Below are 121,896 nucleotides of genomic sequence, written 5' to 3' on the forward strand. Positions count from 1 at the left end.
TGCCCCAGGGGCCAGTCCATTTCCTGTCATGTCGCCTAAACCAGAATGGACCAGGGAATGTGTTCCAGGCTCAGCATAGGCTCGGGCTATTTATCATCAGATCACAAACAAATGTCACTGTTGCTGGGGCTGCCATGGAGCCCAATCCCAGGGATCACTTGATTCACATTTATTTTTGTCCAGGGTTTGCTGGCCCTGGTGGTGGACACGCATCCCGCAGGGTGGTCCCTGAACCAGGACTGCCTCAAGGGCTTGGGAGGGGTTCTTTGTTCAGGCAGGAAGCAGCTGGCAGAGACTCCAGCCTGCCCTTGGGAGTGGTTGCCTTGGGAGCCTTTTCAGTCCCCTCAGAAAGGAGCTGCTAGCTGCCCCGCCTCTTCGGTTTTCCACAGGAGCAGAGTCCGCATTTGTGAGGAAAGAACGTGTGTGCAAGTTGGGACTTGCCTGGTTTCAGAGAATTTTTGATCTGACCACAGACAGATAGGTTTGGAGTTGATGAAACCAGAAAGCTGGTCTTTATAGAAAACAGATTTTTTTTTTTTTTTTTTTAGGTTTTGCTTTGAGCAGAGCATGATGCAGGGAGAATCTGGTTTTAAACAAGCATCATTCGTACCTGCATTTAACAGAAATCACAGCACTCTAAAACTGGTCTCTTTGCTTTCCCTTTATATGTGAGGAAATGGAAATTTGAAGTTAGTACAAATAACCTCACACACACTCTACTGGGCAACTGAATTTGAAGTTGGACGTGTTCCGTTCTGAACGAGTAATTCATCAAGCCTCATTTGTAACCAGAAGGCATTTGGGAGAGGCCACAGGAGGCTTGATGGAAACATATTTTCCTACAAAAGTATAGAAATAATCATTTAAAGATTACACAATTTTAACAGGCCTGAAAATAATGAAGGAATTTAAAAAATCTGAAAATTTAAGCCACGTACATCTCACAGACACTATGAGAACATTTTATGGGTTGGCAAAGCCCTCTGAAATGGAATATGAAGGTACTTGCAAAAATTTACAGATAATGGGGCTAGAAAAGTTTATTGGAGTGCAAAAACAATTTCAAAACCCATACACAGAGGAGTCTTCCAAAAGTTAATAGAAAATTCACATTGTGAGATAGCTATCTATGCATGGATTTCAAAATTTTTTTGCAACAAATCAAAAATTTTTTTTTCTTTTTGAGAAAGAGAAAAAATAAACAAACATACAAAAAAAATCACTTCCAGCCACTGGTTCACTCCCTAAATGTGTGGCACATCCAGGTCCAGCCCAGAGCTAGGCCAGGAGCCTGGAATTCAGGCTGTGTTTCCCATGTGGGTAGCAAGGACCTAAGTCCTTGAGCCGTCAGGGTTACCTCCTGGTGTATGAGCAGGGAATAAGGTCAAAACTCAGACCGAAGCCCTCTGATATGGGACACAGCCTTCTTAGTTTCTTAACCACAAGGCAAAATATGTTCCAAAAAGTATGTTTTGATTTTAATTTTCCGCAAGTGCCCTCAAACAACTGATGGAGGGAAAGAAGCATTAAAACCTCTCCCTTATCTCCCCTACCCCACACCCACCCAAGCAGTCACGCTCACATGCCTGGGAGTTGGTGAGAGCAAAAGAACCTTGGAAGCTCAGGACTTCTGGCCTAGCCCAGTGTGTTGATTGCACCGCGAGCGCCTTGGGTCCTGGATCCGGAGCACCTGGGAACTGGGGACAGGCACATCTGGGAACAAGTGGACAGGACTGTGCTCAGCTGGGATTGAGCCCATCACTCTGTTACTAGCTCAGCAGTGGGCAGTGTATGTGGTCCAAGGCTGCCCAGTGTCTCCATCCCAAAATATGGAACTCTTACTATGAAGTTAAGCAGTAGTAAAATGAGCAGTGGAGAGAAAAAACAGAGATGATGCCCCAAAGGGTAGAAGCAGACCTTCCTTCCTGAAAACTAGCCACTGCTACTCAGTGTTTCTCAGGCCATAAGCAGGGGCCTGAGGCAGAAGTGGAGCAGCTAGGCTAGAACTGACACCCATATGGGATGCCAGCACTATAGATAAAAGCTTAGCTCACTATGCTATGGTGCCACTCCCAACAGTATATATTCTTTTAATTTCAAATTCCACTTGTTCCTTATACGTGCATAAGACTGACTTCTGCATAGTAAGCTTCTATGCTGAGCTATTGCTGCTTATTCTGATTTTCTCATCCTGTTTTTTGAGTCTGCCTATACCCGTGCTTCATTCCTGTTACTATCACAGCAGCAGGTGCATTAGGGGCAAAGGTCTAGGGACAGACCTAATTTTCCTGTGATGTCTCACTCTCAATTGAGTGGAGCTGAAATTCAGATCAAGTTTATATTCAGGTCAAGGCACCTAGAAGGGCTACCACGGGACATGAGAGGTGGGAGTGAACACAGCGAGTTAGCTGGCCAGCTTCCAGATCTGTGCCTGATCATTGGCTGTTATTTCCTTTTCCTTGCCTTGTGCTTTCTTGGTTTAAGCAGGCATGGATGGTTGCAGGTCCTCAGAGCTGTGGATAATGACTCCAAAATGTCTGATCTGGACCTGGCTGGTCCTTACTCAGCTGTTCCGTGGAGAGATGGCTATTAAATGAAGCAATCTTTGTGTGTGGAGGGAGTGGGGAGGAAGCACCCTGGTGGCTTTATCTTACTCCTGCCAACCTCTCAGTATTCAAAGGTTATTCCACGCAGCCTTTGCCAGCAAATGTCCCACAAACATCACCTCAACACTGATTGGACCAGGATATGAAGCGCTTCTGTTGTTTTCATCGATACAGTGTGTAAGTAGAAATAAATCTCCATAGTAATTCACTTTCAGTAGGTAAAGAACATGAAATGCCACCTCCACAATTTCATGATCAGTCCCTCTTCTTCTGGAAGTTACCTCTCATCACTTTCTGAGTGTGTATCCAACCACTCAAAGGAATTAACATGAGCTGCCCACTAGAGAGCCAGGGGTTTCAGATGGCCACTAGCACACCTGTGTGCTCCCAAGCTATTCACTTTGGTTTCTACTCCCCAGCTTCAATCGGGCCCAGCCTGGCTGCTGCAGCCATCTGAGGAATGACCCAGCGGATAAAAGATCTCTCTGTTTTCTCTCTGTCCTTTTCTCTCAGTTACTCTACCATTCAAATATTTTTTTGAATAATAATCCTGCTTCTTTCCAAATTAACTTGTTGTAGACATTTTGTCACGGATGAAAAGCTGAGTAAGGCATGGACCCACTGTGTAAGTGACTATAAGGAAACATTGGCTTCTTGTTTCCTTCCTGACAGTGAGGACTTTTACTCAACCTAATGTATGAACGCGTAACCCGAGCTCAATTTCTCTGCAACACAACCTCCATGTTCACATTCCTGAGTGCAATGATTTGGTCAGGAGGGGATGACGATGTGCAAAGAAGAGCGAAGATTCATTTCTGCTGTAGCTTTGCACTGTCATCAACACAACTTCAAATGCCCCATTCCACAAACGGATTTGGTAACAGTGTTCTGGGAGATAATTTGGAAAAAAAAGTATTAAAAAAACTTAACAGTGTTTACATGAGTCAAGAGTCTTGGCTGCTAAAGATAGAAAGTTCCAATTATGACGAACAAAAAGGGAAATTTATTAGGTCAAGTACTTGGACAAGTTCAGGGAAACATTTTGCTTTTGGCTTCAACCAGAAACTCAAATGACATCATCAGGAATCCCCCCCTTCTAACACTCAGCTCTGCCTCCCTCTGTTAGCATTAAGCTGAAGCTTGTGGGGTCCCAATGTTACACAGTCTCAGGTGCCGATTAAACATTTCAGAAGGACACATTTGTATCCAAGCGTCGCTATCAGGCTTAGAAAAATCCCCTCTTGTTAGTTTCACTGGATTATCTGCCCTTCCCAGGCCAGTCATGTGTCTGGGGAAAGGGAACTCTGATCTCCCAGCCACGGGAAGAACACTTCCCCAGTTTGGGGGAGAAGCAACTTCTAAAGGAACATGAGTGACTGAGTTAAGAGGTCAGCTTTGTTCTGGACATGCAGTGTTATGGGGTGCAGTCAGTGACAGCCAGCACCCATGGACAGTGGGCAAATGAAATGTGGCCGTGTTCCCTATCCTCTGTCCAGAAGGTGGGTCCTAACAGCAATGGAATGATAACTCCATGCTCAGCCACTCCTCCCACATCTTAATTTACCAGGATATTGAATGCAGATAAATCCAATTAGTCTAGGTGTTTTTAGCTACCAGCCCAATTCCTGTTCCTGCCCATCCCAAGGAGCACTAATCAACTCCTTAGCCCACAACACTTAGGTGTTTGCTCCTGCCCACCTGTGACTCACCTATCAACTGAGAGGGGACAGTATTGCATTGTTGTGTAACCACCCCCCTCACAAGCCCCTTTAAAAGGCCCATGAAGTGGGGGCTCTCGCTCTTTCTGGCCAGGTGCTTCCATTACTCTGGCACCTCGACTCTTGGCTGACCCAGGACAGGTAATCCCCTGAGCACGGTCCCTAAGCAAGCACCTGTACAAAGGCTGCTGGACACAGCAGTGGACCACATGGTGTCCTTTCGCCTCCCTCTGGAACAAAACCCCACATCTCTTCAGGGTGTCAGCATGCCGGAGTGGGTGTTAGGCAAAAAGTGTTGCTCTCCCACCCAGCTGACCATGGTCTTACCTTGGGTGTCGGTGGTTACTGTCCGAATCTTCTCCCTTTGCCTAATCACCATTCCAGGGTGTTCTAGAAGGAAGAAATGGCCAGTGGCACCCTCAGCCCCTAAAAAGAAATGCAAACTATGACTTCGGAAACTCTCTCCTTTGCTCTTATGGACTTATAATCTTTATTTGAGTAATAAGAATTCTGGATTCTTATTACTCTAAAGGACATATAGTCTTTGTCTCCAGTTTGTAACACAGGGTTAGACCCATTGTAGTGGCCTGTAAGTGCCTGCTGGATGAACTCAAGGTCTAGGAGTATTTTTTTTTTTTCTTAGCAAGGCTTCATAGAAAATTTGGAAAGGAGAACAGGTTTCCAGGAAGATGAGGAGGGAACCCTAGCATGGGCTGAGCGTGGTAGGATATAGACTTTCACAGAGCCGAGCCAAAGCACCCTGGGTTTTGGAATGAATAGAAGTGACCCTGAGCTGAAGGGTCAGAGTCAGAGAAGAAATGCCAAAGTCCCCAGGAAATGGCAGAAGTAAAAATTAGCTCCAGGTGGTGGGTTATTCTTGGGATCCTACACCTGCTTGGGAGACTGAGGAAGAGCTTCAGGCTTCCGGCTTCGGATAGGCACAGTACTGACCATTGTGGTCACTTGGGGAGTGAATCATCGGACGGAAGATCTTCCTCTCTGTCTCTCCTCTAAGTATATCTTCCTTCCAATAAAAAAAAAAAATATTTATTTTTAAAAAAAATATTTATTTATTTTTATTGCAAAGTCAGATAAACAGCGAGAAGGAGAAACAGATACAAAGATCTTTCGTCCAATGATTCACTCCCCAAGTGGCCACAATGGCTGGAGCTGAGCCAATCGGAAGCCAGGAGCCAGGAGCTCTTCCGGTTCTCCTGTCTGGGTGCAGGGTCCCAAGGCTTTGGGCCATCCTCGACTGCTTTCTCAGTCACAAGCAGGGAGCTGGATGGGAAGTGGGGCCGCCAGGATTAGAACTGGCACAAATATAGGATCCTGGCGCATGCAAGGTGAGGACTTTAACCACTATGCTACCACGCCGGGGCCAAAAATAAATAAATCTTAAAAAAAAAAAAAAAGACATTGGAAACCAGGGGGATGCCACTAAAAACCTCCTTGAGGTTCCACCACACCCCAGTTACAATAGCTGTCATACAGTAGTCACAAGATCATAAATGCCGGTGAGGAGGTGGTAGCAGGTGGGTTGGGAGTATTAACTAATGCCACCATTATGGAAGATAGCATGAAGATTCCTAAGATATCTGAAGACTGATCTACCTGATGACCCAGCCATCCCGTTCCTGGGAATTTACCCAAAATGAAATATGCATATGAGAGAGTTAGCTGTAACCCCAGGTTTATAGCAGCAAAATTCACAAACATATGAAACCAATCCAGATGACCATCAACTGATGACTAGATAACCATGGTAGGTTTACACTACGGAATACGACCCAGCCATATAAACAATGAAATCTTACCTTTTGCAACAAAATGGACCCTGCTGGAAATCATTATACTTAGTGAAACAAGCCAGTCCCCAAAAGACAAATATCATATATTCTCTCTGATATGTGACAACTAACATGTAGAGCTCACAAAAACATAATCTCTGTGAGATTAACATCTTACGAAATTAATTGCTAGTCACCGTCTGTGTCTATACCCCTGAGTAATAGTAGGATTTCCATTTTTTTCTCATTCCTCTACTAGCTATGTCATATCTTTAAATAACAGAATGTGAACCTTGCTACTGCAAAGCAAATTAATATACTGTTGTAAAACTTTGAGGGAAAAAAAAGCGGAATGTTGAGGGCAGAGATAGGGAAGGAGGATACATTTTTAAAAAACGAATCCAAGAAAAAGCAATAATTTGTGCTTCACTTTCCTCCCATTCACAACATATGCCTTAATAGTCAACTTTCATGTTTTAACTTATTTTTATTGTTAAACAGATCATATTTACAAAAAGAAAGATCTCCCATCCACTAGTTCACTCCCCAAATGGCTGTGATGGCTGGAGCTGAACTGGTCGGAAGCCACATGCATACAGGGTCCTAAGGTTTTGGGCTAGCCTCTCCTGCCATAAGGAGGGTGTGGGGGGAAAGCAGAGCAGCCGAGACATGAACTGGCACCCATATAGGATCCCAGTGCTTGTGACGTTAGAATTTAGCCATTGAGTCATTGCGCCATCACGCCGGGTCCCCAACTTTCATTTTTTTAATGATTATTTTCACACACTGCTGAAAATACGCTTTTATAGCTATTTCCTGATCTACTAGTTTTAGAAATCTATTGACTCTTTTTATGGAGGATAAAACTTAAAACTGCATCTCCAATTTTCATAACTCAGTAGAGTCAGGTTACAATTTGGGGGTAAACAAATAGTATTCATAACTTGTTTACTACTGAGATAAGTGATGTGTTATAACGATGGGGTTTTGTTTGCTTTACACATTTTTTTCTACAGTTATTCAATATATCATTCCTTAACTTTTATTTCATTAGTTGGCGATATTCACAATCCTTTATCTTTTCTATCAATACATTGTGTGTCTAACAACAGTTATTTTCCAAATGCCATACAAACCATTGTTCAATGACTTATACTGTTTTTCCCAGATCCCAGTTTGGATTTCCTGGTTTTTCTATGTTTGTTCGTTTAAGAGTGAGCTCTTCTCTGCTATAACCTGGGGGGGGGGAGTGGTAATTAATTAATTTTAATTTTCTTTGAAAGGTAGAGAGACAGAGGCAGATCAACTGATAAAGAGCTTTCACTTGCTGGTTTATTTTCAAATGCCTGTAACAGCCAGGGCTGAGCCAGGCTACAACTAGGAGCCAGGAACTCCATCAGGGACTCCCACGTGGGCAACAGGGACTCCAGCGCTTGGGTCATCTACTGCAGCCTCCCAGGGAGGCAGGAAGTTGGATCAGAAGTGGACGAGCCTGGCACTTGACCCAGGCACTCCAAACTGGTTGCAGACTCCCATGTTTACGACCACTGCCAAATGCCGGCTCTTCTATGCCTTGCATGGCTGACAGGTGCAGGTTGACAACCTCTAGTTTGCCATTTTCTTCTGTTGGATAGTCATTCTCGAAGACTTCATTTCTCCACGGGCTGTTATTCAGGAAAAGTCACATGCCACTGAAGTCCCCCTCAGGCAGCGGCACCATGAAAACCTCCCTCCAGCAGCACTGATAATAACACAGGCTTTATTTCCGTCGAGGAAAGAGGAGGCCTGTTGGGTTGCATTAAAGCATCTGTGAGCTCTTGGCAGCGCTTTACCCAGCATCCCTTTCAACTAATATCTTAATAGCATCTCAACTTTGTTTTCTTTTCTTTATAGTGGAAAGAATAAGATGATTATCTATAAATTGAAATATTTTTGTTTCTTTGTGTTTCTATTATGCTATCCTCTTCTTTAAGCTCTCCCTAAACAAAGCTCCTGAACAAAACTTTTATTGGTTAAAGCGGCCTGTGGTTTTTATTTTTTTCAATTGCCCTGGTCTATCACATGAGAGAGGGGGGTGGAAGGGAAAGCACAGAGAGAGACTGATTCCACTTTCGGAATCTGTTTTTGTACTTAGAAACATTTTCTCCCTCCAGCATTAAATCCCCCCAGTAAACATACCTGTGTCCTTGACTGCCCCCTCGTCTCTTTCAAATTCTCTGGTGTGGGCTTGGCAGCGTGGCCTAGTGGCTAAGGTCCTCGCCTTGATCCCATATGGCCGCTGGTTCTAATCCCGGCGGCTCCACTTCCTCTCTGTCTCTCCTCCTCTCAGTATATCTGACTTTGTAATAAAAATAAAATAAATCTTTAAAAAAAAAAAAAATTCTCTGGTGTGACCAACACTCTAGACTCAGCCTCTGGTTCCCAACTTGCACAGCCACAATTCACCACTGCTCCTTATACCAGATGCCCGAGCCTCTTAGATTCAATTTCTGGTTAATCAGGATTCATTTTCCTTCAACGAAGGTGAAGGATTATTCACAATAACTTTTCCTCTTACTCAGTTTCAAAATGATTCTTACACACACTATTGTGAGAGCTTGGCTACTTTCAGTTTCTCCAATTAGATACGGAGGGATGCACAGATTCTAGCTTGACCAGCATCAAATATCCAGTTCTTTTCAGACGTATTTTGTGCCACCTGTGGATGTAAGTCTCGGTGGCTGACTGGGGAACCTAACAAAGGATGAGTCAGTTGAAAGTAGAGCAACTGAAACCAAGAACTCTCACGGAATCTTCCAGAGAAACGCAAGTAGAAATAGAGCACGGCAGGGGTGAGGGCTGGAGGCAGAAGGCAATCTAGTGTCCAGTGCTTTTTTCTTTTTCTGGACCGCAAAGAACAGCTGGACTTTCATATCAGAGAACTGGAAGGATACCATAACGGTGGCTTCTGGGACCAAAGAAATGTCCGCTTTCATCACGAGGACAGACAGTGGGCTCCAGTGGGCAGTCGAAGGCTTATCTTGAAAGAAATGTGAGGAAGGAATGAGCAGAAGGAAAAAAAATACAAGGAAAAAGAAATAAAAGATGTGGATTGGAAGAATCCTGGGTCTTTTTAAAATTCAGCTCCCATCTCTGCTGGTTGCTGGAATCCTGTCTTCAGATCTGGGCTCAGGGCTTCACATCCCACAGTGACCTGGCCTTTTCTTGTTTTAACCTTCTGTTCTGTGATTATGGCAGATTCATATGCAGCTATGAGAACACAACAGAGAGAAATGCTTTTCCTTAAGGGTAAGATCTCACAGCCAGACAGTGGCCACTGAGGCAACACATCACCCTCCTTTAGCCTTCCCCAGCTGCGTCGGTAATCCAGTGTGTAGGAATGTAGTCCTTCACACTTCTATGTGTGGCCTGTGGGGTTAACAGCTCCCCTCCAAGGATTCTCCCCACCCCACCTTCTCTATCAAACCTCACACACTTCCTTCCCTTTGCCTCACACCCTATCCTCCACCAACTCTTAATCTGTGCTCTAATTTTCCATTTTACTAATATGGTGTGCATAGAATCAAACAGCATGAAATCTTTTGCAACTGGCTTTTCTCACTCAGTGCCATTTCCTGACAGTCCACTTAAGCTGTGACCTGTGTCCATATGTTATTCCTTTTTAAGCATTTCATTTATTCAGGAGGCAAACAGAGTGAGAGAGAGAAGCAGAGAGAGAGCTCTGATCTGCTGAGTCACTGACTTCCAAAGTTCCTGCAGCCACTGAGGTTGGGCAGGGTCTGAAACTGGGAACCAGAAACTCAATCCAGGCCCCTGACTTGGGTGGCAGAGGTTCAATTGCTGGGCTGTCACTGCTGCCTCTCAGGGGATGCATTAGCAGGAAGCTGGAATTAGCAGCTGGAACAAGGAATGGAACCCATGCACTATGATACCAGAGGTAGGTACGCTGGACTAAACTCCCAGGCCCTCATGGTGGATTTCAATCCATCTTGATCTGACTTTATGGTCTGATTCTAGGGTCATGCCCTTCTGGAAGCTTGGAAGGTGCTTTTTCCTTCTCCGAACATTATTTCACAAGGATTAGACTTTCAACCTTGTCAACTGAGTCCTTTTTAAAAAAAAAAAAAATTACTTATTTTTACTTAAAATGCAGATTACAGATAAAGAAGGAGAGACAAATCCTAACCCCAAATGGTATCAATGTCTGGAACTGAGCTGATCTGTAGCCAGGAGCCAGGAGCTTCTTCTAGGTCTTCCACAGGGTACAGCACTTGAGCCATCCTCTGCTGCTCTCCCAGGCCACAAGCAGGGTGCTGGATGGGAAGTGGAGCAGCAGGGACATGAACTGGAGTCCATATGGGATGTCAGGGTCACAGGTAGGTTCACTGCTACAACACAGTGCTTGCCGGTTGACCGGCTCCCTGGTGCCTGTTTCTGGACCTTTCTTGATGATATCTGTCCTTGTGGGGCTTTGCTGAGCATCAGCTAGTCTGTCCTCTGCGAGTAGCTGGTGCCACAATGCCTGGAGAGAGATGAATGATACTTTCAACGGTTGTGACCTTTTTGCTAATGACATGTAGACTACTTGGGTGAGGGTTAAGTTTAAGCACCTAAAACAGAAATCCACATGGCTAGGCTTACCCAAGTTAGACATTTTTTTTTTCTCTTGATAGGTAAGTCCGGCTCTGGAGCTCTCTGGTGATGCCATCAGCTTGCCCATGGTGGTGGACTGCATCCTCAAGGTGTTTCATGATCATCAGGCAGCTACAGTCATGAGCTTTCCGAGCAGGTGCCTGGCAGGTGAGGACCAACTTTCCTACCGGCTCCCCCAAGAACTCTTCTGATGTCTCTATGACCATGCCTCCTGCGAGGGAGGTTGATCAGTTCTCTTTCCAGGGGTTCCAGATAGACAACCACATGGAGCACAGTTAGACTTATTCATAGCTATCTGGAAGACAAACGCAAAACTGAGAGTTGTGCATTTTCATGTGAAAAGTTGGCAACTCTCATACTTTTGTCCGGTACATTGCTATACTGTGTGAATAAGCAGAAGGGCCCCTTCTCTCCTCACCCAAGATGTACCAATGGTTGCCAGTTGGGAGTATATTTGCAAAGACTCATTTAAAACATATTTATTTGACAGGCAAAGACAAAGAGAGAAGGCTTCTATCTGCTGATTCACTGCCCAAGCGACCACAATGGCCAAGGCTAGGTTGGGGCTGAAGCTGGGAGCCAGGAACTCAAAGTCCCCCATTTAGATGGCAGGGACTCAAGTACCTGAGCCATCACCTGCTGCCCCCTAAGGTCTGCATTGGTATATGTGCTGCCAAAGCGAGCACCTAGCGTCTGCATAGGCGGGAAGCTAGATGCAAGTGCTAGAGCCAGAAATCAAATCCAGGCACTGTCAGGCCAAACTGTGAAGACATTTTAAATGAATATATAAACTTACAAAGTTTATTTATTCATTTTTCATTTAAATAGTTTCTTCTCTAATCATTTCATGAAATACACAGAATATATGAACACACACATATTTGCATGTATGAAAGTACTTCAAAAGAGCTGAAAGGTAAGTTTATTTTCATGCCAACATTTGTGAAGCATGCGCACTCCCTGTCTCTGCTCCTGTGAAGGTCACCTCATTGCCGGCTCTTTGCCTACAGAATCCCTCCACTCTGGCACTTGGGGTGCGTTTTACCCCCTTCCCTCTCCCCGCAATGCACAACACAGCATGGATTTGTCCTCCTGATTAAGTGGTCATAGCTACTGCCCTTTGTCTTAGTTCGGAGGTCGGCCAATTGCAGCCTGTGGGCCAAATCCAGCCTCTACCCAATTTGTAAATTAAGCTTTATTGGAACACAGCCATGCTCATCCACCAATATATTGCCATGCCTTCATTCTACACAGTACTGAGTCCCTGCAGCAGAAAATACCTATTTTGCAAAAAAAAAAGCAAGCCAACTCATCTTCACTTTTTGTAAGAAACTCCCCATTTGTGTTCAATCCTTTCAACCATTCATTGTTTTTTTTTCTTATTTCATGAAAGCATTGCAACTGTGAAATATTTTGAAAAAACTGTTGTTATAAGTTGGAGTCTTGGCTTGTTCTGTGTCAGGTGTCAGCTTAAGATCCCTGTGGTTAAGTTCACGCAGAAGGTGTCCAGACTCCTGCTAGAAGCAGCTTCCTCTGGGAGATATTAACCAGACACTGCAGACTGGGTGAGCGCTTCTCTGAGCTCGGCTAGGCAGACTGCCATGGCGAGAGGACTCTCGCTTCCACCTGCCGAGCTGGAATGAGACTGCCTTCCCTAAAGCTTCCACAGAGCTTCACTTTCGGCAGCAGCATCTATTCCCACTGGCCTTGCATTATTTTTGCAAATATGATTCCAGATAGGGTCAAGAACGCTGTGTTCAAAACTCATCTGTCTGATGGTTGCCTCCACAGTTTTCTCAAAACAGGCATTAATCACTGGGGAGGGAAAAAATATCACGAAGGCAAACATAGAGAAGAGCTGGACAGAAACACTGATCTTAGGAGCCGTGGGCCAGACCTTGGTAGAGCTTCTTCACACTGCATCTCACACATACAAAGGACTTCAACAATTCACGGAAAACTGTCCAACAGGAGAAAACTGTGCGTGGACTCCTAAGCATTTTTTTGCACAAAATAAACTCATTTTTTTTCTGTTTTCCCATGAACGTTGTACAGTCCCCTTGTACTGTTTCAATACTGGTTTTTTTTTCTGCTCATACTCTTATTTAATTTGCTCATATGTGTGTGGAAAGGAAGTCATCTCAAGAATGCCTATTATACAACAGCACTCTGTTGTTTAAAAGCAAAACAAAACAATTCTCTTGAAAAAGAAAATGCTTGGTCTGGGGTCAGGAAAATGGGGTCAAGAATTCTCAGGAAATGGGCATTATTGTGAGCCAGAAGTCCCTCTGGACTTGCTTCCTTAACTACCCACTTCATTGTAAAGCTTGAGCACGTGATTAGGTCGGATTTGGCAGTCCTCATCCTACGTAGCAGAGACGCCTGCTGGGGGCCCTCTGGCTCTCACCTTTGAGAAGCCACATCCCAGGGACTCTAACCAAGCAAACATTCCACGTGAACACTTATTTTGCCTTTGTATAAAGCAGAGCTCTGGGTTTCAAAGTGATACAGACCAATCTTGAATAAACCTAAAAGGGCGTTACTGGTACACAAAACCCTAGAAGGGAATGAAGAGGCCAATGGTGGCGAAATCTGCTGGGTGCTGGGATCCATGGGAAGCCAGGACGGGCAGCCTGCCAAGATTCCCTCTGTCCCCCTGGGGTCTCTGCTTCTCCCAGCGATGCTGCCTTTGCTGCTGCTCACGGCAAGACCCACCGTCTCCACCAGCAAAGAAAATCTCACCCCACACCACCCCTGTTTTTCCTTTGCAAACCTTACAGCCTGACTTCCAGAGAGGGACAGAACCTCTTCATTTTAATTGGAAAAAAAAATCTCAGGGAAAATTTGGGGTTCAGGGTAGATCAAACATACTGAGAGAATCGGTCATGTACAAAAATGACAGCCACTGATTGAGAGTGGGGGTTCAGGGAGAGGGAGTGGAGGCAGAGGAGTGGGTTCCCAGGGAAGGGCTGGAAGGGTAGTAGGTAATTCACTGGATGTTTCTGTCCTCTGTTTGAGATCAGGTAAACAGACTAATATTTACAAATTCCTACATTTCTGGAAAGAGAATAAACAGAGAAAGCCACACACATCCCCCGAGGGAACAGGTGTCATTATAGGTGCATGGGACCCTCCCAGGAAGCACATGAGGGACCTAGTCTGTTTTCCTTTGCCAAAGGCTGGAACTCTAGGCTGCCATGGGCTTCTGCAAGTCCATCCCTGCAGAGCCCTTGCACAGGTGAGGAGAGTCCATCTTTCTCCTGGCAGAGGTAACACCCTCCCTCTCGCGGCCTAATGCGAGGATGCCTGTGCTGACGGCTGAAGGTCGGCCTCTACCTGCCCCAAACCTCACAGCACTAACTGGGACCCTGGCGTGCCCAGCAGGAGGAGTGTGAGCAGACTGCTGCTCCCCCAAAGCAAGGAACTGCGGCCTCAGCAGGCCTGTGGTGAGAAGGTGGGTTGGGGACTGAAAGTAGTAGCACAAATGTGATGGCTGAAAGCACAGGGTTTTGGGAAGTCCAGGCTGTTTCTGGGTATGGAGGGACCAGCGACAAAGCCTGGCTGAACAATGGCAGGGGCTGTGCTGGCCTCCCTAGAGTACCCGGAAAGATCCACAGGACTTCGGTCGGTGAGGAGGCCCGTGGTCAAAACTCTCTATTTAAAACAAAATTCTTCACTCAATTGTTTATGTAACAAAATGCTGTGGCAGAGATTAAGATTTTCTTTTCCTTTCTTTTAACCTTCTTCAATCACTAAGAATAGCTCGTTTGGGCTTCAGCACAGGTAAAGCGGTTGCCTGCAGTTCCAGAATCCCTCATGGGCACGAGTTCAAATCTTGGCTGCTTCACTTCTGATCCAGTTCCCTGATGATCTCAGAACGCCATGGAGGATGGCCCAAGTGTTTGGGCCCTTCCAACCACATGAGAGACTGGACCAGCTCCAGCTGTTGTGGCCATCTAGGGAATAAACCAGCAGATGGAAGATCTCTCTCCCTCTCTTTCTCTAACTCCACCTTTTCAAACAAAAAACTCTTTTTAAAAAGAGAATAGCTCGTTTAAAAAATTTGATCAAGTTGAAAGGAAGAGAGTGAGATTGGTTCATTCAATCAATGCATGATCTCACTCTCCAAGTGCCTGTGACAGCCAGGGCCAGGCCAGGCTGAATCCAGGAAACTGGGACTCCATGGGGTCTCCAACATGGTGTCAGGGACCCAAGTACTTACACCACTACCTGCTACCTCCCAGGGTGAGCTTTACCTGGAAACTAGATTGGAAACACAGTAGCTGAAACTGGCACCAGGCCCTCTGTTATAGCATCCTGGTGCCCCACACAGCATTTCAGCTGCTGCGCCCAATGCCTTACCCAGCATCTCTCACTGAAGGGCATGGCTGTCTAAAGATTTACAGAAGCTGTCCTTCGAAAAAGTAGGAGGAGAATTTATTAATGCATTCACCTAAGGTTGTATGGAAACTTGCAGACCAGTAACTCTGGGCAAAAAAGCCACACCTACACTGTTCGAGGAGCCAGCTGTGTCCGTCCCTCTGAGACAAGATGGATGACCCAAGCAAGGTGATGGCAGCCTAAGGCAGGAGGAGATGGAGGGGGAGCAACTGGGACAGACACCAAATCAGAGAGCGCCTTCTTATGACAGCTGGAGACGATGGGCTGGGATCCAAGGACAGGATTTTGGCAAATGATCAACATACCCGGAGGGCCAGGCTGCAAGGGCCTCCTGGGGGCACAGTCCAGGGACCGGCACCCCCTTGGCTACAGAGGTCTCTCTACCAACCCTGCTCCTTCCATATGGAGACAGCCGTCAGTCAAGTGCTTTGTCTCTCATGGGTCTTCAGACTCTGCCTCTCTTCTCTTGTCACCCATCTTCTGATGAATGAACAACCCTCCCTGGACACCCTCGCATTCCTCCGACCTGCCCTGTTGGCTGAAAGAGCATCTCACAGTGTGACCTCTGCCCTCTTTGCCCCCGCTGTTGTCACACGGTCACAGGGCCCTCTCTGGGGCAGAGGTCAGGAGACCCCAGTCCTTTGTCCTCTTGCCCTCTGGGCAGCATGAGATCCTGTAGGCTGCTTTGTTCCCATGACTGTTCCTCCTTTAGCTTCCACCCTTTCTCTCTGGTCGCATCTCTCGGCCTCTTGTCCACCTTATCAGTGATGCTGGTCCCGTCAGTCCAGGATCCTCTAGCCATGGCCTCAGCCACTTCCACACCTCTAAGCATCACGCCAAGGCTGACCACAGCCTTTCTGGATCTCCAGAAGCAGCTCTCTTCTTTCTCCCCTGAACACCAGACTAAACTAGGCATCTGAATAATTCACACTCCATTCTGTCCCCTTGAACAAATCACATCACAGCCCTTAACCTATGTTCTAGAGTGTGAACTGGAAATGAGAGCACCTACTTCCACACTTGAAAAAAAAATGATTTTATTCAGAGATAATTCTGAAATCTAAGAAATTTGCTAAGATATGCTAAGAGCCACTCCATCTGCATCCTTCAACCAGTCTCCTTAGATGGTTGAATTTATATAACCACAATGCAGCAGCAAATCTGGAAGCTGAAATGGTCAGAGACCATCTTCTTATCCGTGTAGACTTAGGACCACCAACATCTCCCTGCAGGCAATCAAAGTACTGAGCTATTCCACCAGGACAAAGATCTTCATTTGAATTTCTTTTCTCTCTTTTTTGCTCTTTCATTTGTTCTTTCTGAAAATAGATGCATTGGGGCCAGTGTGGTGGCACAGCAGGCTAATCGCCCACTCTTTAGCACTGGCATCCCATACTGATCGGTGTTCTGGCTGCTTTGCTTCTGATCTAGCTCACTGCTTGCAGTTTGGGGAGGCAGTGGAAGATGATCCAAGTCCTTGGCACCCTGGCACCCTGCACCTATGAGGAAAACCTGGAGGAAGCTTTAGGTTCCTGGCTTTGGATTGGCTCAGCTCCTGTCACTGTGGCCAATGGGGAGTGGACCAGCAGGTGGTGGATGTCTCTTTGTCTCTCCTCTCTGTAAACCTGTCTTCCCAATAAAAATAAATGAAAAGAGAGACACATTTTTTAATTTGAAGGTCAAAGTCACAGAGAAAAAAAAAAAAAAAAAAGAGAGAGAGAGAGAGACAGAGAGAGAAGGGAGGGGAAGAGATCTTCTTGGTTCACTCCTCAGATGACCACAATGGCCAGTGCTGGGTCGGGTCAAAGCCAGGAGCCAAGAGTTCACCTAGGTCTCCCATGTGGCTGTAGGGCCCAAGGACTTGGGCCATCTTCTGAACTTTCCCAGGCCATAAGCAGGGATCTCCCTCAGAAGAGGAACATCTGGGACTTCTATAGGTGCCCATTTGGGATGCCAGCATTACGCACAGTGGCTTTACCCACTACACCACAATGCTGGTCCTGACGTTTATTTTGTTTTAATTCTCATCAAATTCTGGAGAGAAAGGACATATCTGCTGTGTGGTTTTTTTGTACTAAACATCTAACATGGTGGCTTGCTGTTGGAAGACAATGCTGGGGCAGACTTTCGGCACAGGGGTTAAAGTGCTATTTGTTACACTTGTCATCCCATACTGAATTATCCGGGTTCAAGTCTCACCTCTGCTCCTGAGTCAGCTTCCTGGAAGGCAACAGGTGACAGCTCAAGTATAGGGTCCCTGCCACCCATGTGGGAGACCCAGCCTGGTCCAGCCATTTGGGGAGTGAACCAGCAGATGGGAGATGGCTGTCTCTGCATCTGTATTTAAAAAAAAAAAAAAAGAAAGAAAGAAAAAAGCCAAACATGGCTAGACATATGGGAAAGCAAATATTGAGGAGAGGAAGGGAGAGACCATTGGTGTAGGTCACAAACAGCCTCCTGGGCTCCAGGGCCGGCCGGGCTGTCCCATGACTCCACGCCAGCAGCCAGGAACCTGCAGCCAGAGGCCTCCTCCCTGGTTCATATCCTGTCGACCAAGATGTTGGCAGGGACAGGCTAGGAGTAGGAGTGGTGAGGCTTACCTCATGCTAATTCCCGGAATCCCAGCCCCGTCTGGAAAAGACAGGAAGCAGTTCTTCAGCCCAGAACCATCTTTGGGACTCTCCCACATCACACCACATGGCCAGTCGCCCCCTCCACCTATCCGAGGGCTGACTCGCTTTGCCTCCTGTCGTGGGCACATGCCCGCACTTGCCAGCAGCCCACGAACACCCTCTTGACCTCAGCTCTGCATGGGTGCCCACAGAGCAGGCTCACTTCTAACAGCTTGCTTTCCAAATCCTGCTTCACGGTAATTTCCCCCACATAGGGCATCTTTGTTTGCTCAGTGATTATCGTAGTCAAAAGGAGAATTCAGAAAATTCACAAGAGTGACAGGACACAGAAGAAAATGGTGAAGCAAACCACACAACTAACAACCCTTCTGCTTAGGGCTACCAACTCTGCATAGAACGTGTGTGTGTGTGTGTGTGTGTGTGTGTGTGTGTGTGTGAGTGTGTGTGTGTGTGTGTGTGTGGTATTGTATACGCACAAGCCACCAGATTATAATTACTGTAGGAAGGGGAGAAGATAGAAGTACTTATTCATCGATGATGCATGTTGCTATAGGAAGCTGCCATAGGAGCAAAAGTCCATGGGGAAGGAAGGTAAGACAGGTAATCGAGTACCAATAAGCACAGATAACAGTGTTACACTCAGTTAGTCACCAAGCCTGCTGGGTTGAAGTCAACTGAACCAGGGCCAGGGGAGGGGCAGCAACCAGGAATCAGAAAACCAAGGACTGAGTATCAACCCAGGGAGCTCAGGACCTCTCCGAAGTCCAAGGTCATGGGTTTGTTTTGGCCATGGTGATCCCATCTGGAGTGGATAGCCTGACCAGGGAGGTGTGAGCAGTGGGCTGAGGAGCCAAGTCATGGGGACAGAAGGCAGAGTCCAGTTAGCAGCAGGAACCACACGACAAAGGGTTTGGTTCTGCAGGCAGTGGAGCCTCTCAAGACCTTGACAGGATACAAGGGTCTCAAAACCAGTGCAGCTCTGCAGGGCCGTGCAGCAGCACCGAGGCCAAGGCCTAGACGGACGGAGCAAACATGGCAGGTGAGTGGGAATGCTATGCCTGGAATGGGGTCCATTTAGATCCTTGTTGGCAAGCCTGTTTCTAAGGGTCCCCAGGGCAGCGAGGGCTGCTGTGGCAGACACAGCAGAGCCTTCAGGTACAGGGGATTAGATCTAACCTCTCACTGGGAGCTTCCACAGTAGCCTTTAGTTCTTTTTAATTTTATTTAAGAGAAAGAGAGATCCAGAGTGTTAGTATCTACCCATTTACTCTCCAAAATCCCACAATGCCCTGAGGCCAAAGTCAGAAGCTGGCAATGCCACCCAGGTCTCCCACACGAATGGCAGAAACCAAATTCAACAGAGCCATCCCCTGTTCCTTCCTAGGGTCTGCCTTCATGGAAAACATCAAACCCATGCACTCCGACGTAGGGCACAGGTCTAACCAACCAGACTAAAGGCCTGCCTACCAGTCTCCTTAACACACAGTTAGGGAGCATGCGTCACACTGCCAGTCATGTCAGTGGTCTTTGTTCCTTCTCTGCTGACACCAAAAGTCAACTACCACTCCTAGCTCCTAGCACCCACACCTGGCAGTTCTCAGGCACACAGCAGGCGTGGAGCGTGAAGAGAGGAAAGAACCAGGACCTAGCCTTGGGAAAGCAGACATGCATGAGCCTGCTCTCCAGCAGGGTGTCTCCCCTCCTCTCTGCTGGCCTCACAGTAGCAAGGACTGGGAACCAGGGGAATACAGACTGCCCCTCTACCAGACTTTGCTCTGCAAATGGCCCCTTGGATGGTGATGGGAACTTAGTAGTTCTGGCAAGAGTACATTTGTAGGCCATCATTCGCTTCTCCATTAAAGTAGATCCTAGGACAGAAAGGCATGCAAAGGGCAAAGAGAGAAGGAAAAGATGCCTTTACCACTTGCAGCAGGATTGGGCTTGGACTGTCAAGTGCCCTGAGTCCAGTTACTGTCCTAACTGTCCCTAGGCCACTGCAGCTACAGCAAACAACTGCATTAGTGAGAAGCTGAGAGAAGACCTTGCCCAGGAACAGCCAGAGCCCTGCCTGCCCCACACTAGCCCCCTATACAGCAGCCCAGTGGCAACCTCTGCCCCCCATTCCCGACTTCCCCACTGCACACATTCAAGCTCAGCCCTCAGGATGCTTTCCTTATAGCCTAGCAGCCCTGGCCAGCAAGGCAGAGCTGCAAAGACTTCCTGTCTAGGATGCTCACTCAGAGGCCAAGGCTGGCAAACACTGAAAGCTGGGCGGGCAGTGGGAGAGAAAGGCTCTCTGTGTTTAAGTGTGTATTTTTAAACTAATAGGAAAAAATGCTACAAATAGAATTTCAGTAGGACAAAATCCTATCCCACAGGAAATTGTAAATAGGTCTGAGCAATACTAAAGAACATAAACTGTTTATGGAAAAACCAATGAGTGATATCATCACCTCTAAAAGCACTTGGTGTCTCACCATAAAAAAAAAAATCACTCAACTGACCCATAAAACCAATCGCTATGACCACCATTGTGTCTGGAACGTGGAATTCTTTGCTCCAAGCTTTTATAGCAAATCAAAATAAAAGATTTCAAGGATAATCATAAGAGTGGGGAGGGGAAAGCTAGCAAATCACATGGTGTAGAACGTGAAGAATTTTCCAGAAAGAGAGGCTCTGGCTTATATGGGAAGGACAGACCTTCAGTGTCTCCATCAGATAAATGGGGTTCAGAAAGGAGGGATTCTGACTCTTTCTCAAACACACTTGCCCAGTCCATGCTGCCTGGCACCTGGACAGGGAGTCTGGGAATCAAGCTTGGAGACACATTGACCAGGTGGGCAGCACACTGAGCAGGGCACAGCACGCGTCAGGAGAATGAAATCCACACCAATCACAGAGCTGACTCTTATGGAGAGATTTTCTGCTAATAATTTCACATGCTTTTCTCATTTAACCTTTGCAGGTGTCACCAGGTAGAGGAGGAACCTGAGATTTAGGGAGGTCAGGCAGCTTTCCCAGGGTCACACGGTTTCTAAATGATGAAGCCCAGACAGCAGCACTGGGGACTCCGCAGCTGAGGCACTGTCCCACTTGCAACTCGCACCCTAGTCCTGCTACCCCAGGATGAAACTCACACCGTGTGTGTGTGTGTGCGCACGCGCGCGTTAACATCTCACAGGGCGCCCTGGAGAAGGCAGGGCAAACCTAACTCAGACACCTCAAGGCTGGTCGACATCCAATGTTGTTTCCCCCAGCCCCAACCCCGAGAGCGATGTGACATAACTGTTACACCTCCACCGGCGATGCAGGCATCTGATGTCGGAGCACCAGTTCCAGTCCCTGCTGCTCCACTTCCTATCCAGACCCCTAATAATGTGCCTGGGAAAGTAGCAGAAGATGGCCCAAAGGCCTGGACCCCTGCATCCACATGGGAAGTCCAGCCGTGGCCACTGCAGCTAGGTAGGGAGTAAACCAGCAGATGGAAGATCTCTTTTTCTCTGTTTCTCTCTCCCTTTCTAAAACTCTGCCTTTCAAAATAAATCTTTTTAATGGTGTCCCCCAGCCCTACTGTGGACACCCAGATGCCTGGGTGCTACATCTGTGACTGTGACTTTTGGGCCCAAATTGATTTGGCTCATGTAACTGGGGGTTTGGCGTGAGGAGGTTTCCCGGATTACCCGAGAGGGCCCACCTGCCAGGCAGCAGGCTGCCCCCTAGAGGCGCTGGGAGGAAGCGCCTGCAAAACCCTGATGAGTCCAGAGAGGCGGCTTGCAGTTCCAGCCCAGTGATGATGGCTCACCCCTGTGCTGGGCACACACACGAGTTGATGGGGGGCAGGCATGGCAGCTGCTGAGCAAGGGGGACCTGGGGTTGGCTAAGGGGTACGGGGACAAAGTCCCCAATTCAAGGTGAGTGAGGAAAGGTCATGGAGCCACTCAAGCTGCAGAGGGGAACGGGGAGGCCATTGAGGTGCAGTGATGAGGAGGCAGTAGAATGAAAAAAGGGAGGAAGAGGAATGCAGGTAGAGAGAGGGTGGAAGAGAGGGAGGGAAAGAAAGGAGAGAGAGAGAGAGAGAGAGAGAGATCATTCCCTTCCCAAACACCCCCCAAAGCTGAGGCCGGGCCAGCACGAAGCTGGAAGCTGGGAACTGCATGTGCCAGGGGCCCGGGCACTCGAGCCATCACTGTTGCCTCCCGGGGTGTGCATCAGCAGGAAGCTGGCATCAAGAGATGGAGACAGGACAGGATCCATGGGGGTATCCACAGGGTATACAGGGGTCTCAAGAGGCAGCCCCCGCACTGCACCAGACTCACCCCAGCCTGTCATATCCAACAGCTCACGGAGGCCACACTGCCAGCTGGGTCAGAACCAGTCAAAGCAAATGTTGAGTCAGAGCCATGTCTGGTCTTCCTTCAAGGCCGAGCACTGACAATCCCTCCAGTGAGACAGCAACCCCGGTGCTGTGGGCGTCAAGGAAAGGTGCCTTGCTTGGGCACACAGCACAGTGCCTTGCACATAACAAGGCCTCTTGGACAGTGTGACTAGGAAACCACACACACAGACATCCACATCTCAGAGCTGAGATGGGTACTACCCCATTAAGTGTAGCCATACCTACACTTAACAGGTCAAGGAGACAAACCAAATGTTGCGAGGGACTCAGTTCTAAGGAGGCTCAAGCCATCGTTCCCAGATACTCAGGTCATCAGCACTTGGTCCTTGGAAGTGAACACCGTCCACATGAGCCATCAGAGCTCACCAGTGTCCGAGGTCTGGCTCTGCCTCTGGGCTGATGGCAAACATGTGCAATGATGTCCTTCGCATCGACCACCGTGTGATTTGTCAAGACACCAATACCCCACGCGTTTAGATAGCATGATCTCAAATTCCTGGCCCCTCTAAAGGCTGCTGGCCAACAAACTGGAAGTATGGCTTCATTTACTGCCAAGCAAAGTATTCATCAGAAGGTCTCATTCCAGCATTTAGCTTCAGGGCTTGATGGACGCCGAGTTAGAACCTAGCGGGATTGGGCCAACAGCCAGAAGGATTTGCAAACCAGATACCATATGTGTGGTGTTTTTATTATTAGCATTTTATTAATATGGCGCATAATGTTATAGATATGTAGAAAGTCTGGCCATGCGCAGTAGCCTAGCGGCTAAAGTCTTCACCTTACACATGCAGGGATTCCATACGGGCGCTGGTTCTAATCCCAATAGCTCCTTTTCCCATCTCTGTATATCTGACTCTCCAATTGAAAAAAAAAAAAAAGAAAGAAAAGAAAATGTAGAAAGGCTATGGTAAAAGTAAAAATTATCTATACTGCAACTCGCTGAGTGTACAACTGTTAAGCATCTTACTGCATTTTGCAATATGAAATGTTTTACTTACAGAAAATTCAAACTTTCTATATGTCAATTATGTTTTACAAGAGTCAGACCATGCTGAAATTATGCCACTTGAATTTTTTATATTACATTCTCCCAAGTTATAAAATATTCTTAAAGAATCTAACTTTATGGCTATATCAAATAGATTTCTTATAATTAATTTTTAAGGATTTATTTATTTTTATTAGAAAGGCAGATTTACAGAAAAAAAGGAGATACAGAGAGAAAGATCTTTTGTCTGCTGATTCGGTCCCCAAGTGGCCACAAAGGTCAGAGCTGAGCTGATCCAAAGCCATGAGCCAGGAGCTTCTTCCAGATCTCCCCCATGGGTGCAGGGTCCCAAGGCTTTAGAATGTCCTCTACTGCTTTCCCAGTCCACAAGCAGAGAGCTGAATGGGAAGTAAAGCAGCCAGGACATGAATTGGCACCCATATGGGATCCCAGGTACACGGAAGACAAGGATTTAGCCACTCAGCTATTTTTCTACTATCTAAATTCTTAGAATTCCTGGCCAGAGGAGTCATTCTAACTGCAATCCCTGTCCTGAATCTATGCCCAAAGAAAATTACACCACCACTAGTAAAAGTATCTGCAGTCCCATGTTCATGGCAGCATTATTCCCAACAGCCAAGACAGAGAAGTAAGCGTAGAGACTAGCAACACACATGCATAAAGAACTGATAGTGCATACACAGCACACACAGCAGTCATGCGCCCAGATTGGTGGTCAGGGCTCCATGTCCGGCATCAGAGCATCTGTGTTTGAGTCTTAGCTCTAGCTCGGGACTCTAGCAGCCTGCACCTGGGCACCCTGGGAGACAATAGTGATGGCCCATGTGTTTGGGCTCTTGCTCCCCATTCCCCACTCCTGTGGGAGACCTGGCTGGAGCTCCTGGCTTCATCCTTGTGGGGAAGCACCAGTGGATGAGCCCCTGCCAATCTGCCACAGCATGAATCAGCCTAGGGGACTTCATGTGACATGACATAAACCAGACCGAGAAAGAAAAATATTGCATGACGTCTTGTACGTGGAACCATGAAGCAAACTCACTTACACAGAAGGACAAGTTCCCTCCCACCCCAGCTTTGTAGGAGCAGCATGGAGCAAGAAAGCTGCAGCACTTAATGCACTATCATCATATTGATTTTGGCTGCCCCTTTAAAGCCATTTTCCTGCATCTGTCCCAAACTCAAAAACCTCCTGTCGGGTGGGTGGGTGCTGTGGGGTTACGACAGAACTTGAGACACCCACCTGCCATGTGAGTGCCCAGTTTCAGTCCCAGATCTGCTTCCACTCCAGCACCCTGGGAGGCAGCAGGTAAAGGCTCGAGGACTTGGGTCCCTGCCATCCACAGGGGAAACCCAGACTGAATTCCTGGCCCCTGGCTTCAGCTTGGCCCAGCCCTAGCTGGTATGGACACTTGCAGAATGAACCAGAAAGTAAAAACTAGTGCTCTCTCTCTCTCTCTGCTTTTTAAACAAATTTAAATTGTTTTTAAACATCTTGCTATTTGTCCATTCCTTTCACACAAGTTTTTCATCTTATGGTTTCACAGTGGATCCAATCATGTATTTTTTTTAAAGAAAAACTTGATTTTATGTATTTGAAAGGCAGAATTACAAAGAGAGAGGGAGGGACAGAGATCTATCTGCTGGTTCATTCCCCAAATGGTTGCAAAGGCAGGGGCTGGACCAGCCGAAGTCAGGAGCCAAGATCTTCCTCCAGTCTTCTACATGGATGCAGGAGTTTAAATACTTAGGACTCCCTCGGCTGCTTTTCAGCCACATCTTCAGGGAGCTAGCTCAGATGTGGAACAGCTGAGATTTGAAGTAATGCCCATATAGAATGCTGACATTACGGGTGGAAGCTTAACCCACTATGCCATAGTGCTGGCTGCCATGCAGTTCTGAAGTCCCCGCTTTCTTAGGCTATCTACCAACAACCGGAAGGTTCTGTGCTGGCCTGATTCCAGGCTCCTCCCCTCTCCTCCACTCAGTCCATTTGCATGCCAGCTCCCTCCTAACAAATCCCCAGACATTCTCTCCAACCCTGACTGAGGAGTTGGATGAAAGACACCTTGCAGACTCCTTGCTAGGCCTCTTGTAGTCAGCTTTCTCTCTGCAGAAGACCACGGCTTCAGCTCTTGGCTCCGGATGCACGTGGGCTGTAGACTCACTGGGTGAAGTGTGCTGCAGACACATGGGCAGCAGGGATGGGAAATACTCCTAGGGAGTTTTGAGTGGAACTTGATCTGCTTCGCCTTCTGCCCCCACCCTTCTACCCCTTTCTTCTGGTGGGGTTCTGGGAGAAGACCCCAGGCAGCACACAAAGCTATTCTTGTCCAAGGGCTGTGCTAACAAACCACCACAAAGTACAGGGTTTAGGCAGGAGAGTCACACCCTGAGAGCATGGCAGGCAACACTGAGCTGTCCACAGCGTCCCACTCCCCCGAAGGCTCTAGGGAGGCATGCTTTACCACATCTTAAAAGCTTCTGGTACTTTCCTTTAAACTGTCCTGGGCCTGTAGCCACCCAGCTTAAAGCTTAATCCCAGACGCAAACTCCCTGGTGTTCCTCTGTGGGCCTCCAAATTTCTCTTCTATCAAGGGTAAGTCACCGTAGTCAGCATGTACTCATTTCCCATATGACCTCATCTGAACTTGCTTACATCTGCAAAGGCTCTTTTCCATTTGCTGTCAGATTCCCACATGATGGGTGCAGAGTTTGGGACAGGGGACTCTATCCAATCCACATCCTATGGAATCAGCTGAAGCCCTCTTCGGGAGAAAGAAGTATAGCCCAGCAATGTGGTGCCATCTGAGGGGCTAACGAGGAAGTCAACGTGTGGGGATCCACTAGGAGTCACAGCCTGGAGATGCACAAATTTCTACCATTTTAAGTTTGCTTCCAACGTTTAGGTTATATTTAAGAGGTGAGTCAGATTTGTTTAACCAGGACTGCCTCTACAAAGTACTTCAGAAACAGAGGGTGTCTATGGCCATACCACCCTGAATGAGCCCGATCTTGTCTGATCTCGGAAGCTAGGCAGGTTTGAGCCTGGTTAGTACTTGGATGGGAGAAATGGAGGGTGCCTTGAGTCCATGATTAAGCAAAGTTGTGTGAAGGGCTCACAGCAGCTCAGCAAAACCACCAGATCCACAGTCTTAACCCAAGAGGCACTGAAGACCAGAGCTGCCTCTCCTCCTGAGAAACACTTGGAGATAAGGGTAGATGTTTGGCACAGCTGTTAGGATGCCACGTGGAATGCCTTTGTCTGATACTGGGGTGTTTGGGTTTAAGCCCAGCTCTGCCTCGATTCCAGCTTTCTGCTAATGCACACCCTGGGAGGCAGCGAGTAATGGCTCAGGTAGCCGGGTACCTACAGCTCATGTGAGAAACGTGGATTAATTTCCTGGCCCCTGATTTCAGTCTGGGCAAACCTGGACTGTTGAAGACATACGAGTAGTAAGGCAGCAGACATAAGATCACTTTTGGGCAGCCAGTGTTATGCCACTAACAGGGAAAGTCACACCTGTGACACCGGCGTCCCACATGGACAAGTCCAACTGCTCCACTTTTGATACAGCTCCTTGTTAAAGCACCTGGAAGAACAGCAGAGGAGACCCAAGTGCCGGGAGTCCTGCACCCACGTGGGAGACTGGGAAGAGGCAAGTGCCGGGAGTCCTGCACCCACGTGGGAGACTGGGAAGACACAAGTGCCGGGAGTCCTGTACCCACATGGGAGACTTGGAAGGAGATCCTGGCTTCCGGCTTTGGAGCAGCCCAACTCTGGCCATTGTGGCCATGTGGGGAGTGAATCAGCAGACAGATCTCTCTCTCTCTTCTTCTGCCTCTCTGTCTCTCTCTGTAACCACAACTTTCCAATAAATAAATAAACATTTTAAAGAAGCTCTGTCTCTCCCTCTACTTTTCCACCTTTCAAACAAATGAAGAAAATTAAAGTTTGTCACTTAAAAACTAGAAGTGCTTGGAGATAGAATCTATAGCAATTCATTCTCTCACCTCTCAAACAGCCCTCGAGCACCTGCCATGTGCCAGAGAATGTTGGGATAAAACGCTGAGCAAAAGGAGGCTGTGCTGCCCAAGTGGGATGAGAATCTGAACGAGGCTCTTGCTTGTCCACAAAGGAGAATATGACACTCAAACACTGGAGGACACCTGGCTTCCGCTGTCACAGTGACACAGATGCCTGCTGGCGGCCTCCCTCATGCACTGCACCAGGGGCTAGAACTTAGAAGTTAAATCCTACTTCTCCCTCCTTTATTTTTCCTTTTATACCTTGTGGAATCTTTAGACACCACAGTGCAACAAGACTGTGATGTCCTTGTGGTCTTCCAAAATAAGTTCTCTGATTAGTTATTTTTACTGGGAAATAGCCCCCCATGATAATACTAAACTATACACACTAAATTACTCAATATTCCAGTCAAAATGCCCCCAGGTCAATACTTTACTGTCCCTCTCCGCTACTTCCTTTTTTTAAGGACTGATTTTATTTTTATTGGAAAGTCAGATATACAGAGAGGAGGAGAGACAGAGAGGAAGATCTTCTGTCCAATGATTCACTCCCCTAGCAGCTGCAATGGCTGGAGCTGTGCTGATCTGAAACCAGGAACCCGAAGCCTCTTCCGGGTCTCCCACATGGATACTGGGTCCCAAGACTTCGGACAGTCCTCGTCTGCTTTCCCAGGCCACAGGCAGTGAGCTGGATGGGAAGCAGGGTGCCAGGACACAAGCCGATGCCCATAAAGGATTCCAGTGTGTTGCAAGGTGAGGACTTTAGCCACTAGGCTACCGCACTGGGCCCCCTCTCCTCTACTACATAAAACACTATGTTCCTGCACAAAAAGATATAGCACAGTGTCTGAGAAAGAGCAGGCATCCAGATACTCACGTTAACTGAGCAGCTATTATGTACCAAGCACCAGAACAGGTGTTGATTAAATATCAGGTTTCTTTCCCTCATTAAGTAAGTATTTTTTTTAATATTTATGTATTTTTATTAGAAAGGCAAACATACTGAGAGAAGGAGAGACAGAAAGAAAGATCATCCATCTGCTGGTTCACTCCACTAGTGGCCACAATGGATCTGAAGCCAAGAGCATTTCCCGGGTCTCCCACGTGGGTGCAGGGTCCCAAGGCTTTGGCCCATCCTCCACTGCGTTCCCAGGCCACAAGCAGGGAGCTGGATGGGAACTGGAGCAGCTGGGATACGAACCAGCACCCGTATGGATCCCAGCACATGTGAGGTGAGGACTTTAGCCACTAGGCTACTGGGCTTGGCCCCCTCCTAAGGAAGTATTGCTCACTTGCCTGTTAGCCACAGAGATGAGTAGAGTACAGAAGAAATAAAATTTTGATCAGTAATTTCATTAGAATTTAAGAAAAACTGCCATAGTTAGAAATTTCAAAAGAGGCTATCACAGATGTAATCAGAGCCCACATCCTGCTGTCCCTTCTGGTCTTGCTGTGTGAGGTCCTGCTGTCCCTGCAGGCACTGGTCCTACTGTGTGAGGTCCTGCTGTCCCTGCAGGCACTGGTCCTACTGTGTGAGGTCCTGCTGTCCCTGCAGGCACTGGTCCTGCTGAGTGAGGCTTCTGTTTTCTTGTCTTGTCCTTTGTTTTGATCTCTCTTGGCAGACAGGAAGTCACTCGCTATTCAGTGTGGTCAACCACACACAGGATATAATGCTGACCTCCTGCAAATAAAGGCTGATGAATAATTTGCATGACTTAAGAATGCCCGGAAGTGAGTGTCTGGGCCACCACTACTGGGTAGGACTTGGTTCTCTCTTCTATTGCCCAAGATGTTGTGGAGGAATGGGGGGGGAGAACCCAGGGTGATAAAAGTTCAAGCTTTGGGTCAAGCTTGCTTTTGCTGCATGATCTTTTCCAACTGGAAGTCCCACATTTTAGGGCCACGGTGGGAGCCAGCACTATTCTGGGAAGGCCGCCTGGCAGACATTGAGCCCTTAATTCATGGAAGCCATTACCATGAGGCTGGTCACGTCCAGTCATCTACTCAAGTTCTTGCATCTATTTATGGTGGTGTTAAAAGTCTGCTCTGCATGTACTTGCAAATATAAACCAAGTATCTTTCAAATGAAAGGCGGTTGTGGAGAGGGGAGGCCCAAATTGAGATGACATCACATCCAAATGAGTGTGCTGGAATTCAAGCTCTGGGATATTCAGCAGGGGAACCACCTGGCGATGGCGACAGGTCATGGCCTAAAAGAGCCCAACCACACCAGCTCAGACAGACTGCTAAACTGGCTCACAGCACAAAGGGAAGTTCTCCTTACGCCCATATACAGCTATTGACTCACGCCGTCTGGGCTGCACCTGGGAGGAGCCAGGGGCCATCACCCAAGGAGGCGGGATGACATCATCCTGCACATGTCCGTCATCTGTCTGGTGCAGGGGGAGCAGTTCGCATTCTGCCAAGTTCCCATTTCTCATGATTTCCACCCACTACGCCCCAACTCTGCCCTCCTCATGGAGGCTGACAGCAGCTGTGTCTAGCTTTCCATTTCCTGGATGGTGGAGGTATTTTTTCACACCCGACACAGGGCCTGGCTTGTACTCTACTCAAATGGGTTCCAAAGAAGCACCAACGGGACCTAGCGGCTCCAGCCCACAGTTTCCCTTTGGGGTTCCGGTGAAAATGTGACTATGGCAGCTGGCACCGCTGATTAACTCCACTTCGCTGAGCTCCTCTGCTTAGACTCCTCTGTCTTTGCACACATTAGCCAGGAATACTTAAACAATCCTGTTACTGGTACTGCCTATTATTCTTATTATACATTTACTGAGGGAGGCTAATACTTAGAGAAATTAGGTAACTTGTCAAAAAAAAAAATCATACAACCAATAGAAAGAACAGGCAGGATTTTTCAGCCATCAGCTTAACTTCAGAACTTGTACCATCAACCACCAGGATACTTGTCAAGAAGTTGTAAATCATAACACAGCTTTAGAATAACAGAACTGTGAAACAGCTGTGACGTCCACGGGTAGGAAAGTAGCTGACCCCATTGACGAAGCATTCTGTGTTAAGACACTACACACTCGGGCCCAGTGGCGTGGCCCAGTGGCGTGGCCCAGTGGCTAAAGTCCTCGCCTTGAACGCGCTGGGATCCCATATGGGTGCCAGTTCTAATCCTGGCAGCTCCATTTCCCATCTAGCTCCCTGCTGGTGGCCTGGGAAAGCAGTGGAGGACGGGCCCAAGCCTTGGGACCCTGTACCCCCGTGTGGGAGACCTGGAAGAAGTTCCTGGCTCCTGGCTTCGGATTGGTGCAGCACCAGCTGTTGCGGTCACTTGGGCAGTGAATCATCGGACAGAAGATCTTCTTCTCTGTCTCTCCTTCTCTCTGTATATCTGACTTTCCAATAAAAATAAAATAAATCTTTAAAAAAAAAGACACTACACACACACAGTTATCTTTCTTTTAAACTGCCAAGAAGTATATGAAAAGATTGTTCAAATATTTAAATAAGGAAAAACAGTCTAGTATTTTTATGTATATCTACAAATATATGTGCTTTATGTTTGGTTAGTGTGATATTGCTTGAGTCTTTCTTCTAGATGCTATGTGCATTTTCTGTAACACACTAATTCACAGAAGGAGGGACTCAACTCTTCTATTTAAAAGTGTCACACCAAACTCTCTGAGTAGACTCCAAATCAAAAAGTTTGCAGACAGCTACTTCATTCGCTAAGCCATTTTTAAGGGAAAAGGAGAGGGGATGCAGCAAAGTAAGATTTAACTGGAAGGAAAGCAAAGTCAGGAATCGATGACAAAGTTCATCTCCACTGTGGGAAACCAACGGTCTCTCCCTAGAACTCCCAGTACAGAGCTCACAGCTGCTAGCGACCTGAGACGACGGATTTATTATCCACAGTTCCCTTGCCCACCAGTCAAGGTACCTGAGCCCCTCTCAGTCCCAGGCTGCACACTGGACAGCTGGGCGGAGCTGGCTGTTGCTGCCATGCAGTCTTGGGGCACAGACCACAGCTGTGCGGAGCAGCACCATGAGCTGGGACCCGACTGCAGGCCAACCGGGAAAGCAGATGACCAGGGACCGTCCTTGCATCACACTGGGCGATGTTCAGAAACTGACATTCCACGTTCTTCAAACGTAACTCTTACTTATTGGAATATAGTGAGACTTAATGTTTTTCTTTTAAAATTTGGTTTTATTGGGCCCGGCGGCATAGCCTAGTGGCTAAAGTCCTCGCCTTGAATGCCCCGGGATCCCATATGGGCGCCGGTTCTAATCCCGGCAGCTCCACTTCCCATCCAGCTCCCTGCTTGTGGCCTGGGAAAGCAGTGGAGGACGGCCCAATGCATTGGGACCCTGTACCCGCGTGGGAGACCCGGAAGAGGTTCCTGGTTCCCGGCTTCGGATCGGCGCGCACCGGCCCGTTGTGGCTCACTTGGGGAGTGAAACATCGGAAGGAAGATCTTCCTCTCTGTCTCTCCTTCTCTCTGTATATCCGGCTTTCCAATGATAATACAATCTTAAAAAAAAAAAAAAATTGGTTTTATTTTATCTTAAAGGCAGAAAAAAAAAGCGAGAGCAGAGAGAAAGATTTTGAAAACCTGGTTCACTCCCCAAATGCCACAACAGCCAATTCTGGAACAGACCGAAATCTGGAACTCAATCCAGATCTCCTACTTGGATGGCAGGGATGCAGCCGGCGGAGCATCACCTGCTGCCTCCAGGGTGTGCAAAATTGGCAGGAAGCTGGAATCAGGAGCACAACTGTGACTAGAAGCCAGACACTCAACAGATCAGGATGCAGCAGCCCTGGCAACATCTTAAGCCCTGCACGATACAGCTATCTGTTATTTTTTTTTTCTCTCTCTCTCTCAAATAGGAGGGGCTGTATAGGAAAAGACCCCAGCCAGACAGAGAGAGCGAATATCAGCTCTACTGCTTTTCAGTGGGACACAGCCAGGGTTACAGTATCCTCGGAAGCCTAAAAGACACTAGGGGGTAACTCCCAGATGACTCTGAAATCTACAAAAACCAGCTGACAGATGACTGTGCACACTATGAGCTTAGGAAGGAGCAGTCCCAACTGCAGTTGTTGGCTAAATATGGCATCCTTATTAAAGAACATTAACACAGCTGCAAGCATATAGTAAGAGCTGCGGTCTGCAGAGTATGTTCAACAAGCATTCCATTCTAGTCCAAAGGAGGACAGAAGCTGATGGCATTCACAGGAACTGATGGTAGCATACATTCACAACCATTGCCCCAGACCTATGCCAACTATGCCCACTTTCTGTCCAGATCATTGAACCATCTATAATCTGGACATTATACATATTATATTGCTTCTTCGGGCCAGTGCCATGGCCTAGTAGGCTAAGCCTCTATTTGCGATGCCAGCATCCCTCATGGGTGTCAGTTTGAGTCCCAGCTACTCCACTCTTGACCCAGCTCCCTATTAATGTGCCTGGGAGAGCAGCAGAAGATGGTTCAAGTGCTTGGGTCCCTGCATCCACATGGGAAACCCAGAACAAGCTTCAGGCTCCCGGCTTAAGACTGACCCAATTCTGGCCACTGTAGCCATTTGGGGGGTGAACGAGTATATGGAATATCCCTGTCTGCCTCTCCTCTTCTCTCTGTAAATCTGTATTTCAAATAAAAATAAATAACTTTTTTTTAGAAGTTACATTGCTTCACTGTTTTAAGGATACCTGATAATTAGAAAGTCGCCACATGTACTGCAGATATCTTGATAAATTATACAGGAGAGGACTTCTAAACAGTCATGAAAGACTCAAAAACTAACTTTAGTGTGGGACAAAAATGCTTGAAATCTCTACATGTGAAGTGTCTTTTAAAACCCACAGAAAATGTGCATGGATTTCAATCTTTTTGCACCAAAATAGGTTCATCTTTTCATTCCATTTGCCATGAATATTTTGCAGTACACCTACAATACAGAAAGTGAGATCTTCGCCCCCTGAGGTCCTGGAGGCTGTGCCATCGATATCAACCATACACAGCAGTCCCCTTCAAAGTAAAAGCCACCTTTCCCCTCCTACCTCTAAGGGAGACCCATGTCACAGGAATACATTCCTTTAAGTTTTGCTTGCAGAATGTTCCATGCTGGTACAACCTGCTTCAATCCACTGACAAGATGCCTTGTCAACGCAAGGTTGTTCGCTGTGGAGGGGAGCCCAGAGCAAGAACAAGATAGGTAGGCAGGTCTAGTTTTCAGTAAAAGCAGCTTTCCACCTTGGGCCATGCCAGCCAGCCAGTGCCATGTGTGCCAGGAGTTATCTGTAGGAAAAAAAGACGTGGTGAGAGCCTGCAGTCTGGCTGGAGGACTGCTATGCAAGGCCGAGCCACACCCTGTGCCCTCAGGGACTGCCCATCCCTCAAGCTGCAGCTCCTCAGGCACTGAGACAGTCTGAACATGTCACCCTGGGATGTCGAGTGACTTCGTGGCCAGAGCAGCTCCTTAAGCACTGGACATTCGCAAAACTCCAAGGTGGAAGGCTGGGAGAGCTTAGCAGCAACGTTCTGAGTGAAGCAGCGTACCTGAGGCTGGACGTGAGCGGGCACTGAGGCTCACAGATCAGGCATGGAAAAGCTGGCCCGAGGCTCCCGGGTCACCCTGTTGGGATACCCATATTCTGAACACAGTGCTGACTTCAAGTCCCCAACCTGCTCTCTACAAACGCATACCGGGAGGCAGCGTTGGTGATGGTTTCAATTCTTGGTTCCTGCCACCCGTGTGGGAGACCTGGCTTCTCCCTGTGCAGTCCCGAGTCTCAATGTTGAGAAGGACGCCAGACTTTCAGGGAGACCCAAGGCCCTGTATGTCGCCCAGCACACGGCTACGGGAACCTCCATTTCCTCCTTTGGGGACAGAAGCTGAGTACCTTAGCCAGGTGGCTCTGGACGAAGAAAACCAACCCCGCGGCCAGAAGACAGGAAGTAGTGGGACACTGGCTCGCGCGACCCCGGAAGGAGGAAAGCCCCGGGCTCAGGCCGGGCCATCTGCAAGATGGCGGCCTCGTTAGAGGCCAAGGGGCCGTCGGTGCGCCCGTCAGCCTCAGTGCCCGGGCCGGAGGCTGTTGGTGCCAGTACTGGACTCCGAAGGCTGAAGAAGCTGCTGCTTGAGGTATGGGGTTGGCTGGCCGGGAGGCAGAGCCAGAGAGGAAAGTCCGCGTTACCCCACAGCCTATTCCCGCCATGCCCACAGCTGATTGGATGGGACTGGCACACTCTGAGGCGAGTCCTCACCCGTGGAGTGGCTGACCCACATGTCAGTCTTTCTCTGGACACACCCCCTCCAGACAGGCGGGCTTTGGTAATTATGGAGGCGTGGCTCAGTCCAGTCAACTTGACACCCAAAATTCACCACTGTTATTCTTTAACCGAGTTATTAGACAGCCAGGTACACTTGCGCGGCACCTAGTGAAGAGGTGAAAAGGGGCTGGCTGGCCTTTGGGCCCACATCCCTGTGTGGCGTCCACCATGCACAGCTGCTTCTCCCCCCCCTCTTCCCCTGCCATTTCCTGATTCTCATTTTGGCAGCTAAATGCTCAAGTGTGTCCCTTGCATGCTCTTTGGGCCCCTGACTTGCTCATTCTGCTGCTTTCCTGAGGATCATAATTAGCACGGAGACTTAATTATTCTGTTGCCATTGCATGCAAATAGTTTGCTTGAAAGTTAGCACTGGGGTGGGTGGTTAGCAGATGAGAGGCCGGTTAAGTTGTCTGTGTCCCAGAATGACAGACCTGGATTTGAGACCGGCTCTAGATCCTGACTCCAGCTTCTTGCCTGTAGAGACCCTGGGGGACAGCAGGGATGGCTCAAGTGACCGGGTCCTTGCCACCCATGTGGGAGAGCTGGGTTGACTGCCTGGCTCCCAGTTTGGGCCTGGCCTTTGATGAGTGACCCAGCAGATGGGGTCTCTCTCTCTGGCTCTTCCTGACAAAGAAAAATAAATAAGTCAAACATTATTTTTTTAATGACATGATGTGCTAGAATACAGTATGTCTTAACACCTGTTGGCCACTGAGGCTGCCTGCATTCCTCCTCTCCCCAGTTTCATTGCCTACTTGAATTGCTGTTTTCTCATTCATCACTGGTAGAGCTTCTTAACTTTCCTTTTAAAAAGTTATTTATTTGAAAGGCAGAGTGACAAGCAGGGAGAGAGAATGAGACAGGGAGATCTGCTGGTTCACTCCCTAAATGGCCACAAAAGCCAGGATCCAGGAACTCCATCTGAGTTTCCCTACACAAATAACAGGAGCCCAAGTGCTTAGGCCATCTTCTGCTGCTTACCCAGGCACATTGGCAGAGAGCTGGATTGGAAGCAGAGCAACCTAGGCCTGGCAGGTGGAAAGTACTACAAAAAGGTTGCTAAATAAGACTTTTTCTAAAGCTAACTCTGACTCACTTCTCTCCAGAATCAAGAGATATGTACATCCTTTAAATCCAGTGGAACGGTATGTTAGCTATTTGAATGCAATCACTCCACTCTTACAATGTTATTTAACAAATATTTAACTTTGTCATAGACCATAAGCAAACTAACTGTCCAAACAAGAAACAAATTGTTAAAATATAAATAATCGAATTTTAATTTAAATATGGATTGTCAATATGTGTTTAAATGAAAAGTCACATAAACTAACACATGTATTTTTGAAAGATTTACTTATTTGAAAAGCAGAGCTATGGAGAATGAGAGGAAGAGGCAAAGACAGATTTTCAATCAGCTGGGTCACTTCCTAAGTGACTACAGTGGCCAGGGCTGGGCCAGGCGAAAGTCAGGAGCCAGGAGCTTCATCCAGTTCTTCCATGTGGGTACAGGGACCCAAGCACTTTGGTCATCTTCTGTTGCTTTGTCAGGTGCAAGTGGAGTAGCCATGATACCAGACGGTAGAATCAATAGAGCAGAAAGAACATAAAGAACCACCACCCTTCCAGCAGGAAAAAAAAAAAATCTGCTTAAATGTCTTGTTTTGACTAGTTTCATGTTTTCTATCCCAAGGTCTGTTTGAATATTTTTCTGAAATACGTCTTTTGCATAAAAAGCCTGCTTTTTTTTCAGATTTTTTTTTGAAAGGCAGAGTTGCAGGAAGAGAAACAGAGAGAAGTTTTCCATTTTCTGGCTCATTCCTGAATGGCTGCAATGACCATAGCTGAACTGATCTGAAGTCAGGGGTCAGGAGCCTCCCCTGGGTCTCCCATGTGAGTGCAGGAGCCCAAGGACTTGGACCATCCTCCACTGCTTTCCCAGGCCATAATCAGGGAGCTGGATGAGAAGTGGTGCAGCCGGGACACGAACCAGTGCCCATATGGAAATGCAGACACTGCAGGCAGAGACTTAGGGTACTACACCATGGTGCCGGTCCTCTATCTGTTTCCTTGAATAAAATACTTTCTGAATCTATTACTTGTTCACTCCCCTAATGCCCACAGTTGCGGGGAGGGGGGTGCCTCTTGTATGCACTCTATCCAAATTCACATTCCATGTGGTTGCTAGAGTAAGAGCTGCAAACCCCTTTGACGCTGAGCTCTGTTACAGTGGTGGGCTGCAACTGCACATGTTCACCACACTCATAAAAAAGGAGAACTTAAAAAAATGTTTATTTTGGAGCAAAAATTCTGAGATTCATATATAGCTTTGCTTTAGGGGCTTTTAAAAATTTATTTTATTTGAAAGGCAGAGAGAGAAATAACCTCCCATTGGATGATTTAACTTGCTCTTCTGTAATTTGTATAGTCTGTAAGAAGAAAGCACGGTTTACATAAACGGCCTTCCCATGTCCTTGCTATACTCCAACAACAGTGGCATTTTTATTTGTCCCAGTTTCGGTCCTATTCTGAGGTCTTATGGAGATGTTAGCAGTGGGTTCTGGTGGGGCGGGGGTAGGGTCTTTAGTCACGTAAGAATGGAGAAGTGCTGCACACCGTAACCACCTTTTGAACATTGTCCAAGCACAGGAAGGTACTAAAGGTTGTAAGAAATCCTGATGTGAAGAAACAAGTTTAATTTTAAATCAGCTTTGATTTTCTAGATTGTTCTAGTTCCTTCAGTGTACAGCCTCATCTCTGATCTAGTCTTTCTGTAACCCAGCTGCTGGAAGCCATTTCCTGGGTCAGTTGGTTGCTGTTTGGGCCCTGTCCGCGGAGGCCCCTGGTGGGAGGTTAGAAAGCAGGAGGTGCACAGTCGCTCTGGTGTGCCCTGCTGTGCTGTGGCCTGGGTGACCACAGGGCAGCCTGTAGCTGCTGCTGGGGCACTAGAGGCAGCAAATCTCTTGGCCAACGTGGGGCTGCACCCTGTTGGAATCCTGGCCCATCCCTGGCGTTCCTGGCTCCTGCAGCAGCAGCAGCAGCGTCAGGGACGGAGGTGGTGACACTCTTGGCAGGATGTGAGCAACGCTGCTTCTCCTGGTGCTTCAGCAGCCATAGTTCTCCAAGCTTCCAGGCGAGTGTGGGGAGTATTGCTTAGCCCTTCCCCTGTGGGAGGCTCCGTGGTAGGAATCTGCGCTGCCCTGTCATTCTCAGTAGACATTGAAGTAAGCCAGGAGACATACCACATCTCCTGTGATTGTGGCATTCTGCAGGACAGAGCTGCCTTAGGAAATGCACAGCCCACGACTGCACCTGTAGAATCTTATTCACCCTATGTGAGAACCTCCTGAGATAATTTCCTGCTTCCGCTGCACTGAACTGTGGGTAATTGTCCAATGACACAAAACTGGTAAGAGGCAGTGCCTAGGAGAGGTGGCAAGGAGGTGCACAGCATCCTTTTTTTTTGTATTGCCTTCTGTATACAACTGTCCTTGATCTAGAGTGGCATCTTTCAGTTGAGTGATTTGTTCAAGAAAAGCAATGTGGATGTATTTAAACACACACACACATGCATGTGCACATAAAGTATTGTGCCCAATGTTCACCTAACTTCCTTTGTGACTGATACTGCTAGTTAGTGCTTGTTTCAACAGCACATATACTAAAATTGGAATGGCTGATACTACTAGTTAACAATTTTTCAACTCTGGGCCCAAGTTTTCATCTCATAAAATTGGTTCAAAATCCCTTTATTTGCTTCTCAGATGAGAATAAATGACCTTTGGTTGTCGTATTCAAGTTACTGGTGGCAGGAAGACACTAGTTCACGCTGGCATTGTAGTGCTAGCTTTGAGTGGATGCCAGGGAAATCGTCACTCGTGGCCACTGCTACCAAGCTGGCCAAACCCTCCTTTCCCCCACATCCCACAGATTGCTCCATTCAGCCTTGCCCAAGACAGAGTTCAAGGTCAAACTGCCCTCTTGTGGTAGAAGACTGCTGTTTGTTTTTCTTGGACATTTATTCTTAGTGTGAGGCTTAATATTCATCAGGAATTGATTTTTTAAAAAGATATATTTTATTTATTTGGAAAACAGAGTTACAGAAAGAAACAGAGAGATTTTTCCCATTCACTCGTTCATTCCCCCTAATACCTGTAACAGCCAGACGTGGGCCAGGCTGAAGCCAGGAGCCAGGAGCTTCTTCCAGGTCTCCCAAGTGGATGGCAGAGGCCCAAGGACGTGAGCCCTCTGCTGCTTTCCCAGGCCTGTTAGCCTGGAGCTGGATTGGAAGTGGAGCACCTGGGACTCAAATAGGTGCCCACATTAATATCACATTTTTAAGATGAATAGTTCAATGGCATGTCATGTAGTCACAGAGCCATGCAGCCATCACCACTAATTCCAGAACATGCTTATACCCCTGGTCCCCAAAGACCCTGATTTTAACATATAGTCTATTTATAACCACTCATGTAGCATGCACATAATGGTTTGTTCTAGCATAATTTGTTCTTTCCCCAGACTTACAGCTTCATCTCTCAAGTCTTGTTTTCCACCCTATGTGATTGGTATTCGAACTCTTCTCTTCCACTAGTCTGACAATCAAATCAGGGCGACTGACCTACTCATCAACCTGGGAGTTTCTCGTTTCCCTGTGTCAGAAACACTCGGATCCTTTCCACTAGCTGTCTGGACGTGGACAGGTAGTTGTTGCCAACCATATTTGACTGTGCCTGCTGTCTGACAGCATCCTTCCACTCAGTAACCATTTACCTCTCATCCCTCCCCAGGCTTTGATAACCACTGTTGTGCTTCGAGAGCGATGTTATACTTTCCACTTGGAGGGAATATGTAGTATTGTTTGTTGTGGGTGTGCCAGACTTACTAAACCTCATGTAATATTCCCCCCAGTTCCATTCGCATTGCAGCAAGAGTTAGAATTTCATTCAAGTTGGAGTCATGTTTCATTGTGTACACACCTCGCATTTTCATCCACACATCTGTCAGCGGACAGCCTTGATTCTGTGTCTTGGCTGTTGTGAACAGTGTGGTAATAGACATGGCAGTGGATGTGTATCTTCAACATACTGATTTCAATTCCTTTGGGCATGCCAGGGTACTTCCCAAGGTTCATGGAAAATGAGATTAAAAGAACATTTATTTTGGTGTGAAATAATTTTAAGGTCCACATCTTTTTTTTTTTCTAATAGGGATTTCAAAATTGCTTTGATCTAAAATAAATTTCTTTCAATTCTGTTTTCCATGAACTTTTTGAAGTGGCCACACATACTCAGAGCTGGGATTGCTGGTCCCACGGCCCTTCTATTAGTGTTTCAAGGCACTGCCATGCTGCTAGCTGCCATGGCTGCAGACCCTCCCGAGGTGCATCTACACAGCGCTGCATCCTTGCCAGCACTGGTGATTTCACACCTCTTTGAGAATAATTATTCCAACAGCAGAGGTGTCACGAATGATTTGTTTCTCTGATTAGTGATTCTAACCATTTTTCTTCACGTATCTGTTGGCCATTTGTACTTGTACATCCTGTGTTGACAAATGCCTATTCTGGTCATGTGCCCACTTTTAAATCAGACTAGTTTATTTTTGGTGAGTTTTTTTTTTAATTTATTTGAAAATGTCTCTCTCTCTCTTTTGTTCTTTTTAAATCATTTATTTATTTATTTATTTATTTGAAAGACATAGTTACAGAAAGAGACACAGATCTTGTATCCATTGCTTCACTCCCCACATGGCTGCAACTGCTGGCTGGCCTGCCGGAGCTGAGCCAGTCTGGAGCTAGGAGCCAGGAGCTGCTTTCTGGGTTTCCCACAAGGACTTGCGCACATCAGCAGGGAGCTGGATAGAAAATGGAGCCATACCACCCTGAATGTGCCCGATCTCGGAAGCTAAGCAGGGTCGGGCCTGGTTAGTACTTGGATGGGAAAATGGAGCAGCTACCAGTGACTACGAGAGATGTGAGGACCACAAGTAGCAGTCTATCCACTGTGACAGTGCCAGCTCAAAAATGTTCTTTTCCCTTTTTTTGTTTAAGATTTATTTATTTTTATTGGAAAGGCAGATCAGATTTATGGAGAGAAGGAAAGACAGAGAAAGATCTCTATCTACAGGTTCACTCCCCAAGTGGCCACAATGGCGGGAGCTGAGCTGATCCAAAGCCAGAAATCTGGAGCTTCTTCCGCATCTCCCACATGGGTGCAGAGTACCAAGGCTTTTGGCCATCCTTTACTATTTTCCCAGATCACAAGCAGGGAGTTGAATAGGAGGTGCAGCAGCTGGGATATGAACCAGTGCCCATAGGGCATCCTGACACTTGTAAGGTGAAAATTTAACCACTGCACCAGGCCCAAAGATGTTCTTTTTAAAATGTGTTTCTGTAGGTGCCAGTGCCGTGGCACAGTATCCTAAGCTTCTGCCTGCAGAATTGGCATCCTACATGGGCTCCAGCTTTTCCACTTCTGATCCAGCTCCCTGCCTGGGAAAGCAGAGGAGAATAGTTCAGGTCCTTGAGTCCCAGCACTCACTTGGGAGACCCAGAAGAAGCTCCTGACTCCCACTTTCAGATGGGCTCACTCCGGCCATGGTGGCCATCGGGGGAGTGAACCAGCAGATGGAAAACCTCTTTGTCTTTTTCTCCCTCTGACTCGCCTTCTCTCTATAAATTTGCCTTTCAAATGAAGATAAATCTTTAACAAAAAAAAAGTGCTTCTCCTACCCTGTGTTGCTGGCAGGTTGTACATTGGTTTTATGTCCAATAACCTCAAAACTTATTTGTGGAATCTGTATGATTTTTCTCTGTATGTAATCATATCATCTTTAAAACAGTAAGAGTTTTGTTTTGTTTTGCTGGTGACAGTAAAGCAGTTACCTTAGTTTCCAACTTGAAAAGGAACGCATTTGGCCTTTCAGTACATTTGCCATCATTTTGCAAACATTCTTTTATAGATCAAAATATATTTTGTCTCATTTTTGGCCTAGAGTTTTAAGTAAAATACTTCTCCCAAATATGGACCATCATGGGTCAAGTGCTTTCCTATTCAATCATCCCTTGGGACACCCACACCCCATTTCCGATGCTTGGGTTCAGGTCTCGGCTGCTTCTACTGCCAACTCCGTGGTTAGAGACATGCTGGGAGGCACTGGATGATGGCCACAGTGCTTAAGGGCCCTGCTGCCACACAGCAGACCAGCTAAGTTCCTGGCTCCTATCTTTGCCCTAGCCAGCCCCAGTTGTTACAGGCATCTGAGAAGTAAACCTGCAGATGGAAGATCTCTGTGTCTCTCCCTTTCAAATGAAAATAAAGTTGATGATTCAATGGGGTTTTTTTAAGTGATACTTTCACCCTTAAAAAACACTGTGCAGATGGTTTTGGGTTTTTTTGCTCAGTCTACATAGGCTGTTGAGTCACAGCCATATGTGTGATAAGCATTTGCTTTCCCAGGTCCCTTCCTGCCTACACTCTCCCAATATTTCCTGGTTCCTTAGTCCTCCAGCTAACAGCTAGGGTCTGTTTGTTTTCTCTGCCACACACTTTTTTTTTTTTTGAAAAGGCAGATTTCCAGAGGAGAGAGACACAGAGAAAGATCTTCCATCTGCTGATTCTGAGAATCCCTGCTTATTCTCTCCTCTGGCTGCAACGGCTAGAGATGAGCCAATTCCATCTGAAGCCAGAAGCCAGGAGCTTCTTCCGGGTCTCCAATTCGGGTGCAGGGTCCTCTTCTGCTTTTCCAGGCCACAAGCAGGGAACTGAATGAGAAGTGGATCACCTGGGACACAAACCAGTGCCCATATGAGAATGCCAGCATGTGGAGGCTGAGGATTAGCCATTTGAGCCATTGTGCCAGCCCCTCTGCTACACTCTTCTACCAACTATGGCTGCTCTTAAGTGCTTTAACTAAGCTTCAGTGGCTACGCCCAGTTCAAGAAAGTCTATGCCTAATCCATAAATTGCTATAACATCACAGAAACAGGTTGAAATCTGAAATGTAGTATTTTTCAACAACCGTGGAAAGGCTTGATTACAACAGAATTAATGGGCACCTACTGTTCTTGAGGGTTTTCTGCACAATTAACTCTGAATGGGAGCAGATACTAGGGCAGCGTGTGATGCTGAGACACGGTCAAGGACAGTGGGTAAGATTTCAACTGCAGACTTCTGGGCAGATGCAGTGGATTCCAGAGAGCAGAGCTGGGCAAGTCAGTGTAACTGACAATGCTGGCACAAGTGTCAGGAGTACCTGCAGGAGGGATGGAGCAAACAGTTCTGAAATAACTGATGTAGGAGGATGGCCCCCTTCAAATGTAGCAACAAGGATGGCAAGGTTAATGAGCGGAAGACAAGAAAACAAGGTGGAATCAAGACTCTACTTCCCTGTCGTGACAACAAGTAGGGGGAATGAGAAAAATTCCCCCAGTTACCCAGGGATTTCATTGGGACTTCCTCAGTAAACGCAAAAGGGAGACAAGTGAGAAGGAACGGAAGTTCTTAGGAGAGTGCAAGTTTGCATCACTGCAGCCTGCTTTCTTGCCAGGCACAATGACCCTTTGTGGTTGAGGAGTGACAGTTTGAGAAACTTCCTCGCCCAAAACTCTAGGTTTATACAGTGCCACCTCTGCAGAGGCAGGATACCAACCCAAACTGAACTGTCCCCAGTCTCTTCACTGGACCCTATCTCCTTTGGCTTCTGGGGTGTCTTAAGTTGTAAAGGGACTGCAGAAATACAAGGGAAGGATACACATGGTGTCACAAAAGAACAGAGCACGTCGGTGTTATAATCATGAATGCAGTATCTGCCAAATTCACTCAGATTTTTTAAAATGATGGTAAAAGGACAGTGTAAAGCTAGTCCAATCACAACTTTATAAGCTTACTTATTATCAGGAGTAAAAACAGAAGACTCTGAAAACTGTTACTAAGGTAAAATGCATCCTAATGTTGCATGCTTCTGCAACTGTTGGTAAGGCTGACATTAAATCTGACACCCATTTCTTGGTGGCCTGCAGACAGTTTCTTGGTGAGCCACACGGCCACACGGTGCTATGAGTCCGGCAGGATCTGGCTGTGCGTGCCGCTCCTGGTCTTCAGCTGTGACTGTGCGATATCTGCAAGTGCGCTCTGAATCTTCTCCAGAAGCGTGTCTCCCCGGTAAACCACATCCTCCAGACACGTGGCGGCCTCGTGGTTCTCCTCCTCAAGCTTATATAAGCTGGCAGCCTTTCCAGACACAAAGGAGACAACCTTTAGAGTTGAGAGCAAAGAAACTGCAAGGAGGTATTTAGAGCTGGAAGACTCTGAGTCCAGCATATTGTTTCAGCAGCAGCAATTCTAACAGTGAGATAACTTTGAAGGGTTTTTCTCTATACATTGAACAATAACGGGTTTTCAGTGGAAGATCTCTTCATGTCTAGTGTGACTCCATCTCACACTGCTTCTGGACACTACTCCACGTTCAGAATGCAACCATCCTTCCATTCTTTGCTTGAAAAAGAATCAAACTGTGGACCAATCAAGGTTTCTTTCTAACTCAAAATTGCACAACTACTGCACATCCATTCAGCACAAGGTTCAACAGACTGTACTAGCTCACAATGAATGAAACTACCATCTCAAAATGTAACCTCGGGTCCAGTGTTGGGGATGGTAAGCTGGTTTAGCCACCTCCTGTGGTAGCTATTCCTGTTCCTGTCCTGCTCCCTGCCAATGCATCTGGGGAAGCAGCGGAACGTAATCCAAGAGCCTGTACCCCTGTCATGGACCCCAGTCACCACATGGGAAATCTGGATGGAGTCCCAGACTACCAACTCTGGCCTCCCAGGCCCCCAGCTGTGCAACCTTGTGGGGAGTAAACCAGCAGATGGAAGCTCTTTTCCTTGTCTTTCCCGCTCTCTTACTCTTTCAAATAAGAGAATAAATCTTTAAAAAGAAACTAACCTTAAAACAACTATTACAACAAAAGGCATTAAATTTATTTCCTATAATTTGAAATTCTCTATTGCTAGTAAAATTGTGCAAGGAAAGAATATTTTTACCTGTAAGGCAGCTGTTGATTCTTCACTGGGTAAGGAATCGATCAGAACATCAATGTCTTTTGCTGTACGTGCAATAAGAGCTGCAAAGAGCTGCGCATACTCTGTAGGAGACAGCACTGGATTAGTACAGGACAGAATCTCAGATTTGCAAACCCAGAAAGTAAATTTCAGTTAATAAAGCCAGAAGACTTCATGGAAGCTTCTTAAAGTTCTGATAATGAACATGTTGTTTCAAGGGTTATGCCACTGCTCGCAATGCCATCATCCGATATCGGAGTATTGGTTAGAGTCCTGGCTGCTCCACTTTGGATCCAGTTCCCTACTAACGAGACTGGGAAAGCAGCAGCAGATGATGGTTCCAGGCCTTGGGTCCTGCCGCTGATGTGGCAGACCAAGAAGTTGTTCCAGGCTCCAGGCTCCACTTGGAGAGTGAATTAGTGGAAAGTCTACTGCCTTGCTGTCATTCTGCCTTCCAAGTAAATCTTTAAAGAAATTAATTTTAGGACACCAGCCCTGTTACACATTTAACTTAATAGGAGAACAAAACTCGGAATTTGCATAACACGTGTCATTTCCTTTGTTAGAATGTGCAGTCACTGGAATAAATCCATCTCCTCGTAGAATGCCCTACTTATCAGGGTCCCTCAGTAAAGTTCAGCGAGGTTCCTAAACTTTCTTCTCCAGAATATATCTATCTGGTATGACATGAACTGAGTTATGAGAGGTCATGTAATCAGACTATAATACAAAATTTCTTGTGCCACAAATAAAACCTTTAGTAGCATCTCAAACAATAGCATCTATAGAAAGAAGCAACAGTTGAGTTTCTCAGTAGCTTTAATGTAAAGTACACGAGAAGCCAGCTTACCTTCCGTGGGATTCGCAGGCTGGTCTTTGTTAATGGCTGTCTGGATGTTGCTGAAGGAGGCAGGAGGCCCACATTGCTGCAGCACTCCAATGGCGTTACAGAACTGATCTGCGAGCTGTGGCCAGAGAGAACAGGTCAGAGTTACCCAGGGATGCTCTGTGGCCAAACATAACAGGTTAGAGTTACCCAGGGTCCTAAGGGTTAAAACTTTTACTGGTGACCACAACAATTCTCTGATTTTTGAGCAGAGAAGTGGAAAGGAGAGGAGTGCTTTGGACAAAACAAGCCAGTGCATTCACAGAGATTACATGTTTCCATCATTTAACCAAACTCAGCCACAATCTAGGTCTTGTTGATATCAATTTAGAGGAAACAAAATTGAAAGCTTCAATTTATTCTGGTGCAAAAAAAAATTTTAAATCTTATCTTAGGGTACAGAACAATGAGAAATATGCACCAATAAGGTTTCTGTTGGAAAGCAGTGAGAGAACAAATCAGGCAAATATCCAAGTATGACTCCAGGTTTTGTTTTTTTTTTTAAGTGGTACTCATATGCAGTTCCTTTCCTGAGATTTGAGTGTTCCCAGGCTTAAAGAAAAGTGGAAAAGACTGTTACAAAAGGCAGCTCAGGTGATCAGAAATGCGTCCTAAGACTTGGGCTGTGAGCCCCAGGAACTCCTAGGGCAGCTCCAGGACCACGAGTTCCCTCCCCTCTGCAAAGCAGCCAACTGTTCCCTGGATGAGTACTTTCCCTTTAGCCTCCCCTCCTGCCAGCACGACAGAACCTTCCGCTTCCCTTCCATCAGTGAGCTCACACCACAGCAATCCTCTAACATCCTCACTGTTTCCCACCCCACCATGTTAGGTCCCCCTTCTCGGAAAACCTCAACTCATCCCACTGTGGCACGTTAAATCTTCAAGTCTCGGGTTTCTGATGTTTCAGTAATAATCTGAGTTTCCTCACTCCCTCACAGTTACTGGACTAGCCATTAAGCTTGTTAGTTGGCTATTTGCAACAGGGCAATCAGTGCTTAGGAACTCCACAAACCTAGATTCTAAGCCTGGTCTGATTAGTCTGAGAAGTTGTTTTACCCTAAACACAATGGCAGCTTGTTGTGTCCTTCACAAGTTTCAAGATCCATTTAGTCTTTTATCCAACAAACATTCATTGGAGGGGAAAAAAACCCTCCATGATAAAAACTGAGCATCAACTTTATCAAGAGACATAAAATAAGTATGGCAAGGTCCCAGCACAATGGCTCAGTGGTCTTGCACGTGCCAGGATCTCACTTGGGTGCGGGTTTGTGTCCTCGTTGCTGTATTTCCCATCCAGCCCCCTGCTTGTTAGTGTAGGATGGCCCAAAGCCTGGGGACCCTGCACCCACTGAAAGACTAGAAAGAAGCTCCTGCCTTGGGATCAGCTCAGCCCTGGCTGTTATGGCTACTTGGGGAGTGAGCCAGCGGATGGAAGATCTTTGCCCCTCTTTCTTTCTGTAAATCTGCCTTTCCAATAAAAATACATAAATCTTAAAAAAAAATTATGGCAAACATGACATGGAGTTCTAAGGGCAACCAATAATTACAATTCCCAGAAGTGCTAACGGTCCCTGTATTTCAGTTCATATGGCTCTATATTCCAATTTCCCGCAGCATTGACAGCTAACTCCCCAGCCACATGTTGTTTTTGCATCACTGAAGTGTACCCGGGGTAAGTGACATCATTCTAGTCGCCTTAGGGAATGCTTCTAATCTCCAAGGCAGGATATTCACCTCGGTACCCAGCCTCACCAGCTCCCGCGCTCTTCGCAGAGCCCAGAGTCCCTGTTTCACAACAGCAGCTTTCAGTCGTGGCCAGGTCCTAGGCTGTTGCGGTCACACTCCAGGACACACGCACACCTGACCGGGGACATCGTCCCCGCAGCCGGCCGGACAGAGCGCAGCACCGTGCCCAGGGCTGCCCGGCGGTTAAGGCGTGCGGACCCGCGGGCTTGCCGGGGCCTAACGACCGCCGGGAACGATGCCCACCCAACACGGAGAAGGTCCACTCCACCGAAACGTCGGCCAGAGCCCAGGAGCGCGCGGGCTGGAGAGACCGACCGAGAGCCTCGGCCCGCCGGGAGCGACCGCCCCTCAGGGACAACCCCCCGCCACCGCCGCGGCGACCGAGCCCCGGCCCTTGAGCCCCTTCTCCTCCCTGCCGCTTTCCCTCAGGACACAGGCAGGCGGCGAGTTCAGCGCTCACCGAGTTCACGGCGTCCTGCAGCTGCGTCAGGCGGTCCGCCATGTTCCTCCGGCACGCACGGAGACGCTGCGGACTGTGGCTGCTCCGCGGCGCGCGTGCGCGTCACGGCCAATCACGGGGCTGCGACCGGAGGGGGTGGAGTCAGGGAGGGCACGCCCCGCGAGGAGGGCTGGCTCCGGCTGGCTCCCTGCACCTGCAGCTGCGGCGGCTGCCCTGGCCGGGCATCTCCGGGTGTGCAACTGGGAGCTGCTGCAGGCTGGCAAGTGTCCGGCCGTTTGCCGAGGTCGTTGGATGCTATTGGGGGTCATTCAATGGTTTGGCCTACCTTCCCATGTAGTTCAAATTCTTATTTATTTATTTTCATTTGATTTTTGAAAGGCAAAGAAAGTTGGATCTGCTAATTTCCCAGGTATCTGCAACAAGCAGGGACTGGGCCTGGCCAGCCAAAGCTTGAGCTTGTAGTTCATTCCAGGTGTCCCACGGGGCTGCAACTGCAGCCATCGCCTCCCCTCCCCCCCACCCCAGTGTGCTCACTAGCTTAAGTTGGAATCAGGAGCCAAAAGCCTTCCATCTGCTGGTTCACTCCCCAAGTGGCCACAAGGACCAGAGCTGAGTGGATCTGAAGCCAGGAGCCAGGAGCGTCTTCCAGGTCTCTCAACATGGGTGCAGGGTCCCAAGGCTTTAGGCCGTCCTCAACTGTTTTTCCAGGCCGCAGGCAGGGAGGTGGATGGGAAGCAGGGCCGCTGGCATTAGAACCGGCGCCCATATGGGATTCCAGAGCTTTAAAGGCGAGGACTTTAGCCACCACGCCAGACCCCTGCCTCTGCTTCTAATCTGGCTTCCTGCTGATGTGTCTGGGAGGCAGCAAACGATGTTCCTACAACAGGGGAGACCTGGGCTCCATCCTGGCCCAGCTTCGCTACAATGAGCAGCTGACGATGGGAGATCTCTATTCCTGTTTTCCTTTCTCTCTGTGTGTAACTCTGCCTTTCAAATAAATAAATAGTCCTTTGTTTCAAAAGGAAGAAAAAAAACCTGATTGCTACAGAGAACATTATTCAAGGATACCATTAAAGCATGGTGAGGAAGACTTCATCCAGGCCCACCGAGACAGGTGTCAGCATTACAGCTACGGGGTTTGCACTGTGCAGGGAAACTGGGACTCAAGCCTGAATGTGACAAGGATCAATGGGGGTTTCTAGCCGAGGAGCAGGGAGGGGTCGGAAGCTGGGAAAACATGGAAAAGAAACACCGCAGTATCAGCAGGCATAGCGTAGGCTCTAGAAAACGCTTAATGGAAGATCGACTCGGGGAGGAATGTGAATGACAAGACCAGGGAGGCAGAAGCCCTGTGCCTTAGTGAGTGCCGGGAAGTGTTCCAAAGTGATTCAGTTCCAGCTGGAATTCACGTAGCCATGACAGAACACACAATGGCTTGGCCCAATATGGTGGATTTCAGGAAGGTGGGGGTGAATTCCTCCCACGCCGGAGAACACTCCATTTAGAACATCAGCTCTGAACTGAAGCTAAGGCCAGACTTGTGGTGCAGCACAGTAAGTTGCCATGTGTGACACAGGAACCCCAGCTAAGCACCATTTGGAGCTCCAGTTGCTTCATTTCCAACGCCGGTACCCGTTTTTTTTAAGTCTGTAGTAACACTAATTTTTCAGGAAAAAAAATCAGTATTTTTTAAACGTGGCATCTTAACTCCTCAAACCACCTGTATGATTTATTCAGTACTAGGCTGCAATACTGTGCAGTTCTTTGTCTCTATGATACCTGAGTGCACACTACACGAAACACACGTGATGCTTTTTCTCATGTCTGTTCACTTTGTTCCTTTGTGATCGTCTCCTTGAACTTCAAGCCTTTAGGTACACATCTCTTTATAAAACTTTCCTGAGGGTCCAGCCTTTGGTGAGAATCTGGATGCGGTCCCGGCTCCACTCTGCATTCCAGCTTCCTTGCTAACACTCACCCTGGGAGGCGGCAGATGACGACCCCAGTGTTTGGACCCTTGCCACCCACGTGGGAGACTCAGATGGGGTTCCTGGCGTCTGGCTTTCAGCTGGCCTAGCCCCAGCTGCTGTGAACATCTGAGTAATAATACAGCCAATAAGAACTCTATGTTTCAAATAGGTTTTCCTGAATGCTGGGTGTGAGCTAATTGCTCCCAATCATTACTACAATTTTTGCACTTCCAGTGTTACACTTCACATCCCGAGGGTGATCACGGCCATGGTCGCTGAAGGCAAGAGAACATTCTGAGAAACACACTATGAAGCGATTTCGTTATCCCATGGAGTTGTGTCTGAGTGAGGCTACATGATACAGTCGGCCTCTCCCTGCCTGGGCTGTGCAGGAGAGCTTACTGCTTCTCTGGTTGCAGTGCATTAAGTAACGCGAGATGAAAAACCGTTAAGTAACGTGAGATGAAACCAGGAACAGCAGGAAAGGAAGCTGCTACTGCAGCTGTGGACTTCTCGAAGTGGTTAGTGTGCTCTCAGAGAATGGTCAGGAGATGCAGGCACAGACTTCCCTCAGTAACAGCCACGGATGGTTGGTGTTGGTCTTTATGTCCTGTGTGTAACTGTGTCTTAGCCGGCATACAGTCAACCGGCATACTCCCGCACCAGCACAGCAGAAACATGAGTGCTACAGTGCTATCCCAGCTACACTGGCTAAGAGGAGCTTCCAGCTCCACGTAGCCCTGGGGGACGGCCTTGGACGGTCAGTGTGGGTTGCACTCGCCAGGTCAGGAGCCACCTGCTGCTTTTTTTCTGCATTTCTAGCCCCTGAAAATACAGACTTTGAAGGAATGAATGTCCTAACATAATGATTCATAATCGTTACTAAACAAGCTTTGAGTGAATTTCATGAAGTGCCAAACTAAATGTGAATGAGCATCCACAGGAAAAAGCATTAAGATTTAAAAAAAAAATGCAGAAAGAAGGTGAAATTAGTGAGAGGAAGGCTGAACGGGCATTTCAGGGCGGGCCTTCCTGACTTGGGCCAGCTTCCATCTTTGTTTAAGGCGTCTTGGGTTGAACCAAAAACCTAGAGCCGGCTTCTGCCCCAATCCCTTCTTCTTGCTCGTTTGTTCTCAGAACATTAAAAGCTTTTAAGGCTAGAGTCACCCAGATCGTGGATTTGGATGTCTTTTTAGTCTCTGCATTGCTTTTCAAGGCAGAGAGTAACAAACCCATCTGAAGACTGCTCAATTCTTCGCATCTCAGGTCTCGCTGGAACTCTGCATCAGTTGGGAAGCCCATCTCCCTCCCACCCCATAAACTCCCACATTATTCAGAGCCAAGGTTCTCAAGGAGTCTACTGACTGCATACCTGTCAGCAGCCGTCACAGAGGTCTGAAACTCCTGGCACCAGCCACTGCCACGTGCAAGTCTGAAGGGGAGAGATCAGGGCTCATTCACAAATGGACTAGACAGGGTGGCCAGTGTTGGGCTGGACGCCAGTTGCCGGGAGGTCTGGAGCTGTGTGAGGGAGTGATGCCTGAAAAGCAGTGAGTGTCATTTCCAGGAACACAGGCTGGGACCTGAGCGCTTCCTGCAAGAAAACTTTCATATTCTAGGTACCTTTGAAAAGGTGTGTTTTCAGGGCCGGTCTAATAGCTCAGTTGTCTAACCCTCAGTCTGTAAGAGCCACATCCCTTATGGGTGTCAGTTCATGTCCAGCTGCTCCACTTTCCATCCAGCTCCCTGCTTATGGCCTGGGAAAGCAGTGGAAGATGGTCCATGTGTTTGGGACCCTGCACTGGCGTGGGAGAGCCTGAAGAAGCTCCTGGCTCCTGGCTTTAGATCAGCTCAGCTCCAGCTGTTGTGGCCATTTGGGGAGTGAATCATCGGATGGAAGATCTTCCTCTCTGTCTCTCCTCCTCTGTGTATATCTGGCTGTAATAAAATGAATAAATCTTTAAAAAAAATATCAGAATATTTTCATTAAACATTTCTAAGAGTTACACATGCAGCATTTTGCTTTTGAGAAAAAAGGGTTTTTTTTTTTTTAAAGATTTATTTATTTTTATTGCAAAGTCAGATATACAGAGAAGAGGAGAGACAGACAGGAAGATCTTCCGTCCGAGGATTCACTCCCCAAGTGAGCCGCAACGGGCCGGTGCGCGCCGATCCGATGCCGGGAACCTGGAACCTCTTCCAGGTCTCCCACGCGGGTGCAGTGTCCCAAAGCATTGGGCCGTCCTCAACTGCTTTCCCAGGCCACAAGCAGAGAGCTGGATGGGAAGCGGGGCCTCTGGGATACAAACCAGCATCCACATGGGATCCCTGCACATGGAAGGCAAGGATTTACCCACTAGGCTATTGCTCTGGGCCCTTACATTTTAAGTTTTTTTTTTTTCCCCTGAAAACATTTTTGTTCTTTGAAAGTCAACCTGACAGGGAGAGGCAGTTCCACAGAGAGAAATCTTCCATCTGTGGGTTCACTCCCCAAAAGGTCACAACAGCCAGGCCAGGAACTCCATCCTGGTTTCCCACTTGTGGGTGGCAGGGGCTCAAGGACTTGGGTCATCTTCCAGCGGTGTCCAGGCTCATCAGCAAGAAGCTGGATCAGAATCCAGACTTGAATCCACACTCCAACAAGAGGTGCTGATGTCACAAGTAGCCGCTGAGCATGCTAACCCCATATTTTATGTAGTTGTTCATTTATTTGAAAGGCAGAGTTAATTTGTCATCCATTGTCTCACTTGCCAAATATCTCTAATCACCAGCCAGGACTGGTGATTCAATGAATGGTTTCATGTTTGGGCATTTGGGTTGCTTTAACTGCTTTTGCTGCTATAAACCACACTTTGGTGCGTCGTTTTGCACACGAATTCCTATTAGCCTAAGTGGAATTATTACACCAAACCCATGAATTAGATTTAAAAAATTGTTACCTTTCCTGGCTTTCATGCAACCGAGGGTTACAGGATTACAGCGCTGTCCTGCAAGGTGGGGAGAAGGGTCCCAGGTAGCCCGGGGCTTCGCCTCAGATTGCTAGCAGGTCTCAGGGAGCAAGAAACTGGCGCCCCTACCGTCTCCCGAGGCCTCACTTCCAGAAAGCAAAACCGCCTCCGCAGCCAGGCCTTTGGCCTCTGCCCCGCACGCACGCCACACGGGCGGCTGCAGCAGCCCAGGCACCGTTACGCGCGGCGCCGTCGGGCCTCCACAGACAGCGGCGTGGCTTGGCTCGGCTCGGCCGCGGCCGGGACGCGCCTAGACGCCCCGGCGCCCCCGCACAGTCCCGCGCGAGCCGGCAGAGGGCGCGCCCGGAATCCACGAGCCGCCAGGCCGCGCTCGCGCCCGGAAGAGGCAGCCTCTCCCCGGGGCGGAGGTCGGGCCGCGGCGCCGGCCACGGCGGGACTGGCAGGTGCGCGGCGCGTGTGCCTGGCAGGGCGATGGCGTCCCCGGGCTAGCGCTGGTGAGGCGGCGAGGCCCTGGAGCGCACGCCCGCGCCCCACCCGACCTCGGCCTAGAACCCGGGCGGCGATGGGGCTCGCGCGGCTGCTCCCGCTGCTAGCGCTGCTGGCGTCGGCTGCGGGCGCCGAGGTCGTGGCAGAAGCCAGCCAGGGTAAGTCGTGGCGCCTGGCGCTTGCAACCCTGGGTGCTCGGGAGGCCCCGGAGGGGTGGGCGAGGCGTGGGGCGGGCTCAGCGGATGCTCCGGGGTTCCCTGCTGAGGGAGCCTTCCTGCCGGCCTCTGTGTGCAGGCTATTGACTCTTCTGCGGGATCCGAGGCCGCCTCAGGCACGGGGAAGGGAGGTGGGTGGTCGCGGCCATGTTCGCGTTATTTAGGAGGCTTCTCCGCTTGGGCGGTGGAGCTTAGGCCCTTGGAATGCTGCCGCTGTCCGCGCGCATGTGCGGAGCAGAGCTGGACCACACCAGGGACCCCGCAGGAGGGGGTGCCCAAGACAGAGGTGTCAGGCCCAACTTCAGGCTCCCCAGGGATCCACTGCGCGAGGCCACTTGCTTGTCGGTGGACTTAAAGCGCATTTCGCCTTCGATTGGGCCTGGGGGCTGCAACTGTGAAACGTAGTGTTTTCGGAAGCATGTGTCTGTGTTCCTGGAAACTCCTGAATGCTGTGATTCAGGCCGGAGCTGAAAAGAGCTGTTGTATATTTTGGAGGGAAAAAAAATAATTGCAATTGGAAGAGAGCAGGAGGCTCCTGGCACCGCCGGCAGCGCCACGTTCTCCACGTGTGCATTGTTGCGCAGTTCCTCGACGCCTGCGAGGTGCTGCTCACTGCCTGCACCTGGCGGCCAAAGGTGAGTGTCACGCTCGCGGCCGCAGGCGGGGCAGGTGCAGCGAGACCTTTGTCCCATGTTGAATTCAGTTTTTGCCTGTATCAACCTCCTAAGAATTCTCACTTCCCAAAATAGAGGAGGAAGCAAGAAGCTGACTTTGGCCTTGATCTGTGCTGGCCCCCACGGACTTCACGTGGGCTGTGGCTCACCCCTAGCTGTTATTGGTTCACTGTTTTAATGTTTAATGTCCAGAAGAGGCGAGGAATGTGGACAGTGATTTGAGAAATGAAGCTTTTACGCTTGATCTTAGCCAGAAGGCCAAGAAGTGATGAGAAATGTGTGTGAGGGAGCTGGGTCAGAAGTGGGGTAAGCAGAACTTACACTGGCCCTCCAGTGTCAATGGCAACCTCGTAGGCACCGCTACCACCATACCCGACTGAAGCCAGTACGCTCGCAGACAGCGTCTCCCACCTCCCTGCCTTTGACGCCTTTGTCTGTTTAGTTGAGTATTATTATTCTGTGAAGGGAAGGGACAGTGTGGTAACTGCTGCGTGTTGACAAAAGCTGATACTCTCCACAGTAGTGGATAAAAATCAGCAAAAGCAGCCCCTGACCTGCAGGGTACTCTTGGGAAATGGCCAGGCAGCTCTCAGAGAACTCGGAGCCGAGACCAGCTAAAGACGTTGAGCAACTGCCCTAAGTCGGACTTTGTCCCACGTTGTAGGACCTGCTAACTTGCACAACCCAAACATCAGCTTGAATGCTCAGTGCGTGTCGGAAGGAGGCAGGTGTGGGTGGTGGGATGTGTCTGGAAGGACCGTCCGTGGGAACGGTTTGCCAGCTTCTTGCAGTTGCTGTTCTGTGCCGCTCTTAGGGCTTTTTCCTTGTTGGTTCAGAGTCATACACACTGGCTTATGCAGAATTGTGGAGGTGACGATTGGTGTCAGGCGGACTGTATGTCCCATGGGCCATGCTGTAGGTGCGTGGCAGGCTGCTGGTGTGGCCAATGATGTGTCCCTTTCCAGTGTCTGTGAGAGGTAGGTTGTGCAGCCGTGTCTCCCATGGGCTAGTGAGGCTGATGACAATTGAGAAATTGAAAGGAGTAGTTAATTGCCTGGTGGCCAGAGCCAACTGCCAAAGCAGAAACTTTTCTGACAGCTCTCCGGAAGAGAATTATGATCTGGCCAACTTGGCCCACCCAGTCCTTGAATGTGGTTGTCACTCATGTGCGAGCTGGAGGTATTTAAGGTTGCCAAATTAGCATGTGACTGGGAAAGAAAAAAGACTAGGATTGGGGTGTTCTTGTTGGAATGGAAAGGTGATGTTGTGTAAGAATGGGTATACAAAATGAGAAAAAGCCCTTCAGGTCAGATGGCCGAATAGCTTTTTTTTTAAAGTTTGATTTACCTGTTTGAGCAGGAGAGAGCGCACACCCAGAGCGGGGCTCCCTCCACCTGCTGCCTCCCTTCACTGATACCTGCAGACAGGCTGAGGCTGGGATCAGGAAGACCCCATCAGCATCAGGTGTGCCCCACCAGGAGCAGGAGCCCCCAACCCCTTCTGCCGTCATGGCTGCCTCTCAGGGGCTACCTGCACAGGAAGCTGGAGCCAGGCACCTCAGTGGGACGCAGGTGTGTCCGCCATTGGGCTGCATGTCCGCTCTGCAGAGTTACGTCCTGGCAGTAGAAGTAGGGTGCGCTCTTGAGGGCAGGTGGCTTTGTGAGTCAGTGCTAAACCCCCGCACCAGCCGTAGGCGTCGTATTATCATGTGAGGTGCTGCCTCAAGTCACAAGATCTGATTATGCCTCATAAAGTGAATCGTTTTTCCTGATGATTTAGAGGGGAAGTTCCGGCTCAGGAATGCAGGATGTGTCTTCTTTTGCCAAGTCTGTTTTTGTGAGAAGGGATTAAATGCAACTCCTCCCAGACTGTGCTGTGGGAACTGTCTCAACTTGTGCATCTTTGAATTCTTACTTAAAAAATAATATGTATGTATTTGAGAGGCACAGTGAAAGCGAATGAGCAAATTCCCCCATCTTCCATCCTCTGGTTCACTCCCCAATGCCTGCAGTAGCTAGTGCTGGACCCGGCCGAGGGCCAGGGGCCCAGGTCTCCCACAAGGATACCAGGATCTGGGCCACTCAATTTGTCTGTCACCTGCTACCTCCTGGCTCACAGCAGCAGGACGCTGGAGTGGTTAGACACGAATGAGGCCCTCCTGTGTAGGGTGTGGGCACCCCATGCAGGGGCTTAGGTTAAGCGGCACCCCTCTTGTCTTGTGTGCTCAGTCTATAGACATCTTTTCCCGAAGCTGATGTTAATGAAGTGCCAGGTGTTTCTGCGACCACCCTGGGCCTCCCGTTTGTTTGCAGGTTCTTTCTGAGGATCCCTGGCTTGGCTTCTCAATCTAGAAGGCAGAGTCTCTGAAGTTGTCAAGAGGGAATGAAAGTTGACAATGGACTTGACCTTGTGGCACCAGGCAGTTAGAATTTCCCCTTTTGCGAGGCTTGTGGCGTGCATTACAGTGGCCTCCAGTTCGCCCTGAGGCCTGGAGAACAGAAAACGCCTGCCTGAGGTCCATTAATCAGCAGATCTGATTAATGTCTGCCCAGCTCAGACAAGCTGTGTTGGCTGGATTAAAACACAATTTTTCTGTCAAGGTTTTGAAACGGCCGTTGAACTGGCAAGATTAATAATGCCGAAGTATTTTGTTGCACAACTTGGGTTAAGGATAGCTAGAGTAGGAGAGAGCGTAGCTGTGACCTCCTTTTAACATCAGGGTGGAGTTCTCGAACAGTCTTCACAGCAGTACCAGCTGGAGCAGTTGAATGTGTTAGGGAAGGGACAACTGGATATTGAGATTCAGAAGAAAAAGCCAGTTTACATGGCACCGACAAACATTAAATATTGCAGATAAAAACTATGAAGTATTTTTGAGATAAATTGAGAAAGTAAAAGTAAAGAAATAGATCAGCTTCATAGACAGGAATAGTCTATGTTTGACAGATATCATTTCTCCCCTGAATTAGTTTACCCTTTCCATGCAGTGTTGATTAAAATCCCATCAGGCATTTTGGGGGAGGTGGGGGCAGGAATGAAGGCTTTGTGAGATGGGTGTGAGGTCAGATACCGGGGAGCACCTGCACTTGGAACACAGGCTGGCTTGAGTCCTATGGAGGGAGAGCGTGGTATGTTGATGGAGGCTGCTATCCTCTGGAAGCACGTGGGAAAATGAACCATGACCCCTGCCTCAGGCTGTGTGTGGACATGAGCCGGGAAGGTGAAACCTGACTTCCACCTGCTGATGAGGGGAACACGTCTTTGTGATCCCAAAGTATGTTGGCAAAGGTGATTTTTTTCAAGTGACATGAGTAGGATGAATCATAAAGGAAACTTGAAAAACTGGACCATGTTAAACTACAGCTTGTGCTCATCTAAAGGTTGAAAAACGAGGAGACATTTGCTCACATCTTTTTTTTTAAAGATGTATTTATTTTTTATTGCAAAGTCAGATGTACAGAGAGGAGGAGAGACAGAGAGGAAGATCCTCCATCCGATGATTCACTCCCCAAGTGAGTGCAATGGCCGGTGCCGCGCCGATCCAAAGCCGGGAACCAAGAACTTCTTCCAGGTCTCCCACATGGGTGCAGGGTCCCAAGGCTTCGGGCCATCCTCGACTGCTTTCCCAGGTCACAAGCAGAGAGCTGGATGGGAAGTGGAGCTGCCGGGATTAGAACCGGCGCCCATATGGGATCCCGGGGCGTTCAAGGCAAGGACTTTAGCCACTAGGCCACGCTGCTGGGCCCACATCTTCTTTTAAAAAAAATATATTTTTTATTGTGAAGGCAGATGTACACAGAGAAGGAGAGATAAAGATCTTCCATCCGTTGGGTCACTCCTCAGACGGTGCCAAAGGCTGGAGCTGAGCCAGTCCGATGCCAGGAGCTTCTACTGGGTCTTTCATGCAGGTGCAAGGTACCAAGGCTTTGGGCCGCCCTCTGCTGCTTTCCCAGGCTATCAGTGGGAAGTTGCTCACATTTCTGACTGGGTACTTGCATGTAGTATATAAAGAACTTTACAGTGCAAAGATGATCTGGTTTTAAAAATGGGAAAAACACTTGAACAAACTGACAGCAAGGAACTGCAAGTTGCCCGGAAACAAAACCAAAGGTTCGTACCACCATCAGATTAATGCAAATTCAAGTCAGAGGGTAGAAGCACCAGCAGGGATGCTGGTGGCACCAGGTGTGATGACAAGGTGCTGGGCAGGTGGCTTAGCTGTCTCTGCTGACGCTGAGCGTGACACTGCTCCCTACTTGAGGCGTCTGATCTGCAGCTGAAGTGTGGACACAGGTGCATCAAAAAGCGTGTCCAGAATAAAGTTTGGTCCAGCTGCTCTAAGAATGCATAATTCATGGGCCCGGCGGCGTGGCCTAGCGGCTTAAGTCCTCGCCTTGAAAGCCCCGGGATCCCATATGGGCGCCGGTTCTAATCCTGGCAGCTCCCTGCTTGTGGCCTGGGAAAGCAGTCAAGGACGGCCCAATGCTTTGGGACACTGCACCCGCGTGGGAGACCCGGAAGAGGTTCCTGGTTCCCGGCATCGGATCGGCGCGCACCGGCCCGTTGCGGCTCACTTGGGGAGTGAAACACCAGATGGAAGATCTTCCTCTCTGTCTCTCCTCCTCTCTGTATATCCGGCTTTCCAATAATAATAAAAAATCTTTAAAAAAATGCATAATTCATGCATCACCATTGTTAAACGCTTCACACAGAGAATGCACCCCAATGTCTCTCTCCTATTGCTAATAAACGTTGGGTTACTGGAAACCTGAGTGCCCTTAACGCAGCCAGCCCATGAAGGCCAGGCAGATGGCAGAGGTGTTGGAAACTGCTCTTTCAGAGGGGAATCTGACCTGGGTTCTGAAACTAAACCAGGCATCTCTCTCCTGGAAGGTCAAGGGCCCCACTCTGTGTGAAGTGCAAGGTGCAGGCACCAGGCTAACACATCAGCTCTCCCTTGGTGAGTTAGGGGATGCAGTTCTGCTTTGTCGGGTGAGCCAGCAGAAGTCTGAAGGAAGGGAGTAGCTGGCCTGTGGTCGCAGGGGAAACTGTGTCGCTCCAGAATTCCCCAGAGCGCAAGGCATCTCTGCACACCCTGCAGGTGGTCTGGCCCAGAATTGTCACTGCTGCTTCTGGATGGGGAGTCTCTGGGGGCCCTAGGAGCACATCTTCAGTGACCCAAAGTGTTGTTCCCAGCCTCTCAGCGCTGCTGTTCGTGGGTGGGATGGACCCGTCACCGTTCAATGTTGTCCCTTATTGGTGGCATGGGACAGTGACAATGTCTGCCTCGGGGAGCCCACCTGAGAGCTTGCCATCCACGTGTGTTCCCGAATTGGATTCTTCTAGTCTGGTTTTGGAGGGCCCGGCGTTTTGATGCGCAGTTTCTCTCTCCGTAGATCTCCTTGAGTTTTCAGTGGGGAAATTCAGAAGCTTCGAGCTCAACAGAACTTTGCCAAAGGAAGCTGTGGTGCGCAACATTTTCAGCAATGTGACTTTGCTTATTTTCCAAATCCACTCGCAGTATCAGAACACAACTGTGTCGTTCTCTCGGGTAAGTTTTAAGTTTTGTTTGCTTGCTTGCTTGTTTTTTCAGTGCAGTCTATTTCCCTAGGCTTGGGGCTCCTGTGTGGTGGAGGTATTAGGCTTTGCTATCTCTTGTTTGTGACTTGATGTCTTTAATTGGGTCTTGCCAAGGTACTGATTGAAACCACAAGGTGAGGGTCATGGAGCGTGGAAGCGGCTGGCCCAGAGACGGGGTCACAGCTGAGTTAGGATGGGCGGTGCCTGCACTTGTCTGTGTTTAGGGCTTCCCCCATGCCTTCCTGCTGTCAGTGACTCTTACAGCTCCTAAAGGAAGAGGTGGGTCCTTCATCGTAACTGACGTCGGCTAAGATCCGGGCCCGCTTGACTTCGTTCTTTGGCACGTCTTCTGCGGACAAAGAGTGACACCCTCAGCTCCATGCGGCGGTGCCAAGGGCTGTCCTTGCAGCCGAACCCCTAAGCCTCAGCCCCACTTTGGAAATCAATTTTCAGTTTAGTTTCTTTTATTTGAAAGACAGAGATTACAGGTAGCAGGAACCCAAGTACTTCGGCCGTCACCTGCTGCCTCCCAGGGTGGGCAGTAGCTGGAAGTGGGGAGCAGAGCTAGATCTCAGATCCAGGCACTCTGACCTGGGGCGGTTCTTAACCAGATGTCCTGCCACTGAGAAGGTTTTTAAACGCCCAAACCAGCAGCTTTAGCTGTTAGCATCCTGCCATATGCTGTAATTTTTGGTGAACCCAGTTGGGTGTCACTGTGTGTGCACAGTTGCACTGTCTCTCATCAGTGCTAGACCTGTCTCGGACTGTTTTGGAGTCAGATACACAAAGGTGTGTCTTTACCCAGTTCATATATGATTTTGCAGGTCTTGGCCATGTTGCTATGTTTCCTATTAAGTATTTTGCAGTGTTTTTTTTTTAATTTGTGTGTGTATTGTTCATGTGCACATGCCTGCATGGTGAGGTGGGCATAGAGGAAGTTCATTATTAGACTATGACTACAAGAGTTTAGCCAAGAAGAAAGAGGAAGGAACACCTTGTGTTAATAGTGAGAGATCCCAGGGTCAGTTGCTCATGCGTTGTTCTGCTGGATGAAGAATGAAAACCATCACTGGTTTCCTAGCTTTCTTGGGAAGGAACCTGCAGTTCCGGAAGGGGAATGAGGGGCAAGGCTTTTCCTGGCACCAAAGCCACATGCGTCTCCGCAGGCCCTTCCCCAGGAGACCCTAGTAAAGGGACCTGCAGGTGACTTCCCCGTCGTTTCTCCTCTCTTAAAAACTTTCTTTCATAGGCAGGTGAGAAGACTGTCTTCCCTTTCAATAACGTTACAGCAAGGCAACTTTTGGAAAAAAAGAGCAAATGGGGGAAAGGCGTTGGTGATTCTAGAATGCCTGCTACATGCTAGGGCAGTGGTTCTGAGCTCCTGGAATGTAGACAGCTCACATCTAAGGATTCTCTTCCAGCAAATACAGAATTTCATTTGAAATGTTTCTTTACTGATTTGAAAGGCACAATTGAAGGGAAGGCGTCCACCTGCTGGTTCACTCCCTAGATGCCTACAGCAGCCAGAGCTTGGTCAGGCTGCAGTCTGGAACCTGTGTGGGTGACAAGCTCCCAGGTGCTTGAGGCATCATCTGCTCCCTGCTGGAGTTGGAGCTAAAACGTAAAACGTGGCAGGGGTGCCACGTGGGACACAGAGATCCCAAATGGCAGCTTGGATATAGAAGTATCCCTGGGGCCCGGCGGCGTGGCCTGGTGGCTAAAGTCCTCGCCTTGAATGCCCCGGGATCCCATATGGACGCCGGTTCTAATCCCGGCAGCTCCACTTCCCATCCAGCTCCCTGCTTGTGGCCTGGGAAAGCAGTCGAGGACGGCCCAGTGCATTGGGACCCTGCACCCGTGTGGGAGACCCGGAAGAGGTTCCTGGTTCCCGGCTTCGGATCGGCGCGCACCGGCCGTTGCGGCTCACTTGGGGAGTGAATCATCGGACGGAAGATCTTCCTCTCTGTCTCTCCTCCTCTGTGTATATCTGGCTGTAATAAAATTAATAAATCTTTAAAAAAAAAAAAGAAGTATCCCTGTAATGCATCACTAACGAGAGGCCTTGATGGATAGCGACAAAGCTCTCAGCCCATTGGTTTTTGTGTCTTGGGCAGCCTTCAGTTGTGGCTACTTCTGCATAGAAACGTGTGGCTGGGGCCAGCGCTGTGTTGTGTATCTCTCTCTCTCTCTCTCTCTCTCTCTCTCTCTCTCCCTCCCTCCCTCCCTCTCTCCCTCTCTCCCTCTCTCCCTCTCTCCCTCCTGCTCCCTGTATAACTCTGCCTTTCAAATAAATATAAATAAATGTTTTGTTTTATTTTTTATGAAGAGTGCGGCAAAGAGCTGCACAGCCTTGCAGAGCTTTGTGCCTGTGTCCTGTGCCTGGTACTTGCGGATGTTGGGGTCATCACAGCCGTTTCTTTGAAGCTGTCCACTTTCTCAGTTAATGTTTGATGAGTTCTCCCTCAGGCTCGCCAACTTAAAATCCACCTGATCCCTTCTCATTTCCATAAACTTCAAGAATAACTCTGACCCCATTACCTCTTAGCTCAGCATTTTCTTCCCAGGGCTCTCTCGGGTGGGTCTTGGGCCTGGTGGTTTTGAATACACCAGGATCCCACAGCCGGGTGCCTGGGTTTTTGATTCTCGGAGCCGGTTCCCAGCTCCCCAGCTCCCCGCGCTCCCCGCTCCCAGACCCCCAGAGGCAGCTGTCGGGGGCTCAGGTGGTTGGGTTCCTGCCAGCTCTGTGGAAGACCTGCACTGCATTCCTGCCTGCTGCCTGTGGGCCCGGCTGCATGGGTGTCTGTGTGTATGTCATAACCCCCCAGCAGTGCCTGTGCGCCAGCTCCATCTCGGTAGCTTGCACTCGCTGCGTTGGGCCTGGTTTGCTGTTCCGTCTGCTCTTCCCTTCTCATGGTCTTGGGGAGGGGAGTGTTAGGTCACGGAGGCAGAGTTTTTCTGAATGGGCTTTGTGCCCTCACATAAGAGAGGGCATGAAGAGAACCTCTGCCCCTTCTCCCCTCTGTCACATGGGCATGTAGTTGGCACATGGTCATCTATAGCCTGGACAAGGGCCCATCCAGACCTTGACCGTGCCGGGCCACCTCCTCATCTGAGACTTGGGAGCTAACATCATTGTTGTCCGTAAACCACTTGGCTATGGCAGCAGCCCCAGCAGACCAAGACGGTCAGAGAATGCTGGTCATGCTCTTTCCAGGCATGTGTATGTGCTGGGCGCGTGGACCTAGACACAAAAGGAATTCTTTCATGAGGCCAGGGAGCTCTGTCTCGCTTTCTGTTTTGAGAAGATCCAGAGGAGGATGTACACCTAGAGCAGCCCATGGCTTATGTGTGCTGTTCGACCCCCTCTCCAACACCGACTTCTCTTCCTCCTCGCAGACGCTCCTGCCAGGTTCCTCGGCAACGGGCACCGACCAAGGACTGGCTTTTGTGATGAATCTGGAGCAGACTGTGTGCACCTGGTACTTGGAGACCACAGCGGTGGTGCCTGTCCGGAGTGTGGCCATCCCACTGTCCTATTCAGAACTAGGTAACCTCCTGTCCTCTGTCCCATTGGTGCCCTGGCTGTGGGTGTGTTGGGGCCATGCATGTACAGTCACCTTCCTCAGGTTTTGTGCTACAACTTACTTCATCGGAGAGATTGTCTTGGCATGGGAGCCTGCATGCTGGCTTGGTGGTTGGATGTTCATTTGTTCACAAGGCCGGAGAGACCGCCACAGGAAGGCAGGACGTGAGCGTTAGCTGTGTAGGCGGTCATTCTGGGGAGTGAAGTCCACTGTCCAGAAGGAGAGTGGAGGGTGTGGAGCATGGCCAGCTGTCAGTGGCCAATGGCCTTGTGCTCAGATTGCGGTCTGCACGTGACTCTCAGCTTGGCTCTCAACTGAGGGTAGAGTTGTGGTCCATTTCAGCTCTTCAAAGCTACCTCTAGGGGCTGACATTGTGGTACAGCAGGTTAAGCTTCCATCCTATATCATATCATTGGTTCGAGTCCCAGCTGCCCTGCTTCTGATGCAGCCCTGGATAATGCACCCAGGAAGGCAGAGTCTGCCACCACGTGGGAGACCTGGGTGAAGATCCCGACTCCTGGCTTCTGCCTCTGGCCTGGCCCTAGTCTTGGGACCATTTGGGTAGAAATTCAGCAGATTGAAGAGCTCTCTTTTTCTGTGTCTCCCTCTCTCTTTAACCCTGCCTTTCATATAAATAAATAAACTTTTGCTCACCATGGGGCACGGACCAAATCCAGTTTGCTGTCTGCTCTGTAAGTAAAGTTTTACTGAAACACATCCATGTCCACATGTGTCAGTATTTCTGCGGCTGCCTGCATAGCACATGAGCAGGACTGATTAGTTGAGAACTAAATCACTAAAATAAGATATATATTTACAGTACAGAAAGATTTGCTGTCATCTACTTTAGGGATGTAACCTCAGCTAATGTCATCTCTCTTTTTCTTAAAAAGAGTTTTTCCCCCCTTCTTTTAAAAAAAAAAATTTGAAAGGGAGAGTGACCGGGAGAGGAGAGACAAAGAAAGAGTTCTTGCATGTGCTGGTTTGCTCCTCCGCTGGTCATGGCAGAAGCCTGGCACTCCATCTGGGTCTCCCACGTGGGTGCAGGGGTCCAAGCACTGGGGCCATCTCTTGCTGCCTTCCCAGGCGCATTAGCAGGGAGCACTGAGGACAGGATGTAACACTGGGCTCTGATAGCAGGATGGTGGTATTGCAGGCTGCCAGACAATGCCAGCCCCTCTGTCACTCTCTTCCCACTCAATGCGTGAGATCGTGTGAAACTAGCAGCTCTGTGTTGGCCTTCGGCGTCTCTGTGGGAAATCCTTCTAAGAGTAGAGCTGAGCTCACCCGAGTGCTGGGGGTGTGCTAGATCTCTTCGTGCCCTTTCTCCGTGCAGATCCTGTCCCTGGAGGCTGTAATTTGGAGTTTGATCTAGATATTGATCCCAACATTTACGTGGAGTACGATTTCTTTGAAACTACACTCAAATTTGCCCCAGCAAACCTAGGTTATTCAAGGTATGTCTGTCCCTCATTTCCTGGAAATTGATGTAATTTAAGCTTCATTACCAGTATTTGAACTGTCATTTATGGTGAGTGTCTCTCCCTTCCTTTCTGATGAATGCTGTTTATTGGGAGAGCCAGATGGGAGTCTGCTGTGAGCTTGGAAATCCCTCTTGGATTTTAAAAAGCATTTTATGGCCCTGCAAAATCCGTAAACTTTTTTTTTAAAGATTTATTTTTATTTGAGAGGCAGAGTTACAAACAGGACATATAGAGAGAATTTTCCTTCTGCTGGTTCAGTCCCCAAAGGACAACAACTGCCAGGGCTGAGCCAATCAGAAGCTGGGATCCAGGAGCCTCCTGTGGGTCTCCTATGTGAGTGCAGGTTTCCCAAGCCACAAGCATAGTGAGCTGGATTGGAAGTGGAGCAGCTGGGATGTGAACCAACACCATTTGGGTTGCTGGCGCCATAAGACAGAGGCTTAACCTCCTATTCTACAGTGCCGGCCCCCATCCATAAGGATTTTAAGGATTATATGAATATTATTCTGCTGGAAACGGTTCATTCTGCACATTCATGGTAACGCGAGCTCCCATCTGAGGAACACAGGAAGGGGTCCTGTGTGTCCCATGGTGCAGAGTGTGGCAGGTTTGTTGTCATTTCATCCCAGCAGCTTCATGCCAAAGAAGCTGTCATTGTTAGTGAGGACCCAGTGACTTCTCACATACACACAGCTAGCAAGTGGCTCAGCTGGCATCCTTCTCCAGGCCCGACAGCCCAATATGATTCTTAAACCTGATTTTGTCCTGTCATGAGCTGTTGGGACTGTCCTAAGAGAGCATCCCAGCTGTGTGCACCCCACTGCTGTGGAGTTGGAGTCTGAGATTGAGAAAGCATTACAGATGGGTTCTTTTTGGGTGCAGGCTCCTGGCTTCTCTCACTATGTTGTGCGGGAGGCCTGGGGTCGTCTCTTACGAAGGCTTGTTTGTGAGGGCTGTACCCTTACAACATCATCACTTGCTAAAGCCCCCCGCCCCCGACACACACACACACAAATTAGGGGTTAGGATGCCAACACAGGACCTTGGCAGGGCACGCAGACATTAACGTGACTTTGCTTCAGAGTCCTAAAGGTTCCCCCTTGCCGCAAGGGAAACTGAGACCCTGGAGTCGCTGCAGTACTTTGGTCCCTTGTGGCTGTCAGGGTTGCATCATGAGAGGCTGACGTCCGTTTTGGCTGGTTCACACTCCAGGGGCACAGATCCTCTGCCATGTGACGTGGAGACGAGCCGAGATTCCAGGTGGAGGCTGCAGTATGACATCTACCAGTACTTCCTACCAGAGAACGACCTTTCGGAGCAGGTGCTGCTACAGTCCCTGCAGAGGATGGCCGAGGTGTCGCAGGTGAAGGCCAATGCTGTCAAGGTAACGTCGATTCTCGTGCTCGTCGGGACTTCCTCCACGTTGGGGAAGAGTGGAACTACTGGGAGTTTGCTTCCTGACTGTTCTCTTGGGTCCTTCAGGGTTTATCACCGTATCACTGTTCTTACTGCTCCAGCCAACAGATGGGAGCTCTATGTCCAGCCAGGGCTGGGCCAGGCAAGAGCCAGGAGCCAAGAACTCCATGTGGGTCTCCCACACAGGTGGCAGGGACTCAGGCATCTGAGCGATCACCTGTCTTCCCAGGCGCCTTGGCAGGGAGCTGGATCTGGAGCTGGGTAGCTGACACTGGAACTAGACTGATATAGACTACGGGGCTCGCAGTGTCTTAACCTACTGTGCTACAGTTCCCAACCGCTTTCTAGGTTGTTTAAAATAGAAGAGATAAAACACTTTTTTTTGCTGTGTTCCTGCTAGAATTTCACATATTGCTCAAGTTTTAAGTTGTTTACATTTAACACTCTACGGAAGCCTTCGTGGGGTTAGAATCGTTCTGATTGGTCATTGCCTGTCATTTTTCACTCCAGGTTGTCACCCTGACAGCTAATGACAAGACAGACATTTCCTTCTCCTCTGTCCGGGGACAAGGTGTCATTTACAACATCATCGTTCGGGACCCGCTTCTCAATTCCTCGGCTGCTTATGTCCCTGCCCACACGTACGCTTGCAGCTTTGAGGCCGTGGAGGGCAGCTGTGCCTCGCTGGGTGAGTGAGTGGAGTGGAGTTGCTTGGCTTTGCAGATCTGAGTCAGCTAGTCCCGAAGTTTGTATTTGTTCCTTCATTCATTCATTCTGCACGTGTCCTTTGGACCCTTATATCATTCTTCGGTGTGGCAGGCACTGGGGTGTATCAGCAAACAAAACAGCCTGAGCACCATCCCATAAGATACAAAATACAAGGCACGGCGCTGGGGCACAGCAGGTAGAGTCGTCTCCTGTGACGTCAGCATCCCATTCGTGGTGCCAGTTCAGCTTGTAGCTGCTTCAGTTCCTAACAGATGCTGTTAATAGCCTGGGAAAGCGGCAGAAGATGGCCTTAGTGTTGGGGCCCCTGCTCCCCAAGTGAGAGACCCAGAAGAAACTCCTGTCTTCAGTCTGCCCCAGCCCTGGCTGTTGTGGCCATCTAGGGAGTGAACCAGCAGGTGAAAGATCTCTCTCTCCTTTTCTGAAACTCTTACCTTTGAAATTAAATGAATAAATCTTAAAAAAAAAAAAAAGATACTTAAAGATACATGATAGGGCCCGGCGGCGTAAAGTCATCGCCTGGCCCTCCAGTTGTGGGGGCTGCCCTCTGGAAGGGTTTTAGCAAACAGCACCATGCTCCAGCTTGGATTATAATGTAGCCAGCTGTTGGCAGGGTTTTTGGTTTTTCTTTGTTTGCTTTTCATTTTTATTCATTTGAGAGTTAGCATTCCCGTGTCGTACTTCACTCCCCAAAAGTCTGCCAAGGTCCTAGGCGGAGCAGCGCTGACACGAGGAGCCGGGAGCACAGTCTGGGTCTTCCACATGGGTGGCTGCCCACGTGGGAGCCTGTGCCAAGTTGCTGGTTTCTACTTGGCCTGTTTCTGGCTGGTTGTAGCCATTTAGAGAGTGAACTGGTGGATGTGAGATCTCTGTATGTGTGTCACCCTGCATGTGAAGCAAATGAATGAGTGAAAAAATAATCACAATATCATGAACATGGTTTAAAATAACATAATTTAAGGTAATTCTTTAGCATCAAATTAACAGCATGAATTTTCATAAACATACTTAAAAAAGTTTGTGGAACACTGGAATTAGGTTTGGTGGGAAAACAATTCCCAAGTTAAAAAAAAAAAACAAGGGTGTTCAAACAGTTCATGGCAAATGTGTATTATGAGAAAGCCATGCCTGGATTTCATAATTTTCATTCCAGGGCTTTCCATTTCACTTTCCGTGAATTGTTTTTTGAAGTCTCCTCACATGTCCTGAGACGTCCAAGTCGTCCTCCAGTCTGATGTGTGTCGTAAATCTCTTTCCAGCCTAGCCCCACCACCCCGCACTGGCCACTCTTCCTGAAGCCCCGTGGACTGTAGACGGGGTGTAACTGCTCCACCCTCACTCGGCTCACCTTTCCCCGCCCGCTGCCGGAGGATCTGTCCTGCGTGCCCTCACCTCCCCTCCCCAACCTGTGAGCACAGGACAGGTGTTTCCCTGCTGCTGTGTTTCTGATAGCAGTAGCCACTAAAATTCATCACTTACAAAGATGAATCCATGTGGGGTGGCAAGGGTATTTGAAGGTGGATTTTTGATGCACACATATGCGATACGAAGTCGCTGTGCGTCCGTGTCCCTTTCCCGGGTGAAGGGTTTATGATTCACTGTGCATCCATGTCCCTTTTCAGGAAGAGCCTCCACCAAAGTGTTCTTTACTCTCTTCGCGCTGCTCGGCCTCTTCATCTGCTTTTTTGGACACAGATTCTGGAAAACAGGTAAGGCAGCCGGCACCGCTGCTGCTCTCGGGTCGGGGGGTCTGTAGCCGAGACAACTGTCACCACCAATCTTTCTGTCTTTGGAGGTTTGTGGTTGGCTTGTTTTATGAATGGGTCTACTGAGTCATTCCAAAGGTTCTGCTGAGTCAACTGAACCATGCCAGAGACTGAGACTTTTAACTTCCGTTGTCATCTTTTCCTTACGAAACTGGGACTAAACAGTAGCTTGTGCAGTGAACATCTTCATGGCCAGCTAGGCTAGTAGACGAAAGTGAGCTTAAGTTAGAAGTCAGGGTATCTGGGCTCGGCGGTGTGGCCTAGCGGCTAAAGTCCTCGCCTTGAACGCCCCGGGATCCCATATGGGCGCCGGTTCTAATCCCGGCAGCTCCACTTCCCATCCAGCTCCCTGCTTGTGGCCTGGGAAAGCAGTCAAGGATGGCCCAATGCTTTGGGACCCTGCACCTGTGTGGGAGACCTGGAAGAGGTTCCTGGTTCCCGGCATCGGATTGGCGCGGCATCGGCCCGTTGCGGCTCACTTGGGGAGTGAATCATCGGATGGAAGATCTTCCTCTCTGTCTCTCCTCCTCTCTGTATATCTGACTTTGTAATAAAAATAAATCTTTAAAAAAAAGAAAAAGAAGTCAGGGTATCTGCATACAGATGCTTGTGGGTTTTGGTAGAAATGATGGACTCGGGTGTCCCTGGCGGCGATGCGCTTACGTCAGGTGAATGTGTGTGAGATGGACCCCGATGCCCCACAGTGAGACACTGGCTGAGTTACTATAAATCACCTCATTGACTTTAGACTTGCATTTTGTGAATTACTAACAAACCTAGAGCCAGCCCATCATGTCCCTGGGCATCAGGGTAAGGCAGACATGGCTGTGAGACCTAATACCGCCTTTGCAGTTCCTTTCTCTGCTTTCTTCCGTTTTTCCCTGATTGGGAAGAGACTATTATGAAAACCATGCAGCCTGCCAAAGTGGAAGGTGGTTCTGCACCCCATGCTTCAGCTGCTGAGCTGTGGGCAGGGTCCAAAGGTATTAGCGGGTCCTAGCCTGTTTTATGTACGTGCGGATGCATAGAATTCTGTGTGTGTGCACCTTGAGGTGCAGGTGCGGTGCAGCCCCACCCACAGCAACTGAAAAGGAGTTGACAGGCACAGGTGCATCCTTCAGAGTCCGTTGAAGCTTCCTTGTAGGAAGCAGTTTCTAGAAGTTTCCTGTGCCTGTAGCACCAGCTGTTTTAATGGGTGCAGGCAACGATTGTTCATTGCAGGCGGGGAGGGATGAAAGGAAGGTGGGAATGTCACATTGTCCCTTGAAATACTTCTTTTCGTGACCTTCAGTTCCCATATTTGGTTTCTACTCATATAGCTATTGAAGTGCAACTTCAGGTGAAGCATAAAAGTGATAAAAGTATTAATTGTGTTTGAAGTAGTAAATAAAAATGTATTCAAATGAGCTATGGAATTTTCCAGTGGTGATCGGGTTACTGAAATGGTTTTGCATTCAAGGAAAACAGCTTGAATACTGTATCCATAGTGTAATAATGACCCTCCCCCTGGCCCTGACTTCTAAATTCCTCCTGCCTTTTTGATGTTTTCCTCCTCCGAATGCTCTGTGCTGTGGAATTGGGAGCGTCACCATGTGATGTCGTAGCCTCATGGTAGTTGCCTTGCTTGGTCCCTCTCCCTAGAACTGTTCTTCATCGGTTTTATCATTATGGGATTCTTCTTTTACATCCTGCTCGCCAGGCTGACAGCCGTGCAGTACGACGGTGAGTGAGAAGCGGAGTCCCTGGGCACTCAGCAAGCAGCAGGCTTTGCCCCGTCCCCTTTGCCCTAGAGCCTGAGCTGCGCTGTGGGGGAGGCTGTAGGCTGTGCGCAGCACCAGCGTTCACGTTTCGGTGTGTGTGTGTATTTGGGAGGTTGAGGGACAGGGTGAGGGGTGTACGGACGACACTCAGGCAGCAGAGCGAGCTTCCATCTGCTGCCTTCCTCTCCGGATGCTTGGCCCGGCCGGGCCTGGGGCTGGGGCCGGGAGCCAGGAGTGCAGTCCAGATGGCTCACACAGGTGACAGGGCCCCCAGAACTTGAGGCACACTTCCTCCTAAAGTGTGCATTGGAGCCAGGCATGGAACACAGACATTGTGATCTGGGATCCTGGCGTCTTCCCCTGCCCCAAGCCTGTGTTCTAAGCTGCTCCTTCAGACCTCCTCCTTGGGGGCCATGTTGATTACAAACTTGCGTTCCCGTGGCAGGACATGCAGAAGACACAGAACATACGGTAAAGATGCTGAGGTTTTCTGTAATTGAAACACCCTTGCCCACCCTGCCTGCCACGGGACGTCTGTAACCATTGCTGGTTTTCATCTGTGGTGCCTCAGTGCTGGTTTACTGACCAGCTGTGATGTCCCCAGGGCTGTGAAGCTCAGCCTTCTGGGCAGTGACCAGGCCCCCTACGGTGGACAGTGCCATGCAGGGGTCAGGGCAGCACTGTCCCTCGGGGCTCGAGCTGGCCCTGGGAGCGGCCGTGGCTGTGCGCAAGGTGGGAACGTGGCTGCAGGCTCACATATGGGCTCCCCCTCTGTCCAGTTCGTCTGATCCTGACGGCTGTGGCCGGCGGCGTGGGCGGGCTCGTCCTCCTGGCCGCCTGGTGGCGCTTTGGAGTCCTGCCACTGTGCATGCTGTGCGTGGGCCTGACCCTCGGCTCGCTCATCTCCTCCATGACTCTCTTCACTCCACTCGGTAAGAGAAGTGTACAGGGTGCTCCGCATCCCATTCGTACTGGGGAGGAGTGGGCTTTATGTGCTCAGGGGCTGCCTGGGGAAGGGCTAGCATCTTGGGCTGCCGGCGTTGTCACTGCCTGCTCTGCCAGAAATCCCATCCTGGCAATGTGGTGCTTAATTTTATTTGAAAGGCGGGGTTAAGAAAGACAAGGAGAGACAGAGACCTTCCACCTGCTGGTTCACTCCCCACGTGGTCCAGTCTCCTATGCGATTGACAAGGGGCCCTAGTCCTTGGGCTACAGTATGCTGCTTTTACAGATGCATTAGCAGGGAACTAGATCAGAAGTGGAACAGCCCTGTGGCTGCCGGTGCCCTAAGCAATGGCTAACACTGCTGTGCCACACCAGCAGCCTCAGTTTCTTTTTAAAATTCTTGCATTTGAGTTGAAAGACTGTGCGGGAGGGCCGGCATTGTGGCACGGCGAGTGAAGCCATATCACGTGTTTGCAGCGCTGGCTGAGGTCCTGGATGCACTGCTTCTGATCCAGCTTCCTGCTAATAGGCCTGGGAAGGCAGCAGAGGATGTGCTGAGGCCATGGGCCCCCCAGGTGGGAGACAGGTGGACTTCCTGGGCTCAGACTTTGGCCCGGGCCAGACCTGGCTGTTATGGCCATTTCCAAAGTGAGCCTGCAGATAGAAATAGACTCATCTCTGCCTTGAAAATAAGCAAATCAATAAATCTTCAAAAGAGTAATTCTGTGGAGTGTATTTTGCTATCTTGGATGGTAAGTCTGAATGCTTTTTGCTTGTGTTTTTTAAATTTTGCAGCACAGGCTCATGGAACCAATAGAAATGTAGACTCCTTAAGGAGCACAACCCATTCCAGGGAATCATAGTGACAATGTGATGAAGAGAATGAGGGTTCACCCGCAGTTCCCAGCACAGCCCCGGGTTGTTCCTTTTAACTGTCCATGGATGCCTGTGTTTGCATACTGAGAAAGAGAAAGTGAACTTGGTGAGCTTCTTACTCTCCGTCTCTCTTTGTCAGGAAACCTCAAGATTTTCCGTGATGATGGGGTGTTCTGGGTGGCGTTCTGCTGTATCGCTGTCTTCATTCCTGCTATTTGCATCGGCTGCCTGAGAATAGTGAGTGTTTCAGCCCTGCGGAGTTGCGCTGTCAGCTCGGCCTGGGCCTCCCGCACCCGCTCGCTTGCTGGCTGGCTCAGTGGGCGCTGTGCAGTGCGCTGTCGGACGACTGCACGTTCCGTTCTGTCACACAGTGGGGTTGCTTGTTCACCAAACGGAGTGTCACTGCCTATGTGCCTGTGAGGATGCGGCAGAGTGGGTAGGGATCACTACTCTGCACCCCCGTTTTCACTTATGTCTCCAGAAGAGCTCTTCATCCCATTTGATTCTGTTGTTCAAGTTCTTTCACAGGGAGCTCAGCATGGCCTAGTGGCTTAAAGTCCTCCCCTTGGCACACACTGGATCCCGAATGGGCACCAGGATCCCACTGCACCACTTCCCATCCAGCTCCTTGCTTGTGGCCTGGAAAAGCAGTAGAGGACGGCCCAAAGCCTTGGGACCCTGCACCTGCTGGGTGGGAGACCTGGAGGAAGTTCCTGGCTTCAGATCAGCTCAGCTCCAGCTGTTACAGTCCTCTGGGGAGTGAACCAATGGATGGAAGATCTTTCTCTCTGTTTCTCCTTCACTCTGTAAATCTGACTTTCCAATAAAAATAAATAAAATTTAAAAAGGTTCTTTCACAGGGAAGCCATTTTCCACAGTATTTTCAGAGCGTCAGGTCTCCCACTCATGGGGGGTCCTCTCCAGATACTGCAGTGGCTGCAGCTGGCCCAGACTTGGGGTCTCCCAGGTGGGTGGCAGGGACCCATGTACTGGAGCCATCCCCTGCTGTGTTCCCAGGGTGCACGTTCGCAGAAAGCTGGTGTCAGGGGCAGGGCTGTGCCCCGAACCCAGGCCCTTTGATACAGGGTTCTATATCATTCAAGTGTCTTAACCACCACTCCGAAGGATGGCTCCTGCCCTAGGTCAGAGGTGGCTGTCAGTTATCGACTCGGTCCCTGTATGTGAGCCGTGATGGAGATGAGGGGCCCCCGGAGACTGAGTTAGCCAGGCTGATGCCTGACGCCTGCCCTCTCCCCCAGCTGAACGTGCTGAGCTGCGGCGTTGTGGGATCCTACACGGTGGTGTTGGCCATCAACAGTTACTCCTACACGAGCCTCTCTCACGTCACTTTGAACATCCTCAAGAGGGCGCTCAGGCCAGATTTCCGAAGAGCTTTCACAAAGGTGCCTTGGCAGACTAATGGTAAGGGTCATTCTTCTTGAAAGATTGATTCATTTGAAATGCATGTGGGACGCTGGTGAGCGGAGGGGCATCTGGTGCTGCCCACGTATGTGTGTGAAGGGCACCGCCTGCTGCCACCACTGCTGTCTGGGAAAACACACCATCCGCCCTGCCTGCGGGCACTGGCCATGCCATGCCCAGGAACCACAAGGAGGATTCTTTGACAACCTATTTGGGCTTTCAGGTGATGCCCACCCTAGAAAATTCCTGATTTCAGAAACAAATGTCTCACATCACCACCAACTATTCCTTGGATTTTAAGAAAGGAAATGTATTGGTTTGGACTGACTTGAACACAAGTTCTGATGGTGAGAGTTTGGTCCATGAAATGTACTCCATGTGTGTTAGGATTTCCAACCCTGCTTTTCCACTTTTTTTTTTTTTTTTAGATTTTATCATTCTGGCTGTATGGGGGATGCTGGCTGTGAGTGGAATCACACTACAGATCCGAAGGGAGAGAGGGCGACCATTTTTCCCTCCCCACCCTTACAAGCTCTGGAAGCAAGAGAGAGAGCGCAGGGTGACGAATGTTCTGGACCCTAGCCACCACTTGCCTCCGCTGAGAGAGAGACTCCTCAGCCGCCTAGCACAGATCAAAGAGCTCTTCCGGAAGGAGCAGCCTGCTGGGGAGAGAACACCACTGCTGCTGTAGCTCACCCTGGCCGGGCCAGCAAGCCTCGCTGGGCTCTCTCTACCTGGGAGACGCCAGCCTTCTCCTGGGTGAGGTGCATGATACCAGGCTGGGAATGGTGCTAAGACGCGTTAAGGGTGTGCTGGGCCGGTGGGATGGTCCTGAACGACAGTGTGAGAAATGCGGGAGAGGTGTTTATTTTTAGACATTTGAGAAATCACAATTATGTTAGCAACTCATTCTACTAAATAGATACACTAAGAAAAAAGCAATGGGAACTGAGAAAATGCTGAGGGTTCTCCTGTTTTCCCTGGTGGTTCTTTTCCTAAGTGCATGGACACGTCTGTGGCCCGAGTCTGGCTGAACTTGACCGGGGTGTTTCAGTTGTTACTGTCTGCTTGCCGCCGTGCTTCTTATCTTCCCACAGGCCATCAGATATCTTAGTTACACATCTTCCTAAATATCACACATTATCAAATATGTATCCTTTGATGTATTATTTTTTGCTAAGTTGAAACATTTTTAATTGCAAAATACATATGGAATTTATCATTTTAATCTTTTGGAGGGGACAGGGAGGTAGCAGGGAAAACCCCCTCCCCACCCCGCTATAGTCTTTCTCTTTAGAGCACAGCTTAGTAGGTCCCTTTCCTGTTTGCCTTTTACTGCTGAAAATGCAAGTTCAAATAACTTCATTTGCTAGGTTCTTTTTTCAGGGAGAGACCTGTATGCAGATTGTTTATTTACAGTCCAAGTAAAGGTCCCTGGGTTTTCTGGTTGTTATCTCGCGCACCCCCCGCCCCCAGGCCCTTGCTGACGATCCCTAAACTGTGGAGATCAGAACATCTCTCGTTTCTAGGAAACAGGTACCCCTCTCTTCTGCTATAGTGCCACGAACAAGGAAGCTGTCCAGAGGCTACCCTTGGTGAGTGCCTTGTGCTAAGCTTGCAGTGTTAGCATTGGAGACAGGTAGAATGCAGTCACTGGTTTTCTGCTGCACCATCTACTGCGTGTTCTGCAAACTCAGTAGGGCTGTGCGCAACTGAGACCAAGGACTCCACGGGAGAGGCCCCCGTGTGGCTGCAGAGAAAGCCCTGGGCTGCAGCCTGACTTGCCAGTGCCAGTGCCTTCCCTGACAGCCGTGGCCCCCATGAGCTCGTGCTGCCAGCCATGGAATGCTGAGGTCCTTGGCACCATTAGCCATCTGCGTGGATGAGCAGACCACTGGGTCTGTGATGCTGCTCGGTAGAGGTTTTGCAAAATGCCGTTGATTTTGGAAGCGTCAAGTAGTGGGAAAAATTTTCAACTTTGGCTTCTTTTAGAACATCTCAGGAGGCAGAAACAATCCAAAAACCAGAAAGGCACACATTTTGCTGTGAAAAAATCAGTACAACTGAACTATCCTGTAGTTCTTACCATCTGTCACTTGACTGACATTTCAACTCCATGAGAAACTGGTTTGTGTGTATAAATTACAGTGAAGGCTCTGGCTTCTATTAGGCCCTTGTTCATTTTAACAGATTTCCATGGAATGCTTGTGAGTTCTCTCCAATGCTGTCAGAACGCACTTCTGAGGACCTTAGTAGCAAAACATGTTTTTTGCGGGGGGCGGGCACAAGGAGGATAACAAATTTGTTAGCAACTCCTTCTACTAAATAGATACACTATTGTTCTAGAAATTTCCTGCCAATTTGTGTGTATAAAAGCCAATTTATATAATTTGATAATAAATTCCTGTTTTGAAAAAAAAATGCTCAACAGTCTCATTCTATTTTTCTATTTTCACTTGATTTTATTTGTACCACAGCAGTGAGGTTGAAGAGATATGTCATAGCTATAAATACAGGATTAGCGTAGACAGTTTAGTTCTTCATCTGCAAAAGTCAACGTAGGATAATGGAAGCACTGGGAGGTGAAGGGACTCTGGGACAGTGTGTTAAAATGGATCTTCTTTATTAGTAGGAAACCAGGTCTTCTAAGAATGTAATGAAACTTCTCTCTCCCTCATTTTAATTTTTGAGAATCACTGCTCCTATTTATTTTTTTATTGCAAAATCAAATATATACAGAGAAGGAGAGATAGAGGAAGATCTTATGTCTGCTGCTTCACCCCCCAAGTGACCACAATGGCCAGGGCTGTGCTGATCTGAAGCCAGGAGCTTTACCTGGGTCTCCCACACGGGTGCAGGGTGCAGTATCCCAAAAGTTTGGGCCATCCTCAATTGCTTTCCCAGGCCACAAGCAGGGAGCGGGATGGGAAATAGGGCAGCCAGGATTAGATCTGGCGGCCATATGGGATCCCAGGTGCGTTCAGGGCGAGGACTTTAGCCACTAGGCCACCATGCTGGGCCCCACTACTCCTATTCTTTAGGACACCAGTCATCCAGGGCCACCTTGTGTGGGACCCTTCATGAGAACCATGCAGACCCTGTCCCACAGGTGGTCACACAGCTCCAGGAGTATCAGGTTGCCCAGCCTGCTGCAGAGGACAGCCAGGGCTGCGGGATCAGCAGGAAGGAGCAGGCCAATTCCTAAGAACCAGAGTTGATGTAAGTTTGGGTTTTGTGGTATGAAAGAGCCTTTGAATATATATGAATGCTGCTTTCAAATTAAATTGGAGATCATATCCATTTTTAATTACTCATCTTTATTGATAAAATAGGCTCCTACACAGTATGTACTCTTCAGACAGAAATTTAAGGTTGTTTTAAAAAAAAATATGGATGGAAAGCTGTCACTAAAACAAAATGTCTTATCACCAAGGCCATGAAGGAATCCAAGCAAGAAAACCAAGAATAAATTAACTAACTCGTTTACAAAAATAATTATTTAGCAAGTAACATTTGTTAATTGAGCTGCCTCAGACTTACTCCCAACTGTGTAGCTTATTTTCTTCAGTTCTTACCTGGGATAAAAACTATATTGATGAATGTGCCATTGAAGCAAGGACACTTACCCAAAACCAATAGAAGTACTTAAAAATAAGAAGCATCATTTACTTATAAAACATCAATTAAGGCCTCTGAATGATAAAAGAAAACCATTTAATGTTTGCTTAGGCCATTAGCCCTTTTCTAATCCAACAGCTCCAGGCTCCCAACCTTAAGACAGAAAAAGTCTGAAGCGGAAGGTAGCTTTGCGTTTTACCAGTAATATGAAGCTGTACGTGAAAGTTACCATGAGAGTAATAGTTGTTTAATACGTTTATACTCAAAAGTAGGAGTTTTTATTTGTGCTACTTTAAATATTTATATAAATGAACGTTTAATCATATTTGACATTCTTTTTATTCTATAATCACCACAGAGCAAGAAAAATTTAACTCTCAGTTGATGTTGAAATTGATTTGTATATCTGGTAGTTTTAAAAAGTTTATGTACTTTGTATTTGCTACGTAAAAAAAAAAAAAGAAAAGAAAACATTTCTGCATCCATATTTCCTCCTCTTTCAACTGAAATGTTTTAAGAAAACTCTTTAACAGTTCCTAAGATCAGGTGGAGCTTAAAAATTGATCCAGAGGAATTTTCAACTAACTGAAATTACTGTACCTGTCTGCTTATCATACAGTTGTTGGCTAAATGAATTCTGTGATAGCCTCAGACCAACCAGGGAAAAGTCTGATCTGCGTTAGACTTCGAACCAAACCTTACTCTTTGCAAGGAGTAGTTTAACCTACTAGATGTTTATCACACAATCTGCTTTCTTAGAAAGTAGTATTTCTTCTTTTTCATTCCTGAAATGATATTTCAGACACTTAAGTAAATTAGGGACAACAGTTAGGTGAATATCAGGATACATTAAATCCCCCCTTAAGGTGCATGTAAAACATTCCTACATCCTTTAAAAATGGATTTGCTTTGAAAAAAAAATGGGAAAACAGAAAATAATTAAAGCTGAAGTCTCATGGTTGATATGCTGTTTCACTTTTGACACCAAACAGGAAGGTAAACTTTAGGAAGAGGATCTTGCACTCCTAGAACTATAGCAGAAATAAGTCTGTTTTCCATGGGGAGAGTTCTGTGGATTCCCAGTCATGGGGAATAGTCAGGTTTATCGAAGTGCACCCAGGAAGCAATGTGGAAAGGTCCTGATCCGCTCAGCAGGCGGGGAAGCTGCTCCCTGCAGGTCACAGGTCAGTCCTTACTCCTGAGTTGGGTTCTGGATGAAGTCACAACCGTAACTGCATTCTTGGTTGCTGTCTCTTAAGCCTATGTTCTGAACATGTTGTACACACAGCGACTGCTGAGTGGGTCACGGGTGCATAGCTGGGTCCTGGCAATCGGGGACGCTTCAGCTCTTCCTCAGGCTCAGGTCACTGTTGGTCACCAACGCTGACAGTGATGTACTTTCTGACACGTCATCTTTCCTCAGGTTCAAAAAGGATTCTCGAGTTATTTGAAGGATCTCTCTTAGGCCTCTGTTTTCTTGCTAAGAGAAGGCAAGGGAACCCAAAGATGCAGTCACCATCTACATGATCATTGTAATACAAGCATAAGTCACAAGTTATATCATGGCCATAAATAGCTATGATATATGCATGTGGTAACTTGAATCTAAAGAACTTTGCCTTACTTTGTAGTAACATCAGAGATGAAGAAAATGACATACGGTTTTATATTTATAGAGCTCACACAGCGAGTACACACGTTCTAGGACTAGGACCTCACAGAATGCAGAAGACATCTGAATTTGAGAGCACGGCTAAACGAGGGAGGTGAGTCAGTTGCCAGCTGTGAGTCACCATCATACTCGGCAAGGCAGGAGTAAACTGGCATCCCCTGCACACTCCCGGTGTTACTGAGAACCCCCTGGGACGCACGGGCTTCCCCCGCAGCCAGGGAGCAGCCGCTGCCCACTCTCCGCCCCTAGTGCAATGAGAGGCCCAGCCCCGATTCCTGAGTCCTTCGTGGTATGTGAGTTGGGGTGACTCCCCTTTGCTTCTGGGGGTAGCACTCTTACTTGACCCCACCCTTCCCTGCAACATCAGCAGTTAACAATTAGTTATAAATAGATTTGTCATTCCCCTGGAATCTCTCTGGTGCACTTATGGGAACAGCCTTCCTGTACTAGCTCTCTGGACTCACGGCTGCCAGAGCAGACTCTCCTGTAGAGCTGGAAGGTTCTCTTGCCCTGGTTCCAGGACTAAAGCTGTTGGTGCGCTTGCCTCAGTACCCAAGCAAGAACCCATCTGCTCCACACAGTCCTAGAACCACGGTACCCCTCAGGCTTGCCAGGGGACAAAGGGACAGCCACCTGTCTCCTTCAGAACCAAGAACAAGACCTGGGCCATCACAATTGCCAGAGAGACTGATGCCAAAATCTGTGACCCTAAGAGGCACACACTGGGAAATTCATATTCCTATGAACTGCAAGAGACTAGACCACAGTGTCACTTATAGACACAACTGACACCAATTAAGACAAGAAATCTCATAGTACACTCCCGGGCTCACCTAGATACAAAGCCAAAGCAACAAGCCAAGGAATAAATACCCTGCACTCCAGAGAAACCATAAATTGCTCCAATGAAACATATGGGCCTGGCATGATAGCCTAGTGGCTAAATCCTCACCTTGTATGCACTGGGATCCCATGTGGGCGCCGATTCATGTCCTGGCTGCTCCACTTTCCATCCAGCTCCCTGCTTGTGGCCTGGGAAAGCAGTAGAGCATGGCCAAAGACCTTGGGACCCTGCACTTGCATGCGAGACCTGGAAGAAGCTCCTGGCTCCTGGCTTCAGATCAGTTCAGCTCTGGCCATAGAGGCCACTTGGGGAGTGAACCAGCAGATGAAAGATCTTTCTCTGTAATATCTGCCTTTGTAAAGAAAAAGAAACTTCTCCATGAAGAAGAATCGGTTACAGCAGCTATAGCAGATGCACGTCAGCATGAAGGCGCCGAGAGAAGGCAACTGACGCCATCCGGACGCCATCCACAGAACACGACGGTTCCCGGCTGCTCTCGATGTTATGACATCAAGGCACGGTAGCTGCATGAATCCCTGAGCTCCCTAGGCTTTCCAGTGGTGCTGGGAGGATTCAGGTGAGGTATCTGGGGTTGAGGTCTTGGGAAACTTCCCTTTGCCTCCTGAGAAGCGGCCTGTAAAGCTCACTGGGCTGCATTTCCAGGCCCCATCAAGTTTTCAGGGTAGAGTTAAATCTATGGGGATAGGATGGGTCCAGGGCAGGGTTAGGAGTAAGGAAGGTTCTAAAGGGGCTTATAAAAGGAGCCCATCAATGGGGTAGTTGGGTCCTGCTGCCTCCAATGTACATTCTAGATTGGCTGTTTGTAAGTCTTCTGAAATGCATCACCCTGTCTTGACCCACCAGGCATTCTTTAACCATGCTGTTCCCCAAGGCTTAGACAGCTGAGGACCCAAACAACTGGCTGGGGATTTCTGGTTTTTCCTCAATGGCTGACATGACTGTTCCTTCTTTAATTCTTATTTTTAACTTTTCAATGACAAGTCTACCTTCCTACACTAGGAACAAGAATTCTATACTTGACTAAGTTTGGGCAAGTCACCCAAAACCCCAATGCATCTTTTAAGAACTACTCATCACACACCACTTCACTACAGACAAGACACTGACCCATGGTTTAAGGCCATCTCTAAACTCATCCTTCTGCTGCCACCCTACTTGCCCTCTGTGCCTCTGCAGGATACCAAGGAACCCTGTGTGCCCGGGATGCATTAGCAGCTGCCACACAAAAGGCACTTGTTTACTGGGGTGTTTGAACACTCCCTCTTTTAATGATCAACACTGAAACAGCGCCTTCAAGCTTTTTTCTAGATGATAAGTCCCTGATTAAATGGTGGTTCAGTTTGGGAAGAACTGGACTTGCAGCTAGGAGCCACACTATTCTGGCAACCACATGGGACAGGTGACCAATACCACCTACCTACTAACCTGGACTGGTCAGGAGTATTATATTGTCACCTAGACTATAGCCAAAAAGGGGTAGAAGAAGCTGGTATCAAAAAACGTTGTATGATGGACATGTCTTGGAAAATGAGGACCCGGATATAGGCCTGGGGTCACAAACCAGTTGGTAAAGACAAGCAAAGCAGCCAGATGGAAACAAACCTTCAACGTTGTGAGGAATTGCCAAATGCTGCAATCAAGCAAACACCTTCCTCATCCCAAACATGCAATTCAGATGGCCATATGGACTTCTCTGACCTCACTGGGCCTGAGAGGTTGTATCTCCTTAAGGATCCCATTCTAATTTCTGTGAATATACAAAAATTGCTGATTTGCTTGTAAGTTTTATCATTTTGATAAAAAGGAACACACAGTGATTTGCTCTGGAATGGTATTTCTCGCAATCTACTGGTTTTTCTAGAAAATAAAACTCTTCTTTCTACCTTTCAGTCTGGGCAAGGCTGTTTTGGTCTACAAAACTTACTTCTAGTTGAAGTATCCGTTCCTGTTCTTTGCAGCCCTGTTGCCCGTCAATCTCAATGGCTTTCCTCATCACTGCGGCCATTTCAGTTATCTGGTCCACATGTGCTTGCAGCTCCTGAAGAAGAGGGGAGATGGGATCAGACACGTGACCAACCCTGCAACGCAGCGAATGGCTGGGTGTTTACAACAAAGTTGACTGACTATGAATGTGCTTTTGGAATCAATTTCTACTACAACTAGAATTAAGGATAAGCAGCAAAATATAATCAAACCCAGTCAGAACAGAAGCACTTCTATTTCATGCTGCTCTCACCACAGCATCAAGCTAACCACTGAATGTGTTATAAAATTATTTTCATATTTAGATATATCAGCACACTAGTTCCACTTTTTGACCCTTCTGATCCAGGTCTCCTCACCCGCTCTGTCTGTGGAATACTGCAATGCAGGGCTGGATTTAGATGGATTTTCTTCCTTTCACTGACACCTTTCCAGAGCTTCCTCAAGAGAACTACTGTTGCTTGCTCCAGCGTTAACAATCAGTATCTTTTAGTATTCATATCTTCCCCTTGCATTATAGAAACTCTCGTCTCTACCTCCTGTTACACTGCAAGCTCAAACAGTAATGTAACTTTGTAATTCATTCACCTTGTTACCCATAATAACCAACCCAATGCAAATATTAATACATTTTTTTAAATTGAGCCACAAGTGTCTCCTTTTTGGGAAAAGTCAAAATCACAAACATTAACATGTATTAGTTAGAATTAATAACAAGTAACTGAATAGTCATTTTATAGAGGGCAAGGATCAGCACTGAGATGAAGAATTCAATCCATACAATGAAAAAGAATTATGTATAGCCTGTTGCAAGAAATATTCAACTGTGCTAATTAACGAACCTGTTCTAATGAATGGTCAATCTCCTGCGTTTTAGAAAACATTTGTTTCTCTCACAGCTGTTAGCAGATGGGACCAGCAAGTTGCAGGATCTTACTAAAAGCGCTTTCTGTCACCGTATTCTTCCCTTTAAATCTTAAAAATTCTGTATTTTGGATTTTACAACATAAAGGCCTTTGGAAAGCACTCAAGAATACATTTATCTCACAAAAAAATTGTGATTTCTTGCTTATACATTAAGTTTCTCTTATGTATTTAAATTTAAGTGACTTCATAATGGCTTCATTAAGAGCAAGTACATTTTAAAGTAAAGATTGTCAGTTCAATATCAGAGGATTTCCACTTGGTTAGGAAACAATTAGCTTAACTGGATAGTACGAAACTCAAATGTACTGATTTCTTATCTTACTAGTTGGTACATAAAACACCTACTAAGTTCCTTAATATGTCAGATTGTCACACAAGGCTATTTAGTAGGTAATTGATTCTGATACTCGGAGAATTAATAATTTTAAAAGTACAAACATTAAACTGGAAGACATTTTTTAAGGAATCAGAAATGCACTTCATTATATAAGATAAAAATGTAATAATCACAAGTTTCTCTTAATTATCAGTAATAACATCACATAGAAAATTTCTTACTTATCACAATCTAAATGAACATTATTTCACACCAGTAATTAAAACTCAGTTCAAAATAAAACAAGAAGGGCCAGACGGCATGGCCTAGCGGCTAAAGTCCTCGCCCTGAACGTCCCTTGGACCCCATATGGGCGCCGGTTCTAATCCCGGCAGCTCCACTTCCCATCCAGCTCCCTGCTGTGGGCTGGGAAGGCAGTCCAGGATGGCCCAAAGCCTTGGGACCCTGCACCCGCGTGGGAGACCTGGAAGAGGTTCCTGGTTCCTGGCTTCGGACTGGCGCAGCACCGGCCCATTGCAGCTGCTTGGGGAGTGATTCATCGGACAGAAGATCTTCCTCTCTGTCTCTCCTCCTCTCTGTTTATCTGACTTTGTAATAAAAATAAATCTTAAAAAACAAAGCAAAACAAAACAAAACAAGAAAAGGATTATTTCACTTGTCTTCACAACAGCTACCAAGCAATGTAAGGACAGACCCAAGGGAACAGACACAGGGATGGCTCACAAGACGGAGCCCAGGAAAAGTGCCCTTCTCTTCAGCTCCTTCTGCTCTGTCTCTGACCTTGACATGAACAGGTCTGCAGCCCTGCAGTCTGCCCAGCTCTGTGCTCAGGCCATGACCCCCAGGACCACTCAGAGTTGGGATGGACTGGCCTCATTCAGAAAAGTCTTGAAAAAACAAATTACATTCATTATTATTGTTATAAATGCCAATAGATGAATCTATTAGAATATTTCCTAAAAGCAGATTACATTGTAAAAATAATTTGAATTGACTATACTTACCTTTATTTCCAAAACCAAATTTATTTTTAACTATACGTGTTAAAGTAATTAGGGAACCATGGGAATTAGGAGAGTAAATCAAACAGAAAAGGACATAAAACAAAAATGAAAAAATGCAGAAAATGTCAACTAAAAAAGATGATTATTTCATATATTAAATGGCATTACTAAAATTCCTGTTGAATATTTTTCTGTTCTAATCTGAACACAAGCAATCATTCCTTTTTTCCATTTCAAGTCACTTTTATAGAACTGATTACCTTGGAGTGCTGTTCTTTTAACTTCGTTATTATTCCCGGATCATCTTTTTTGCTAGCCATTAGCAACCTAAACATTTGTTCTCGATACTTGCTCATGATAAGTTCCAAGGCAGACTGATGTTCTTCCAGAGATGTACGCAATTCTATTAAAAATAAGTATGTTTTATTCAAATTGAGTTGAAGACATACAAAATAACCCCTTCAATATTGAATGCATCAAAAAAGCAACTGACAAACAATATTTTAAAACATGCTACACAAAAACCTAGACACGGGACACCAAATGATTGACACTAATCATTGAAACATAATTTTGACAGCCAGTTCAAGAAAAATTTAATGAACAGCAACTAAATATCAGACAATGCTCTCAGTATTAACACCAGAAGGTCACTCAGAGGAGTAAAAACAAATGCATTCTAACAGAAGAGTGCAGGGTTACTCTAACACAGAGTGAGGACAGAGCCAGGATCTCAGCTGAACAGTGAGGGACAGGCACTGCAGGCAGAGAAGCATCAACGTTGATTATGCTGTTAGAACTGGTTTGGGATGGAGCCCGGTAGCGAGGCCTAGCGGCTAAAGTCCTCCCCTTGAACGCCCCTGGGATCCCATACGGGCGCCGGTTCTAATCCCGGCAGCTCCACTTCCCATCCAGCTCCCTGCTTGTGGCCTGGGAAAGCAGTTGAGGCTGGCCCAAAGCCTTGGGACCCTGCACCCACATGGGAGACCCGGAAGAGATTCCTGGTTCCTGGCATCGGATCGGCACAGCACCAGCCGTTGCGGCTCACTTGGGGAGTGAATCATCAGATGGAAGGATCTTCCTCTCTGTCTCTCCTCCTCTCTGTATATCTGACTTTGTAATAAGAAAATAAATAAATCTTTAAAAACAAACAAACAAACAAAAAAACTGGTTTGGGATGGCAAAAGCAAAGGGTTCCTGGAGAAGGCAGCAGATATGAGGAAAGCTGGTCCATGTTCTATGAAATAAGAATATAGCACAGGTTTTTATGCACAACAGTGACACAATCAGGTTTATTTTCAAAAAGCAACCCGGTGCTTGTGATAAAATGAATTGGAGGGGAAAAGGTAGGACAATTGATTAGATCGGTAGGAAGATAAGTGATTAAGGGAGGACATTGGAAAGACTTGCTAGTGCAGAACCATGGCTAGCTGCAATCCTGGTTTGATAACCATGGCTAGCTGCAATCCTGGTTTGATAACCATGGCTAGCTCCAATCCTGGTTTGATATGGACCAGAAATGGGATCAACGTCAGTCACAGTGAAAAAGGGAGAGAGAAAAACAAAAAAGAACTTTGGTTGTCTGTTTCCCGTTTTTGAAAGTCTTAATTGTCCTCAATAGTACACTTTAAAGTTCTCTTTAGATTTGCCATTCACAGGGGTGATGTATCTTGCCTTTGTTCTCTTGTTGCAGTTCTCTGATTTGTCTGTTTTCCTGCTGGATTCCCATTACTAATGTGGAGCGGGGCCGATGTCTTGCAACTTCATTAAGTTCTTGAATTTCTTCCTGATACTAACGAAAAAATAAAATGACTCAAAAGCTGAGCAAAGAGTTTGCTTAGACATTTCTTGAAAGGTAGACAAATGGCCAATAAGGTACATTACAAGATGCTTAATATGATGGAGTCATGAGGAAAAGCAATTCCATACAATCTAGTGACTGAGTGGCAGCATCTCATGACTGTATGCTCCACTTTCAATCCAGCTTGCTGCTGATGGACTGGCAAAGCAGCGGAGCATGGCTTAAGACACTGGGCTCCCACTGCGTACATGGGAGAACTGGAAGAAACTCAGACTCCCAGTTTCATACCAGCCTGGCTCTGGCACTTCCGGCCATGTGAGGAGTGAATCAATGAATGGATCATCTCTCTGTGTCACTCCTTCTACCTCTGTAAATCTTTCAAGTAAGGGCCCGGCAGCGAGGCCTAGCGGCTAAAGTCCTCGCCTTGAAAGCACCGGGATCCCATATGGGCACCAGTTTTAATCCCGGCAGCTCCACTTCCTATCCAGCTCCCTGCTGTAGGCTGGGAAGGCAGTTGAGGATGGCCCAAAGCCTTGGCACCCTGCACCCGCGTGGGAGACCCGGAAGAGGTTCCTGGTTCCCGGCACCGGATTGGCGTGCACCGGCCCGTTGCGGCTCACTTGGGGAATGAATCATCGGACAGAAGATGTTCCTCTCTGTCTCTCCTCCTCTGTGTATATCTGGCTGTAATAAAATGAATAAATCTTTAAAAAAAAAATCTTTCAAGTAAAACATACATTTTTTTAAACATGAAGTTTTGTATTTCTAAAAAGTAAAAAACCTAAAATTGTACTCACTTGGGGCTGGTAAGGTGGCTTGCAGACAACTACTCAGCCTGCAGGGCCAGCATTCCATATGATGTGCGTTCAAGTGTTGACTTTTCCATTTCCCATCCAGCTCCCCGCTTGTGGCCTGGGAAAGCAGTTGAGGACGGCCCATGTGCACCCATGTGGGAAGCCCAGAAGAAGTTCCTGGCTCCTGGCTCCAGATCAGCTCAGCCACTTGGGGAGTGAATCAGTAGATGGAAGACTTTATGTTTCACCTTCTTTGTAAAATCTGCCGCTCAGAAAAAAATCTTTTTTCTTTTCTTTTTTTAAGATTTTTCTTTTAAATTGGAGAGTCAGATTTACACAGAGAAGGGAGACAAAGATCTTCCATCACTGATTTGCTTCCCAACTGGCTGCAACGGCTGGAGCTGCCCTGATGTGAAGCCTGGAGCTTCTTCTGGGTCTCCCACACAGGTGCAGGGTCCCAAGGCTTTGTGACATTCTTGATTGCTCTCCCAGGCCACAAGCAGGGAGCTGGATAGGAAGTGGAGCAGCCAGGATATGAACCGTGCCTATATGGGGTCCTGGCACATGCGAGGTGAGGATTTAGCCACTAAATTGCTATGTCAGACCTTCAGATAATAAATTAAAAAAAAACTTTAAAAAATTGTACTGATTTAATTTCAAAATATTCTTGAGACTTTTTATGTCATTCCAACTTCCTAACTCCTAGATGTGTCACTCTTTTTTTAAACAATTCAATAACTGATGAAGTTTCTGAGTCAAGCTATTAAGTTAGGAGACTGGTAATTCCCTTTAGGGCAACAGATAAACAAAATAAACAAATTTGTTAAATCTTTCTAGCCGCTGTGCTAAAGGCTCCACTTCCAGGGTTGCTTCTTTTTACAGTGGGTGGCTGACTCTGAATTGGCTATGAAGAAATCTGTATTCTTTTCTAATTTTCACCATAGCAGAAATTTCATAGTTCTCTTTTAAAAAAACTGAAAATGTGTATCAAAGAAGGGTCTTAAAATTTGCTTTATTTATATGAAAGGCAGAGTTACAGAGAAAGAGAGAGGTCTTTCATCTGCCGGTTCTTCTCCCCATGTGGCCACCAAGGCCAGGACCGGACCAGGCTGGAGCCAGGAGCTCTGGCCCTCCCGGGGCCCAGAGCTAGACTACACCTGTTTCAGGCTTATCAGCAGGAGCTGAATTCCAAGTGGAGCAGCTAGGACTTGAACCTTGCCATGGAATGCTGGCACAGAAGACAGGGACTTAGCCTGTTAGGCCACACTGCTGGCCCCCAAAACGCGTTTTAAGTGGTAGCTAAACTCCATAACCCTCTGATTGGTCCTGTTATATAATGTTAAGTACAGCAAGAAGTAAGACTTTATTAATTTCTTCCTTAACTAGCAGAATTAAATGAAAAAAAAAAGGTAGAATGTAATAATGTGGTAACTATGTAACATAAATATCATCTTTGAAAAGCTATTAAACAATCCTTCTCAGCCTTTTGGCTAAGATCAAATGTAAAAAGCTATGAAACAGCACCATCTACGTACTTTTAAAAGGAAAATTATGTTCCTACATTATATAACAACAAAATATGTACCAAGAAAAGGTATACATTTAGCCCTAAAAAATTCATTTATTTTCTCAATTCAAAGGTGCATTTCTATTAGAAAAAAGCAGCCCCATCCACAGGTTTAAAATAAATGCACAAGTATGAGGGGCCTTCTAGAAGTTCATGGAAAATGCAAACTAGGGGGAAGCTCTCCATGGATTTCAAAATTCTTGGCATCAAAATACTTTTTTAATTTCCATTTGCCCATGAACTTTCTGAAGTTCCCTTGTATATGCCACCTGAATATGACAAAATTATATCCCTCAGGTCAAGCCACAACGTACAAAACAAGGTCAGGCTACTTGCATGTTTTAGAGATTGCTACAAACATTAGGCAGTAACTGTACAAGTAACACCTATAAGCCTCTGCCTGCCTTGGGACACAGACCTGCTTCATGGCTTCCACTCGCTTGTTGAGGGCCGTGGTCTGCTCAATGAGTGACTCTGCTGCGTCATCGTGGTCTCTCAGCCTTTCCACAAGAGCTTTAGCATCAGCAAGCGCCTTCTCAATTGTGCAACTCATCTCTCCAGGGAGACCTGCAAACAAGGTCAGGACTCCAAGTCAGAACAAGCACGCGTTGCACGTGCTTGTCACCAGGCTTCTTCAGACGCCCCTGACACAGGAAGACGACTTTCAACGACACCTTACTGTTTGGTTATCCTAGGGTACAAAAAGCTTCAAAGTGAACTTATAATCTTCCTCCCCTCTCAAAAACAAACATAGAATACTTACAAATGATTTACAGATAAAGCTAGAAAGTACAATGTATTTAAAATGGTTCACAGAAATAGTTAAAAGTAAGTTTACCTTGGCACAAAACATCTTAAAATCCATGCACACCAAAACTTCAAAAAAACTCAAGGGAAGTGTGCATGTAGAAAAAAGTTATGTAGGGAACTCAAAAATTTGCGCCAAAATAGACAAATTTTAATTCAATTTCCACAAATTTGAAGTGCCCTTGTATTTAAAACAACCTGAATTTATAATAGGAAAAAAACACATATCCCATAAATACTTACATAGTATATAGAAATTGTGTTTCATGAAAGCAGTCTGTAGCTTGTCCAAGTTGAGAAGGGCCACTTTGTTTACTGGTCTGTGTCCTCAGTCAACGACTGCCATGCCTGAGACACTGTATGTGGACATACATGTACACGCACACATGTACACACACACCCCCCACTAAAAGCCACCTCTATGTCACTCTACAGCAAAGTCCAACCTCCTCTTAGAGGAACTTCTGCTTTTAACATCAAAGTGCATTCTATTTCCAACACTTGCACATTGAGATTTTGACTTAAACATTGTCTATCATGGGAAACTTCGGACATGCCAGCTTCCCGCCACCCCCCTCCATCTTGCACCCGCCCTGTGCACATGCCAGCTTTTAAACAATTAGGAAATATAACACAAAAGCCAATAGATAGCTTTTTGAAAAATGTATAGAGACTTCAAAACATTTAATTTTAAAACGATCTCATTTAAAAAACATAATATTTTTCTAAAATTTTCCATCCTTAAGATTTTCTCTCTGATAATTTTTACAAAACCTTTTATACCAGCGATCTTGTAAGGGTTTTCTTTTAAAACAAACAAAAAAAAAAGACTGATCATAAATTACGGGGCCAGGAGTCTGCTTTACAGAAGTTAAATAACAAGTCTAGTATAGGGCCTGACACAGTAACCTAGAAGCTGATGTCCTTGCCTTTAACATACTGGGATCCCATATGGGCACCAGTTCTAATCCTGGCAGCCCCGCTTCCCATCCAGCTCCCTGCTTGTGGCCTGGGAAAGCAGTTGAGGACGGCCCAAAGTCTTGGGACCCTGCACCCACATGGGAGACCTGGAAGAGCTCCAGGCTCCTGGCTTCGGATTGGTGCAGCTCCAGCTGTTACAATAACTTGGGGAGTGAGTCATCGGATGGAAGATCTTCCTCTGTCTCTCTTCTATTATCTGACTTTGCAATAAAAAAACATAAATATTCAAACAAACAAACAAAAAGGTCTAGTATAGATTCCACTCAAGGACCTGCTAAAGGCATAATTAGATTTTCTTTTAAAAAATTTATTCCAGGGCCCAGTGCAGTAGCCTAGTGGCTGGGGTCCTCACCTTGCATGTGCCAGAATCCCATGTGGGTGCCAGTTTGTATTCTGGCTGCTCCACTTCCCATTAGCTTCCTGCTTGTGGCCTGGGAAAGCAGTGGAAGACGGCCCAAACCTTGGGACCCTGCACCTGTGTGGAAAACCTGGAGGAGGTTCCTGGCTCTTGCCTTCAGATCTGCTCAGCTCCAGCTGTTGTGGCCACTTGAACAGTGAACCAGCAAATAGATCTTTCTCCCTGTATCGCTTTCTCTCTGTATAGCCACCTTTCCAATAACTCAAAAAAAAAAAAAAAAAAAAAAAAAAAAGAAAAAGAAACTCAGAACATTAGGAATGGGGGGCAGCTAACAAATTACCAATACATAGGTAAATATTCTCACTTGTTAATAAGAAAACTTTGGTCTGATGGGCATTTTACTTTGTATAGAGGTAATATACAAGAATACCTAAAGAGGAGATGGCGAAGGGATCTATACAGAGATAAGGCTGTAATATTCCACCTGAGATTACGTGTAAAACATCAACTTTAAGACTAACAGCTTACACACACTGCACCTGAGCCATCACCCACTGCTTCCCGGGCCCGTGAGTAGGAAGCTGGGTTGCACTCGCAGTGCAGCAGGACTTGCACCAGCACTCTGGGAGGAGATGTGAGCATTCCGCACAGTGTCAAGTGTTTAAGGAACATACTAATAATTATGAATGACAAGTTTTATATACACTGACTTAGATTCATGGAACAAATTTTAAAAGAAGGCCCTTATAGATGTTGTCTATGAGACACCAAATTGGGCCATCTGCTGCTGCTTCTCCCTGACCGTTAGCAGGGTGTTAGACTGGAAGGAGAGCAGTCATGCACAAACCGGTGGCTTCATCTGTCATGCCACAACACCAGCCCTACCTGTGATTTTTAAGTGTAAATGGCATTCACTAGGAGAGATCACATCACGGATCAACAAAACTAACCTTAACAAATTTAAAATACTTGTAATTATGAAATTATATTTTCTGATCACAAAGGAATTAAACTAAAATCTCCAAATATTTGGAAGTTAAAACAACACATCTGTAAATATTTCATAATTCAAAAGTAAGTACATGAAAATTACAAGACATTTTGATCTAAACAAACTTGAAAACAAAGATATTAGCATGCAGATATAAAACAGGACTTCCGAAGGAATTTACAGTATTGAATGTTTGTACTGGGGGTTAGAAAGATCTCAAGCCTCAATATTTAGTAAAGAACAAAATAAGCAAAATAAAAGCAAATAATTTAACAGCAAGATAAAAATCAATGAAACTAAAAACAGGAAAGTAACAGAGAAAAGGCAATGAAATCAAAGTCTGTTCTCTCAAGAGATCAATGAAGTTGGTAAATGCCCAGCAAAACTGACCAAGAAAAACATCAAATAGCCATGTCAGCAATGAATTCAAAAGATAAGCAAATACATCAACTCCACAGACAAGAATAGAATAATTTACATGAAATGGACTAGTACCTCAAAACCCACAAATTACATGAAGTCATGCAAGGTAAAATACAACCTAAGTCCTTTAGCTACTATTGTTATTAGAGTTACAAAACTAATAAAGTGCTTTAACTATTCTACAGCAGTCCTAAGGCTATGAGACTGTAATCTCTGGCAAACACGGTGTCAGTAGCATACTGTATCCAATCAATACCAAGAAGTAACACCAATACTACACAACACTTCAATAACACAGAAAAAATACATTTAGAAGAAACTCATAAAACCAGTGTTACTGATACCCAAAGCAGACAAAAGATTTTACAACAAAAACCAATAGATCAGTATTCCTCATGTACGCTAACAAAGATCTTCATAAAACCTTAGCAACTAAAATTCAGTAACAGCTACAGACTCACAATGCACAATCAAGTTCACCTCAGTCCTCACAACAAATGTAATTCACCCAAGAAGAAACCACTGATCATACCCATTAGTCCATCAGAAAAATGCAGCATCCATGCATCGTGAAACATCTTTTTGCATAGTAGAAGGGGACTTCCGCAAACCGAGAAAGAACACAGGGATTCATAAACCTGAGAGGAAACATCACACTTAATGCTTTCCTCCTAAATATATCTTGTTCAAGATACTAGTGCAGGAATGTAGGAAAGGAATAAAAACAAAAAAAAAGGCACATACACTACTAAGGAATATAACTGCTCTTATTCATAATCAACTTTGTATAAGGCAAAGATCAACTTTGTCTATGACAAAAATCCTACAGAACGAAAAGAAAAACATGTTAAAATTGATAAAGTGATTTTACCAGTGTCCAAGCACAAAAATCTGTATTTTTAAATAAACCAGGAACAGCTGGAAACCAAAATTAAAAATTAAAAACCAAAGCACTTATAATAAGTTCCCATCAAAGCTACAGCAGGATTTCTTGCAGAATGGACAAACTAATCCTAAAACTTCTTTGGAAATTCAAAGAAACCAGAATAACCAAGGAAATCTGAATATCAAGCTGCAGCACCCCACCACTCAACCTGGAAGGTTGGTGTAGTGTCACGGATGTAGACAGCAGGTGGGGCCTTGACAGACAGACTGAGACCCAGAAACAGGCCCCAGGAAGAACAGCCACTGGTACCTAAAAAAAATAAAAATGAGCCCAGGGAAAATTGACTGGCTTTTTTCAATAAGTAGCATTGTCAGAACTGGACATCTACATACTAAAAACTTAATCGACATAGTTTATATACTTTATACAAAAGTTAATTCAAAATTGACAAGTCTAAAAATAAAATCGAAATATAACATTTCTGAAGCTGGTGTTGTGTCATGATAGGCTAATCTTCCACCTGCAGTGCCTGCATCCCACTTGGGCCCTTGTTTGAATCCCAACTGCTCCATTTCCAACCCACCTTCCTGCTTAAGGCCTGGGAAAGCAGCAGAGGGACGGACCAAAGTCTTGAGCCCTGCACGGGTGGGGGGGGGGGAGGGGGGGACCACAAAAAAGTTTAAAATATTTGCACCAGCTCTGGCCTTTTCCAGGGGAGTGAAATAGTAGATAGAAGACTTCTCTCCCAGTCTCTCCTCTCTCCACAGAATGGAAATCATCATCATCTCCTCTCTTCCAAATGGAAATAATAAAACTTTGAATTTATCACTTGTATAAGAAAAAGAGAAAATCTTTGACATTAGGTTAGAAAAAACATGTTTAGATATGTAGAACATTGTGACCCTAGAAGGTCAGCAAGCACAGGATTACAGTTGATTGGACAATATTTGTATAACAACCGAATGGATACCTTTTGTATAACTGATTGGATATCATTTGTATGAGAACAACTGAGTGGACAGCATGTGAATGAGAATCTACAAAACAAAAGGAGTTCCAAACAAAAGTATAGAAACAGTTGATGGGTTTTGTTGGTAAGCTCAATACTTCCTCCCTTATCCCATATGACCCTCAGTGTATAAAGTCTGATGACACTAATAAACTTTGACCATCAGTCAGAGTCCACGCGTGTTATTATTGCTGTGGTAGATACGCTACCAAAAACATAATTTATAAAATGAAAAGATCTGATAAACTGGACTTCATCAAGATTTTAGATTTATGTGAAAACATTTCAAATCACAAATTTGGCAAAGAATTGTATTTAGAGAACATAGAAATCTTTCAAAAGTAACAGTAACACAATTACATCAAGTCAGTTTTCTTCTCCAAAACTGCGTTACTAAAGTACGTACGCCAGGTTAACTCACACTCAGAACACTTGGTAGCTTTCTGGACTTACACCATCATTGAGCAACAGGATGTCACCGCCCTGTCACCAGCGAGGGGACACACTGCCGTCAGGAGCTGGGGACACTGGCCCACCATGCAGGCAAGCAGCCACAGCAGTACCAGTACCTCTGGTACTGGCCGGTACTGCAGTACCTCTGGCTGGCCAGTTACTGGTTACCGCCAAGCCCCCATCTGCAGCACCTCACTTACACATGCCCACACAGCCTAGACTCCCTGACCCCACCCTGAAACCCAAGTTAGTACAACACAGGAAATAGAAACGGGATCCCTCATGAAGATAAACTTATTAAAATAACAGAATTTCAAAATTCTTTTCATATAGCCAATAGAAGTTCAGTAACCATTTTAGTTAGGATCACTTTTTTATATGATTGGTGAATGTTTACTGATGGGCTTTTAAAAATTGAAATTTCTGTTCACTTTATGAAACATTCTCTGCCCAGATAATGTAATGCAACAATATCAAAAAGCACTATACTGAAAATTTGTAGTGTAACTTAAAGGTTATCTGTCCAAGGCAAGGCACAGGTGGCAATTCAAAGCATATTTCTATATTAGCTTCAGAAAAACACGCAGCTTATGAGAATCTGCACGTTCATTTCCTAGATTTGAAGCCACAAAAAAGTTTAAAATATTTGCCTCTTTTTTGGAGACCATCCTGCTTTTTTGTTGTTTTGGGTTAGTAAGTAGTATGGGAGAAAGACAGTTTCTCAAACAGTTTAAGTTTCAGATTTTTAAAAATAGACCTCAGTTAAAAAGGAATATTAACTTATCTGCCCATTTCGTATAAGGTCTATTTTAACTAGTCAAACACATTTACTTATTTTCTATATGTAGGTCTCAATTACAGGTGATTTTTAAAAACAAATGTTTCTTTTCTTTTTTTCCTCTTTCCTTTTTTTGCTGCACTAGCCAGTTCTCACCCAGTCACCACCCGAAGACATCTGCAGGTTGACTCCTGGCAGAAGACTCAGAACATTCTGTGGCCGATCAAACAGAAACCACCACCTACCCATAAGGCAACTGTCAGCTGTCTACTTTTAGGCCTGGGTTATGAAAAATTTAAAGAAATGAAGTCACTCTGTTTCCTTCCACAGAGATCCGCTGTCTGACAGCAGAACCTACATTAAAAGTTTGGCACTCCTGGTGGGCCAAGATCAGACTCTAGTCCCTGTAACGTGAAGGAGTGGACAAAGTTACATGACACACACAAGTAGAGCAGCACAGGGCAGAGCCCACGGCTTCCTCCTGCACTCACAGCCTTGACAACAGAAGCCTGTCCTGCAGATGCGCCACTGCACATGAAAACACAATGTTCAGGGTTCATAAAAACGGTGGAATGCATCTGTTTTGTTTGAAGCTTTCTCGAGTAGCTTTCTTCAGAAAATGAATTCTTAAATTCGGAAGAAACAAACAGAACACAGAGACTGGAAAAATGTTAGTTAACGTGTTCCTTTAGAATTGTGCCTAAAAATAAGCTGAGTGTGTGTATGTGCTACCAGTATGACATCTCAGGAAGAAAGGAGCCTAACGTAAACCCTGCTGTTGTTGCCGACAAGCCAGAAGCAGTTGCCCGACACCGTCTGCAAGGAGCACCTGAGCGGCCTGGCAGGCAGAGGCCTCCACCTCCATTCAAGGCAAGTCCCCGTCCACGCGTGCATTCCAAGAAGGTCAGAAGCCACCAGGCCACACACACAAGGCTCCCCCGGCTGACCCCTGGGGACCGCCACATCATAAACACCTACGGATGGGCACACACCGCCAGGAGAGACACAAGAAATGACCTAATGAACGCTGCAGGAGCCGTGTCAGCTCAGGGAGTCAGGTGCAACACACACACACACACACACACACACACACACACGGCACGTGGTCGGCGACGGCTGCATACCAAAAATGCATGGGGGTAGAAGTCAGAGGAGGTAAAAATGGACCGGAACACACCTGGAAAAGAGCCTCCTACATCACCCAAACAGTTTCAGCGAAGGAAACACACAGGCATTTCAGCACGTTGAGAAAGCAGGATGCCGGTTTGGGGGGGAGGTGGTCCCTGCACGAATGCTGGATGGGTCCTAACCTGGACAGCCGGGAGGACACCGGCACCAGCAGCAGTAGCCAGGAAACAAAAAACAAAAAGGCAATACCCACCCCCCCCCAGATGCACACTCACACCTTGAAGAAGCTTCGAGAAAAAGGAGACGCCCACTCCCCTCGCCCCCGCCTCGGGGAGCGCCCAGGTGAGAGGACAGGTGTGTCCACCGGCCAGGAGCCAAACGTTCTCCTTCAACTTCCCGGGAAGAGACAGACAGGGCTCGGAGCGGCTAGGGCCGGGCGGGTCCCTCGCCTCCCGGCGCGGCGTCCACTACTTACTCGGCTCTCGATTCCTCGAGGAGACCGGGGGCTCAACGCTGCAGCCGCCAACCCTGGACCCTCCAGGGCCGAGACCTCGCGCCTCCGATCAGTCTCCCCGCCGAGCGAGCGCGGCACCGGGCACGGCCACCCACGGCCAGCCGGGCCGACTCCGCCCCATCCCCGGCCCGACGCCGGCCTCCGCAGACCGCCTCCGACCAGCGCTCCCTAGTCTCGCGAGTCTTCCTTCCCCGCGTGAACTGTGGGGGGCCGGGCCGGCCACTCGCAGGCTGGCACGAGCCGTAGGGGCGGGGCCTCGCTAGGTCCCTCCCTAGTGATGCTCTGCCCGGCTCTCGGCCGGCCTCTCGTAAGATCTCGCGAGTTTTTCCGGGCAAGCCGGCCTAGGTGGAGAGACAGAGACCGAGAAGGGGCGATCGGGCGGGTGGTCCGTAACCGGTTAGGGGCGGGTCGTGGCTGCTTTAGCGGCGCTGTGGTCGATACTTCGCCGTTGGGGGAGGCATTCAGGTTTCCCGGATCCTTCATCCCAATGGGTGACTGGGAAAATTAGCGGGTAGAAAACCTTGAGGGGTGGGGGGCGTTTTTTTTTTCCCCGCTGGGGCCCCGCCCTCTTCCTGTGGGAGCGGGACGGTGGAGGCGCGCAGTGCGCACGCGCGCGCGGCTGTGAGCGCGTGCCCGCGCCTCCGCGCCCGGGAGGCCTTGAATCGGGACCGGCGTGCCGGGAGATGAGTGTGTGCAGCGCAGTGCCCAGTGTTGGGTGCCAGGCGCTCCCGATCGCGCTCTAAATCTTACCCAGGCAGCCCGCAAGCATTTTGCAGGGTGGGGAGGCTGTGTGGTCCGTTAGCCTCCGTGCGGTTTTCACTGCTGGGACCAGGCACGAAAAGTAAGCGAAAACCTTGATCCTCTCAGGTCTTCCCTCCCGGCTCGCCCTGTACTCCGCACCCTGCCTCCCACCCCCACCCTGCAGCGCCCCAGAGGGAAGGGTGGGCCCGGGGGTGGGGTCGGGGGAGCATGGAATCCCCGGGTGCCCACACGGGTCGGTCGGTTCGTTGTAATGAGCACTTGTGCCTCTCCAAGGAGGAAGGTCTCAGTAGGCGACGGAAAAGTTGTTCCAAGTGCTTCCTGGCTTCCAGGCGCATGGTGGCAGGTTCAGTGTCCCCAAAGCTCCCGGGGGAGACCCGCTTTGGGACTTTTCCTTCTGCTGTCACTCTCTTTCCTGTCAATTCTTCCCCACTTCCACCTCCCTCCCCGTCCCTCCCCATTCTTTTCTTTTCTTTTCTTTTCTTTTCTTTTCTTTTTTTAAGTCGTCAGATGTGTTTTGTTTGTTTGGGCTTGATTTGTTTGCAAGGGAAGGCTCCGTTGCCAGCTTGGGGATCCCCAAGATTGACGGCAGTGAACAGGATCACGGATTGGGTTTGAAGAGTAGTTTGTCATTTGTGAGGTTTGGTGCGTGGAAGGAAGGCAGTCAGACGCAACTATGTGTTGAAGAAAAATGTGTTTTCTTCTGCAGGTTTAAGTTCATTTCAGAGGCAGAGTGGTATGCCTGGTGCAGGAGTTAGCATGGCACCAGGGTGTAGCGCGTCCCGGGTCTGTTCCCAGCCTGTGACTCTTGTCTCCTGTTGGGCAGGTTTCCCTTCTCTTTCACGTCCTTCCCTACTGGAGGTACAGATTGGGTTAATGTTTTTCCCCCCACACACAGGTTGACGCAAAATGAAGATTTTTTCGGAGTCTCACAAGACGGTGTTTGTGGTGGATCACTGCCCCTACATGTCGGAGTCCTGCAGGCAGCACGTGGAGTTCGACATGCTGGTGAAAAACAGGACCCAAGGCATCATCCCCCTGGCCCCCATATCGAAATCCCTGTGGACTTGCTCCGTGGAATCCTCCATGGAGTACTGCAGGATAATGTATGACATATTTCCCTTCAAGAAACTGGTGAGTTGTGGCTTTGTGGATGAACTCAGCTGCGTAAATACCCCCCCTTTTTTTTTAATGTAAATTTACTGTAGATTTAGGACTGGTCATTTACTGTGTACATGGATCCATCCTCTGGGATGAACATAATGGAGCCAATAATAATAGTAGTAATAGCTAGCAATTTTTTTTAAAAGATTTATATATTTTTATTGGAAAGGCAGATTTACAGAGAGGAGGAGAGACAGAGAGGAAGATCTTCCATCCGACGGTTCACTCCCCAAGTGAGTGCAGTGGCCAGAGCTGAGCCTGTCTGAAGCCAGGAGCTCTTCCGGGTTTCCCACGCGGGTGCAGGGTCCCAAGGCTTTGAGCCGTCCTCAACTGCCTTCCCAGGCCACAAGCAGGGAGCTGGATGGGAAGTGGGATCACCGGGATTAGAACTGGTGCCCATATGGGATCTTGACGCATGCAAGGCGAGGAACTTAGCCACTACGCTATCGCGCCGGGCCCAGCTAGCAACTTTTGAAAGCTTCCAGGCCAGGTATGTTCCAAAGGACTGGACGTGTGTGAACATTCCCCTGATTCTCACAGATATGCTCTGGGGTGGGTATTGGCATTGTTGGGGCAATGGCCAGCATGGGGCAGCCCTGACCCCTGAGAGCTGCTGGCGGACATGGCAGCAGGATGCAGGGAGGCCCTAGGTGGGATCTGCTGGTGAGTACTGGCTGGGCATCGGTTGGGTTTGTACGACCATGCTGGCAGTGCAGAAACAGGGCAGGAGAAGAAAGTTGTCCTAAATCCCACAATTAGCGAGAGGCAAAGCCAGCGTTTGAAACCGTGCCGGCCAGCTCCTTGCAGTTTGAGTGAGCAGAAACCAGACTGCTGTAGAATTTAGCCATCTCGGGAAGAAACCTTCTTAGGAATGATTTATCAGTAAGATGGGAAATTGACACTTGAAAGAAATTCCAATACTTGAGTTGTCTTCAGCTTCAGTCTCTCGGGTGTTTTGTTTTGGGGATCATCACCTGCCCAGCTAAAAGGAGATGATTTGCTTTCTCTTGGGCAGCAGTGTGGGCTGGGACCTGGCTCATGGTTAGACTGGCCAAGACAGCAGCAGCGAAGGTCGACGTTCAGAGTTCCTCTTAGGCGTGCAGGTGGACTTCCCATGAAGACCTAAATCCTCTTTCTGTGCCTTCTGTGTCGTGTAAAAAGTATGAAAGGAGAGATACTGGGGATTTGGGGCCCAGGCTTTGGTGTAAATCCTGGCATCTTACTACCAGTGTGGGAGTTGGATCATGTTTATTAATCTGTCCACTCTCTTTCCTCCCCTGTAAACATAACACCTGCTTTCTTACTGTTTAAGTGAGATAATCCAAGTAAAAATATCCCTGTCAGATAACCTTTGAGAGAGAAGACCAATTATCAATTCTTTTTCCTTAGGGGAGTAAAATTAGTGTTTCATAGGTTACAGGACAAAAATAACATGGATTAGATCTTATTGTGCAAAGAAAATAAGTAAATAGCCCCATCCTCCAAAAAAGGAAACAAAATTCATGTTATTTGATAATGTTTAGTGTGTTCCTTGTGATCATTTTACTCTATAATATTTTTAAATTTGCATTTTAGCACTTAGAATGGAGCCACAATCCTTTACTTGACTTTTGGTGCAGTTCAGCCACTGCCTGTTTGCTGGAGCTTGCCTCCTGTGCCCAAACAGCTTTTGCCCTTGGCTGTGCCTGAACTTTCCACCTGAAGATAGAGAGCTCATCTCGGACCAGCTCCCAGCTCACCAGCTTAGGTTTTCATAGCCCTTACCACTCTCCATAGTCACCTGGTTCATTTATTTGTTTGTATTCTTCCCCTGCACCTTGTTGGAGGACACGCCACACCCTGGGCTTCTGCCCCCACCCCTGGCCTTGTGAGTGGCAGTGTGTTTACTCATCACTGTATTCCCTAGCCCCACTGCCAAGATTAGCTCCTGGCCTGAATGAGCATTCCACAACTGTAGAATGAATGAATCAATCACCCACAAACCACTGGGAGAAGCTACCCATCGTTGCAGAAGTGGGTATGATTGAGTGAAATCACAGTTGAACTCTGATTGTCCCTTTGTTATCTGTCAGGTGAATTTCATTGTGAGTGACTCTGGAGCTCACGTTTTAAATTCCTGGACTCAAGAAGACCAAAACCTGCAGGAGGTATGTTTAGGTTGTGAGCTTTTTTTTTTTTTAATTATCTAAATGCAATAGTTTTGTTTTGTAATGATTAAAACACCTGTTTTGTATGTACAGACAGTATTTGTCTATAGTTTTAAAGTGTAAGTAACATTCAGAATTGTTGGGTTGGTTCATAATCCGATATTTGCATTATAAAATCCACACTAAGTGTCACAGCAATGGCTCTGGGTAAGGCTGATGATTTCCTTGTGTAAATTTCTTGTTTCCTTTTCTCTTGCCCTATGCCTCACCACCCGCCCTAGGATATTTCCACAGAGGATGCTGGGTGGTTGAACCGCGTGTTGGAGAGCCCGACTGAGCAGGGCGGGGGTGGGGGGCCTTTATGTTCTGGAAATTGTCAGGGATGTGTCTTGTTGATCTTTCTGCATTGGTTCTTTAGGAAAATTTTCCTGGGTTTTTTCTTTGCTAATGTTCTAATTCCTATTCCTTCCGGGTTCGTGTTCTAGCACATTTTCTCTGTAACCATCTCACTGTCCTGCGTTTTGAGCCTTTTAGCCCTTATACGGAGCTTTGTAATTGGTTGTATTTTTGATTTCCAAGAACTTTCACTTACATCCTGATTATATCTGCTTTTGTTCTTTTTTTCTTGTTCCATGGGTATAATTTTTTACCTGAGGCTATTCATTATGGTTTATTTGAAGTTTTTGTTTTGATCTCTTGGTGTTCCCAAGAGTTCTTTTCGTGTTGAGGCTTCTCCAAAATGCCTGCTGCTGTTGGGCTATGTGGTCTTAAAAAGCAACGTACTGCGCAGAAGACTGGAAAATCGGTGCGCCAGGCAGCAGGCTTTGCTGACGGGGCTTCACCTGGACTGTGCAGCTGGTTCCTTCACGGAGCCTTGGGAAGCCAGGGCTGGCACATCTTGTCACTTCAGGGTCCCTGGAGAAACACTGTAGCAACTGTGTACCCTGCCCCTGGGGGGCAGCCCTCTGATATCAACATCCACTGGACAGAGTGGCACTGAGTCTTTCTGTAGTTGGCTGTGCAGTACAATCACCACCAGCCACACTGGGCTGTTTTAGTTTAAATTATGTGGGCCTGGGCCTGGCACAGTGGCCTAGCGGTTGAAGTCCTTGCCTTGAGCGTGCTGGGATCCCATATGGTGCCAGTTCTAATCCTGCCCGCCCCACTTCCCAACCAGCTGCCTGGGAAGGCAGTTGAGAATGTCCCAAAGCCTTGGGACCCTGCACCCACATGGGAGACCTGGAAGAAGCTCCTGGCTCCTGCCTTTGGATGGGTTTAGTTCTGGTGGCTAAGTCCACTTGAACAGAAGTTGGAACATGTAAAGATGTTCTCTCTGTAAATCTCATCTGCATTTCCATTAAAAATAAATAAATCTTTAAAAGTGTTTTTTGTTTTTATCACAAAAGGGTCTAGATTTTGCAAAATGCTTTGCAAATGTTTGTGTCCATATCTGACAGATACATGACTGTCATTTTCTTATTATGGTTTTGTCCAACTTGAGTACACTTTGGTCACCATCACTATTTTCCTTTTGCCTAGCTGATGGCAGCCTTAGCTGCCGTTGGGCCTCCTAATCCTCGGGCTGACCCAGAGTGCTGCAGCATCCTGCATGGTCTCGTGGCAGCAGTGGAAACCCTGTGCAAGATAACCGAGTACCAGCACGAGGCTCGCACTCTGCTCATGGAGAACGCAGAGCGTGTGGGGAATAGAGGACGGATCATCTGTATCACCAATGCGAAAAGGTGGGGCAACCTTGACAACACCCTTTCTACCAGGGACATGTCAGCATCCTGTTCCAGTGTTGATAAAAAAAACTAGGAACAGCGTGTAAACATTTGGGTGTAGTGTCCTTTCCAATTTCTTTTTTCCCCTATTAATACTGAGGCTATTTTTTTCTAATTTTTAAATAAAGACTCTTTGCAATAAAAATGTTTATTGTTATTGTGTAAGTCCTGAATTTCTATCCATTTTCATTTTCTTTGAGAGACATAGGGGGTCAGAGAGAGTTGCAGAGAGGAGGATGTGGGATCATCTGTTATCTGGTTTGCCTCCCAAGTATCTGAAGCAGCCAGGGCCAGGGCAGACTGAAGGCAGGAGTCCCAGAGTCAATCTGGGTCCCCTGGCAGATGACAGAGTCTCAAATACTTAAGCTGTCGTCTGGGGCCTCCAAGGGGAGCTGGGTTAAAAGTGGAGGAGCTGCAGCTGGAACCAGGTATTCTGATTGGGATATGGGGGTCCTAAGCCGTGACTTAGCCTGTATTTCATGTGCCCACCGCCTCATTTGATTGTTCTTTTCCTTACCAGCTTTCCAACTAGTTTTTCAGTATTGTGAATAAGCACCCCAAAGGCAGTGCCACACAGCTCATTGTTGATTTGATGTTTTCCTGTTGCAGTTCATTCTTTTAAGTCTGCTGTATCTTTTGTTTCTCTGCAGTGATAGTCACGTACGAATGCTTGAAGATTGCGTCCAGGAAACAATTCATGAACATAACAAGCTTGCTGCAAATTCAGATCAGTGAGTTTAACCCAAACGTGAAGTGAATGTTCGGCTTTGTGGTTATGTGTGTTTGATTATAGTTGTTTTCAATAATTTCAAAGTGATGTGTAACATACTTTTCAATTCTCTACCTACTCAGCCAGTTGGTCAAGAAAGTATGTGTGGTTGGAAAATTTCTATTTTTATTTTCCCTTTCACTGTAAAATTCTACTTCTTTCCGCATAAGGAAAATGATCTGAAGAGACTATTAGATAAATTTATAATGTGTTATTTGTCCTGGAAATTTTCAAAGTTTGTGCTACCAATTTGGAAAACACATATATTATTGGTGGCATTATTCAGTTTGTACTAATCAAAACATAAAATAGCAATTAACTGCATTATGTGAAGGTTTTTTTTTTTTTTTAAGCTAGAAAAGAGAAAAGCCTACTGAAAAGGAAAGCTTTTTCTCCTCAGTACCAGTGCTTAATGTATAAACCAGATATGTGGGTTTTTCTCACATCCGAATTGTCCAACTTTCTGGGTACCAGTAGTTCAGCTATGACACTTAACTTCCTAAGGTCAGTGCAGATGCCACAGATTAAGAGCTCAGTCTCCAAAGATTGTCAGACCTGCAGAGTGGCTCTCCAGGTTACCCGTGTAGTTCTGCCTCAGCTTCCACAGCCGCCTCATGAGGGCTGATTTGTGGTGCCAGCCTATGGGACTCAGTGAAGTCGCTTACCAGTTGACACTAAAACATCCGATTACCAGCTGCGTGCAAAGGCACCTGGAGTGCGGTCTGGAACAGCAGCAGGTGCAGAATCCTCCATCCGTGGGGAGCTGGGACATGTGCCTATGTCGACCCACTTGGGAGCTCTGAGCTTTAACTTGAGGGATTTTCACAGAACCTTCTGTGGTCAGTGTGACTGAAGCCCATTCCTTCTGCAGCTGCCCTGCTCCCTGGAGATAGTGGGGTGGAACTGAAGGCTAGTTCGGTCATGGTGGTGATCAGATCAGCTCTCTCCCAGTGGCTGTTAAGGAACCCACTAAGGGCTGCTTCATTGCAATACAGGATGTTCCTGTCACCCAGGAAATTGCAAAGGATCTTTAACTGAGGTCAAAGACTAAATACAGCAAAAGATGCTCCTAGCATACTGGGAACCAGTGGCAGGGACCAGGTATGTGTGTCTTAGCATGGTATAGCTGATAAGGAGAGGTTTTGGACACTTTCATAGAGTAGTTCTTTTTTTGAATGGCCTATTGATATCATTTGACAGTAGGTGAGGCATGTTGAAATATTTGGGAATAGACGCTGTGTCCTGAGACTTGTGCAATTTAAAGAGCGGAGTGGGAGGTAGAGATACCAAAAGTAACAGTGAATCCAGGGGAAGGATGTGCAGGTGCTCATTGAATAGTACTTTCAACTTTTCTGTAGTTCTGGAAATTTCAAAATTTAAAATTGGAGGAAAATTTACCAGTTCAAATACTTTATTGTAAATAACCAATCATAGGTAATATTTGAAATTGTCTGACTTTTGTCCTTAAAAACAATGAATATAAACAAAATTAATACATAATGTATTCATTTTTCTGTGTGGCAATTACCTTTTGAAAATTATGCTTGATTCTATAAGAATGTTTGTTGTTATGCTGCAAACACAAGGAAATACCATTTTTGCATTTAAATTAAGTTTGTTTATTATGTATAACATGTACAGCAGTTATATACTCTAAATGTTTGGTTTTTGAGCTAAAAGTGTTTGATGGTAGGATTGCAGTGTGGTAGTATGTAAAGATTTTAGTAATTTGCCTGCCTGAATTTTTTCAAACACTGTCCATTCTTACTTTTTTAAGTGACATTTTTCTTTAAGTCTCATGCAGATTCAAAAATGTGAGCTGGTTTTGATACATACCTACCCAGTTGGTGAAGACAGCCTAGTATCTGACCGTCCTAAAAAAGAGGTAAAAACAGAAAAAAGATACTGGGGCTTGTTCACAATGAATGTTGACAAGTTAGTTTTGAAATAATCACATGGCCAATATTTTCTTGTCAGTGAATATTTTCTTTTCAAACCTTAGATGGCAAGAAGTTGGATCTTTGCATTGCTGTAGAGTTTAAAATGTCTGTCTGGCTTGCCTGTCACATTTGTTTATTTTAATAAGGAGTTTCAGAACAACTCAGTTTGTGCTGTTTTCCAAATTTCCATTACTTTCATTGTTTTATTCTCTTAATAATTGTTTTTCCTATTAGAAAAGCAGTACATTCTTACAAATATCCTTCAATAATAAGTTAATTTTGTACATTATTTACTGGACCTTTTTGGTTTCTTTTTTCATATTCTAAAATTTAAAAATACTTAATTTGTAGAGGTTATGGTAAAATAGGAAGCACTCCGTGACCATGAATTAATGTTGATAAGCTACTTTTCTTGCGTGCCTGCCTGTAGTTGTCCCCAGTGTTAAGCAGCGAGGTTCACAGTGTCCGTGCGGGGCGGCATCTGGCTACCAAGCTGAATATTTTAGTACAGCAGCATTTCGACTTGGCTTCAACCACTATCACAAACATCCCAATGAAGGTAGGCAGTTCTTGCTGTTTTGAAAGTTTTCTTCGCTTTTGAAATATTTGTTTGACGTGTATTATTTCTTTTAATTGAACCTTTACTTTTTCTTCCCATATTGCATTTTCTGTTTTGCTAGCCCACATTCAGTGTCTTTGACCAGGTCAGTAAAAAATGAAAAGCAGCAAAGAAGGATCACAGAACAAAATGCTGTGTGCTTCTTTCCAATAAGAACGTGTTACATGAAATTTTAAAAATTATGTTCTCATTTTGATTAAGATACAATCTGTTATTTTTCTGTGATTCTTTTCCTGCCAGCTGTGTTACTAAACTTTACTTACTTTGCATATTTTAATGTATCGTATTGCTTATATCTTTGCTATTACTTGTCCAGTAATGTTCATAGCTAAAAGAGGGAAAAACAAATCATAGTTTTAAGTTAGTTTATTACTCTGTAGCTGAAAACCATAGGTGCGAATTGTATGTTTTACTAATAGATTTTTCTCAGGAATCTGTTGCCACCTGTTCATTGTCATTGTACAAGTATAATCCTTATACTGTCTTGGATCAGTGCAAAACCTTTCCCATGGGACACTTTAAATGGATATTCCTGAGCACTGTTGAATTTAAGTAATTTGATTGTATCTAAAAATAGAGTAGCCATGTAGCTTAAAAAAAAAAAGGTTGGCTTCTTTTTATATAGTTCAGTTTTACTGTATTATGAAAGCTAAGTTGCATGAGAAATGTGATCCTTTCATTAATTTCCTCCCAGTACCCTTTGCTGATTCTTCACTAGTTATTTTAGAATCACTTTATAGAGCCGTTAGAGTGCAGAAGCAGTTAACAAGTAAAATAGCAGGCACTTAGGAGTGTGTATCGTTCTGTGAATTATGAGGCAATTCCTCTGAGGGTAGCAGATAACTTGTTTGTTAAACTCAGCATCTGTGTGCTACCGGTGTGACTCTGCAATTTGTCCTTTTGGTAATTAGGTTATGTTGAATTGCCTATTATTATTTTGTGAAAACAAGTTACTAAACTTGTTTATTACTTTGTATTGGCTATTTTATTTAATTGGTATTTGCTAATTCACTGTAAGTATTTAAAGATGCTATTTCTTCTTTCTAACAGCTAATTCCACTTTAATCTAAAATACTTCAGTTATATTCCTGCATATATATTAAAAAGCACTGGCAAGTCAGTACTCTGGAGTCAAAAATTTCCAGTTTCTGGATTTGTCATTGTTATTTCAGACATAATATACTCAAATCATTAACTACTTTATTACCTTTATAGACAGTAGTTTTTTGAAACAAAGTTCATACTACTGTGGAAAACTCTTGCATCTTTAAATAGATTAGTTACTGAGTAAAACTTTCTATCTTTTTTGCTGAGTATCATCAAATGTATTTGATCTGTCAATAGAAAAACGAGATGAATGATTAATTTCATTATTTTGGAAGCAGAAGCAGGTTTTAAATGCTCTAAATTTTGCTTCAAGGAAGAACAGCATGCCAACACATCTGCCAACTACGATGTAGAGCTGCTTCATCACAAAGACGCACACGTAGACTTCCTGAAGAGTGGTAAGCCCAAGGACCTTGTGTGAGGCTCAGCCCTGAGAAGGCCTCAGCACCACACGTGATTGGCTCTACTGCAACTTCTCTGGCGGTTTCATCTGCCGCTGGCCATGGAGCTCTGTAGTGTTTACTCTGGGAAAGACTGAGCTCAGAAAACACGGGGAGAGCCAGGCCTGGGTTGCACAGGCTTGTGAGTTCTTTCATACTCCTGCTGGAGTTTCTCTTCCGAAGGCAGGTGACCTTGAGAAAGGAAGGGAACTAGAGCAGGTGTAAGAGAATTGGCCTTGACCATCCAGTCCAGGTACACATTTTAAAATGTTAATCCACTCTATGAACCATCTCAGCCAGCAGGTCTGTGCTCTAAAACCATGGTTCCTACAACAGCTTAGTGTAGGCTCAGAGAGAGTTTTAGTGGGAACTCTGCCACCAGCTGACATGCCCTGCATGCTCCTGGAGTAGAGTTTTGTTTTGGCAAGTTAAAGAAGCTGGAGTGGAGGAATTGTGGTGTCCCATCTAGTCTTATACTGCAGTGACATTCAAGATTTGAAGGTGATTTTAGAAGTCTTTCAGCTCTGACATCAGGTTACGTGTTTGTGAATCCATCCTGTCAAGGGAGTAAGTTGGCTGACTTGTTCATGTTGAATGCATCCACTCAGAAGTATACTCATGAGCCAGTTGTCTTGAAGCTATTCTAAAGAGCTTCCAATAGGAAAAAATCCCTTATGATAATAGATATATTATTGATTAAAAAAGGGAATACAGTGCTTGACATTAAACGTTGACATGAAAACTCTCAAGAACTTTTTTAGACTTTAATCACTTTTTTTAAATGTTTCTTTTTAGAACTTGAGAAGAATGTCCAAAAATATTTGGTAATACAGTTTGAAATGTTTTTTAGTCTGACCTGTGGTTGTATGTTCCACACATGGATACCATGGACAGAATGCCAATGTGGAGTGGGATCAGAGTGATCTGGGGACACAGAGCAGGTGGCAAGTGATGAGTTTTCTGAGTTCCTTCAACTTGGGGCCCTTAACCATGTTAGTTTATCATTAATGGTGTCTGCACAGGGGAATAGTTGTAGCTGCTTGAAATTTTAAAATATTTGCTATTGATTTTCTGTGTAGTGACCATGGATTAAATTATTTGATGGGGGGAAATTGTGGATTTGTTTTGATCGTAGCTAATGCCCGTACTCTGCTGTTTTTCTAAGGACTTTATAATAATGGATATTTTTCTTACAGAACCTGAACTCTTAGAAATCTTGTGTAAATTATTTGAAGTTGGAAACCTATTGAGTGATGTTGCTTTTCTCTGACATACTTTTCAAGGTGATTCCCACTCAGGTGGCAGCAGTCGAGAAGGTCCATTTAAAGAAACAATAACATTGAAATGGTGCACACCAAGGACAAATAACATTGGTAGGTATTTAAAAGTAATGGCACGAAAAAGATTAAATCAACAAATTCTTGAAAGTGTTGTATGGAGAGCATGATATAAAGTGTTGAATTTTTTCATTGTTTCAGAAACCCAGTAACAAACTTTATTTTTCCCAGATAATTGTGATAATATTTCCTTATATTCTTTCAAATTAGTGTTTTCTTCTATTTCAGAATTGCACTATTGTACTGGCGCTTACCGGATATCACCTGTAGATGTAAACAGTAGACCTTCCTCCTGCCTTACCAATTTTCTTCTGAATGGTAATTTGCATCATTTAATTGTTTTCACTGAAATCATTGCAAGTGAAATCACTTATGAGAATATGAACTCTGGAAAGCTGTTTTTTTTTTATAAAGGTCTTAACTTCCGTCTGACAAAAATGTATGTTAAACTCCATAATTGCAAATTTCCTTTAACAGTTTTACTTAAGTAAAGAAAAAGAATGATTCCATTCTTACTTTAACTCATTGTATCTAAGAAAGTTTTATGCAATATAGTTTTAAAGTTAAAAAAAGCATTTATCGTTTAAATTGTGATTTTGGAAACTGGACTAATAGAGATCATTTGTGTTGGCCCGTTGAATTTTATTTATTGATTTGTTCATTTATTTTTGAAGATTTATTTGTTTATCTGAAAGAATTGCAGAGAGAAAGGAAAAAAGACAGAGTATGATCTTCCCTCTGCTGGGTCACTCCCCCAGTGTCTGCAGTGGTTGGGCTGGATCAGGTTGAAGCCGAGAGCCAGAAACTTCCCCCAGATCAATCACATGGATAACAGGCCCAGACACTGTGCAGTCTTCCACTGCTATTCCCAGACCATTAGGAGGAAGCTAGATTAAGAGGGGAACAGCCAAGATTCAAACCTGTGCCCAGCATGGGATGCTGGCATCACGGGCTGTGGTTTTACGTGCTACGTCATTGCATCAGCCTCAGTCCATTGATTTTAAATTGCGTAAGGAACTTATTTCTCCTGAGCACTGTGCCTTTTCATCTCCTGGAAACAAGAGCAGCACAGAGGGGAGGAGGAGAGGAGGATGCCGGGAAAGACAGAGACAAATCTTCCATTGGCTGGCTCAATCCTCAGATGCCTGTGGTAGTCCTAAGCCAGGCTGGTGCCATCTCGGTTTCTCATGTGGGCAGCAGGAGTCCAGTCACTTGGACTATCATTCACTGCTTCACAGAATGTAATAGTAGGGAGCTGGATTGGAAATAGCACAACTGGTACTCCCATATGGGACGCTGCCTTCCCAAGCAGCAGCTTCACCTGCTCTGCCACAATGCCCATTCCTGTATCTTTATTGCAGATACATTTACTTCTTTAATAGGGTGTGTTTATTTAAAGGTGAAGTGATAAAGACCAAGAGAGAGAGGAGGAGAGAGATATCTTCCATCCACTGGTTCACTCCCTATAATGGCCGCAATAGCCAAGGCTGGACCAGACCAAAGCCAGGAGCCTGCGTCTCCCATGCTGATGGCAGGGATCTAAAAACTTGGACCATCATCTGCTGCTTTGTCAGGCACATAACCAAGGAGCTGGTTTGGAAGCAGAGCGCATGCTCTGTGGTGTTGGTGTAGGCTGCAGGTAGCAACAGGTGATGCCTTAACCCCCAGTCCCCCAGCCCCACCACGCCAGCCCCACTGATACATTAATTTAATGTTACACATGACCTTAAAGCTGTGGTTTTCTTGCTTGGAGATTTTTTTTTTTTTTTTTTTGCAAGTTTAAATTTTTGGATACTGTCTGCTGAATCTGACTTTTATCTTTGGTAGTTCTTATGATCAGCTAGGTTTGAGAACCGTTGATACGAGTCTGTGTGGCACTGTTATGGTGCAGTGGATTAAGCTGTGGTTGGGAATCCCCACGTCTTACATGACAGTGCCAGTTTGAGTCATGATTCTTCCATTTCCTGTCCAGCTTTCTGCTAATGTACCTAAAAAGGCAGCAAATAATGGCCCAAGCACTGGGGTTCCTGTCACCCACATGGGAGACCCAGATGGAGTTCCTGGCTTCATCCCCAGCTGTGACAGGTGAAAGATTTCTTTGTCTCTCCCTGTAATTCTGCCTTTAAAGTATATGTATGTTTAAAGGAATTTTCTTAAAAGTCAGTGTGCCTTTATCATAAGGTTAATTACCTTGTCAGACTGAGTTAAATCCATAGTAACAGTGTTTGGACTTGAGAACTACTGTTCTGGTGACAGCACTGATGAGGGGATAGTGTGGAAGGGAACTGAGTTGAGGTCTTCTTCCTTGGTAGCTTTGATAACCTTAGGGCTATCCAGGAGCTCGTTGTTTTTGACATCTAGGGAAAAGATTTCCTATGAACTTATTTGAATGAGCCATAGAAGCAAAACATATTATACCAGAAACCCCTTAATTGTTTTGGAAAACTATCACTTACATAAGTTTGAAATGATTAACAAAAAACTGAAACTACTAGAATCCAGATTTTTAGGAATTGAAATATAGATATGCTAAGTTGGTGCTTTTGCTTCAAATGTGGGAATTAAGGGAGAAAATGAAGAACTTTAGATGTAAATCTTAAGGGGATGCATAAGAGCCCATTTTGTCACTGACCATGTAATTTTGCTTTTGGCAGGTCGTTCTGTTTTATTGGAACAACCACGAAAATCGGGTTCTAAGGTCATTAGTCATATGCTTAGTAGCCATGGAGGAGAGATTTTTTTGCACGTCCTTAGTAGTTCTCGATCCATTCTGGAAGACCCACCTTCCATTAGTGAAGGGTGTGGAGGAAGAGTGACCGACTACCGGATTACAGTAAGAGTCTCATGTCTGCACGCTTAGAGTCTGTCCTCATTCTGCAAATAGCCATTGAGTGCTGCTTGCGTGCCGAGACCCAGGCCGTAAGAGAGCTTTGGAGGAGATGGTTGTTTTGACTAGGTGAATGTCCTGTAATAATTATTCAAAGGATTTACTTAATACCCTATATTCTACCTTATTATGTTATGGGAAAAATTCTGGATTAAATTGACTCACTGAAATTTCAGGGGAGAAGGAAAATAGATTCATATTTTAGTTAGAACTTAATTTCCAGCAACTTAAAAAGGCAAACAAACTTGAATGTTTAAATTGCTGCTATTTTGAAACAACAGTTTTGTATGTCTAAACAGATATCCCAGTAAATTATGTCTGCTTTTAGTAGAAATTTTAGTTTCTCATTCTCTTTCACATTTGATATTTTCTTCATAAGAGGAAAGTTAATATCAGTGTTGATCTTAGAAGTGTAGATAATATGGATATCTTAAAAATACAGACACACACACACACACACACACACACACACACTTGTAAATTACCTATAATTCCACCATTCAGAGTTAACTTTTGATGCTGTGTCAAGACAGTTTTGGAGTAAGCCAGTTGATGTAATGTGATTAGCTGATCCTTAAACCGTGTTAGAAAAGAGTTAAATACAGGAGTATAAAGCGTTGAGTGTTCCTGGGTTTTTTAAAGGGGAAAGTACCATGAGTGTATTAATCTTTGAGGCTGTCTTTTCCATTGTATAGAAGCCGACAGTTTCAAGTTCAAAAACAAGGGGAGAAAAGCTCTAAGGGGAGGGGAATGTGAGAGAAAGTTCCAGAACAGAAGGCAAAGGGAGGCAGACTGTTACATGTGCTCCAGCGGAATCGCCAGACACAGTTTCTAATTTTATCTTATTTGGTTATCATTAGGATTTTGGTGAATTTATGAGGGAAAACAGATTAACTCCTTTTCTAGACCCCAGATATAAAATCGATGGAAGTCTCGAGATTCCTTTGGAACGAGCAAAAGATCAGTTAGAAAAACACACACGTTACTGGCCCATGATTATTTCACAAACCACCATTTTCAACATGCAAGCGGTGAGTATTCAGTTGTTTCAGCTTTTCTTCTAGAGTAGTTCTATGTTCTTTACAGAAACAACTTAGGAAGTCTGTAATGTATGCCATTTCCCAAGCCAAGAGTACAATGTGTGAGTTTGCTACAGTTAGAGAATTAGTCATTGAAAATTGTGAAGGGATAATTCCAGATGCTCTTGCCGGGGGCCTTTAAAGTCATCTTGTAGAGCAAGTTCTTCCCAGATGCTTTGATAGCTGTTTTTCAAGACAGATTTTCTTTTTTCTTTTGAAAAAAAAATCTTAACAGGTAGTCCCATTAGCCAGTGTTATTGTGAAAGAATCTTTGACAGAAGAAGATGTGTTAAACTGTCAAAAAACAATATACAACTTAGTTGATATGGAAAGAAAAAATGATCCTCTGCCTATTTCCACAGTTGGTACAAGGGGAAAGGGCCCTAAAAGGTAGGTGTTTTTCTGTTTCTTTCTATACATCCCATTTACTTGATGCATACTGTTTTTGAGGATAGCTTGGTCTCTTAGGAATTTTCTGTGAGGGTATGCACATGTGGATGATGGAGGTGAAAGCACTCAAGGCAGCGGAAACAGAGTCCCATCAGTAACTGTCGAGGGAGGAAAGACGCCCGGGTGGAGTGCCTTCCTTTTCTGTCACCCACGGCAAGTGGTATTTCCCTGGGACCCAGCTTGTCTCTAAGGACGCTGTCTTTCCCCTCGGCTGCAGAGATGAACAGTACCGTATCATGTGGAACGAGCTGGAGACTCTCGTCAGGGCCCACATCGGCAACTCGGAGAAACACCACAGAGTCCTGGAATGTCTGATGGCGTGCAGGAGCAAACCCCCAGAGGAAGAGGAACGGAAGAAACGAGGACGGAAGAGGGAGGACAAAGAGGACAAATCCGAGAAATCGGTGAAAGATTACGAGCAGGAAAAGCCGTGGCAAGATTCAGAGAGGTGACTGGTTGACATTCATGTCCCACCATGCTGCCCCTGGCAAGCCAGGCCTGTAGACACTCCACTCCCCATAACCTGGGATACTCATTGCACAGCTCTAGTCTTAATGTCCTTGCAACCTAGAGCTTTCTTGGGTATAAAAAGGTATCTTGGGTTTTGATGTTTGGGGCAAAAATAATGTTTGTATTTCCTGATCAGTTTTGGAAAATCCGTGCATGACATGTAGTAGTAGTAGTCTATGCTTTATGAATTTTAAAGTAATCTTAGTCATCGTTCAGTATACAGTTGTTAAACACCTGGATATGCCAGGCATTTGGTGCACGTTCTCTGCCCTAGACAAGCCTACAGTGCCGAGGTTGAGACGGCAAGGAAGCAGTCATTACAGCATGGTGTGGAAGGTGCTGTGAGAAAAGGAGGCACCGGGGCCGTGTGAGCTTAGGAACAGACACGCCTCAGTCACCCTCCTCCCCTAGGCTGTAGTACACACACACACAAACATCAAGATAACATTTGAAAAACAAGTAATTTTGAAGCCTTATAAATAGAAATACAACATAAAACATGGTGGCTGGCTATGTTCCTGCCACCTTGCCAAAAAGCAGGTGAACTGCTAAGTCAGTATTCATGGTGTGATTGAATTAAGTTTCCTAAAAACAAAGTGGAGCTTTTATGATGGGAAATTCCAAACATATAAAACAGAAGACCAAATAGGCACCCGTCATCTACCTTAAAAAGTCAGAGTTGGTGGCAGACCTCATCACACGTGTCCGTCTCTGTACCCTCACCGCCACCCACACAGAAGCCTCAGAGATAATCCTAGCTTGTCATCCATACACACAAACACCCTTGTTCTCCTGGACTTCAGAAGTTTAATTTGACTCAGACCTCAGAATATACAGAAATTGTTTTTCTTCTCTGATGAAACCCAGTAAAAGCCTAGCTTGAGTAAAAGCCTGGACTTAAACTCCTAACATGCGCAACAAAAATGTATTATTTCCGAAGTACATAGACCAAATGTAGGACAAATGACAGCAAACTTTTAAACCTACTTGGAATTTGAAATAGTGTTTTGTACACATCTTGAAGTTAAATTTATTGACACTGTGAAATTTATTGAGAACATCTATTATTTCTCATCTTTTGAATTTGAGCTTGTTTTTACCCTTTTTTGCATTTTTCTGCAGACTAATTTCTGAATTACTGCATTATTACTATGCAAGAAAGAGGGAAAATGTTTTAATTCATTAAATTCTCTTAACTGATGTTAAAGTTGCTGATTAGTCCCAAGTCTGTTTTATGAGCTCAGCTAGCCATTATGAACAGTGACTGAGACAGCTTGTCTATTGAAACATTTTTTAAATGGCTAAATATTTAAACTGCATTTTATTTATGTGTCCTCCAAAAGATTAAAAGGAATCTTAGAACGTGGAAAAGAAGAGTTGGCCGAGGCTGAGATAATCAAAGATTCGCCTGATTCCCCAGAGCCTCCCAACAAGAAGCCCCTGGTGGAGATGGACGAAGCTCCTGCAGTGGAAAAGGCTAAAGGTAGATCTCAGACCCTGCCCAGCTCTGCTGGATCCTGTGCAGTGTCGCTTCATGTTGTCTACATATGAGAGCTCCTAACTCGTCCTGGGTTTTATTTAGGAGATCCTCTGTCCATGGCCTTAAGAAATATAAGCAGTAAATATGTTTCTCAGTACTTAACAACAAAAAGTAGTGTCACATTCATCCATGAAGCCATTGTAAAATAACTGTAACATCTGTATTTAGGGGAATTTTGATAGATGAACTTAAAGCTGTATGTGCTGGACTATGCTGGGTGCTGGGTTATTGAAGACAGACTCTCCCTAGTGAGCTTTTTGTTGAGCCTAGGGAAGATGCAGTAGCAATCATATATTGGTAAATGAAAATATTAAGGCCATTCAAGTGCGTTGTCGAAAAGAAGAGTGTCCATCTGCTGGGTCAATCTTCAAATGCTCAAAATGGGTTCAGTCCCGGGGCTGAAGATTCTGGAACTCCAGCCAGGTCTCCCATGCAGCTGGCAAGGACCCAGGCACCCGAGCCGTCACTGCTGCCTGCCAGGGTGTGCGTTAGCTGGAGCTGGGGGGCTCTCCTTGATGTGCTACACAGAGGGCTTACCTGGGAGACCACACAGTTGCCTTGTTTTCTCACTGTTGGCTTTTGAGTCCTTTATTCTAGATGCAAGTTCTTATCTGTGGTTTGTCCTTTTACCAGTGACTTCCACACAGAAAATTTGAAGTAAATACAATTTTGGCTTTTAAGAGTGTGGCTTTGGTGTTATACATAAGACCTTTACTCAAGGTCACGAAGGCTTATTTTTGTTTTCTACTAGAAATTCTATAATTTTAGATTTTACACTTAATCTGTGATTGATTTTCCATTTTTTAAAAGAAGTTACAAATACGAATGAACTGGATTTGAACTGTAATACTGCAACAAGGTGGAAGAACCCACCATGGGGGGAGGGCATGGGGAGGGGTTGGGGAAATCCCAAAGACTATGAAATTGTGTCATAAAATGAAACGAAAAAAATATATGAATGAATATTTAGATTTTGTATCCAACATTTTTGAGAAGACTGCTATCTTCACTGAATTGCCTTTGTATGTTGATCAGAAATTGGGACAGTGTTGATGGAAAGTGGTTTCTGGGTTTTTTTGTTTGTTCGTTTGTTTAAGATTTATTTATTTTATTGGAAAGGCAGATGTAAAGAGAGGAGGAGAGACAGAGAGGAAGATCTTCCATCCAATGATTCACTCCCCAAGCAGCTGCAACGGCTGGTGCTGTGCAGATCCGAAGCCAGGAGCCAGGAGCTTCTTTCTGGGTCTCCCATGTGGGTGCAGGGTCCCAAGGCTTTGGACTGTCCTCAACTGTTTTCCCAGGCCACAAGCAGGGAGCTGGATGGGAAGTGGAGCTGCCGGGATTAGAACCGGCGCCCACATGGGATCCTGGCATGTTCAAGGCAAGGACTTTAACCACTATGCTATCATGCCGGTCCCCTGGGTTTTGTTTTTTTTTTATAACTCTACCCTTTCGATTTGATCATCACTGTCAATTTATTCCCTAAAATTATGAATTAGCAGTCTTCTAACACTCCTCTCATTTTTTCAAAAGTGTTTTGAGCTGTCTCAGTCCTTGGCCTTACACTGGGGGAAGAGGTGGCACAGCAGCCTGAGGCTGTTTTCACTAGGAAAGCCTGTGTGCCAGTGTGGGCCTTGCAGGGCATCTGGGAACTCGGGGAGCCCAGAGCACATGTGAAATGCAGAGTGGGAGAAAGATGCTGTTGCACTAATTGTTGTTATTCTACATTTTTTCTCTTCTTTCTCATATAACTGCAGGGCCAGTGTCCTTACTCTCCTTGTGGAGTAATAGAATCAATGCTGCCAATTCTAGAAAGCACCAGGAGTTTGCTGGCCGTTTGAATTCTGTTAATAACAGAGCTGAACTGTATCAACACCTTAAAGAGGAAAATGGGTGAGTGTTCCTTTCTGTGCAGATTGGTTTTGTTAGTGGCTGTATGACATCTTAGTGAACACTACCTCTCTCATCTTTAGCAGTTGTCAATGTTTTTTTTTTTTTTTTTTTAAGATTTATTTTATTTTTATTACAAAGTCAGATATACTGAGAGGAGGAGAGATAGAGAGGAAGTGGAGCTGCCGGGATTAGAACCAGCAGCCATATGGGATCAAGGCGAGGACCTTAGCCACTAGGCCACGCTGCCGAGCCCGTCAATGTTTTTTTTGAAAGCCTTAGTTATAGGAAAGACAGACTGACAGACACACTGACAGAGATCTCCCACCTGTGGTTCCCACTGGTTCACTCCCCCGAAGCCTGTGATAGTCAGAGCTGAGCCAGGCTGAATCCAGGAGCCAAGAACTCCATCTTGATTTCCATGTGAGTGGACAGGGCCCAAGTGCCTGGATCATCATCTGCTGCCTTCACAGGGGCATGTGGAACTCAAACCGGCACTCTGATGTGGAATGTGGGCACCCACGTGTGGCTTCATGTGCTGAGCCCCTCACTGACCTCAGCAGTTCTGTGTTAATGGTGTACGAATAGGTACATGTTACCTGTCAGGAGAGAAAAATGGAATTCTTTCATTCTGGTACTTGTAAAAGGCCTCATTATATTGATTGTATCCCTGAAAATATTTTCTCTTAATAGCATACTTCTCCCAATGTTTTGGAAAGATAAAAGGAAAAATCAGAACATTCAGTCCGTAGTACAAGAAAATATTTTCCTGTTGAGTAATGAAGTTTGAAGGATATTGCTTGTAATAAACTAAATCTCAAGTCTGATCAATTTGTAGTTTAGAAAACATCCTCTGCAGATATATTGACAAAGGAATTTCTTTAGTGGAAAAGGAAAAAAATGAATGACTGAATATTAGAGACTTTGATCTTCGTTTGGCTTGGAGAAGGAGAGTAGTAACAGCGAGAAATGTGGCAGCCCGTGACGTTGACCTTGGTAACATTGCTGCGTCTCACACCCGTCCGCAGAAGGCCCACAGCCTGCCCTTTCCTGCAGTGCTCATGTCTGTTATCATGGGAAAGGTGGATAATTAAGGCTGGCTGATGAATGTTTTCTCCTCCCATTTTTCAGGATAGAGACGACAGAAAACGGCAAAGCCAGTCGGCAGTGAAGAATGATTTGAGGAGCTGAATGTAGCATAATGCATAAGGACTTTGGGTGGAATTTGATATAAGTACTTTTACAGCAAGATTGTATAGTTATGTTGCCTGGACTGGTTTTTACATTTTTAAAATATTTCAATTAATTAACTTTTTGTACTAATTATAAAATTGGCACATAAATTAAAAGTATACATTTGAGATTTGTCCTCCCAAATCATACAAGTTTATTTTATGCTAAAAAGGTGTTCTCTCTGGAAGTGTTTTTTAAAAAAAAAAAAGTTCTTAGGCTTCTCTTTGCCAAATAAAATAATTGAAATACCTGAAACACAAAATGGTGGTGTATTACTTTCTAAAGAAGACACCCAACAACAACTGACAGCATCCTTCCAAAGTTTTTTAAAGCTTGACCTGAGGTGAGATTGGTAATTCTGAAAAACTCGCTGGCTAGTCTACATCCTATGTAGTGCTTCCCCCCCTCCCCCAACCCCTCCATAAAAAAAAAGATGTTGATTTTATTCATTTTTAGTTAGTTTGCATGCATGCAGGTGAATACATCTGTTTAGAGTCAGAATAGTCAGGGGAGTTTCTATTTACCTATATTGGATAACAATGCCTTTTCTTTGTGCTAGCATCAGTACCTACTGACTCTCCTAATGGAAGAAAGCTTCAGGGAGATGACGTCACAGACTTAGAGGAGAGGAAGGCTACTAGGGCGATGGTCTGGATCCCTGCACAGGATCCTTATCTACTGTTCCGTTTGCAGAAGGGCTTCATGAGTCTCCTTCCCAGGCCACCTGATCTACAAACATGCTGTTTCCATGTCGTTTTTCCCTCGAGTTGTAGTCTCGTGTGTTTCAGTGTTGGGTAGGTTTGTCATTTTTCCCTTGAGTGTTCATCAGAGGAAGTGGAATGCTCTCTGTCAGATCCATGCACTCAGTAGTTTCTGTTCAGCAAGTGAGCTGGTGTTCAAGCAAGCGTTCAGCAGCCTGACTCCCATGCCAGCAGGTGACATCCATATTGCTCTCCTGGACCCTCTTTGAGCCTCCACCCAACCCTTGCAGAGGGGCCGGGCTGAAGATTCACTGCTCAAGAGCCACGGACAAAATGTAAATACGTTTCATCATTCATTCCTACTGGAATCACGTACCCTGTGGAGAACAGGTGCGTTTTCCGGTACATGGACAGAGATTGTTACCCAAAGTTCTCTTACATTGATAATCATGCTATCAAGCAAGATGTCTACAAGTCCTTGTCATACAGTATCTGCCCAGAATCATCGATGCTGCGAGATTTACTCCAGCAGGTTTCAGTGTATTTAAGTGCTGTTCAAAGTCGGGATAGGCCTTCATCAACCTTCCTCACAACTCCATAATAGAACTGTTAATGCACGCCTTGACCGGCACTGGTGTTCCATGTGAGCATTAGCAGTCAGCCTGGCTGTTCTGGGATGATATCTACTCTAATGTTTGACAAACCAGAGTTTCCTGCAAAAACCTACAGAGTCTGCATCTGGCAGGTGTGTCTGCAGACCTAATGAGGTTTGGGCCAGCCTCAACTGCCTTCCCAGACCCACAGCAGGGAGCTGGATGGGAAGTGGAGCTGCCGGGATTAGAACCGGCGCCCCTATGGGATCCTGGCGCGTTCAAGGTGAGGACTTTAGCCGCTAGGCCACGCCGCCAGGCCCAAATTAATAAAATCTTAAAAAATAATAAGTATTAATAGGATTCATCCCTTGGGTGTTCTGCACTCAGAGGTAATTTTCCGAACCACCAGCAGGGGGCCCTAGCTGACTGCTGGCGGGGCATTGCATTTTTTTTTTTTTTTTTTAATTATTTTTTAATAATCTTACTTGGTTAGGGAACAGAGTGTCAAGGGCTACAGGGTGAAAGTGGGTAATACCATTGTTTCCACATCAATATCATTTTACCCTGTATCTGGGGTCAGGGAAAAAAGCAAAGGGAAAAGCCCCACCTAACCTCCCACCCAAGGGGCATTGCATTTTGAACTGCACTGCTGGAGGAGGGACCCCAGCCAGCTTTCAGTATTAACCAGAGTCTACCTTGCACCAAATGCCTGCACCCACCATTTACTATTATTATTATTATTTGGTTTCCAGATTAACCAGCTCTAGTTTCTAACTTTCTCGCTCCTCCATGGACACATCTGTTCCTTGGTGTGAGGCCTGCACAGGAATCCACCCTGGCTCGTCCCTTTCCTGTGAAGACAGTTCTCCTGGTTTCATTTTCACAATGCATTTGGTTCCTAGTTCAGCCTGTCCCAGCACCACTGTCTCAATCTAAAACACCTCTTACTATGGAATTCCTGGACCAGAACAACCGTCTTCCTACTGCTTCTTTTTTTTTTTTTTAAGATTGATTTATTTATTTTTAAAGATTTATTTATTTTATTACAAAGGCAGATATACAGAGCAGGAGAGACAGAGAGGAAGATCTTCCGTCCGATGATTCACTCCCCAAGTGAGCCACAACAGGCCGGTGCGCGCCAATCCGATGCCGGGAACCAGGAACCTCCTCCGGGTCTCCCACACGGGTGCAGGGTCCCAAAGCATTGGGCCGTCCTCGACTGCTTTCCCAGGCCACAAGCAGGGAGCTGGATGGGAAGTGGGATCACCGGGATTAGAACCAGCGGCCATATGGGATCCCGGCGTGTTCAAGGCGAGGACTTTAGCTGCTAGGCCACGCCGCCGGGCCCTTCCTACTGCTTCTTTACTTCCTCTGCTCCTCGGTCCCAACGTCACGTCTCCAAGCATCTGCCAGAATGGTGTTTTTGAACCTATCGCCCAGACCACCATGCTGTCCCATCCTGTATATCTGGCAGGTGAGGGAGGAACCAAGGGTGACAGCCACACACACGCAGTGAATTCTGTACCAGGACTGGCCCCACCTGCCCTGGGGCTTGGCACCAGCCTCCTCTCGTTGCTCAGTCACTTGGCTGTCTTCACACCTATAGCATACAAGACCATTTCACAAAGAAGTGGAATCAAAAGAGAAGTTGATGTTGGTCCCTCATCACTTGTGCTTTCCATGGACCCTCTGAAGCCCTGCTGCCCTGTGGCACGCTCAGGTCCCTCTGTCTAGCCTGCGGTCTCCCTGGATGATATCTGCTGGGCTTTTTCGCGTCACTCAGGCCCATGTTCAGGCATCCCTGTGTAAAACATCACTGATTTCTCCTCACCCCTCTGTTCAGTGCTTTTTTTTTTTAAGATTTATCTCTATAATTTTAAAGAGTTACAGAAAGGGAGAGACAGGAATCTTCCATCTGTTGGTTCACTCCTCAAATAACTGCAATGGCCAGTCAGACCAAAGCCAAGAGCCAGGCGCTTCATCTGGGTCTCTCACGTGGGTACAGAAATCCAGGGGCTTGGGCTATCCTCGGCTGCTCTCCCAGGCACATTAGTAGGGCTAGATCAGAAGTGCAGCAGCTAGAATACGAAGGCGTGCCCAGTTGGGCTACCAGCCTCACAGATGACAGCTCTACCCACTGAGCTACAGTACTAACCCCTTTTATCCAGCTTTACTCTATTCATAGTTATAACTGATTTTATCTGTTTATATATATTATTAAATATTATTTTTCTCCTGCATAAGAATAAAAATGCCTAAGTTGCATTGTACCCAGGCAACTATTACATGGCTGGGAGAAAAGCAGCTAATAGCTGGCAGGAATTCTGGGCCTGGTTAATGCCAAATTTGTGTTAACTATACCATTGTGCCAGCATAGTTGACCTAGTCTTTTTCTTTTTTTTCAAGATATGTGGGGGGCAGAGGCCAGCACGCCAGCAGACAGGGTCTGGAGACCCATGCCTGAGTACGCG

General features: G+C 46.5%; 4 protein-coding genes across 5 annotated transcripts; 2 read left to right on the top strand and 2 right to left on the bottom strand.

Moving 5' to 3' along the window:
* Nucleotides 1-43,409: 43,409 nt before the first annotated feature.
* MED21 (mediator complex subunit 21) lies at nt 43,410-47,845 on the bottom strand. Its single transcript, XM_004592633.3, has 4 exons — nt 47,708-47,845; nt 45,466-45,580; nt 44,598-44,698; nt 43,410-43,782 (listed from the first exon to the last, which is right to left on the bottom strand). The coding sequence occupies exons 1-4, from the start codon at nt 47,747-47,749 to the stop codon at nt 43,606-43,608; spliced, it is 435 nt and encodes a 144-aa protein (XP_004592690.1). The 5' UTR covers nt 47,750-47,845; the 3' UTR covers nt 43,410-43,605.
* Nucleotides 47,846-53,001: 5,156 nt separating this feature from the next.
* On the top strand, nt 53,002-74,637 carry TM7SF3 (transmembrane 7 superfamily member 3). Its single transcript, XM_004592632.4, has 12 exons — nt 53,002-53,290; nt 59,418-59,572; nt 62,998-63,148; nt 64,522-64,642; nt 65,882-66,053; nt 66,596-66,773; nt 68,434-68,520; nt 70,219-70,299; nt 71,117-71,269; nt 72,298-72,395; nt 73,418-73,580; nt 74,009-74,637. Exons 1-12 carry the CDS (start codon nt 53,209-53,211, stop codon nt 74,269-74,271), a joined length of 1,704 nt encoding a protein of 567 aa, XP_004592689.2. The 5' UTR covers nt 53,002-53,208; the 3' UTR covers nt 74,272-74,637.
* Nucleotides 74,638-78,487: 3,850 nt separating this feature from the next.
* Nucleotides 78,488-96,664, bottom strand: FGFR1OP2 (FGFR1 oncogene partner 2). The gene is made up of 6 exons (XM_004592631.3): nt 96,438-96,664; nt 88,567-88,715; nt 85,661-85,778; nt 84,247-84,389; nt 81,660-81,773; nt 78,488-78,678 (listed from the first exon to the last, which is right to left on the bottom strand). The coding sequence occupies exons 2-6, from the start codon at nt 88,699-88,701 to the stop codon at nt 78,541-78,543; spliced, it is 648 nt and encodes a 215-aa protein (XP_004592688.1). The 5' UTR covers nt 88,702-88,715; nt 96,438-96,664; the 3' UTR covers nt 78,488-78,540.
* A 147-nt stretch (nt 96,665-96,811) lies between these two features.
* Nucleotides 96,812-118,386, top strand: INTS13 (integrator complex subunit 13). Of its 2 annotated transcripts, none has more exons than XM_058655937.1 (17): nt 96,812-97,317; nt 98,134-98,369; nt 100,472-100,546; nt 102,086-102,288; nt 102,981-103,061; nt 104,894-104,984; nt 105,470-105,598; nt 107,079-107,163; nt 108,489-108,578; nt 108,753-108,860; nt 111,197-111,375; nt 112,290-112,460; nt 112,744-112,898; nt 113,176-113,406; nt 114,812-114,951; nt 116,766-116,901; nt 118,030-118,386. In XM_058655937.1, the coding sequence occupies exons 2-17, from the start codon at nt 98,145-98,147 to the stop codon at nt 118,067-118,069; spliced, it is 2,139 nt and encodes a 712-aa protein (XP_058511920.1). In that variant the 5' UTR covers nt 96,812-97,317; nt 98,134-98,144; the 3' UTR covers nt 118,070-118,386. The 2 variants fall into 2 exon arrangements, with proteins under 2 accessions (XP_058511920.1, XP_004592687.2); XM_004592630.2 differs by having other exon boundaries at nt 96,813-97,317; nt 108,771-108,860.
* The last annotated feature ends 3,510 nt before the right edge of the window (nt 118,387-121,896 follow it).

The sequence above is a fragment of the Ochotona princeps genome, chromosome 27 (genome assembly GCF_030435755.1).
Source record: "Ochotona princeps isolate mOchPri1 chromosome 27, mOchPri1.hap1, whole genome shotgun sequence".
Taxonomy (NCBI): Eukaryota; Metazoa; Chordata; class Mammalia; order Lagomorpha; family Ochotonidae; genus Ochotona; species Ochotona princeps.

Bases quoted from the DNA above. Each gene is read 5' to 3' on its own strand.
- MED21 (XM_004592633.3), bottom strand. From the start codon at position 47,749: ATGGCGGACCGCCTGACGCAGCTGCAGGACGCCGTGAACTCG. The intron at 45,581-47,707 runs GTGAGCGCTGAA...CTCTGGCCACAG, and splicing joins TGCAGGACGCCGTGAACTCG to CTCGCAGATCAGTTCTGTAA. The intron at 43,783-44,597 runs GTAAAAATATTC...GTGTCTGGAAAG, and splicing joins AATCAACAGCTGCCTTACAG to GCTGCCAGCTTATATAAGCT.
- TM7SF3 (XM_004592632.4), top strand. From the start codon at position 53,209: ATGGGGCTCGCGCGGCTGCTCCCGCTGCTAGCGCTGCTGGCGTCGGCT. The intron at 66,774-68,433 runs GTGAGTGAGTGG...GTCCCTTTTCAG, and splicing joins GGGCAGCTGTGCCTCGCTGG to GAAGAGCCTCCACCAAAGTG. The intron at 71,270-72,297 runs GTAAGAGAAGTG...TCTCTTTGTCAG, and splicing joins GACTCTCTTCACTCCACTCG to GAAACCTCAAGATTTTCCGT.
- FGFR1OP2 (XM_004592631.3), bottom strand. From the start codon at position 88,701: ATGAGTTGCACAATTGAGAAGGCGCTTGCTGATGCTAAAGCTCTTGTG. The intron at 84,390-85,660 runs GCAAGATACATC...TATTTTTAATAG, and splicing joins ACTGCAACAAGAGAACAAAG to AATTGCGTACATCTCTGGAA. The intron at 81,774-84,246 runs GTAATCAGTTCT...CCTCTTCTTCAG, and splicing joins TAAAAGAACAGCACTCCAAG to GAGCTGCAAGCACATGTGGA.
- INTS13 (XM_058655937.1), top strand. From the start codon at position 98,145: ATGAAGATTTTTTCGGAGTCTCACAAGACGGTGTTTGTGGTGGATCAC. The intron at 102,289-102,980 runs GTGGGGCAACCT...GTTTCTCTGCAG, and splicing joins TGTATCACCAATGCGAAAAG to TGATAGTCACGTACGAATGC. The intron at 113,407-114,811 runs GTGACTGGTTGA...GTCCTCCAAAAG, and splicing joins CCGTGGCAAGATTCAGAGAG to ATTAAAAGGAATCTTAGAAC.